Genomic DNA, 144179 nt, shown 5'->3' with positions numbered 1-144179 from the left:
ATAATCTATATATTTAGAAATATTTTATTCACTGAGCGATTTGTGCTTCCACTAAATTTTAAAATTTGGTCTAATATTTGGAACTAGCCACAAAAAGATTAAGAATATCTCCCTCATTTATAACTTATAAAACAGGCTCACAGGAAACACATTTGGGATCCCATTGCTAAAATCCCAGAATAAAAGCATTCCATAAAGCCAGCTCCAAAAGGTATCTGGAAACTGATATTTCAAAATGAGTCAAATGCAATACAAATAATAAGACATGAAAGATTAACATAAATCAGGATTAGAGAAATGAGGTGATAAAATTCAGAAGGGCATTAGAAATACAAGAATAATTTTATAAAAGAATACTCAACTAGAAGGAATAGTAGAAAGTAGACATTAGAGACATCAAAGGAAAAAGGAAAGGAAATTTTCAAAATCCAGAAGAAAATTACTGAACATTTAGATGCCACTACATAACCCATCAGGATGATGAAAGTCCCAAACTCTGGCAACACTAAATGCTGGTGAAGATGGGGAGTAATTGGAAACCCAGCCATTTTAAGAGACATTTCCTTACAAAATGGGCTCTTACCAAACAATCCAGGAATTTCATCTCATATATTTACCCAAATGAGTTAAAATTCATATCCACACAAAAACCTACATAGGGTGTTTATTAATAAGGGTCTTAAAAAATTGCCAAAACTTGGAAGCTTCCTAGAGGTTAGAAGGTGAATGTATAGACTGTGGTACCTCCAAAAAATAGATCATTAAGCACCAGGGGGGGGAGGAAAAAAATGCTATCAAGCCATGAAAAGACATTGAGGAATTTTCAGGGCATATTACTAAGTGCAGTAAGCCAATCTGAAAAGGCTACATGCTGTGTAATTCAACTCTATGACATTCTGGAAAAGGTAAAGCCATAACACACTGAAAAGATCAGTGGTTCACAGAAGTTGGTGTGAGGGAGTGAGGAAGAGGCAGAACACAAGATTTCTAGGGCAGTGAAACTATTCTGAATGATACTACAATTGTTCGATACATATGTCAAAACCCATAGGATGTACAAGAATTAAGGAAACCCTAATGTAAATTATGGACTTTGGGTATAATATGTCAATGTAGGTTCTTTTTTAACAAATATACCCTGATGAAGGGTGCTGATGATTAGAAAGGCTGTCTGCGACAGTGGCATGGGCTATCTGGGAACTCTGCTTTCTGCTACTCAGTTTCGCTGAAAACCTAAAACTGTTTTTAAAAATAAAGTCTATTTTTTAAAAAGGTAGAAACACAGATTTGAGAAAAAGGAACAGATACCAAAAGTAGAGAAGATCCAAAATTTTAATTAAAAAACTGATATCATAGGGGTGCCTGGATGGCTCAATCAGCTAGGCATCTGCCTTTGGCTCAGGTCACCGTCTCTGGGATCAAGCCCCACATCGAGCTCCCTGGTCAGAGGGGAGTCTGCTTCTCCCTCTCCCTGCTGCTCTGCCTGCTTGTGCTCTGTCAAATAAATCAAGTCTTAAAAACAAACAAACAAATAAAAAAAAAAAAAAGCAAACAAAACAACCCTGAAACTACGTACTGAAACTGAATATTGGAACAACTAGTGTACCTAAGAAGAAATTACCATTTGCCTAGTAAAATTCTAATAATTTGGGGATTTGGAGAAGAAAAAATTATATCCAATCAAGGACTATATTACTTCTCAAAAAAATTACACATTTTAAAGATTTTATTTATTTGAGAGAGAGAGCACATGAGAGAACACAAGCAGGGGAGGGCCACAGGAAGAGGGAGAAGTAGACTCCTCTCTAAACTGGCAGCCTGGTGCAGAGCTCAGTCTCAGGATCCCAGGATCACAACCTGAGCTGAAGGCAGACACTTAATCGACGGAGCCACCCAGGTGCCCCAAGAAATCATATTTTTATTCAGACTTTTCAATAACAATGTTTTATGCCAAAGGAAAACAGAATAAGATATTGAGTTATCAAGGAAAGCAAATGTTAAGTCAAGGATTTGGTATCTAGTCCAACTAACTTGTAAATATGACTACATCAATCTAGTATCAATGCATTAAGAACTCAGTATTTTCCCCCGTGATTTTCCTGAGGGATCTACCGGAGAACAAGTTTAATGCCCAAGTAACTAATGAAACACTAACCTAAGGACAATAGATAAACATTAATATGCACTTACTTGTAGAGCAAGGACACAGTGATGGTTAAAAGTGTGACAATATATTATTTCACAGTTATGTTCTCACAATAAAGAAATTGTATAATTTTTTAAATGGGGAATAATGAGGAAACATGCATCAAGGAATATTAACTCTTTTTATGTGTGTGATAATAGTAGTCTTGTGTAATTCTGAGCCTGCTGTGTAAGTGATGTGGAATAAAGTAATTGGGTAATTATGTGATATTCTAATTCAACCATCCTATCTCCTTGAAAATCAAAATTTCCAACATGGAGGAAAGAAGATTCATATGTAAGATAGAAGCTACTAAACAGAAACCCTAGTCATGAACTTCACTTGCAATTATTTCTCATTATATAATATTTTTATATGTTTTGGGGCTATTTCTTCCTAACTGTCCACTGATAAGGCCTAGAAATAACCAGCCCAGTAGCAGTGAAGAACCCTACCACTGAGGTTATGGTCTCAAAAACCATTTCTCCCAAAAAAACACCAAGGACCCTTGGGGAATGGCTGATTACATGTTTAGAACAGGAAATGTACAAGATGAAGCACAAGCTATTATCTCACCAGAGAGCAAAGAAGCTATTAAAGACTACTAGGGGCATATACCAAAGACTCAGGAACCAACCCAAGAAGACCTCTACAGCCAAAAGAGGTCAATTTTATTTTTAATAAGGATAAGATGAAGACACAAAATATATTTAACCCCTTTAATTCAAAATGATTTTTATTAAAAGGGGTAGCTTAATTGATCTGCCTTGTGAGATCATGGTGAACCATTCATTAATTTGAAAACTGGTAACTACTAAAAAAGGGTTATTTATGCTGTCTTTCCAATTCTAGCTACACTTAGGAAAAGCCAAATAGTAGATGAGGGTAAACTTCTTAAGGTTTCAATTAATAGATGAAGACAGAATTGGAGTATCCTAATTATGCAATCTTAACAAATGACTGGATCTGACCAATGTACAGCAATGGCTGTTAACATCAACAGTAAAGAACATGCCCCGCCCATGAAATGATCTCGTCAAAAAATTCTCATGTAATTAAGTTTCTTTTTTTTTTAAGATTTTATTTATTTATTTGACAAACAGAGATCACAAGTAGGCAGAGAGGCAGAGAGAGGAAGGAAGCAGGCTCCCTGCAGGATCCCAGGACTCTGGGATCATGACCCAAGCCAAAGGCAGAGGCTTTAACCCACTGAGCCATCCAGGCACCTGTAATTAAGTTTCTATCGCAGGTATCAATATACAGGGAATGAAAAGGGCAGAGGCATGTGCCAAACCTCATGTTGGGGATGCAACCAGCATACTCAGCCCTGGGAGAAACTCTACAGATGAAATATATGAGCTTCTTCAACAAATAGGTTGGGAGGGGAACAAAAGAAAAACCTGTACATTGAAGAGATCATAAAGGGACTATATTATTCTGTACTGCAAAGACATTATACATACGAAGGAAAGACTACAGGGATGGAGGATACCAAAGTATTCGAGGTTGGACACTTTGATGGCAAGACAAAGAAAAGCAAAAAAGGGATTATTTTCAATGTCAATATAGTAGTTATTTCTAGAAGAAGTGTAAGAGGTTGTGATTACAATAGGGAATTGCAAATGTAAAATTCTATTTCTTCACATGGGTTATTTACAAAATTACTTGCCTTAATTCACTGTTGTATGTGTTTTATGCAATTCTTTATTTTACACAATTTTTAAAACTTATTGTAAGAAGATATTTCAGTTTGTTTTTGTTTTTTTTCTTAAAGGTTTCTTTAGTTGAGATAAAGAGAGCACAAGTAAGAGAGGCAGAGGGAGAGGAAAAGAGAAACTCAAGCTGACTCCGCACGGAGTGCAAAGCTCAATTCAGGGCTTGATCCAATACTCTGAGATCACAACCTCAGCTGAAGCTAAGAGTGGGACACTTAACTGACTGTGTCACCCAGGCACCCCAAGACAAAATATTTTAAATGTTGTATTTCATTTTATTACGTTCAGTTAGCCACTGTATATTCTTGTAGAATATACCACATAATTTGTCTGATTGATAGTTCATTAATAGATTCAACTAACTTCTTTCGTAAAAATGTTAGAAGCAATATCATGTATTTATTTCATTTGATCAGGATGTACATGTTGTTTTCAATGTAGTGTTCTATGATTGATTAGTTGTATATAACACCCAGTACTCATCTCAACACATGCCCTCAAGACCCATCACCCTGTAACCTGATCTCCCCCACCCAGTCCCATCCCCTCTGAAACCCTCAGTTTCCCAGAGTCCCAGAGTCCACAGTCTCTCATGGTTCATTTCCTTCTGTTTTCTCCCCCTTCGGTTTTACCTCCCTCCCCTATCAGACCAGTGGTTTATCTGAATTTATTATCATACATTTTTAATAAGAACTCCCCTACCTGGGTTACCATTTTATTGAAAACTGTATTTACACACAATCAATCAATCAATAAAAGAAAACTGTATTTACAGTCTTCTCCATGCTTAAGACAGACCCTGCACACAGCATGGACTCAGGAAGTTTTTACAAGGCAAAGTAAAATCTGTCCCAATAGCATAAAAGATCACAGAAGTTTGAGGGCCAACAGGGTATCCATGGAAAGACAGATAAAATCAGACCAATTTTGATTTTAGGCAGAACTAAAGAGTATGTGTTGTTTTTCCTCCATAGAATTGATAATGTTCATAGGACAGGTCAGAGGTGGAACAGACACAAACATCATTAGAGTCAAAGAAAGAGCAATTTCTCTCAAAGCACCTGTAACAGGATATAATTTCTATTTTTGAAATCAAGAATACCTTTACACTTGGCACAGAGGTCTAGCAGACTAGATTCCTTCCCTGATTACAAAGAAGCTAACCTCTATAGATCAGAGACTCTCTTCCCAAGGAGACATACCTGAAAGCTGAGCATGAATAGGTTTAGAGTTATTTCAAGAGGTCTGCGAAACTACACATTAGTGAGCAATGCTTACAGGCTGAAAGGGTCATCCACATAAAATGTTAACTAACTGTTCAAACATAATTCCTTTTATTTTTAATATAAGAACTACTATATTTAGTATTTAGTATTTAGTAGTATTACATACTACTTTTAATATAAGAACTACTGAACTCAATTTTTCTCATATTTAGATCTCTATGTATATTTTGATTCAAGATATTTTCCTTTTTTTGTTTTAAACATTTTCAAAGCTACAAAGTCGTTAGAAGCATAGCACAGGAACACCATATGCCCTTCATGTAAATTCACCAATTCTAACAGTTATGGAAATACATTCTCATTCTCTTTTGCTCACTCTCTTATGTGCACACCTGTGATGTTCTTTATTTTCCTGATCCATTTTTAAGTTAGTTGCAGACTTCCCCTCTTTACCACTAAATACTTTAGCATCAGCTCCTAAGATTAAATCAAAAGACATTTTCCTACACAACCCCAATACAACTTTCATACTTACTGAAATTGACACCAACAGTTGTACTAAAAAGAAAGGGAGAGAGACTAGTTTCAATAACTCCAAAATATTTCCTAAATTTCAACAATTCTTAAAATATTCCTAAATATTTTATTCCTGAATTTGAAGTCTTTTTTCAAGTTTGTTTGTTTTTCCTGACTCAGGATATAAACAGGATCAGGGAAAAAAATTTGTTGTTGTTTTTTTTTAAGATTTTATTTATTTATTTGACAGACAGAGATCACAAATAGACAGAGAGACAGGCAGAGAGAGAGAGAGGAAGGGAAGCAGGCTCCCTGCTGAGCAGAGAGCCCAATGCAGGGCTCGATCTCAGGACCCTGGGACCATGATCTGAGCCGAAGGCAGAGGCTTAACCCACTGAGCCACCCAGGTGCCCCAGTTGTTTATTTTTGTTTTTTGTTTGTTTGTTTGTTTGTTTTCTTTATTCTTCAATACAGAATTGTCTGCAGGACTTTTTTAATAACTTCCTTTTTTTTTTGACAGAGACAGGACAATCTTCCAGAATATACCACGTAATTTGTCTGATAGTTCATTAGTAGATTCAACTAACTTCTTTTTTTTATTTTTTATTTATTTTCAGCATAACAGTATTCATTATTTTTGCACCACACTCAGTGCTCCATGCAATCCGTGCCCTCTATAATACCCACCACCTGGTACCCCAACCTCCCATCCCCCACCCCTTCAAAACCCTCAGATTGTTTTTCAGAGTCCATAGTCTCTCATGGTTCACCTCCCCTTCCAATTTCCCCCAACTCCCTTCTCCTCTCTAACTCCCCATGTCCTCCATGCTATTTGTTATTTTGTAAAAAATGTTAGAGGCAACATCATATACTTATTTCATTTAATCAGGATGTACATAATGGCCATTGTCACACTATCAGGGATGTTAAGTTTGATTACTTCATTAAGAAGATCAGAAGCAAATGTCTCCACTGGAAGGTTTATTTTTCCCTGAGTTAGCAAAACATTAGCAAGCTATGTTTTTACAAACTTATTGACTATATTCCCTGTTTTTCATCTCAGTGACTTATTTTGCAACTGGAAGTTTGTACCTTTTAATTCCCTTTATCTATTTTACCCACTCCCCCAGCCCCAGTCACCACGCCTCTGATAGCCACTTGTTTGTTCTCCATATGTCTGTTTTTCTGTTTTGGGATTTTTTTTTTTTTGCCCATTCCTTTGTTTTATTTCTTAAATTTCACAAGTGAAATCATTTGTATTTGTTTTTGTCTGCCTGAAGCTAATAATACAGCATGTTAGTTATAAGGAACCAGTTAAAAAAAAAAAAGTATATATATATATATTGGCAAAATAAATTCAACAATACATTAAAAAAATCCTTCCCAGTATGTGTTATGTGAGTGCTCTGAAGTGTATAAACCTGGCGATTCACAGACTGTACCCCTAGGGCTAATAATACATTATATGTTAATAAAAAAATCCTTCCTCGTGATCAAATGGGATTTATGCCAACAAGGTAGGGATGATTCATCATACACAAATAAATGTGATACACTACATTAATAAAATGAAAGAGGTCATCACCATTGTCATTAGTGTGGAAAAAACACTTGATAAGTTCAACAAATTAGGTATAGAAGGAATGTTCCCCCAAAATAATAAAAGCTATATACAACAAGCCCACAGCTAACATCATACTGAAGAGTTAAAAGTTAAAATTATTTCCTCTAAGATTAGGAACAAGACAAGGATGCCCACTTTGTTACTTCTAGTCAGCAGAGTACTGAAGTTCTAGCCACATCAATTAGGCAAGAAAAAGAGAAGTCATCTGTATCAGAAAGGAAAAATTAAAACTATCGGTTTGCAGCTGACATGATCTTATATATAGAAAATCCTTGGGGCGCCTAGGTGGCTCAGTGGGTTAAAGCCTCTGCCTTCGGCTCAGGTCATGATCCCAGGGTCCTGGGATCGAGCCCCACATCGGGCCCTCTGTTTGGCAGGAAGCCTGCTTCCTCCTCTCTCTGCCTGCCTCTCTGCCTACTTGTGATCTCGGTATGTCAAATAAATACATAAAATCTTTTAAAAAAGAAGAAGAAGAAGAAGGAGAAGGAGAAGGAGAAGGAGAAGAAAGAAAGAAAATCCTAAAAAGACTCCAGTAAAAAAAAAAAAAAAAATGAATTCAGTAAAGTTAGGATATAAAAATCACCATACAGCAATCCGCTGCATTTCTATATACTATTTGAAAGAGAAATAAATTTAACCAAGGAGGTTGAAAAAAGAGGTGGCGGTGAAAGATCTGCACGATAAAACTTTAAGACATTGATGAAAGACTGAAGACAACACAAATGGAAAGTTATCCTTGTGCTCTTGGATTGGAGCAATACTGTGAAGTTACTCATACTGCCCAAAATGAACTACAGATTGGTGCAATCCCAATCAAAAATCCCAACAGCTTTTTAAAAAAAAAAAAATTTTTTTAAAAAGAACCCTATCTTAAAATTTCTTTGGAATCACCAAAGACCCTGAATAATTGAAGAAATCCTAAGAAGAACAAAGACAGAGGCATCATACTACCATATTTCAAGCCATATTACAAAGCCAACAATAATTATAACAGTATGATACTGGCATAAAAGCAGGCACACAGGCCAGTGGAACCTGGCCACACATATAATGTCAAATATTTTTTTACAGGTTGCCAAACACACAATAGGAGGAGCAGTCTCTTCAAAAAATGGTGCTGGGAAAACCGGATATTCACATGCTAAGTAATAAAACTGGACATTTGTCTTACACCACTCACAAAAACTAACTTAATATGGATTACTTAAGGGGTTCCTGGGTGGCTCAGTTGGTTAAGCCTCTGATCCCAGGAGTCTGTTTCTCTGCTTTCTTTCTCTCTAAAATACATACATAAATCTTTAGAGGGGAAAATGGATCATTTGAATGTGAGACCTGAAATCAAACACAGAAATCAAAAGGAAGGAATCTTTGTCACTAGTCTTGGCAAGGATTTCTTGGAAAAGACACCAAGTGGACATGTAACAAAAACTAAAACCCCTGGGATTACTTTAGATGTAGTGAAAAGAAGGGCCATATGCACCCCAATGTTCATAGCAGCAAGAACCACAATCACCAAACTGTGGAAAGAACCAAGATGCCCTTCAACAGATGAATGGATAAAGAAGATATGGTCCATATATACAAGGGAATATTATGCCTCCATCAGAAAGGATGAATACTCAACTTTTGTATCAACATGAATGGGACTGGAAGAGATTATGCTGAGTGAAATAAGTCAGAGAGTCTCAATTATCATATGGTTTCACTTACTTGTGGAGCATAAGGAATAACATGGAGGAGATCAGGAAAAGGAAAGGAAAAGTGAATTAGGGGAAATCCAAGGGGGAGACGAAGCATAAGAGACTGTGGACTCTGAGAAACAAACTGAGGGTTTTGGAGGGTAGGGGGATGGGGTATAGGTGAGCCTGGAGGTAGGTATTAAGGAGGGCACGTATTACATGGAGCACTGGGTGTAATGCATAAACAATGAACACTGAAAAAATAAAATAAAATTTTTTAAAAAGAACTCTGTATAACAACAACAACAACAAAATCAAGTTGAAAAGGCAACCTACAGAATGGGAGAATATTCACAAAACAAGTATCTGATAAGGAATTAATACCCCAAATATATGATGAACTCATACAACTCAGAAACAAAGAAAAGGAAATAATCCATTAAGAAGTTAGCAGAGAGAGGTGCCTAGATGGCTCAGTCAAGTGTCCAACTCTTGATCTCAGGGTCATGAGTTCAAGACCTGCACTGGACTCCATGCTGGGTGTGAAAAACAAAGAAAGAAAAAGAAATGAGCAGAGAACCTGAATAGGTATTTCTCCAAAGGAGACATGCAGTTGGCCAACAGTACATGAAAATATGCTCAACATCACTCATCACCAGGGACATGCAAATCAAAACAAGAGTGAGATACCACCTCACAGCTGTTAGAAGGGCTAGTATGAAAAAGATAAAAGATAAATGCTAACAAGAATGTGGAGAAAGGTGAACACTTTTACATTCTTGGGGGAAATGTAAAATGGTAAAGCCTTTATGGACAACAGTATGGCAGCTCTTCAAAAATTAAAAACTGAGGTATCATATGATCCAGTAATCCCAATCCTGATTATGTATCCAAAGGAACGGCTGTCAAGAATCATATTGAAAAAACCACCTGTGTCCTATATTCACAGCAGCATTATTCATAATAGCCAAGATTTGGAAACAGCCAAGTGTCATTCAACAGATGGATGGATAAAGAAGATATAGAATATATGTTTGTAATGGAGTATGCATAATGGTGTATTATTCAGCCATGAGAATGAAGGAAATCCTGTCATTTCCAACAATATGGATGGACTTTATGGGCCTTATGCTAAATGAGGTAAGTCAGATAAGACAAGACAAATACTGTATGATCTCACTTATATGTGGAAAATAAAATAACTGAACTCAAGAAGAGTTGAATGGTGGTTACCGCAGGCTGGGGAACTGGGATGATGTGTAAGGGGACAAACTTGCAACTAGTAGATAAATAAGTTCTGGAGATCTAATACGCAGTATAGTAAATACAATCAGTAATACTGTATAATAAACTTTGAAACTGCTAAGAAACTAGGTCTTAATTGCTCTCATCACAAAAAAAATTGTGACATGATAAAGGTGTTAACTAATTCTCCAACAGTAATATTCCTATATATAAATACATCAAGTGAGGACATTTTACACCTTATCATTGTCACAACATTGTGTCAGTTTCTCAATTTGTAAAAATCAAAACAGAAATATTGTTATCTAAGGAGGGATATTTCACAGTAATGTTTCCTGTTTTCAACAATCTTTGCCCATTCATTTTAACATCTGTTGATGTTACTCTGCTGGAGGGGCCAAGATAGGGACTGTCAAACTTTATTATCTTTTCTGCATTTATTAACATAGTAACTTTTGTTTTCTCAATCCCTAGTTATAAACACATGTACTGTTATCTGGGAATGCAAATCTTCACCTAAATTAGGAGCCGCATTATCTAGGCAGACACTGGACTTCTGGCTGCAGATTATTTAAATGTCCCACTTCCCCACAGTTAGCTGCACCAACACACAGGGCAATCAATTCTTTGCTTAGAAGCATTGTTGATTGACAGCACTGTTATCTGAATTATTTGTGCAGACTTCATTATTAGATTTGATAATGATAAACTTTTCGATTTTTATAAAATTCAGAATCTCCTTATTCTTGACATCTAGTATGAAGATTCTACAAAGTGATAGGAAATAACCAAATCAGGCTTTATCTAGATCGTGAAGACACTAAGCAAATAACTGCACAATCCCTACCTCCATACATGCTGAGACCAACAGAATTTTAATATTTGATGTTTAATTTATCTTCATTTCTCTTAATTTCCAATGTATTTAATGCAAAGACTACATGGGGCCATGTTGTTAAACTTTTATGCAGGCATGTTACTCTGTAATTTCTGATTCCCTGGGCTGTTCTTGAAAATCAGCCAAAAATTGCTACAGGTGCAGAATTCAGCAGCTTAAAAGCTGCATTCAAGCAGAGACCAATTTCATTAAATGAGAACATGGTATGTAGATCTTTCAATAGGCTCAGATGTAAAGGCCTGACTTACTTGTATCCTGAGCCAAGCCAAGAATCTGACTGACCAGTTACAGTCCTGCCCCTCTGAGGTTAACAGAAACATCAATTGAAATAGAAGTTGCATTTATAAGTCATTTTTGTTATTATTAATACTAAATTATTAAGTTTGTCAGTAGAAATAGTAAGAACCTCTTTTCCGATCTAGGGTGCTCTTATTCAAGATAGATAGATGGTAGGTATTTAAATACAGATGAAATCAAATAAGATAAAAACAGAGAGGGAGGCAAACTATAAGAGACTTAACTAGGAGAGCCCAGGTGGCTCAGTCAGTTAAGCATCCAGCTCTTGGTTTCAGCTCAGGTCATGATCTCATGAGTCATGAGACTGAGTTCCACACTGGGCTCTGCGCTCAGCATGGAATCTGCTTAAAGATTCCTCCCCTCTCTGAACTCACACACAAAGGCTCTCTAAAATAAATAAATCTTAAAAAAAAAAAAAAAGAAAGAAAGAAAAGAAAAGAAAAAAGAAAGAAACTCTTAACTCTAGGAAACAAACTGGGGGTTGTTGGAGGGGAGGACGGTGGGAGGTAGGGTAGCTGGGTGATGCGCATGAAGGAGGGTACTAGATGGAATGAGCACTGGGTGTTACATGCAAGTGATGAGTCACTAAGTTCTACCCCTGAAACTACTACTACACTATGTTAACTAACTTGAATTTAAAGAAAATCTTGAAAGAAAAAAATATAGCAGAAATCATAAGACCATTATAGTCAACAGACCATACCAACTTCCTGGAACATGTTGGGATTCCTTATCTTCTTACTTTAATCAAATTTGAGGGATGATAATGGAGTAAACACTTGCTTATAGGAAATGCTAGCTTATAGTAATTATGTAAAGTTTGTAAGAAAAACCTAATAATTTTTGGATGAAATCTAGGAATGGCTGAAATTGGGGAATGGATCCTGAAAAAAGAGCTAATTCCTTAAACAAACAGTGCTTTGTACTTTTTTCAGAAAAATCAAATAAACACTATCCTATTATATGATTTAAAGTAGATAACCATATTGCAAACAGAATTCTTCTACATAAAAGTCCAAATGTTGTTTAATAAGTTCATTAAATACACAGAAGTTTGCCTTGCTAGAAGCAGAAAACATTTGTTCTCTAAATCTGTTGTTCACGTAGCTGTAAATGAGCATTATTCATTCCAGACTCTCTAATCTTCACCTTGGATCAGCACTTATTACCTGGTGCTGCACCTTAACACTCAGAGATTTAAAAAAAAAAAAAATTAATACCTGGGGTGCCTGGGTGGCTCAGAGGGTTAAGCCTCTGCCTTCAGCTCAGGTCATGATCCCAGGGTCCTGGGATCGAGCCCCACATCAGGCTCTCTGCTCAGCAGGGAGCCTGATTCCCCTCTCTCTCTCTGCCTACCTCTCTGCCTACTTGTGATCTCTGCCTGTCAAAGAAATAAATAACTAAATCTTTAAAAAATAATAATACACATGCTTGAGCACACCTCCAAAAACACTCAGGTTTACTGGAGATTTACTGGATTCAGATACGTTCATATTTTAAAAGCTCCCCCAAAACTGGCTGTTTTGATATATATGGCCATTTAGAACCACTCAGTAGAAAGTAGATATACACTGGTTCAAGCAACTCTTGCCTCGCTAGTTAAACAATATTTAGAAAGGTAGTAAAATCTTCAAACATTCCTTCATTTGTATGTAACCCTAACCACCTAAGTATGGAAATACAATGAAACATCATCCTATTTCATTTCATACTATTTTTGTAATTGTTTTAGTTCTAGGAGTCTATGCACATGTTTAACAGGGTTTTTTCCTCCGTAAAAACTATTATTAAAGTCACAGCTGAGTCTTAGGATGAATGATATCCTAGGATGAGCAAGTAGAGTTTAGATCCAGTGACATGGCCCAAAATTAATGCTGCCCTGGTAATGTTTTTCAGCCACATTCTTCTCTGCTATGCCTCAGTACTAGTCAAGTAGGGTTTCTGAACTTCAAAATTAAATCTGAAAAGTCAGATCAAACCAATTGAGTCACTGGGATAACCCTTAGGTCTAAGCCCACCACCTTAGTAGACCTTCACACACTTTGGTTTTTATACTTGCAAACTGGCTGAGTTTCTTTGGTCAACATGTACTTCTAATTAGTTTGTGCAGCCTTGGGGATAAGCATGTAAGAGAATGCTTCTGTTTAACCAGGGCTAATACCAGCAAACTTTTTCATGGTAAATAGTAAATACTGTGCTGATATACCCAAAAGAGTTAGTTACAAATGTCAGCCTTGTCCTATCAAATCGTCATCTCTGCTTGTCATCTTCTTGGCTGACACCTGCAAGAGATAATGCCACCGTGAAGTATGTTTACAGCATCCAGCTCAGATAATGAGCCTATTTGCTATCCTACCCTCATCCTATCAAAAATCAACATGGGGTGGGAGGAGTGGAAAATCAGCCTTGAGGAAATGACATAGGTAACTAAATCTCAGTCAAGAACCAAGTAGTTCTAAAGAACAAAAGCAAAGCTATGAGTGGAAGGAAGAATCTTTAAGAGCACAACTTAGCCTATAATTCACAAGTAAACCCTTATTAACACCTAGAAGTATATGTGGCAACAGGTGCAAGTGTCACCATGCTTAACTGAATCAGGATGAAATAAGTAGTAACCTTTCGTAATTATCATTCCTTCTAAATTTTCACAGTGAGGTGATGAGACTTTTTACATTTCCTATTGTCATTCCACATCCTTACTAAATATTCCTCATTCAATAAGTATTGCACTCACTATCTAAAACAGAGATGGCAAACTACCATCTACAGGTCAAACACCTGTTTTTATAAATTCTTATTGGAACACAGTTATACCCATTCATTTGTACGTTATCCATGGCTGCTTTCACGCTAAAACAGAATTCAGTAGTTGCAATAGAAATCCTATGACCTACAAACCTACAATATTTGCTATATGACCCTTTCGGAAAAGTATTTGTCAACCTTTAATCTAAATTCTAGGCAAAAGTTTCTGGCTCTGGGTAAGATGGAGTCAACATATTTCCCCCACTGGTTTTCCCATTTGATTCCATTATAAAACCTGGACAGAATGCACAGGGAAACTATTGGAGGACTCTGAAAATTAGCAGTCGGTGGACTGAGAATAAAGACCACAATTCAAAATATCTTCAAACCTATGATGAGTTGGCCATTTCCCTCCCCTTCCGTCAGAATTCCCACCATCTGTCCTTACATGTGGCACAGTTGCATAAGTCTATGGCAGGATAACTAACGTCCCATACATCTGGCCAAAAGAACAAAAAGGAAATTTCCCTAGGAAATTCCCTAGTTTGCAGTTCTTTGCCACTGCAAACTCTATGAGCTTTCAGTGGTAGAGAAGCTTGTGACCTCATAAAGTGATCTCAAATGTTTTTAATATTTGTAATATTTTAATTCCTGGGTTCACCCCCGAGCCATTTGTGTGTAGATAGAATCTTAAAATATCAGATTTTGAGAAATGAACTAATAGACTACCACCCAGATCTGAGACTGGCCATCACTGGTTGATGCAACGTGGTAGATACAGCCAACATTTCAACAGCTTTGAAAAACTGAGCTGATTTTTTAACTAAAGCACACTGAATGCAGTTGTAAATTTGCAGCCTGAAGCTAATCAGGCTGTTAAAACAAAAATGTCCACATTCACTATAGGATTAAACAAGACCTAGAATCTCACAACCTGATATTCAAATTGGGTCAGATATAACCCCAAATTACTGCAAATACACTTGTGATGAGCATTGAATTTTGTGTTGAATCACCGAACTGCACATCTGAAACTAGTATTACATTGTATGTTAATTGGTATTCAAATAAAAACTAAAAAAAAATTACTGTGCATACCAAGAACCAGGAAATTTTCCATTCCCATGTCACATGGGAAAGGCAATCCCCAGATGTTAATGCTGAGATTAAATAGATATTAGAACTATCTGACAAAAGACTTCAAAGTCACTATTAGAAAAATGCTCCAAGCAATTGTTAACACTCTTGAAACAGAAAAATATGAAGTATCAGCAAATAAATGAGGATTAACCAGAAAATGGAAACTTTGCAATTTAAGAAATTCAAGACAAATGGCTAACAGCTGAAACTCTCCTGTGAGAGACACTTCCTTTTTTAAAGCCATACAAACGTGCTTTCACCAAGGGGGGTGATGGCAGAGTAAGAGGACTCTAAACACACCTCATCCCACAGATACAACTAGCTTACACTTGCATCAGAGCCAACAACCCAGAAAAGGATCCAAAGACTTACCAAACAAACTCCACAACTAAATGTAGATAAGAGGCCATACCAAAGGGGGTAGGAAGGGTAAGGACCTAAAGCCTCTAGGTCTAACAGCTGGAGGGAGGATGCTGCAGGTAGAAAGGAGTGAGGAACAGTCTATCACACCCGGGGTGCCCCCAAGAAGAGAAATCCCCAAAGCATTTGGAAAATCAGAGGGGCTGAGTTTCATGAGTACTTCTAACCAGCAGGACTTGAAGCCTGGAACTTTAAAAAATCAGTGGAAGGGGAGGTGAACCATGAGAGACTATGGACTCTGAAAAACAATCTGAGGGTTTTGAAGGGGGGCGGGGTGGCGTGGTAGGTTAGGGGAACCAGGTGGTGGGTATTGAGGGCACTGATTGCATGGAGCACTGGGTGTGGTGCAAAAACAATGAATACTGTTACGCTGAAAATAAAATTAAAAAATTTAAAAAAAAAATCAGTGGGGCTCACCTCTAAGAACCTAAAGGGCAATAGGAAGCTGAGCTTTATTTTTTCTTTTGATTTTATTTAAATTCATTTTAGTTAATATATAGTATACTATTAGTTTCAGGGGTAGTATTTAGTGACTCATCAGTTCCTCAAGTGCCCTCCTTAATGCCCATCACCCAGTTACCCCATCCTCTCACCCCCTCCCTTCAGCAACTCTGTTTGTTCCCTATACTTGAGTCTTTTATGGTTTGCCTCCCTTTCTGTTTTTATCAGAGTTTTTCCTTCCCTTCCCCTATTCAGTTTTATTTCTTAAATTCTAAAGCCTTTAAAGAGACAGCACAGCAAAGAGCCTGCAGAAATACAGCTCAGAAGCAGCTGTTGAAAAGGCACCTGGGGCTTAGGGGAGGGACTGTTAGTGACTTATTTCAGAGTTCTTGGAATTCTGAGGGACTTCTCCAGGAACAAAGGCATTGGTTGGCAGCATTTTCCTCCCCTCCCTCCCCCGCAACCTGCAGGAACCAGCAGGACACTGGCATTCCCTACCCAAATTGCATACACCATGTCCCATGCCCCAACCCCTCCAACATGGCCTCCCTCAGTCCCAGCACTATGGAGCCCCTCCCCCATAAGACCCATAGAAACTGTGCCAACACTGTCTCCTACCTCGCCTGAAGGATGTCCATGCCTTGTTACAACTACACACACCAACCCCATACTATGCAGAGTACCCCAGACTACCACAGTCTCTGCAGTGGCTCCAGGATCCCTTTGGAGAAGGACCAGCACTACCTAGTTATAAGTGTGCATTTATCCATTCTCATCAGATTGCTCATTTAAGATTGGTGAATGTTATTTTATGTAAATTATACTTCAAAGAGCTGATTTTTAAAAATTTTCCAAAAAAAAAAATAAATAAAAGGCAAAGTGTCTTTCATGAAGGTGAGGGTAATTTACAAGAAATGCAGCCTCATGCATCTCCTTACTTTCTGAAGAGGTGAAGAGAAGAGAATAGAAACTTTCACATTTCTCCTTAGCTAGGGGAATATAACCAAGAAATGTAATTTCTTGTGTTCATTCTCCAAGAAGTAAGGCTATCTTCAAGCATGATTTTTTGTGTGCTTTTGAAACATCTCAGACTTTATTAAAACCTCTTATCAAAAATAAAATAAAATAAAAAGAAGTGCACATCCTACCCACTTTCAAGAAAAAGACTTAGCTGACTCTTCTAACACTCAGAAACAGCCACAGATAGGGGAAATGAGAAAACAAGAGGAATAGGTCACAAATGAAAGACCAGGAAAAATAAAAAAAACATAGCAGGAGACCAAAGCAAAATGGATATTCAAATTCCTTAAAAGCATAAAGTTGCTAAAAAATCAAAATGGCTGCAGTAATGCTTTAGTGAGGCTGGATTTCAAAGTAACCTTTTTCCTCCCTCCTGAAAACCTTCCCTCCACCCTTCTTGGTTTTTTGTTTCAGGAGCCCAGTACCACCCTGAAGACACAACAAATGAGGCTGGCAGCACATAACACAAATCCTGTTAAAAGAAGCTAGACCCTGTATTTCCCTACAAACCTCCAGGTAGGCTTCAGTTTTCAAGTCCTTAGCCTACTGCAGCCTCCTTTCCCTGGAAAAGCAATAAAGCTATTGGTCCTCCTTATTCCCAAACTCTGTCCTCACATTACATATGCTAGCTCAGAGCACAGAGGTCAGTTTTTAACAACAATTTGAGTAATATGCCTGATAGAGAATTTAAAATAATGATCATAAATATACTCACTGGACTTAAGAATTGAGGACCTCAAGAGACCCTTAAAGGACAGAAAACAAAACAAAATAAAAAAACAAAAACCAGAGAGGAAGAACACAATAAATAAGATTAAAAATACACTTGATAGAATAAATAGCAGGCTAGAAGAAGGAGAGTAATGAATTAATAAACTAAAGGAGTAATGGAAAGTAAGGAAGCTGAACAAAATGAGAGATAAAAGTCGTGCAAAATTAGAGCACACTTAGGTAACTCAATGACTCCATCAGCATAATAGCAGTCACATAGGAATACCAGAAGAAAAAAATGGAAAAAAGGAGGCAGAAAATTTATTTGAAGAAATAACAGCTGAAAACTTCCTTAAATCTGAGGGAAGGTAACATATCCAGATCTAGGAAGCACAGAGATCCTCCAACAAAAATCAACCCAAGGAGGTCCATCCACACCAAGACACACAGTAATCAAATTGGCAAAAAGTAGAAAAAAAAAATTTTTTAAGCAGCAAGAGAGAAGGCAGTGACATACAAGAGAAACCATGAAAGGTTTCCAGCAGATTTTTCAGCAGAAACTTTGCAGGCCAGAAGAGATTGCATGATATATTTTTTAAAGTGCTGAAAGGAAAAAATCTGCACCCAAGAATATTCTATATCCCATAAGGCTATCATCATTCAGGATAGGACAGATTAAGAGTTTCCCAGACCAGCAAAATCTATAGGATTTCATGAGCACTTAACCAGCCCTACAAAAATATTAATGGGAACTCTAAGTGGAAAGAAAAGAGCATTAAATGAGTATGAAAAGTAGAAAACACAAAAGCATTAAAATTTTCCATAAAACAAACACAAGAAAACCCAAAAAAACAAAGAACAGTCAAGGGAATCACACAATAAAAGGATATACAATATGACACCATATACCTAAACCATGAGGGGTGAGGGAGAATAAAGAGTGAGTTTAAACTTAAGCAACTAACAATATAGAATGCTATACGCAAACTGTTGTATACAGACCTAATAGTAATCAAATCAAAAAATCACTAACGATATGCAAAGAATAAGGTGAAAGGAATCCATGTAAATCACAAAAGTCAACAGACAATGAAAGAAAAAAGGATAGTTCCGAGAGGAACTATAAAAACAAGTACAAAACAAGTAACAAAATGGCAATAATATGTATCAATAATGGCAATAATATGTATCAATAATTACTTTGAATGGAAATGGACTAAATGTTCCAATCAAGAGATACAGGATACAGGATGGAATGGATAAAAAAGCAAGATCCATCTATTTGCTGGCTACACCATAGTCATTTAAGACTACATATTCAAAGTAAGAGGATGGAGAAACATCTATCATGCAAATGGATGTCAAAAGAAAGCCAGAGTGGAATACTTCTATCAGACAAAATGGACTATTTTTTTAAAGATTTTATTTACTTATTTGAGAGAGAGAGAGAGAGAAAGTGTACATAAGATAGATGTAGTGAAAGAGAAAGCACAAGATAGTGAAGGTTCAGAGGAAGAAGCAAACTCCCTTCTGAGCATGGACCCTGATGCTGGGCTCAATCCCAGGACCCTATGATCATGACCTGAGCCAAAGGCAGAGGCTTAACCAACTGAGCCACCCAGATGTCCCCAAAATAGACTTTAAAACACTGTACCAAGACTAAGAAGGACACTATATAATAAAGGGGACAATCCAAAAAGATGTAGCAACTATAAATTTTTATGCATGAACATGGAAGCACTCAAATACTTTTAACAGTTAATAACAAACTTAAGGGAACTAATAGATAATACGTAACAGTGGGGGACTTTTAATACCACACTTGTATCAATGGACAGATCATCCTAAAAGAAAACTTAAGCAATGGTTTTGAAGGACACTGGATCAGAAGGATTTAAAAGACTGATTCAGAACATTCCATTTTTAAACAGAATACACATTCTTTTATAGTGTACATGGAACATTCTCCAGAATAGAACACTATTAGGCCACAAAATAAGCCTCAACAAATTAAAAGACTGAAGTCCTATCATGTATCTTTTCTGACCACAACCCTATGAAATTAGAAATCAACCATAAGAAAAAAAATCCATAAAGACAAAAAATAAATGAAGAATAACATGTTACTAAACAATAAATGTTCCTGGCTCCTAAAGAAGCCAGAAAAAGAACAAAACCCAAAGCAGAAAGAAGGAAATAATCATTACAGCAGAAATGAATGATACAGAAACTAAAAACAGAACAGATCGATTAAACCAGGGGCTAGTTTTTTAAAAGATCAACAAAATTGATAAACCTCTAGTCAGACCCATTAAAAAGTGAGAAAAGAATCACAAATGAAAGAAATAACAATTAAAGGACAACTAGGTGGCTCAGCTGGTTAAGCATCTGCCTTCAGAGCAGTCCATGATCCTGGGATGGAGCCCAGAGTCAGGCTCCATGCTTAGCAGGAAATCTTCTCCCTCTGCCTCTGTTCATGTTCTCTCTCTCACTCACTCTCTCTCTCTCAAATCTTTTAAGAAATAAAAAAAGAGAAATAACAAGGAACACCACAGAAATATAATTTTAACTGATTATGAAAAACTGTATGCCAACAAATTAGATAATCTAGAAGAAATGGATAAATTCCTAGGTACATAACCTTCCAAAACTGAAGTTAGAATAGAAAATTTGAACAGATTACCAGCAAGTAGATTGAATCAATCATCAAAAAATTCCCAAAAAACAAAAGAAGAGGGCCATTTGGTTTCACAGGTGAATTCTAGCAAACATTTAAGAGTTAAATGTGTTGTGATAAGCACTGGGAGTTAATACACAACTAACGATGTACTATATGTTGGCTAACATCATAATAAATGAAAAAAGCATATCCAAGATGTATGGTTTAATTATAGTAATAAAAGTTTTCCCCACCTTAAAAAAACATTTAAGAGTTAATAGTTATTCTTAAACTATTCCAAAAATTAGAAGGAATACTTCCATACTCATTCTATGAGGTCAGTATCAAATCCAGATAAAGACAACAAAACAAAAACAAAAACAAACTACAGGATGATTTCTCTGGTGAACATGGAGGCAAAAAAATCAACAAAATACTTACAAACCAGATCCAACAGCACATTTAAAAAATCATTCATCACGGGCGCCTGGGTGGCTCAGTGGGTTAAGCTGCTGCCTTCGGCTCAGGTCATGATCTCAGGGTCCTGGGATCAAGTCCCGCATCGGGCTCTCTGCTCAGAAGGGAGCCTGCTTCCCTCTCTCTCTCTCTCTCTCTCTCTGCCTGCCTCTCCATCTACTTGTGATTTCTGTCAAATAAATAAATAAAATCTTTAAAAAAAAAAATCATTCATCACAATCAAGTGGAACTTATTCCCGGGAGGTACAGGGAGGTTCTCTATTTGCTTATCAGTGTGATATCACATCAATAAGAGAACAGATGAAAACCATATGATCATTTCAATAGTCACAGAAAAAGCATTTAACAAAGTACAACATACATTCATGAAAAAAAAAAAAAAAAACCCTCAACAAAGTAGGTTTAGATGGAAGAAAACGCTACATAACAAAGTCCATATATGAAAACCCACAGTTAACGTCATAGTCAATATATAAAAAAAGAGCTTTTCCCCTAAGGACAGGAAAAAGACAAAACTGTCCACTTTCACTTTTATTAGCATAGTACTGGAAGTCCTAGCCACAGCAATCATACAATAAAAGGAAATAAAAATCATCCAAATTGGTAAGGAAGAAGTAAAACTTCCATTACCTCAGATAATATGATACTCTACAGAAAACCTAAGACCCCATTTAAAAAAAAAAAAAAACAACTTCTGATTTTGATGAAGTCCCAGAAGTTTATTTTGGCTTTTTTTCCTTTGCCTTTGGAGACATATCTTGAAAGAAGTTGCTGTGGCTTTATATCGAAGAGATTACTGCGTACGTCCTCCTCCAGAATTCTGATGGATTCCTGTCTCACATTGAAGTCTTTTATCCATTTTGAGTTTATCTTTGTGTACGGTGTAAGAGAACGGTCGAGTTTCATTCTTCCACATAGAGCTGCCCAGTTTTCCCAGCACCATTTACTGAAGAGACTGTCTTTTTCCACCATATATTTTTTCCTCTTTTGTCGAAGATTATTTGACCATAGAGTTGAGGGTCCATACCTGGGCTCTCTACTCTGTTCCACTGGTCTATGTATCTGTTTTTATGCCAGTACCATACTGTCTTGGTGATCACAGCTTTGTAGTAAAGCTTGAAATCAGGGAACGTGATGCCCCCAGTTTTATTTTCATTTTTCAACATTCCCTTAGTGATTCGGGGTCTCTTCTGATTCCATACAAACTTTTGAATTATTTGCTCCAGCTCTTTGAAGAATACCGGTGGAATTTTGATGAGAATGGCATTAAAAGTATAGATTGCCCTAGGCAGTATAGACATTTTAACAATGTTTATTCTTCCGATCCAAGCGCATGGAATGGTCTTCCATCTTTTTGTGTCTTCTTCAATTTCTTTCATGAGTGTTCTGTAGTTCCTCAAGTACAGATCCTTTACCTCTTTGGTTAGGTTTATTCCCAGGTATCTTATGGTTCTTGGTGCTATAGTAAATGGAATCGATTCTCTAATTTCCCTTTCTATATTTTCATTGTTAGTGTATAAGAAAGCCACTGATTTCTGTACATTGACTTTGTATCCTGTCACGTTACTGAATTGCTGTATGAGTTCTAGTAGTTTGGGAGTGGAGTCTTTTGGGTTTTCCATATAAAGAATCATGTCATCTGTGAAGAGAGAGAGTTTGACTTCTTCATTGCCAACTTGGATACCTTTTATTTCTCTTTGTTGTATGATTGCTGTTGCTAGGACTTCTAATACTATGTTGAATAAGAGTGATGCGAGTGGACATCCTTGTCGTGTTCCTGATCTCAATGGGAAGGCTGCAAGCTTTTTCCCATTGAGGATGATATTTGCTCTGGGTCTTTCATAAGTAGATTTGATGAAGTTAAGGAATGTTCCCTCTACCCCTATACTTTGAAGCATTTTAATCAGGAAAGGATGCTGGATTTTGTCAAACGCTTTTTCTGCATCAATTGAGAGGACCATGTGGTTCTTCTCTCTTTTCTTATTAATTTGTTCGATCACATTGATTGATTTGTGGATGTTGAACCATCCTTGTAGCCCAGGGATGAATCCCATCTGGTCATGGTGGATAATCTTTTTAATGTGCTGTTGGATCCTGTTTGCTAGGATCTTGTTGACAATCTTAGCATCCATATTCATCAGTGATATTGGTCTGAAATTCTCCTCTTTGGTAGGGTCTTTGCCTGGTTTGGGGATCAGGGTAATGCTGGCTTCATAGAAAAAGTCTGGAATAAACTTCTGGGACTTCATCAAAATCAGAAGCTTCTGCACAGCAAAGGAAACAGTCAAGAAAACAAAGAGGCAACCCATGGAATGGAAGAAGATATTTGCAAATGACAGAACAGACGAAAAGCTGATATCCAGGATCTATAAAAAACTCCTCAAACTCAACACACACAAAACAGATAATCATATCAAAAAATGGGCAGAAGATATGAACAGACACTTCTCCAATAAAGACATACAAATGGATATCAGACACATGAAAAAATGTTCATCATCACTAGCCATCAGGGAGATTCAAATTAAAACCACATTGAGATATCACCTTACACCAGTCAGAATGGCCAAAATTAGCAAGACAGGAAACAACATGTGTTGGAAGGGATGTGGAGAAAGGGGAACCCTCTTACAATGTTGGTGGGAATGCAAGTTGGTACAGCCTCTTTGGAGAACAATGTGGAGATTCCTCAAGAAATTAAAAATAGGGGAGGAGTCAAGATCGCGGAGAAGTAGCAGGCTGAGACTACATCAGCTAGCAGGAGATCAGCTAGATAGCTCATCTAAAGATTGCGAACACCTGCAAATCCATCGGCAGATCGAAGAGAAGAACAGCAATTCTGGAAACAGAAAAACAACCACTTTCCGAAAGGTAGGACTGGCGGAGAAGTGAATCCAAAGCGATGGAAAGATAGACCCTGGGGGGAGGGGCCAGCTCCCGGCAAGCGGCGGAGCAACAGTGCACAAAATCAGGACGTTTAAAAGTCTGTTCCGCTGAGGGACATCGCTCCAGAGGCTAAACCGGGGCGAAGCCCACGCGGTGTCAGCGTGGCCTCAGGTCCCACAGGGTCACAGAAGGATCGGGGTGTCTGAGTGTCGCAGAGCTTGCAGGTATTGGAACGGGAAAGCCGGCTACAGAGACAGAGCCGACAGTAAGATCACAGCTCAGTGTTACCTTGAACCGGTCGCAGGCTCAGTGAGCTCGGAGCGCTGCTGGAGGTCAGGCAGACGGGAGTAACTGGGCACTGTTGTCTGAGGGCGCACTGAGTAGTGGGGCCCCAGGCTCTCAGCTCCTCTGGGCCGGAGACCAGGAGGCCATTTGTATTCCCATCCTCCGGTAATCTACGGAAAGCGCTCAGGGAACAAAAGCTCCTGAAAGCAAACCCTAGTGGATTACTCAGCCCAGCCCCTGGTAAGGGCGGTGCAATTCCGCCTGGGGCAAAGACACTTGAGAATCACTACACCAGGCCCCTCCACCAGAAGATCAACAAGGAAATTCAGCCAAGACCAAGTTCACCTACCAAGGAGTGTGGATTCAATACCAAGGAGAGCAGCAGAATTCCACAGGAGGAGAAAGCAAAGCACGGAATTCATGGCTTTCTTCCTGTGATTTTCTTTTTTTTTTTTTTTCCTGTGATTTTTTTAATCTTGCAGTTAATTTAATTTTTTTCTTTTTCATTTTTTTTCTCTTCTTCTGCTAAAATTTTTTTTAACTTTTACCCTTTTCTTTTTTAATATTTTAACTAGTTTATCTAAGATATATATTTTTTCCTTTTTATATTTTCTTTATTCGTTTTCTTTTTTTAAATTCTTTTATTTTTTTCTATTCTTTCTTTCTTTCTTTTTGAACCTCTTTTTATCCCCTTTCTCTCCCCTCACGATTTGGATCTCTTCTGATTTGGTTAAAGCATATTGTCCAGGGGTTGTTGCCACCCTTTTAGTATTTTACTTGCTCCTTCCTGTACTCTTATCTGGACAAAATGACAAGGCGGAAAAATTCACCACAAAAAAAAAGAACAAGAGGCAGTACCGAAGGCTAGGGACCTAATCAATACAGACATTGGTAATATGTCAGATCTAGAGTTCAGAATGAGAATTCTCAAGGTTCTAGCTGGGCTCGAAAAAGGCATGGAAGACATTACAGAAACCCTCTCAGGAGATATAAAAGCCCTTTCTGGAGAAATAAAAGAACTAAAATCTAACCAAGTTGAAATCAAAAAAGCTATTAATGAGGTTCAATCAAAAATGAAGGCTCTCACTGCTAGGATAAATGAGGCAGAAGAAAGAATTAGTGATATAGAAGACCAAATGATAGAGAATAAAGAAGCTGAGCAAAAGAGGGACAAATAGCTACTGGACCACGAGGGGAGAATTCAAGAGATAAGTGACACCATAAGATGAAACAACATTAGAATAATTGGGATTCCAGAGAAGAAGAAAGAGAGAGGGGAGCAGAAGGTATACTGGAGGGGATTATTGGGGAAAATTTCCCCAATATGGCAAAGGGAACGAGCATCAAAATTCAGGAGGTTCAGAGAACGCCCCTCAAAATCAATAAGAATAGGCCCACACCCCGTCACCTAATAGTAAAATTTACAAGTCTCAGTGACAAAGAGAAAATCCTGAAAGCAGCCCGGGAAAAGAAGTCTGTAACATACAATGGTAAAAATATTAGATTGGCAACTGACTTATCCACAGAGACCTGGCAGGCCAGAAAGAGCTGGCATGATATTTTCAGAGCACTAAACGAGAAAAACATGCAGCCAAGAATACTATATCCAGCTAGGCTAACATTGAAAATAGAAGGAGAGATTAAAAGCTTCCAGGACAAACAAAAACTGAAAGAATTTGCAAACACCAAACCAGCTCTACAGAAAATATTGAAAGGGGTCCTCTAAGCAAAGAGAGAGCCTACAAGTGGTAGACCATTAAGGAACAGAGACAACATACAGTAACAGTCACCTTACAGGCAATACAATGGCACTAAATTCATATCTCTCAATAGTTACCCTGAATGTTAACGGGCTAATGCCCCAATCAAAAGACACAGGGTATCAGAATGGATAAAAAAACAAAACCCATCTATATGTTGCCTCCAAGAAACACATTTTAAGCCTGAAGACACCTCCAGATTTAAAGTGAGGGGGTGGGAAAGAATTTACCATGCTAATGGACGTCAGAAGAAAGCAGGAGTGGCAATCCTTATATCAGATCAATTAGATTTTAAGCCAAAGACTATAATAAGAGATGAGGAAGGACACTATATCATACTCAAAGGGTCTGTCCAACAAGAAGATCTAACAACTTTAAATATCTATGCTCCCAACGTGGGAGCAGCCAACTATATAAACCAATTAATAACAAAATCAAAGAAACACATCAACAATAATACAAAAATAGTAGGGGACTTTAACACTCCCCTCACTGAAATGGACAGATCATCCAAGCAAAAGATCAGCAAGGAAATAAACGCCTTAAACGACACACTGGAACAGATGGACATCACAGATATATTCAGAACATTTCATCCCAAAGCAACAGAATACACATTCTTCTCTAGTGCACATCGAACATTCTCCAGAATAGATCACATCCTCGGTCCTAAATCAGGACTCAACTGGTATCAAAAGATTGGGATCATTCCCTGCATATTTTCAGACCACAGTGCTCTGAAGCTAGAACTCAACCACAAGAGGAAGTTTAGAAAGAACCCAAATATATGGAGACTAAACAGCATCCTTCGAAAGAATGAGTGAGTCAACCAGGAAATTAAAGAAGAATTGAAAAAATCATGGAAACAAATGATAATGAAAATACAATGGTTCAAAATCTGTGGGACACAACAAAGGCAGTCCTGAGAGGAAAATATATAGCGGTACAAGCCTTCCTCAAGAAACAAGAAAGGTCTCAGGTACACAACCTAACCCTACACCTAAAGGAGCTGGAGAAAGAACAAGAAAGAAACCCGAAGCCCAGCAGGAGAAGAGAAATCATAAAGATCAGAGCAGACATCAATGAAATAGAAACCAAAAAGACAATAGAGCAAATCAACGAAACTAGGAGCTGGTTCTTTGAAAGAATTAATAAAATTGATAAACCCCTGGCCAGACTTATCAAAAAGAAAAGAGAAAGGACCCAAATAAATAAAATCATGAATGAAAGAGGAGAGATCACAACTAACACCAAAGAAATACAAACTATTATAAGACATACTCTGAGCAACTCTAGGCCAATAAATTTGACAGTCTGGAAGAAATGGATGCCTTCCTAGAAACATATAAACTACCACAACTGAACCAGGAAGAAGTAGAAAGCCTGAACAGACCCATAACCAGTAAGGAGATTGAAATAGTCATTAAAAATCTCCAAACAAACAAAAGCCCAGGGTCAGACGGCTTCCCGGGGGAATTCTACCAAACATTTAAAGAAGAACTAATTCCTACTCTCCTGAAACTGTTCCAAAAAATAGCAATGGAAAGAAAACTTCCAAACTCATTTTATGAGGCCAGCATCACCTTGATCCCAAAACCAGACAAGGATCCCATCAAAAAAGAGAGCTATAGACCAATATCCTTGATGAACACAGATGCGAAAATTCTCACCAAAATACTAGCCAATAGGATTCAACAGTACTTCAAAAGGATTATTCACCACAACCAAGTGGGATTTATTCCAGGGCTGCAAGGTCGGTTCAACATCTGCAAATCAGTCAATGTGATACAACACATCAATAAAAGAAAGAACAAGAACCATATGATACTCTCAATAGATACTGAAAAAGAATATGACAAAGTACAGCATCACTTCCTGATCAAAACTCTTCAAAGTGTAGGGATAGAGGGCACATACCTCAATATCATCAAAGCCAACTATGAAAAACCCACCGCAAATATCATTCTCAATGGAGAAAAACTGAAAGCTTTTCCACTAAGGTCAGGAACACGGCAGGGATGTCCATTATCACCACTGCTATTCAACATAGTACTAGAAGTCCTAGCCTCAGCAATCAGACAACAAAAGGAAATTAAAGCCAACCAAATAGGCAAAGAAGAAGTCAAATTATCACTCTTTGCAGATGATATGATACTATATGTGGAAAACCCAAAAGACTCCACTCCAAAACTGCTAGAACTTGTACAGGAATTCAGTAAAGTGTCAGGATATAAAATCAATGCACAGAAATCAGTTGCATTTCTCTACACCAACAACAAGACAGCAGAAAGAGAAATTAAGGAGTCAATCCCACTTAAAATTGCACCCCAAACCATAAGATACCTACGAATAAACCTAATGAAAGAGGCACAGAATCTATACTCAGAAAACTATAAAGTACTCATGAAAGAAATTGAGGAAGACACAAAGAAATGGAAAAATGTTCCATGCTCCTGGATTGGAAGAATAAATATTCTGAAAATGTCTATGCTACCGAAAGCAATCTACACATTTAATGCAATTCCTATCAAAATACCATCCATCTTTTTCAAAGAAATGGAACAAATAATTCTAAAATTTATATGGAACCAGAAAAGACCTCGAATAGCCAAAGGGATATTGAAAAAGAAAGCAAAGTTGGTGGCATCACAATTCCGGACTTCAAGCTCTATTACAAAGCTGTCATCATTAAGACAGCATGGTACTGGCACAAAAACAGACACATAGATCAATGGAACAGAATAGAGAGCCCAGAAATAGACCCTCAACTCTATGGTCAACTAATCTTCAACAAAGCAGGAAAGAATGTCCAATGGAAAAAAGACAGCCTCTTCAATAAATGGTGTTGGGAAAATTGGACAGCCACATGCAGAAAAATGAAATTGGACCATTTCCTTACACCACACACAAAAATAGACTCAAAATGGATGAAGGACCTCAATGTGAGAAAGGAATCCATCAAAATCCTTGAGGAGTACACAGGCAGCAACCTCTTTGACCTCAACCGCAGCAACATCTTCCGAGGAATATCGCCAAAGGCAAGGGAAGCAAGGGCAAAAATGGACTATTGGGATTTCATCAAGGATCAAAAGCTTTTGCACAGCAAAGGAAACAGTTAACAAAATCAAAAGACAACTAACAGAATGGGAGAAGATATTTGCAAACGACATATCAGATATAGGACTAGTGTCCAAAATCTATAAAGAACTTAGCAAACTCAACACCCAAAGAACAAATAATCCAATCAAGAAATGGGCAGAGGGCATGAACAGACATTTCTGCAAAGAAGACATCCAGATGGCCAACAGACACATGAAAAAGTGCTCCATATCACTCGGCATCAGGGAAATACAAATCAAAACCACAATGCGATATCACCTCACACCAGTCAGAATGGCTAAAATCAACAAGTCAGGAAATGACAGATGCTGGCGCGGATGCGGAGAAAGGGGAACCCTCCTACCCTGTTGGTGGGAATGCAAGCTGGTGCAGCCACTCTGGAAAACAGCATGGAGGCTCCTCAAAATGTTGAAAATAGAACTGCCCTATGACCCAGCAATTGCACTACTGGTTATTTACCCTAAAGATACAAACATAGTGATCCAAAGGGGCACGTGCACCTGAATGTTTATAGCAGCAATGTCCACAATAGCCAAACTATGGAAAGAACCTAGATGTCCATCAACAGATGAATGGATCAAGAAGATGTGGTATATATACACAATGGAATACTATGCAGCCATCAAAAGAAATGAAATCTTGCCATTTGCGACAACATGGATGGAACTAGAGCGTATCATGCTTAGCGAAATAAGTCAAGCAGAGAAAGACAACTCTCCTATGATCTCCCTGATATGAGGAAGTGGTGATGCAACATGGGGGCTTAAGTGGGTAGGAGAAGAATCAATGAAACAAGATGGGATTGGGAAGGAGACAAATCATAAGTGACTCTTAATCTTACAAAACAAACTAAGTGTTGCTGGGGGGAGGGGGGTTGGGAGAAGGGGGGGTGGGGTTATGGACATTGGGGAGGGTATGTGCTTTGGTGAGTGCTGATTCACAGACCTGTACCCCTGGGGATAAAAATACATGTTTATAAAAAATAAAAAATTAAAAAAAAAGAAATTAAAAATAGAACTTCCCTATGACCCTGCCATTGCACTCCTGGTTATTTACCCCAAAGATACAGATGAGTGATAAGAAGAGCCATCTGTACCCCAATGTTTATAGCAGCAATGGCCACGGTCGCCAAACTGTGGAAAGAACCAAGATGCCCTTCAACGGACGAATGGATAAGGAAGATGTGGTCCATATACACTATGGAGTATTATGCCTCCATCAGAAAGGATGAATACCCAACTTTTGTAGCAGCATGGACAGGACTGGAAGAGATTATGCTGAGTGAAATAAGTCAAGCAGAGAGAGTCAGTTATCATATGGTTTCACTTCTTTGTGGAGCATAACAAATAGCATGGTGGACATGGGGAATTAGGAGAAGGGAGTTGGGGGAAATTGGAAGAGGAGGGGAACCATGAGAGACTATGGACTCTGAAAAACAACCTGAGGGTCTTGAAGGGGTGGGGGGTGGGAGGTTGGGGGAACCAGGTGGTAGGTATTATAGAGGACACGGATTGCATGAACCACTGGGTGTGGTGCAAAAACAATGAATACTGTTATGCTGAAAAAAATAAATGAATTAAAAAAAAAACCTGCTAAATGAATTCAGTGAAGTCACAGGATACAAAGATCAATGTGCAGAAATCTATTGTATTTTTGTAAATTATGAACTAGCAGAAAGAGAAATTAAAAAAACAGTCCCCTTTATAATTGCACCAAACATAAAATACCTAGGAATAAAAAAGACAAAACAGCTGAAAGACATAAAATCTAAAAACTACACTGATTATACTGAATAGGACACACACAAAAATGGAAAGACAGTCCACGCACATGGACTGAAAGTGTATCATTAAAATGTCTAGTACTACCCAAAGCAATCTCCACATTTAATACAATCTCTATCAAAATACCCGTAGCATTTTTCACAGAACTAGAACAAATAATCCTACAATTTCTAAGAAGCCACGGAAGACCTTGAATAGCCAAAGCAATCTTGGGAACAAAAAGCAAAGCTAGAGGTATCACAATTCCAGACTTCAAGTTATATGACAAAGCTACAGTAATCAAAACACTATAGTACTAGCACCAAAACAGACACATAGATCAGTGGAAAGGCACAGAAAACCCAGAAATAAACCCACAGTTATAGATGTCAATTTATCTTCAACAAGGGTGGCAAGAATATCTTACAAGAAAGTCTCTTCAACAAATGGTGTTGGGAAAACTCGTCAGCTACATGCAAAATAATGGAACAGGACCCCTTTCTTACACCACACCTCAAAATAAACTCAAAATGAATTTAAGATCCCAATGTGAGACCTGAATCCATAAAATTACTAGAGGAGAACACGGGCAGAAATGTCTGACATTGGCCAAAGCAACTTCTTTTTAGATATGTCTCCTGAGGCAGGGAAAACAAAAACAAAAATAAATTATTGGGAGCACATCATAATAAAAATGTTCTGCACCTCAAAGGAAACAACTAAACTAAAAGATAACACACTGAATGGGAGAAGATATTTCCAAATGACATTAGATAAAGGGTTAGAATGCAAAATACATAAGAACGTAAACAATTCAACACCCCAAAGCAAATGGCAGAAGACATGAACTGGTCTTTCTCCAAAGATGAAACTGAGAAGGCCTACAGACACACAAGAAGATGCTCGACTCAGTCATCATCAGGAAAATGCAAAGTAAAACTACAATATCACCTCACACCTGTCAGAATAGCTAAAATCAACATACAGGTGTTGGTGAGCATGTGGAAAAGGGGAACGCTCTTCCAGTATTCATGGGAATGAAAACCGGTGTAGCACTCTGGAAAATAGTATGGAGTTTCCTCAAAAAGTTAAAAATAGAATGACCCAAAGATCTAGTAACTGCACTACTGAGTATTTACCCAAAAGATACAAAAACACTAGTTCCAAGGGATATACGTGCCCCAATGTTTATAGCAGCATTATCTACAATAGCTAAGCTTTGGAAACAGCCCAAATGTCCATCAACTGATGAATGGATAAAGATATCTCTTTCTCTCTCATTCTCTCTCTCACACACACACACACACGCACACAAACACGAATATTACTCAGTCATGAAAAGGAATGAAATCTTACCATTTGCAACAACATGGATTGAACTAGAGTGTACAATGCCAAATGAAATAAGTTGGAAAAAAGGCAAATACCATATGATTTCACTCATATGTGGAATTTAAGCCATAAAACAAATGAGCAAAGGAAAAAGAAAGGCAAACCAAGAAACAAATTCAGAGAAAAACTAATGGTTAGCAGAGGGAGGTGGTTGGGGGAATGGGTGAAATAGACGGTGGGAATTAAGGAAGGCACTTGTAATGAACACTGAGTGATGTAAGGAATTGTTGAATCACTGTATTATTATGTACTATTACGTACTATTGAAAGTAGTTTAACACTTTCTATTCACTATACTGGAATAAAATTTTTAAATGCCTTTATCAAATAGTACAACTAAAAGTTCTGGATCACAAATTGTACGAGTATTTTCTAAAAATTTATTGTTACCTCTAAAATGAAGTTTTTGTGACTGAGAAACTTATCTTTATGGTCATACATACTTTTTTGCTTGCTTAAACAAAACTGGTATCACCCTGCTCAGTTTTTTATCAAATACAAAGCTCTCTGGCAAATACCTATCAAATATTTGGAACATTTACTGAAACATTTTGTACTCATTAGGAAAAAATATATCAAAGACAACTGGGTTGTGCCAAGAGGACATGGAAACTTATCAGAAAGGGCTATCAAAGAATGAAGTGCAACTGATAGAAACAATATTAAAATCTATGAACTCAATGATTTAAAGAGATAAAAGAAAAAAAAACCCATTGCACATCTTTGGAAGTAACTAGGCCACCAATTCCTTATTCTGGAGGTTGGCTATTTGAAAGCAAGAGAATAGAATTAATCATTTTGTCTTCCCTATGTGAACTGTATTTTAGGTTAACTAGTTTTAGTGGATGCAAATTTTTTTTTATGAAAGTATTCTAGCCAAACTATATGAGAGAGATAACAGACATGTACAACTAATAGAATCATTGAGCACTACATCAAAAACTAATGATGTACTATATGGTGGCTAACATAAGAAAAATAAAAAATTAAAATTAACAAAAAGAAAGTCACTACTTTGTAGACCCTAAGTAAAATAATTAATAAAATAATTGATTCAGGCAACAAACATTAATAAGAAGAAACCCTTATACATAGGCTATTAGTATTAATTTATAATAAATACAGACAACAGAAAAACTAAATGATGTAAAGAAACCAACTATGCTAAAAACAGGACCTTCTACAGGTTTCTGTTCGCAAGTCACTGATCTGGTGCTATAACAAGTCAAAATGTCATCAAGAGATATATGTGTTGTGGTGAACCCTGGATGTTGTGTAAGACAGATGAATCACAGACCTGTACCCCTGAAATGAATAATACATTATGTTAATTAAAAATATACATTAGAAGAGTCTTAGGAAACAACTATAAAATCCAGTGCATAGATCTTGTTTGGATTCTGCCTTAAAAGAGACATCTTTGCATCTCTGACACAATGATATTGGATAATAAGGAATTATTAGGTACAATGGCACTGTAGTTAAATTTAGAATGTCCTTTTTTGAGATGCACCTGAAGCATGAAGGTAGAAAATGACATGTCTTATATTTGGCTTCTAAAACTTCAGAAAGGTAAAGTTATAAATACAGAAAAATCCTGATAACTCAAATCTTGAGGTTCAGCATATTGATCTACTGGTCCCTCTACTCTTGTTTATGCTTGAACATTTGTTAAAAACTTCTACTAAAAAGTGTCACTAATACCAAAGATATTTCAAAGTCTACCAGCTAAGTTCCAGAATCATTTCTGAAAAATGAAGCAACAGAAGATTTGGGTACATTACCAGCTTCTTTTAAATATGTGGTAGTCTTTTTAAGTGAGTATTCTGAAGGGGCAAAATTCATTTTTTAAGTTCTAGTAGGGTTTTTTTTTTTAAGATTTTATTTATTCATTTGACAGAGAGAGAGAGAAAGAGCACAAGCAGGGGGAGCAGCACGGTCCCAGAGTTCCGGAATCGAGTCCCGCATCAGGCTCCCAGCTCCATGGGGAGTCTGCTTCTCCCTCTGACCTTCTCGCCACTCATGCTCTCTCTCACTCTCTCTCTCAAATAAATAAATAAAATCTTTAAAAATATATATTTTTAAAAACTGAGGTAATATAGAAACACTTATACAAGGTTTCAGTTAAAAATTGGGGATAAAAAAGTAAGCACTAAGAGTAACACAACCAGACCAGGGCTACACAAATACCAGCCACAGACCAGCAGCATCAGTAATCACTTCCAAGTCTGATACAAAGCAAATTCTAAATAAATTATATATATTCATGGATCCCACCCCAGAATTGTTGAGTCAGAGTATCTGGGGATTGACTTCAAATCCATGCTTTAAAAAGCTTTGGTTTTTAAGAATCATTGAACTTGATAAACCACCACAGATTCTTATTAAGTTCATTTATGATAATCATTTTCTCAAACTTAGAGACACATTAGAATCACCTGGGGAGCTTTTAAAAGTCCTAACACCCAGTCCTCCAATAAACCGATTAAATGAGAAACTCTGGGAATAGATGCCAGGCATCAGTAGCTTTTAAAACTCAGCCAGAGGATTCTAATGGGCAGCCAAACTTGAGAACCACTGGTCTAGCACATGACATGCCCCAGCCATCATTATTTAGGAATTCCCCCAGAGGATACAGAAGTACAGCCTGAGCTGAGAACCAACCAATGGCTTGCATGCATACATGATACATTTTCATCCATCTTCACTGGAGGGTCTAAGCCATCTCACTGTCAGCTTCCATATAACAAGGATAATTTTTTCCCTACACACCACAAATGTCCACAAACATGACTCAATGCTGCAAAATCCAAGAATAAGAATGAAGGAGGCCATCAATTCCCTGTACTAGTCTTAAGTATGTTCCAAGTTCTCATGATTAGCTTTTTCTACAGATGGGTAGTATTGGCAGTATCAACCTCATCATGAGACCCCACTTTCTAACCAGAAGGAGGTGACCTTCCCTATGCCAAGGACCTTAGTAACAACCTTATCAGAATCTACTACAACACAGCAATTTTAACATTAGAATATGAGATAACAATTTAGAGTATTAGGGAAAACTTGTAATCTGTATGACCAAAATAATTCAAGAAATTGACTATCCAGGAACAGAGAAGTAATTAAAGGTATGTGTGTACTATACACATGTGTGAACCACTCTGGCTTATAATTTAAGTAATTGTAGACCCGATGGTTATTAAAGACTTTGGATATTGACCTCCAAGTTTTCTGAAGGCTGTAGGTTCCCAAAAACAATTCATCTCTGACTGATGCCATCTTGAACTCCCAGCAGAGAGATACTATGACACGTTATGAATTTATGTTCAGGATTTAGACCCTACATTTGAACCCAAGATACACCACTTACTATGGGATCTGGAACATATTAACCTACTCTAACCTTTATTTCCTTATCTATAAAGTGGGGATACCACCTGCCCTGAAGGACTGTTGTGATAATGTACAGGACATACTGAAATTGTTTGGCATATTTATGGTCAACAATAGGCAGCTATTATTTTCAAAATACCCTGAGTAACTTTCATGCCTCCATGATTTTGCCCCACCATTCCCTATGCCTGAAATACCTTTCCCTTTTGTCAACCTGGTTTATTCGATCATTTGGAATTTATTAAATATCTACTATGCGCTCGATCTTTATTAGGCACCAAGGATAAAATAACAAAATCAGATATTCCATTTCCGTTAGGACAACTCAAACTGTTAAAAGCTATGAAGGAAAAGCTAGAAAGAAATTAAAGCATCTAAAAGGGAGCCTCTAGTCTAGGGTATCAGAGCAGTACAGTGCTTGAAGGCATGAATTCTGGAATCACTTCCAACACTGCTTAATGTTTACACTGAGAAAGTTATTTCAGCCTCTGTCCTTCTGATTCCTTAGTACCTACTAGTGTTGCTGGCACGATTAAATGCTGTAAAAATTAACATAATACCTGGCATACAAGTACTTAATAAAGTCTTCATCTGGTGAAAGCTGTCATCTGGTGAAAGCCATCTTGACTTACATGTTAACATTTTCTATGAACTTTTCCAACGATTAGTGTAAGGCACATAGCAGAAATAATACTGTTTCTCATTGAATGGATACAATGCCCATGGGCTGCAAGTAAGTCAAAGCTTACATCAAGTTATACTAAATTGTACTGCAGTTCAGTATAGCAGCATTTTACCATCCAATTTGTCTTCATTTTAAACTCCATGTAATAGCTGCTGGATCTTTATTAGGCACCAAGCCTCACATAATTAACAAAGCGAAGCTGTGTTTTAGTACAGAAATAGGATGATCTTTGTTCAAGTCTATACTGTCAATTTAGCACCTATTCATAATAACTATAAGGGAACAACTACAGTACCCTCCAAGCATTAACAAAAAATCAAATGAAGCACTGTTAAATATAGTTGTACCCATTAAAAGATATTAGAGGAATAAATCACAGCTTGAAGGCTACTATGTCCGTATTTGTGGCTACTAGAAGAAAGCCACAACTCCCTCAAACATAGAGCTCCCAAGCTTCATGATCTTTTGTAGCTAGAAACCACAAGATCCTTGTCATATTTAAACCCAATTTTTTGAGGAAATTATTACCAATATCCCCTAATAACTCTAAAGTCAACTGTGTCTGTCTATATGTACAGATGCAAGGGTTTCACTACAACCAAGCCTCACATAATTAGAATCCTAACAAATCAGCCCTGATATCACTCTCTTCCTAACAATTACAGCAAGAAAATACCTCACATTCGTATTTACCATGTGCCAGGCACCATGCAAGGCACTGCACAGGCATTAACTCATTTAATTCTCCCAACATCTGAGATAGTCAGTACTATTACCCTATTTCACAATGAGTCATCTGAAGCTTAGAAAGGTTAATCTTTTTTCAAAGCTTTCCTTTTTAGCCACTTTTCCTTTTGGCTTTTTTAGTTTATCTGTGTTCTTGTTACAGAAATAGTAGCATCTTAGAGTTTCCCATTCTTGTCTTCTCTGTTGGTATTATAGTTCTCGGCTTCAGGCTATTGTTCCTACTGGTCATTAAATTCCCTGCAGAATTCTTCCTCTGAAAGTGTCCCCCACTGGTTCTGAGAATCGGTGTTAAATCTAACAGTCCCCATACCTATGTGGCATGACAGGGCAAAAAGGGAACTCTGTTGGTTGAAATTTAAATTGGTTCAGTCACTATAGAAGACAATATGAATTTCCCTCAAAAAAATTCTAACTTAAACTACTCTATGATTCAGCAATCCCACTTCCAGATATATATATATCCAATGGAAATGAAAAAAGGATATTGAAACAGTATCTGCACTTGCATTTATTATTTTTCTCTGTAGCAGCACTATTTACAAAAGCCAAGATACAGAAACAAGTTAAGTGTCTCTCAGTGACCCAATGGCTAAAGAAGATGTGGTATATATAAGAAGTATTATTCAACCATGACCATCCTGCCATTTGAAACATGAATGAAATTGGAGGGTATTACACCAGGTGAAAAAAAGGACAAAATACTGCATGAGAAATGCAGTGGAATCTATAAATCTATAAATCTTAACTCTTAAAAACAGAATATGGTAGTTTTCCAGGGACTGATGAGTGGAATGATTGAGGAGATGACTAGTAAGGGTATAAACTTCCAGTTATAGGTTCTGGAAATCTAATGCACAGGATTGTGTTTATTGTCAACAACATTATATTATATACTTACTTCAGAGTTGGTAAGAGTAGATCTTAAGTTTCTCACCAAAAATTAAAATTACAAAGATTACAAAACTAAGAACTGACATAAACTGTTAGTTTACACTGTAATGGTTGTGTTACAATATAAAAATGTATCATAATACATTGTACCTTTTAACTTTACAGTGTTTTGTGTCAGTTATAACTCAAAAAGACAAAGACCTCTACAGATGGGTTCAAAATCCAGAGATCTTGACAAGAGACCACGAGGAAGATACCTTGTAGACATGGAGTGCAAAAGAAGCACGGAGAAGGTGCTATTGTAGAAAAGTTTATGTGGAAAAAACTCAGACTTGAGAAGCTGAATTTATGTTATCAGTGTGGAAAGGGGCAGGGCTCCCTCAGGGAATAAAGCAAGTAGTAAGGACAACCTTGAAGTAGGGAAGAGAAATGATTTAGTTCTTTGAAAGGTCAAATCCTTGGCAAGTTAGACCCTTGGATCCTGCTTCAGGTCAGGCAAGGATTTCAAGCCACAGGGTCTGCTGCCATTGTGACAAGGATGGTACAAATAGCAAAGTTATTACCAAGTAGGCAACATCTTCCAGCTCCTTCCAAACACAGTTCATGAGGGAAAGATTCTAGACCAATTCTAGGACTGTCCAGCACTTTAGGAGGCAACAATGCCCACCTATCAGTTTTAGTTGTGGTGAGAAGGGATACACACAGACAGACTGCCACCAGAAAGAAATACACTTAGTGACTTAGCCATCTGTCTTTCTTGCAGGAAACCCTGAAAAGAGATACTGAAGGGGAGAAGGAAGGAATCTACACAAGATTGCTTTTCCTTTTCGGAGTGGAAGGAGGGTCAGACAAACCAGGTTGGGTTGGACTCCTTTTGAAGAAAACAAAAAAGGCAGTCCAAATGGGGATTCTGCCTAGTCACTGGTGTGACTGAGTTTGACTCACTACTCAAACCTCAGTCCCTCAAGGCCCCTAAAATACTGGCTTACCCACAGGGTACTCACCTCTGTATTATGGCAGGATATCTCTACCCAGACCTGTACAAACCTTCCCAGCATTTTAATGTCCAGTCTAAAGAGAGATACTGAAGAAAGTTCCTCAGATTCACTACACTAAATCCTGAAGGAATAGGGAGGAGGTAGGTGGCTGGGCATGAGAGATAGAACTCAACTATGACTCTTAGTCAAAAGGGAAATCAAGAAACTGTGGATATTACATAGGGTCCTTATATAAATACATCTCTCATCTTTCTCATCTGCTGCAATGGGCTTGCTGAGAAGCCAATGTGATTGTTTTGGAACTCAGAAGAGTATTCAAACTAATGGAGACAGCTCACTCCGCTTAATAATATGGGAGACTTTAGATGGAGGGGCACACACATGAGAAAAAAAAGATTTAATGGGGAATTCTTATTGATTTTTGCCGTAAGGTGTAGGATATAGATCTCTCCTCTAATCTACAAAGTAAAGGTACAAAGAAGGCACCTTCAGAAAAACTACCTAAGCATAGAATACTATAGCTGTTTGGGGGAGAAGAGAGTGTTACGAGAAAGTGCTAAGTCTGGCTATAAGGTAGGAAAACAGTGAAGGTGGAACACATGAAGCCAGCTTCACCCAAGCTGTGTGAGGTCCTCCTATGGGTCAATAATCCAGTACTGGACAGGTCAAAGACAGAGGGAGAACTCACATCGTATGCCCCTGTAAGATGAGACATGTACACAGAGCTGGAAGGGGGCACTGGCAGGGGGACCTACTGAAAATCTGAGACCCTTTGGTTGTCAAGGCAAACAAAAGAATGAACACATCTGGAGGAAAGTCAGAAGCCATTCCAGTTATCTAACTATTGCTGCATCACCAACTATTCCCAAACTCAACTCAGTGGTTTACAACAACCCACTGTGTTCTCTCTCACAATTTTGAGTTAGGAATTTGAACAAGGCATCAGCTGGGCAATTCTGTGCCATGATAGTGTCACCTTGGATCACTTAGCTGTAATTAGCTGGTGTGGTCTGAATAAAAGATCCAAAATGTCTACACTCATGTGTCTGGGCCCTTCGGGTGAAGGTGGCTAGAAGACTGGGCTTGGCAGGATCCCTGGACTTCTCCATGTAGGCTGAGAGATACTCCAGAGTCCCTCCATTATGGTAATTTACCATTGTAAAAGCCATGGCAGGCCATCCCAAATTCAAAGAAAGTAGACCCACCTCTCAAACAAGCTTTTAAATCTGTTAAAGGAAAAAGTTTAGTCTTCATGTAATTGTGTTTTGCAACAAGAGTGACACATTCAATCCATCAGCAAGTTCTGTTGGGTCTACCTTCATAATATATCCCCAACCCAATGGATAGCTCATCACTTTCACCGAAATCAGGTAGTCCAAACCCAGATTATTTTAACAACCTCCATCTGCACTTCCTTCTACCACTCCTGCTTCCTACAATTTTCTACCCAACTGCCAAACACACTTGAGTTCTCAAGTCTCAAGCTGCTTACCATGACTTGTGCAGTTCTACATAATCTGAGAGTTGCCCATTTCTCCAATTGCCTTACCCATCTGCCTCTCACCTCCTCCACTGTTAGCTCAACTGGACATTATGCTATTCCTCAAATATCCCATATCCATCTCAAAGAGTCTTCACGTTTACTTTTCCCTCTGCCCGTGGAGCCCTTGTACCAATGCTCAGAAATGGATTCCCCTTGTTATTCAGATCTTAGGAATAATACACCCTCCTAAGATCTTAAAAACCCTATCTAAAGTAAGCCATACCCCACTTCCCTATCTTCTTACCCTGTGACATTATCCTTGGCACTCCCCATTGCCTGGCCTAATAGTATATATTAATTTGTATATGGTGATCTATCTTCCCAAGTTGAGTGGAATCTCTGTAAGGGAGAAACATAATTCCACTCTATTCACAACTATATACCCAGCATCTAGAGCATTGCCTGGAAAAGTAATAGACCCATAATAAATAGTTAATGAGTGCGGCAAATGCCAGAGGCTGTTTGAGAGAAACTGGGAGAAAATGGTAACTGTCAGGGGAACTGAAACTAGAAAGAGATTATAGAAAACATCTTTGTCTTCAATTAGAGAGTTTGTTTTTTTTTTTAACCAGAGACAGAGCATCACTAACCCAATTATATTTGCAGGAATCTAAGTGATTTTTAAATACTGTTAAAGAGGTACCAACACTGAGGATGTCAAACTTCTGACAGGAAAATGACAGCTGAAAATTGTTAGGAATATGTAATGAACGTCTTATGACTCAGCAGGCTATGATTAATAAATTGCATCTTAGAACTAATATGTTTAAGGAATGCATATGAAATTTGATAGTTTCCAGTTATCTTTGTAAATTCATGTTGTGTGCTATTTCTTCATTTAATATTAAAAGCTACTAATATCTAGGATTTATTTATAATTTAAATTTTGTCTCAATCTAAAATATTCTGTCCATTTTCTTATATCATCCACATTTAATTTGTTCATCACCTATACACAGTTTTCATACTGCCCAAGTATTGCTAAACCAACTGGCCCCTCTTCTCACAAATGGAACACAATTAAGGATGAAGGTAATGGTTTTTAAAGACCTTAAGAATCTATGCAGTAACCATCTCCCAGAACATCAGCCGATTCATATTCCCTTTTCATAGGCTCTTGCTTCCATCATCTCAGTCCATGGCACTGCTGCTTTCCCTATAAAGAGAACAGAAGTGGGTAACTGGCCCTAACTGGGCCATTCAGATGATCTTCACTTCTGAGGTGGTTTTCAGAATCCTCCAGCAAAAGAACTTCTGCTTCCAGGAGTAAAGTGGAGACATACTTTTACCTGTTCTTTCCGCTCAATAGAATGAAAAACCCTAGATGTTTGTAAGTAAAATGAGCATAAGACAATTCTGAATGGTGGAAAGGAAGCACAGCTAGGGTCATCTGAATCCGTAGGGTCATCTGAATCCAAGGAACACTACAGTGGTGAATTCCTTGGGTTTTCTTTTGGCCTCCTTATTTTCCAGACTAGGTTCGAGAGAGGACAGAAACCTGGAAACACCAATAGAATTAGACAAGAAAAAGCTTAAAAGCCCCTCTCTATTCAAAGGATCAGGAAAAGGGGAGCCTAGAAAGATCAATAATTTTTTTTTAACAATTGCCACTCTACTCCAAACATTAAAAAAAAAAAAAACAAAAAAACAAAAAAAAAAACAAAAAAAACCTACAGCCACATCCAGCAAAAGCAGAAAGGAAAGCCTATACTTCCACTCTTGCCAGGCTGTACTGAGGCACCTAAAGGATCTATCCAAGCTGTTATTAGTGTAGGCTGAGTAGGTTGCCAAGACACTTATCTCTACTGAATAATAAGCAGCTATAACTCAATGTGAGTGAGCAACTGCATGGAGAACCTGGGCTTCTAATTCCCACATGGCAGTAACAAAGAGACACTCCCCTCCACTTCCCTGTCAAAGCAAGTATCAGAGGAAGTCAACTAAAACAGAAAGTATAAATAAGATCCACAGTCTCTTAACAAAATACCCAAAGTCAGATTTCAATTGAAATAAAATTATACAAAGCTACAAGATCTAAAATTGAAAATAACCAATAGACAATAACACTTAAATAATAGGGTATTAGAAATTTCTGGCAGTGATTTTCAAGTGACCATCATAAAAATACTCCAAGAAACAAACACAGTTGCAACAAATGAAAAATAGCAAGTGTCACCAAAGATTAAAGAACCAAATGAAAAAACTTTATAAGTGAAAACTAAAATAAAATTTTTTAACTCTGAATGGGTTCATAGGTTCAAATAGGTGTGTTTTTCTGCCAGTACCATATTGTCTTGATAGAGCTTGAAGTCCAGCATTGCGATGCCACCAGCTTTGGTTTCCTTTTTCAACATTCCTCTAGCTATTCGGGGTCTTTTCTGATTCTATACAAATTTTAGAATTATTTGTTCCAGCTCTGAAAAACGTCGGTGGTAATTTGGTAAGGATTGCATTGACTGTGTATGTTGATCTGGTAACATAGACATTTTAACAATACTTATTCTTCCAGTCCATGAGCATGGAATGTTTTCCCATAACTTTGTGTTTTCCTCAATTTCTTTCATAAGTGTTCTGTAGTTTTTCGAATACAGATCCTTTGCCTCTTTGGTTAGGTTTATTTCTAGGTATCTTAAGATTCTTGGTACAAGTATAAATGGTATCAAGTCCTTAAATTCTTTCTCCTGTCTCATAGTTAGTGTATAAAAATGCAACTGATTTCTGTGCATTGATTTTATATCTAGCCACGTTGCTGAGTTCCTATATGAGTTCTAGCAACTTGGGGGTAGAGTTTTTTGGGTTTTCCACATAAAATATTATGTCATCTGCAAAGAGGGAGTTTGACTTTTTTTGCCAATCTGAATATCTTTTATTTCTTTTTCCTTTTTTTTTTTAATATAATTTTTTAGAAATGGGCAGAGGACATGAACAGACATTTTTATTTCTTTTTCTTATGGCATTGCCGAAACTAGGACTTGTAGTACTATGCTGAACTAGTAGTGGCAGTGGTGAGAGTGAACATCCCAGTCTTTTTCTTGGCCTTCAGGAAAAAGCTCCCTCTTATCCCCACTGAGAATGATACTTGCTTTGGGCTTTTCATAGATAGCTTATATGATATTGAGGTATGATCCCTTTATCCCTACACTGTATAGAGTTTTAATCAAGAATGGATGTTGTGGGCACCTGGGTGGCTCAGTGGGTTAAGCCGCTGCCTTTGACTCAGGTCATGATCTCAGGGTCCTGGGATTGAGTCCCACATCAGGCTCTCTGCTCAGCAGGGAACCTGCTTCCCGCTCTCTCTCTCTCTGCCTGCCTCTCTGTCTACTTGTGATCTCGGTCTGTCAAATAAATAAATAAAATCATTAAAAAAAACTAATGGATGTTGTATTTTGTCAAATGCTTTTTCTGCATCAATTGGGAGGATCACATAGGTTTTTTTCCTTTCTTTTATTAATGTGATGTATCACACATTGATTGATTTGCAGATCTTGAACCAACTCTGTAGCCCAGGAATAAATACAACTTGATCATGGTGAATAATCCTTTTGATGTACTGTTGCATCTTATTAGCTAGTATCTTGGTAAGAATTTTGGCATCCACATTCATCAGGAAATGTGGTCTATAATTCTTTTTGGTGTGGTCCTCATCTGATTTGGGAATTAAAATACTGACATCATAGAACGAGTTTGGAAGTTTTCCTTCCATTTCTACTTTTTTAAACAGCTTAATTTTAGGTATTAATTCTCTAAATGTTTGGTAGAATTCCCCTGGGAAGCCATCTGACCCTGGACTCTTTTGTATTGGGAGATTTTTGATTACTGCTTCAATTTCCTTGCTGGTTATGAACCTGTTCAGGTCTTCTATTTCTTCCTGGTTCAGCTTTGGTAGCTTATACATCTCTAGGAATGCATGCATTTCTTCCAGACTGTCCAATTTATTGGCATGTAACTGCTCATAATATGTCCTTGAAATGGTTTGTCTTTCCTTAGTGTTGGTTATGAGCTCTCTTTTTCATTCATTATTTATTTGGGTCCTTTCTCTTCTCTTTTTGAAAAGTCTGGCTAGGGGTTTGTCAATCTTATTAATGCTTTCAAAGAACCACCTCCTAGTTTTGTCGTTCTAGTCTACTTTTCTTTTGGTTTATATTTCATTGATTTCTGCTATACTGTTTTTCAATTCTCTTCTTTTGCTAGGTTTAGGCTTTATTTGCTTCTCTTTCTCCATCCCCTTTAGGTATAGGGTTAAGTTGTGTAATTGAGAAAGGTTTGCATTGCTATGTACTTCCATCTTAGGATGGCCTTTGCTGTATCCCAATTGTTTTCAGCAGTTGTGTTTTCATTTTCACTTGTTTTCATGAATTTTTAAAATTCTTCTTTAATTTCCTGGTTGACCTATTCATTCTTCAGTAACATAGTCTTTAACCTTCAAGTATTTGAGTTCCTTCCAAATTGCCTCTTGTGACTGAATTCCAATTTCAAAGCATTGTAGTCTGAAAATATGCAAGGTATAATCCCAATCTTTTGATATTTGTTGAAACCTGATTTGTCCATTGAGACCTTATTTGTGAGCCACCATGTGATCTATTCTGGTGAATGTTCCGTGTGCACTTGAGAAGACTGTGTATTCTGTTGCTTTGGGAAGGAATGCTCTGAATATATCTATGAAGTGCATCTGGTCCAGTGTGTCATTCCAAGCCCTTGTTTTCTTGTTAGTCTTCTGCTTAGATGATCTGTCCATTTCTGTCAGTGGGGTGTTGAAGTCACGTACTATTATTGCATTATTATCAATGTGTTTCTTTAATTTTGTTATTAATTGGTTTGTATAATTGGCTGCTCTCAAGTTAGGAGAATATTTATAATTGTTAGATCTTCTTGTTGGATAGACCCTCTAAATATGACATAGTGTCTCTCTTCATCTCTTATTACAGTCTTTGGTTTAAAATTTAATTTGTCTGATGTAAGGATTGCTGCCCTGGTTTTCTTTTGATGTCCATTAGCATGATAAATTTTTCCCCACCCTCTCACGTTCAATCTGCAGGTGTCTTTGGGTCTCAAATGAGTCTCTTGTAGACAGCATATGGATGGGTCTCGCTTTTTTTTATCCAATCTTTTAATTGGAGCATTTAGCTCATTTATATTCGGAGTAACTATTCAAAGATATGAATTTAGTGCCATTGTTTTACCTGTAAAGTCACTGTTTCTGTATATTGTCATTGTTTCTTTTGGGTTTATGTTTTGGGTTCTCTCTTTGCTTAATGGATCCCCTTTAATATTTCTTGCAGGGCTGGTTTAGTGATCACAAATCCTATTAGTTTCTGTTTGTCCTGAAAACTCTTTATCTCTCCTATTCTGAAGGACAGAATATCCTCCTTCTGGCCTTCCTGGATAAAATATTCTTGACTGTGTATTTTTCTCATTTAGCATAAGGGTTAGCTCATGACTTTGGCTCAGGTCATGACCTCAGGGTTGGGGGGACAGGGCTGCATATTGGGCTCTGCACTCAGTGGGGAGTTTGTTGGAGATTGTCTCTCTGTCCCTCTCCCTCTGCCCCACCCACTTGCAAGCGTGTTCTCTCTCACACTCGCTCTCACTCTCTAAAGTAAATCTTTTTTAAAAATTGAGTTAATTCTAAAACTCCTCAAAAAGAAATCTCTAGCCCCAATTGCTTTCATTATAGAACTCTACCAAATATTTAAAGAATTATCATACAATCTTTTCCAGACAAAATTTAAAAAACACATCCCAGTGTGTTTTATGCAACTATTATCCTGATACCAAAACCAAACAAAAACAGAAAAAGTGAGAACTACAGACCAATATCCCTCATTCATCAAAAAATTCTTTTTTTTTTCATCGAAAAATTCTTAACCAAACATAAAAAATAGATTTCAGCAGTAAGAATCCTATACCATGACCAAGTACGGATTATTCCAGGAACGCAAAACTGGCTTAAACCCTGAAGGAAAGAAATCCATGTAGTCCACATTATTAACAGGCTAGAGAAAGAAAATCATGAGATCATGTCAATTTACACATAAAAACCATTTAACAAAACTCAAAAAAAAAAAAAAAAAAGAAGTGTGTGTATTTGTGTGTGTCTGTGTCTGTTGGGGTGGGTCTTTAACTTGATAAAGACCATTTATAAAACACCTACAGCTAACATACTCCATGGTAAAAGACTGGAGTAAAGCAAAAATATCCACTTCTATCATACTAATTCAATGTAGTGCTGGAAGTTCTACCTTGTGCAAAAAATGAAAATAAAAGACCTACAGACTGGGAAGGAAAAAAAACATAAAATAAAACTTTCCCTGTATCCAAAACATGGTGTCTATGCATGAACTCCTAGTATGTCTCCAAGTAACATTCCTAGATGTAAGAATTAACTCTAGCAATGTCAAAAGACAAAGATGTAAAAATTGTGCTTTTATGTACTATCAATAAAACATCAAAACTGAAAATTCAAATGTTATTACAATAACTTTTAAAAACAAGTACACTGAGAGGCAGGCAGAGAGAGAGAGAAGGAAGCAGGCTCCCTGCTGAGCAGAGAGCCTGATGTGGGACTCAATCCCAGGACCCTGAGATCATGACCTGAGTCAAAGGCAGCGGCTTAACCCACTGAGCCACCCAGGTGCCCACAACATCCATTCTTGATTAAAACTCTATACAGTGTAGGGATAGAGGGATCATACCTCAATATCATATAAGCTATCTATGAAAAGCCCAAAGCAAGTATCATTCTCAGTGGGGGATATTCAATAATCCTCTGAGAAGCATTTATCTCAAATTTCTCTAATAATGGAAAACTCAAACTAAAATTAACATTATATTTTAGAAATTAAGTACCTTTGACCCCAAAAAGCACTTCCGATAGGGACAAAGTAAAATGCATTATGCCCACACAAGCTATGAATGTACGGATGAAGCTTCATTTTATCCCTGATATTACAAGACATCTTAGACTCGAAGAAATATACCATCAGGCCTCTTGGCATATTTTTGACTCAGTAAATTACAAAAATATTATCCTTGTCATTTTCTGTGAATGAGACAAGGTTTTAGCTTGCTCCTTTTTATGTGGAAATAGGACTAAAATAAGGCGTGCCATGGTGCCTGATAGTAAAAGCTGAAACAGCTTCCTTACCTTATTTAATCCCTTTTCAGAACAAAGCACATATTAACTACGATCATAATTATAATCCTAATTGTCCAATTTATTGCGTATCTGTTACATGTCAGGTACCATACTTAGTATTCTCCACATGTTGTATTTAGTCCTCACAACCATCTAAGGCATTATCATCCCATTTTCTAGGGGAAGAAACCGAGGCTCAGAGTGTTTTGGCCAGCCTCCAGCCACAAACCAGACCACTGTATTGCCAACAAAATCCAACACACTTCATGTATGCTTAGAAAAATAAAGACCATGGTTGCTTCTGGGATGGTTGGTTCTCTGAGCCTGAGAAAGGGTGGCTGAACAAGATTTTTTTTTATTTCATGTACCTACTGCTTGTTTTTTTTTTTTTTTAAAGAAGGAGAATGGATTACTTTTATAATAAAAGTTATTGAATTCCTTGATCTGAAAACACCTTCTGTATGAAAACTTCCAATCTTTGGAGAACTGAACACAGCAGGCACTGAGTCAACACTAGATAGAATTGAAGTGAGTTAAATTGATTATTCTTTTAAAAGTGAAAGATATGCATAAATTGAAGTATAAATGTATTTCTACCCTTAAAGTATAATTAGACTATATATGAATATAGATAACCCCTTATTCTTAAGGTATCTTAGCTATATTTTATATATTTAACATTGTACTATCATAAATATGAATGATTCTCAACTTCTACCTCACAAGTTTATTTTCATAGGGTTTATTTTAATGAAGAAAATTCAGCCCCACTCCAGAGGACCTGAAAATAAATCTAAGGTAGAATTTAGGCATATGCATTCTAAAAAGTCTCCATATATTTGTTGAATGGACCAGGGACTGTGAATCCCTACTCAAACTCTTTTTCACGTAACTTAGCAATTCCTCCTCCTAGGGCCAACAGAATACTGTTTACCAAAACACATGTAGCCGATGAATGACAGCACAATTTCTAACTGTCCCAAATTAGAAGCTAACCAAAAGCCTAGTGACAGAATAAAAAAGTGGTCTATTCACACAAGGGAATGCTATGAAGCAGTCAACAGCTACATGAAATAAGGATGAGTGTCACAAAATGTTGTTACTAGCCAGACACAAGGAACTACACACTGTGTAATTCCACTAATGTAAAATAAAAAACTGATGAAACTCATTTTTGCTGTGAGAAGTCTAGATAGCAGTTACCTTTGCAGGGGCAGGAGAGGAGGCAGGGAAGAGTGACTGAAAGGGAAAATAAGGAGGATTTCTTGTATGCTGCTACTGCTCTGTTTCTCCATCTGGTCGTGTGGGTATATGAAGTTTGGGGAAATTAATCATGTAGTACTATTATATGTGTACTTTGCTACATTATACAGCATTCTAATAAATCTAAAATGTCCATAAAATATCAGTTATTTGGCAGTTTAAAATTTAAGAACGAAGAAATAATTTAAAATATACAAAGAAGGGGCGCCTCGGTGGCTCAGTGGGTTAAAGCCTCTGCCTTTGGCTCAGGTCATGATCCCAGGGTCCTGGGATTGAGCCCCACATCGGGCTCTCTGCTCAGCAGGGAGCCTGCTTCCTCCTCTCTCTCTCTGCCTACATGTGATCTCTGTCTGTCAAATAAATAAATAAAATCTTAAATACATTTATTTATATATATTTACATATATATATGTGTGTGTGTGTATATATATATATATATATATATATATGTGATATCAGAGAATATACAATAGATAAGGGTTGAGATCCCAAAAGGAACAGACCTAGGAGATTTAAATTCAGTCTCATCTTAACTTCCCAAGATCATCTGTATTGCATATTATTTTACCTCTTGAAAAGCTGTTGTCAGGATTATGTAACTCTAACTCAAGCTTAATAGTTGGCCCATAGTTCACAGTAAGCATTCATGTCGCTCTCGCCGGCAAGAACGACCCGGAGACGTGATGGGTGGCAAGCTTCTTTATTTGTTCGTTTTCCTCTCTCGCTTTTCTCTGTCCCACAGGCAATCTCCCCACTATATATATATCCACCGCCTCGGCCAATCACCGCTCTAGTTACGCACCCCTCTCCCTGATCACGCAGTGCGCACGGGCTCACCCATGTCTGCCGTCAGCCAATCAGTCTCGCTTCGTCAAAACCCGGGCACTTCCGCATACGTGACTCCTTGCATCTATTGCATGGCTCTCCACAGCTCCCCCTTTTTATTTATATTTTATGGCAGGGATTGTGCCTGTCTTAGGTTGCCAATCCTCAGCACACATGCTTACCCGTCATCGGGTACTCTTCCTGGTCGAAGAGCCCCTGTCTTAGGTTGCTATGGTGTGGGATCAGTCTTACCCGTCTTTGACTACCGATCCAGCATATTGAGCCATATCTGGGGGGAGGTACCAGCCTCTAGAGCCATCATAGCTTGCACCAAAACTTGTTGTTGCCGTTGCTGCCGTCGCGCAGCTTTACAGATGCACCTCACTAGGAGTACTTGAGCCAGAATCATCAATACCACAAAGGCTCCTACGCCTGCCCAGTTTTTGAGGAACGAGAGTGACTGCTGTAGCATGACAACCCAATCCAAAGCAGTACAGTGGTAAAGCAAAGGCTACCCGATAGATGGAGGGTAATATTAGTAAGGGGTTTCTCCTCAGGAGAGAAGGGGACCCATGGCAGGCCTGTAGACGCGTTAGTGGTGAAAAAAAAAAAAAAGGGGGGTAAAATATCTGACTCATTAGTCAGGGGTAGAGGGGACGGCCAAGCCTTCGCCAGGGCCCACAGCTGAACTGGTTCCGCCTTCGCCGCGGGGTTGAGCTGTAGGACAGTCGTCATCACTATTGTCATTGTCACCAGCATCCTCCGCAGGTTCCGTGGCCACCAGCCTGGTGAGTCGCTCTGGTACCCAGAGTGGGGCGGACGCATCCTGCGGGAAAACACAAAGGGAACCTCGGTGCCACCTAAGCACCGGGTCAGGCCCTTTCCATAAGCCAGTGAGGACATCTTTCCACTTCACCATTAACTGCTGTGTTTTCTGTTGGCCCCAATGCCGCTCCGCGGCCGAAATGCCATCTCTGTCAACCGTGAGAAAATTTAAAATAAAGGTGACCAAATTGGTGAGGTCATTGGGTGTATGGTAATCATCCCCAACTCCCCCTTTTTGTATTTTTTGCAAGGTAGTTTTAAAGGTTAGATGCGCGCGCTCCACGACGCCCTGGCCTTGAGGATTATATGGTATGCCTGTAGCATGCTGGATATTGTAGCAGGCCAGAAAGTTGCGAAAACCTGCAGAAGTGTAGGCAGGGGCATTGTCTGTTTTTAGGTGCTTTGGCACTCCCCAGCAGGCAAAGCTGCGCAGGCAGTGGGACATCACGTTTTTGACATTTTCTCCTCGCAAGGGGGTCGCACTAACAACCCCCGAGCAGGTGTCCACACTCAAGTGGACATACCTTTGCTGCCCGAAGGAAGGAACGTGTGTTACATCCATTTGCCACAGATGGTTAGGCAGTAGCCCTTTGGGATTTACCCCTAAGGAGGGCATGGGCAAGTGCACCACACAATTGCCACAAGACTTCACGATGTCTCGTGCGTCAGCTCTTGAGATGTGAAAGCGTGCCTTTAATGTTAGGGCATTGACATGCCATCTTTCATGATATCTTTTAGCATCTTCCAGAGCGCTACAAACATAAAAGCGCGCGGCCGCGTCAGCCATTCGGTTTCCCTCAGCCATAGGTCCCGGAAGGTCTGAGTGTGCTCTGAGATGTCCGATATAAAAAGGGGCACCACGAGAGAGTATGAGGTCTTGCAATTCAGTCAGCAGGGAGGAAATTTCTGATTGACTGGCTGAGATAATAGCAGTTTCAATAGATCTGGTAACTACAACTGCATATTTACTGTCTGAAATAATGTTGATAGGCTGATTTTGAAACCTTTGTAGAACACACATAATTACCAACAACTCTGTTCTTTGGGCTGAGGTCGATGGCACAACAACCGGAATTACCTTTCCCTCCACCACGTAGGCGCCAGTTCCAGATTTGCTACCATCTGTAAACAATGTGAGGGCACCGACCAATGGCTCTAATCGGCAGGATTTAGGCCAAATGAGGGGTGTATTTTTGTAGAATTCAATTAGGGGGTGTGAGGGATAATGATTATCAAATGTAACAGGGTAGGCGACCGTCAAAATGGCCCAATCATCATTTTCATGTGTCAGAATGTTCACTTGGGATGTCATAAGGGATTATACATGCATCGGGCAGTCTCCCGAGGACTTGTATGCTAGCTTTGAGTGTTTTGTTTGCCACCATAGCTACAGCTGTAGCATACGGGGTGATGACGCGGCTAAGATTATGGGGTAGGTAGATCCATAGCAGGGGTCCTCCTTGCCATAAGGCTCCTGTGGGTGACCCAGGGGATGGGATGACTATGGCTTTTACAGGTTTTTCCGGATCACACCTATCTGCTGTCGTCAGGGCTAATCTGATTTCGACCAATTGTAATGCTTTGATGGCATCCGAGGTAAGTGCTCTTGGGGAATCCAGCCTAGGATCCCCAGGCAGTATTTCAAATAAGGGTTTCAATTCTGATGCAGTAATTTTTATATATGGTCGAATCCAATTAATGTCCCCCAGAAGTTTCTGAAAGTCATTCAATGTGTGCAGACAATCCCTGCGGATTTGTACCAATTGAGGCCTCACTATAGTGTCAGAGAGTTGCATACCAAGGTATTTCTGTAGGTTCGCTGCTTGAATCTTTTCAGGGGATACAGTTAACCCCCAGTCTGCCAATTGCTTCTGTAGGAAAACTAGAGCCGGGGGTAGGGACCCCTCATCTGGCCCGCAGATCAAGATGTCATCCATATAGTGATAACAAACTAGGCTTGGGAATGCTTTCCGAAAGGGTTCCAATGCTCGACTCACATACAACTGACATAAGGTGGGGCTATTAGCCATCCCTTGAGGAAGTACTTTCCATTCATATCTACGGTCTGGTTCAGCATGATTAATTGATGGCAGAGTAAAGGCAAAGCGCTCCGTATCTGCAGGGTGTAATGGAATGGAGAAGAAGCAATCTTTAATGTCAATTATAATAGAGGGCCAATTTTTGGGCAGCGCCGTCACGACTGGAAGCCCTAGCTGAATGGGTCCCATGACTTGCATCTGATCATTTATTTGTCGCAAGTCATGTAACAGCCGCCATTTGCCTGATTTCTTTTTTATTACAAAGATAGGGGTATTCCACGGGGACGTGGATTCCTGAATACGTCCCGCTTTGAGTTGTTCTTGGACTAATTCTTTAGCCGCTTGTAATTTGTTTTTTGGTAGAGGCCACTGAGGCACCCATCGCGGCTCATTCTGCTTCCAAGTTATTCTGATCGCCTCAGTGGCCGCTAGGAAAAACCCTGACCCCTCATAGAAGGTGGATTGGGATTTCCCTGGCCTTTGGCCCCAAGGCCTTGGCCGGGCTTATATCCCATGTTTCTCATCATGGCTTGGGAGGCCTCACTATAAAGTTTTTCAGTAGTAATTTTGACATCCATTTGCTCCAGCACATCACGTCCCCACAATGAAACTGGGGTGGCACAAACGTATGGTTGGAAAATGCCTTTGTGTCCCTCTTCATCCTCCCAATCTAATGATGCGGCACTAATGTCTGGGCTGGTAGCCACCCCTAACCCACGGAGGGTTTGATTAGCCTTGACTAAGGCCCAGGACTTCGGCCAATCTAGACAATTGACGATACTCTTGTCTGCTCCTGTATCCAGGAGCCCCCAAAACTGTCTCCCTCTGATTTTCAGTTTAATCATGGGCCTCTCTTTCATGTCCATGGTAAGGCATGCGAGGGAAGGTCCCGTGGATCCGAGGCCACCCTTTCTCGTCTGGCCTGTAGATGGATAGTTCTCATAATGGCTAGGTAATATTAGGAGCTGTGCAATCCTATCTCCCGGATTTATAATGTTAATGCCTTTTGGAGATGAGATCAGAACTTTGACCTCCCCTTCAAAATCAGGGTCAATTACTCCCGGGTGGACCTGGAGTCCCCGAATAGTGGAGGAGCTCCTACCAAGGAGGAGCCCCACAGTTCCTTTCGGAGGCCCTCCATGCAGATCAGACGGCACAGCTTGCACCCCCATTTCAGGTGTTAGGACCATTCGGGTGGTGGCACAGACGTCAAGTCCGGCGGCGCCTGTTGTGGCTCTCCTGGGCCCCGCGTGGGTTGGCCCTCCTGATTGGAAGGTGGGAAAACCCATCTCGGTTTGGTGGGTAGGGACATGGCCACCCCATACATTTGGTTCGGGCCCCGGGGGGTGGGGCCCTGCCTCCCGTTTTTTGAATTCCCCCAGTTATTAGGTGGCAATGGGTTCCCTTCAATGTCAGCTACGGATCAACATTCATGTGCCCAATGATTTCCCTTTCTGCATCGCGGGCAAAGTTGAGGCTTGGAGCCCCCTGGCGGCTTGATTGAGGGTGCTTTCCCAGCCTGGGTTCCACGCTGCGGGCAATCCCTCTTTATGTGACCTTCCTGGCCACACTGAAAGCACCCTTTGGGGCGGGCTCCTCCCTGGCCCTGCATAGCTTGTGCGAAAGCTGCCGCCATGACTTGTCCCTGAATTATGGGTCCCGTTATATCCCTGCAAACTTTGATGTAGGCTGATAGGTCCTTTGATCTCCAGGGTCTGATAGCCTCTCTACACCACTTATTGGCATTTTCAAAAGCCAATTGTTTGATTAGCGGCATCGCTGTATCGGCATCCCCAAACATTCTGCCTGCGGTCTGCATTAATCTATCTACAAAATCAGCATAGGGCTCATTGGGCCCCTGCAATATCTTGGATAATTGCCCTTGCAAGTCTCCTGCCCCCCTCAGAGTTTTCCAAGCCCTGGTGGCTGCCGTGGCTATCTGCTGATACACCGCAGGGGGATAGGTACTTTGCACTTGGGCCCCGAGGTATGGCCCCGTGCCCGTTAGCATGTCCAAATTCCATTGCGGGTTGCCTGCGGCTGCATTCCTCCGTGCTGTGTCCTGACAATTGTCCTGATTTTGGATTTTCCATTCCAGATATTGTCCTCCACTTAAGACCGCTCTGGCCAAGTTGACCCAATCCTCAGGAGTGAGGAAGAGCGCTCCCAGCGACTCCACAAGGGAGACAGTAAAGGCTGCCTGGGGTCCATAGGCGCTGACTGCCTCCTTAAGCTGCTTTACCAACTTGAAATCTAGGGGCTGGTGATACCTCTGCTGGTTCTGATCTTCTAACACTGGAAAAAAGCCTTTTCCTGGGCCAAGAACCTCTCTCCAATTTTGTGCTGTGCAGTCCGAGCAATGGCATGTTCTGGCACAGCTTGGCCTGTATGGCGGGGGCCATTCATAAGGCGGTGCTGTAGGGCTAGAGTGTGGAGGCGGCACAGCTTCCGCTTTTAATTTTGACTGCGCCACAGCCGTAGCTTCCACTTCTGCTCTCAGCTGCGCCATTACTTCTCCTTGCATTCTTAATTCCTCTAATGCCTTCTGTAACTCCATTTCCTTATCCTCAAATTGCTGTCTTATGATTTCCAACTCTTGTAATGCCTGGAGACTGGGAGATTTCTCCTCCTTATCTGCCTCTCTTTCCCCTATGTCCTGCAACTCGCTATCTGAGAGTCCTTCCGAACTTTCACTTTCAGAGTCGGAGTCTCGGGAGGACCCTTTACGAGACTCCTCCTTTACCTGCTCCAGAACCTCCCCTCCCTGGTACACTGCTCGCTTCAAGGGCTCTCGAGGAGACTGTAAACACACTCTCACCAAAGACCACACGGCAAGGGTTCCCGAAGTTACAGATGGGCATCGTTTCAAGTCCTCCCCCAGGTGCTCCCACTGTGGTATATTCAGGAGCCCCTCCTCTATAAACCAGGGGGCAACTTCTCCTACTTCTCTCAAGAAAGCGCGGGCTGTTTTCGTTTTTAAACGGGTACCATTTGCCTTAAGGATATCCTTTAGAGGGCCCTCCATTCTACACCTAGCAATCTCGTTTCCCATCTCGGGAAAACTTTTTCTTATCGTCCCTGAAGAACTTTACAAAACAAGCGTATTTCCAATCGTCTTCAGGGAACCTCCCTGTCTCTAGACAGTTATTGGTGCACTCCTTACCGTATCGTTGCTCTACCTCGTCACCTCTCCGCGGCGCGGGCGAATTCCCGGGTTTCGGCACCACTTGTCGCTCTCGCTGGCAAGAACGACCCGGAGACGTGATGGGTGGCAAGCTTCTTTATTTGTTCGTTTTCCTCTCTCGCTTTTCTCTGTCCCACAGGCAATCTCCCCACTATATATATATCCACCGCCTCGGCCAATCACCGCTCTAGTTACGCACCCCTCTCCCTGATCACGCAGTGCGCACGGGCTCACCCATGTCTGCCGTCAGCCAATCAGTCTCGCTTCGTCAAAACCCGGGCACTTCCGCATACGTGACTCCTTGCATCTATTGCATGGCTCTCCACACATTCATTTCTCTCCCTTTCCAGATTTTAGAACAAAATGTATGTTTCACAACAAAGCAGCTGTTATTATTCTTAAATGTAGTATCAGTTCAGGTAAGACTACCAAGAAATGTTTAAGCCAGTTCAGAAGTAGGTAATTCCAGAGGATTTTTAGATCCTTCTAATTTTGTTCACTTTTCTGGGGTACGAAAGCAAGTGGTAGGTGGTGACTAAGCTACGAGACAGACATCTCCAGCAACCATATCCATGCAGTGGGTGATATGGTATCTGAAAGAACACTGGCTGTGACAGTTTTCAACAACCAGGAGCTGTGATTCTAACTCAGGTGGTATCACTAAAATGTGTCATAGAAGGAAAAAAATGATCAAATTCCAGCAGCCAAATTCAAAGGCAGAAAAAAAATCGAATCTGGGTATTGAAGGATTTCAAGCTGAATGGCAGTCAGAACTATCCTGTTTCCATTTAAAAGGCAAATCATCAGATGCAGCAAAAAATTGGCATATGGTTAGTCATAGTACATTGACAGAACAGAACACGTGCTGTGTAAGGAGCCTCTGGCCTCATCATCCAGTTCTCATCCAAGCCACAGAGGGGTTTTGAAGAGGATTAAGAAGGGCAAAGATTGATAACTAGGACTAATAAGCACAACTTAAAACTGACCAAAATTATTTACACCAAGAAGGGAAAAGCAAGGGGCAGTTCAACAATCTGTGTTTGAATCAAAAGATCAAGGATTAAGGAGGGAAATTAGAAATACATTGTCAACAAAATCAAACCCATTCATCATTTAAGCTTACTGCATGTTTTTAGCACCCTACTGGTCCCCTTCTGCTTCCCCAGGCAAAATTGATGCCTCCCTCACTGGCTTTATTTTGTTTTTAGAATAGTACAGTCAGGATATAATCACTGCAACTTCTGATTACAATAATGAAACTATGCCGAGAAACAGAGGAAGTAGAATGGAAGACAAAGGAGTAGCTGGCTGAATCAAGTGGTTTTATATTCCACTCTCATTCTTTATGTTACTTGGTCATTAGGGTCAATTGCAAATGCCTCTACAAGTCCTGAATCATGACCATCCCCAAAATAGATACTAACAGAATTGAGGGAATTATGGCATGTTATACTACTATGAAAGGTTAATATGTTACAGGACATATTCCTGAGTATCATAAAGAATGACTGAAGACAATAGCAAAATATCATAACTTTGCTCTTTACCTATAAGTCTTTAAAAATCTAATTTTCTGTCCTCTCCCAAAAATTGAATTGATGGCTTACAAAAATGGAATCAGGCCTTTGGCTATAAAATCCTTTAAAAAGGTCTGTTTACATGCCAAACTTTCACATGCTGTCTACTTGGATAGAAGATGAAAATTTTAAGTCTGATTTATTCTTAGAGTGACTGTAATGGAAAAAATAGAATTTTAGAATTATAAGGTGATAGAGAATTAGTTCTAAAGTAGAGGTCAGCAGTTTTCTTTTTATGTAAAAAGCCAGATAAACACTTGAGAGTATGTGAGCCAAATGGTCTGTCATAACTATGCAACTCTGCATGAAAGAGGCCATAGCCTAGATAGAAGAGAATGAGCATAGTCATTTTCTAATAAACCCTGATGAAAACAACAGGCAGGGGGCAGTATTTAGCCTGAAGGCCACCATTTTGACAACCCTGATCTTAAGAATATTAAGATGTGGTTTACCACAGGGGAGGCGGGTGAGCACTGGGTGCTGTATGGAAGTGTCGACCTACATATGGAAGTGTACACCTAAAACTAATGTAACACTGCCTGCCAACTACTGAGAATTAAAATAAAAACTTTAAAAAGATGTGGTAAAATATAGCAAACGACCCTTTTATTCAGTCTGGCCATGAGTAGGTAACATGACTGGCCAAAAGCTTGAGCATGTTTATCTGGGAAGCTATTAAGTTCTTCAAGTCTCCTTACACTGACAAAAATCAGAAGACCTTCTCTTCTTTATGTCTAAACACCCATATCACCGGTTTTCATTAGTGGTGGAATTCAAGTAGCAAAACAAAACAAATTAAATAAAAGGTCTTGACACAATAGGACTGGTAAGAAAAGAAACTCTAGTCTTGCGCTGACTCCAACAGAATTCACCCGATGCAACAAAAAAGACAATGAACTTTAAAACATGTACTTAATAAAATTTTGCCCTTTTGTCCGTTCAGGGGCACAATTAGAAACTCCAATAATTATAAACAAATGGAGGCTCTAAGGCATATTGCACCCTTGAACTACTGTATTGGAAAATAGGCTGTCAATTTCAGGAGAAAAGTTATGTGGCAAGTACCAAAAGAGGATACCGATGGCTACAGATCTCAAAGCTAGAAGAACCTACTTTCCCAGGAGATAGCCAACTATAATCAACAAGCCCTTTTATTAATTTAAACATGATAGAATAAGCATGTTGATATCAGGAACTTTCCTAAACCCATTTGGGATAGGGAAGGCAGGGCTTAATGAGGAATCAGGAAGTAGCATCCTGTCAGTGAGACAGTTTGTCTATAGCAAATGTTTGCATGACTGACCTGCAGTACCCATCTTTAATGGCTAGAAAGAACTCAAGCTGTAAATATCATACACAATATATGACTAGGGACTTGAGGAAACAAGATGTGAATTACACTAGACCTATGGAGAAATTCTCAAAGAAAAGGGAAAGAATATAACATGGGGAAGGGGGTTACAACTAGCAGACCAAGACTATTTGCTCCTCTCAAAAAACTTCCATCAAGAAGATTAAAATATTGATTAAACATAGGTCATGAATGTATAGGTCTTAATAAAGCAATCACACATATAAACAACAGCTTGGAGCAGCAATTCTGTGATCTCAAGCAATCTCAGGTGAGTTAACAGGGACATCGGGAGATACAGCAGGAGCTGGCTCGTGGCAACACATAATACAAAGTAGTCACAGAAATGTAGACCATATTCAAAATAGCAAAAATAGACACTGTTAAAACACCATAAAAAAAGACACAAGAGATTAAGTGAGTGAAGTATTTTTAAGACGTAATTTAAGAAAATTACAGGAGTTCAAGAGGAAGTTAATCTACACATTAAAAAGGCACACTAGTTATACTATATGTTGACTGAATTTATTTATTTATTTTTTAAATTTATTTGTCAGAGAGAGAGAGAGCGTGAACACAGGCAGACAGAATGGCAGGCAGAGGCAGAGGGAGAAGCAGACTCCCTGCCGAGCAAGGAGCCCGATGTGGGACTCGATCCCAGGACGCTGGGATCATGACCTGAGCGGAAGACAGCTGCTTAACCAACTGAGCCACCCAGGCATCCCTGTTGACTGAATTTAAATTAAAAAAAATAATAAGAAAAAGAAAGGGCACACCACATTGCAGGAAAAACTGACAGGACTAATCAACAGCAACATATTTCCAGGTAAACTTACTAGACATCAAAAGTTTAAAAAACAAGTGGGGGAAGAGGTCTAGGTGGCTCAGTTAGTTAAGTGTCTGCTTTAGACTCATGTCATGATCCCAGGGTTCTAGGCTCAAGTCCTGCATCAGTCTCCCTGCTCAGCAGGGAATCTGCTCTTCCTTTTCACTCTGCCCCTCCATGACTCATGCTTGCACACATGCAATCTCTCGTCAAAAATTTAAAAAAAAAAAAAAAAAAGCTCAAAGAAAACAGAAGTCTTTTGAGCACTTGAACAGAAGGAATAAAACACTTAAAATGGTGAAAAAAAGGAAATTCACTGAACTCCTACTTCTACATAGCCATCCTTAACCAAAGATGGTAAGAATATTGAGGGTGTCTTTTTTATTTTTTTTTTAAGTGTTGGTTGTAATCTCTCCTCTTTCATTCATGATTTAATTTATTTGACTCCTTTCTCTTTTCTTTTTGATAAGTCTGGCCAAGAGTTTATCAATCTTATTAATTCTTTCAAAGAACTAGCTCCTAGTTTCATTGATTTGTTCTACTGGGTTTTTTGGGGTTTTATTTCATTGATTTCTGCTCTGGTCTTTATGATTTCTCTTCTCCTGCTGGATTTAGGCTTTCTTTGCTGTTCTTTCTCCAGGTCCTTTAGGTGTAGGGTTAGGTTGTGTATGTGAGACCTTTCTTATTTCTTGAGATCCTTTTTTTAAAATCTATGTTATTTTCAGTGTTTCAAAATTCATTGTTTATGCACCAGACCCAGTGCTCCATGCAATACGTGCCCTTTTATTGGCAGTAGCCAAGACACTGAAGAAGCCTAACTGTTCACTGATGGATGAATGGATTAAGAAATTGCTAGGGCGTCTGAGCGGCTCTGTCATTTAGGGTCTGCCTTTGGCTCAGGTCCTGATGCCAGGGTCCTGGGATCAAGCCCCACATCAGGCTCCCTGCTAAGTGGGAAGACTGCCTCTCCCTTTCCCACTCCCCCTGTTTTGTGTTCCCTCTCTCACTCTCTCATTTTGTCAAATAAATAAATAAAATCTTAAAAAAAAGAGAGAGAGAAATAAATGTGATATATACACACTGGAATATTATTCAGTCTTTAAGGAAATACTACCATTTGGGGGTGGACCTGGAGAGCATGGTGCTAAATGAAGTAAGCCAGATATAGGACAAATTCCAGATGATACCACTTATGTGAGGAATCTAAAATAGTCCAGCACAGAAGCAGAGAGTAGATTGATGGATGCCAGGAGCTGGGAGACAATGACAGGAGGGGAAAAGGGAGGTGTTAAAGGGTGCTAACTCTCAATTATACAAAATAAGTCCTAGAGATCTAGGATATGGCATAGTACCTATAGTTAATAGTATATTGCATACTTTAACATTTGCTGAGAGGGTAGATCTTACGCTAAGTATTCTTATCACAAAAAAAAAAAAAATGGAGAGAGGAAACTTGAAGGTAATAGATATATTTATGATATAAATTGTGTTGATAGCTTCATAGATGTGTACTTATCTCCAAAGTCATCAGGTTATATATATTAAGTATGTACACTTTTTATATGCCAATCATCTCTGAATAAAGTGGTTAAAGAATTTATGTACAATGTTCAAGAAAATGACCATAATATTTGATGACATGTTAAAGTATAAATACAGACATGTTTTTCAACTTTTAACACTCAGAGAATATAGTTCTTTGAGTCATTTTTGAAGAAACCTCTAGAGAATACTATTCCATCAACCAAGAGATAACCAACTATGGCAAAACAGACATTGGTAAGCAGTCATTTAGGATTAAGCCTAAAACAGATGTGAGGACTATGGTCACAAAATGTGATTTAACGTTATAGGCCTCAGAAGTTCTTGGAAAATGATATCAACAAAACCAGAATTGTCATGGCCAGCGTGACAAATCGACCAGCAACGTGAGGGTAAGAGGATGGTGAAAAGAAAGTAAGAGACAAAAAGATGGGGGCAGGAGGAGCACTGAGGAGGATGTCCAACAGTGCTGATTTTATTCCACATCTTACAAGCATTTATAAGGCAGATCACAATAGAAGGAATAATACATTAGTATCTAGTCAGATAACCGCAAGTTCCTATAACAAGTCTTACATTAACTACAAAAAAATCTCGTGATGCCAAGTAATCATGGCTAATGCCATTAGCTACAAGAAGTTACAATCAACCAGAGAGTGGATTATGGGAAGTACAGGAACAACAAGGACCAACTAAGAATTTAGGACCCTGACCACATTTGTTGCCTTCTGTAGGGAGAGCATGTGGGAAGTCACGTAGGCGAGTGCATGACACATAGCACAGACCCTTTCTCAGTATTACTCAACTTTCCTGTCCTTAACCCCTCATCAAGGCATCTGGACTTTAAAGGAGACACAAGTCAGGGCCTGGTTTGATCCACGACTCCAACCGGGCCGTGGCCTCCAACACAGAATGAAAAGCAGAAAAAAAAAAAAGTAACAGAACTACAAGCATGCTGATTTTCTTCCTTTATAGGCTATTATTTAAAGTTCTTTAGTAAAGGTATACACATATACTTAGAAGTCACCAGAGATGTAAAAAAATCTGGATCACAGGCATAGATCTGCAGCCCTGGGTGCTGAATTCTCACAATGCATTTGGTAGGTTAAGTATTTTTTCCTAATAGCCTTGGAGTTTTATGGCAAATGATCTAGAGAAAGACATGATTTTTGTTGAGAAGTTATCTGGAACCAAATCACTGAGACAGTTAAAATTAACATTGACAGAAATGGTCAAAGCAGAGAATCTCAAACTAAGGCATAAAGATATTTCAAGTAAACGTCAGGGGTTTTCAGCAGTTACAAAGACTGCAGGTTGCAAAAATTGTTAAATTTTTAAGCCTTCAAAGTTTACATACATAAGTGAAAACCATTTCAAACCTATGATATTTCATAAATATTTATAGTTATAAATTTCACTTAAAACTTAACAGTAAGGCAAAAGTTTTGTTTAACAACTCATGGTTCAGAAGATGTAAAAATGTTAGAGCTGCCAATTTAAAGAACCCTATGTTTTGTTCAATGTTATCCTGCACTTAGAAAGTTATTGTGTGGCTTCGGCAGCACATATACTAGAAAGTCAATACATATCCTTCTCAAACTACTGCAAGATAAGAAAAAGGAATGCTTTCAAGTTTATTCTGCAGAGCATGACGCTGATAACAAAACCAAAGACACCACAGCAAAAGAAAACTACAGACCAATAGCTCTGATTATAGATGCAAAATCCTCATTAAAATATTACCAAATCAAATTCAATCCATTAAAAAAAATCATTCAGCACAATCAAGTGGGATTTCAGAAACACAAACATAGTTTGATATCCACTAACAAGATACACATTAACAAAATGTAGGATAAAAATCTTATGATTTTTTGATGACAAAATTCAACATCTGTTCATGAATAAAAGTCTCAAAGTGGTTTTAAAGAGAGTATCTCAGAGGCGCCTGGGTGGCTCAGTCATTGGACGTCCACCTTTGGCTCAGGTCATGATCTCGGGGTCCTGGGATCAAGCCCCACACTGGGCTCTCTGCTCAGTGGGAAGCCTACTTCTCCCTCTCCCACTCTCCCTGTTTGTGTTCTCTCTCTGTCTCTCTCTCTATGTCAAATAAATAAATCGTTAAAAATAAATAAGTAAATAAATAGAATAGAACATCTCAATATAATAAAAGCTATCTAAGATAAACTCACAGCTAGTATCTTAACAATGGTAAAAAGCTGAGATCTTTTCCTCTAAGATTGGCAATGAAACAAGGATATATTCTCTTACCATGCCGACCATAGTACCAATAGCAGTCAGATGAAGCAAAAGGCACCCAAATTACTAAGTAAATTTCCCCCTATTTGCAGATAATATGCTATATATCAAAAACTCTCAAAACTTCAGAGAATTAGAATAAATGCACTCAGTAAAGAGGTAGGAAACAAAAATCAGTATATAAAAATCTGTTGAATTTCTATACATTAGTAAACTGACAGATACAGAAATTATTATAATTTTCCCATGTTTAGCTGCATCAAGAAGAATATAATACCTAGAAATAAACTAAACGAGTAGGCAAAAGACCTATATTTTGAAAACTATGGAAGACATGGATGACAGAAATTGAAGATGAACACAAGTAAATGGGAATATAGGTCATGCTAATAAACTGGAAGAATGTTAAAATATCCATTTTAACTACCCAAAACAATCTACAGATCTATGTAATTCCTATCAAACGCCCGTAGTATTTTTCACAGAACTGGAATAATCCGACAATTTATATGGAACCACAAAAGGCCCTTCAGTTTCATTCTTTCACATGTAACTGTCCTGTTTTATGAGCACCATTTACTGAACAGACTGTGTTTTCCTCCATATATTCTTGCTGCCTTTGTTATAGATTAACTGACAATGTAAGTGTGGGTGTATTTCTGGGATCTCTATTCTGTATCACTGATCTGTGTCTATTTTTGTGCCAATACCATACTGTTTTGATTACTGCTATAGGTCTTGTAGTCCCTGTAGCTTGATTCTTAAGATAGTTTTGGTGATTTGACCTATTTTGTTCCAAACAAATTTTAGTATTTGTATACTTTGAATATTATATAGTAATATTTGACTACTTTGAGTAGTCAAAGCTATCTTGCAAAAAAAGAACCAAGCTGAAGGTACCACACTCCCAGATTCAAACTATATTACAAAGTAATAGTAACCAAAACAGGATAGCACTAGCACACACTATGAAATGGACATATTCCTAGAAACCTACAATCTTCCATAACTGAATCTGGAAGAAACAGAAAATCCAAACAGAATAGTTAAATCTATAAATTAAAAAAAACTACTGAAAAATAAATGTCCCACTTCAAAGGTGATTTCTATAGAAAATTTAAACAAGAGTTACCTAGGGGAACCTGGCTGACTAAGTCAGAAGAGCATGTGACTCTTGATCTCAGAGTCAAGAGTTTGAGCCCCATGTTGGGTGTAGAAGTTACTTAAATAAGTAAAAAAAAAAAAACAAACAAAACTTAAAAAAAAAAAAGATAAAGAAGAGTTATTTCTCCTCTAACTATTCCAAAGCATATATCTGATACCAAAACCAGATGAAGACACCACAAAACAAAGAAACTACAGGTCAATATACCTGATGAACACAGATGCAAAAATCCTCAAAATATTACCAAATCACATTCAACAATATATTAAAGGATCATTCACCATGGTCAAATGGTGCTTATTCCATGGATTCAGGGATGATTCAATATTCACAAATCAGCATGATATACCACATAAACAAAGGCTAGAAATCATGATCATCTCAATAGATGCAGAAAGAACTTCTGATAAAATTTAATATCCATTTTTTTAGTAAGTTCTCAAGAAAGTGAGTTTAGAATGAACCTACCTCAAAATAATAAAGGTAATATATAAAATCTCTCAGCTACCATAATCCTCAAAGGAAAAAAGCAGTTTTTCCTCATAGATCAGGAGCAAGACAAGAATGTCCATTCTTGGGGCACCTGAGTGGCTCAGTGGGTTAAAGCCTCTGCCTTCGGCTCAGGTCATGATCTCAGGGTCCTAGAATCGAGCCCCACATCAGGATCTCTGCTCGGCAGGTAGCCTGCTTCCTCCTCTCTCTCTGCCTGCCTCTCTGCCTACTTGTGATCCCTGTCTGTCAAATAAATAAATAAATAAATCTTAAAAAAAAAAAAAAAAAGAATGTCCACTCTCAGTACTTTTATTTAAGATAGTACTTGGCCATCCTAGACACAGCAATCAGACAAGAAAATCAAGAGGCATCCAAATTGGCAAAGAAGTTAAACTTTCGCTATTTTTTTAAAGATTTTTATTTATTGATAGAGATCAGAAGTAGGCAGAGAGGCAGGCAGAGAGAGAAAGGGAAGCAGGCTCCCTGATGAGCAGAGAGCCTGATGCGGGGCTCAATCCCAGGACCCTGGGATCATGACCTGAGCTGAATGAAGACAGAAGCTTAACCCACTGAGCAACCCAGGTGCCCCTAAACTTTCACTATTTGCAAAGAGTACTTTATATGTAGAAAATCGATAGGTTCCACCAAAAAACTACTAGGATAAATGCATGCAGTAAAATTGCAGAATACAAGATAAACACCCAGAAATTGGTCTCATTTCTTTACACTAATAACAAAGTAGAAGAAAAATAAGAAAACTGTGTTTAGGGGCATCTGGGTGGCTCAGTGGGTTAAAGCCTCTGCCTTCGGCTCAGGTCATGATCTCGGGGTCCTGGGATCAAGCCCCACATCAGGCTCTCTGCTCAGTGGGGAGCCTGCTTCCCTCCTCTCTCTGCCTGCCTCTGCCTACTTGTGATTTCTATCAAATAAATAAATAAATTCTTTTAAAAAAAAAAAAAAAAGAAAGAAAGAAAACTGTGTTTATAATTCCACCAAGAAGAATATCTAGAAATAACCCCAACCACGTGAAAGACCCATAAGAACTCTGAAGTATTAATAAGTTGAAGATGACTCAAATAAAAACATATTCCATAGTCTTGGATTGGAATAATATTGTTACAGGGTCCATACTACCCAAAGTAATCTATAGATTTAATGTAATACCTATCAAAATACCAATGCTTTTTTTTTTTTCTACAAACTGAAGGAGAGAATACTAAAATTTGTATGGAACAAAATAGGCCAAATCACCAAAACTATCTTAAGAACCAAGCTACAGGTACTACAACACCTACAGTAGTAATCAAAACAGTATGGTATTGGCACAAAAATAGACATAGATCAGTGATACAGAATAGAGATCCCAGAAATACACCCACACTTACATTGTCAGTTAATCTATGACAAAGGCAGCAAGAATATATGGAGGAAAACACAATCTGTTCAGTAAATGGTGCTCATAAAACAGGACAGCTACATGTGAAAGAAAGAAACCAAAACACTTTAAACACCCTAATAAAAATAAACTCAAAATGGATTAAAGACCTCAACATGACACCTGAAACCATAAAACTTCCAAAAAACATAGGTACTAATTTCTCTGGTGTTGGCCATAGCAACATATTCCTGGATATGTCTCCTAAGGCAATGGAAATAAAAGCCAAAATCAACTATGGGACCACACCAAAATCTAATGCTTTTGCACAGCAAAGGAAACCATCAACAAAAAGGGTACATACTGAATACGAGATGATATTTGCAAATGATATAACCAATAAGGGATTAATATCCACAATATAAAGAACTTCCACAATTCAACACCAAAACAACAATGTGATTAAAAACTGGGCAGAGAACATGAACAGGGATTTTACCAAAGAGGACATACAGATGGCCAGCAGATACATACAAAGCTCCACATTATAATCATCAGGGAAATGTAAATTATAACCATAATGAGGTATCACCTCACACCAGTCAGAATGGCTTGTATCCTAAAGACTTAGAAATAAGTGTTGTTGAGGATGTGGAAAAAAGGAACCCTCACCCACTACTGGTGAGAATGTGAATTGGTACATCCATGGTAGAAAACAGTTACGGAGTTTCCTCAAAAAACTAAAAATAGAACTACCTTATGATCTAATAATTCCACTACTAAGTATCTTCCCAATGAAAATGAAGTAGGGCAATTGCTGGGTCCTAAGGCAGCTGAACTTTTAACTTCTTGAGAACCTCCATATTGTTCTCCACAGTGACTCTACCAGCTTGCATTCCCACAAACAGTGTAAGAGGATTCCTCTTTCTCCACAGCCTTGTCAACATTTGTTGTTTCCTGACTTGTTCATTTTAGCCATTCTGACAGCTTCAAGGTGGTATCTCATTGTGGTTTTGACTTGTATTTTCCTGATGCCAAGTGATGGGGAGTTTTTTGCACATGTCTGTTGGCCATTTGTAGGTCTTTTCTAGAGAAATGTCTGTTCATGTCTTCTGCCCATTTCTTGACTCATTTATTTGATTTTTGGGTCTTGAGTTTGAGAAGTTCTTTTAGACCTTGGATACTAGCCCTTTATCTGATATATCACTTGCAAGTATCTTTTCCCTTTCTGCGGGTTGCCTTTTTTTTTTTTTTTTACTGTTTCCTTTGCTGTGGAGAGGCTTTTGCTCTTGATGAAATTCTAATAGTTCATTTTTGCTTTTGTTTCCCTTGCCTATGAAAATGTGTCTAACAAAAAGTTGCTGCAGCCAAGGTCACAGAGGTTTCTGTCTGTGTTCTCCTCTAGGACTTGGATGGACTCCTCTCTCTCATTTAGGTCACTCATCCATTTTAAGATTATCTTTGTGCATGGTGTAATAAATTGTTCAGTTTCATTCTTCTGCATGTGGCTGTCCAATTTTCCCTGCACCATTTATTAAAGAGACCATCTTTTTTCCATTGGACATCTTTCCTGCTTTGTCAAAGATTAGTTGGCCATAGAGTTGAGGGTCCATTTCTGGGCTCTCTATTCTGTTCCATTGATCTTTGTGTCTGTTTTTGTGCCAGTACCATACTGTCTTGATGATTACAACTTTGTAATAGAGCTTGAAGTCCGTCACTGGGATGGCACCAGCTCTGGTTTTCTTTTTCAACATTATTCTCGCTATTCAGGGTCTTTCCTAGTTCCATACAGAAGGGGCACCTGCACCCCAATGTTCATAGCAGCAAAGTCCACAATAGCCAAACTGTAGAAAGAGCCAAGATTTCCATTGACAGATGAATGGATAAAGATGTGGTGTGTGTGTGTGTAAACATATATATGTATGTATGTATGTATATAAAATCTCCAATGGAGTATTACTCCATCATCAAAAAGGATGAATACTTAACCATTTAAATTGACATGGATGGAACTGGAGGGTATTATGCTAAGTGAAATAAGTCAATCGGAGAAAAACAGTTATCTTATGATTTCACTCATATGTGGCATAGAAGATACAGTGCAGAGGATCATAGGGGAAGGGAGGGAAAACTGAGCAGGAAATCATCAGAGAGAAAAACCATGATAGGCTCTTAATTACAGGTAACAAACTCAGGGTTCCTGGAGAGATGGGTGCGGGAAATGGGGTAATGAGTGATGTGATGAGCATTGGTGTTACACACACCTGATAAATTACTAAACACTATATCTAGAGACTAATGATGTACTATATGTTTGTTAATTTAATTTAAATTTTTAAAAATATGCCAAATATAAATTAAAAAATAAAAATTACTGAAATGCAATTATCTAATCTTCGCTTCCACCCTTCCATTCTGAGAATTCACCATATACTCGGTCCTAAGTTTTGTGATTGTGGCAGAAAGATCCATAAAATCAAGTCACCTAACACAGAGGAAGGTCTCCAGGCCATGGAAACCATGTATGAATGAGGAACTGTACATACTGCTGAACACAGAGCAAGGGCACTTCCCTAAAATAGACTTTCCTTAGAAAGGGCAGGAAGAGACTTTAAAACACTGTGGCAGGAAGAAGCCATGGCAATACTGGAATAATCATTTCCAACTCTCTGTCCATGTAAAGTCTGGAGTAGACCTGACCTGTTTGGTCTAAGACTCTGGAGCCCTTCATAAACCAGAAGGAATGTGGTGATAACAATGGGCTTTGAAAGGGAGATAATGGACGTAAGGATATAAAGGAGCTCAAATAATTAATTTTACAAATAACATATGTGACCTTTTTTATTCCAATATTGTGGAGGTTTTAATATGCTCATGTGCAATGTATCACCTTATCCTGGATCATGTAGTTTAACATAGTTTGGGATGGACAATAAAGTAGGCATAGTACTTTTATCTTAATGTATAGTAATATGCTTGTCCATTTCAGTCATTTCTGGGACCCCCATGTGAGATCTTTATAAAAGGCCCTGAGGGGCTTACCTGTCAGAATCAGAAATATCAGGTGTACAGAAGGAAGTTTTTGGATTTTAAAAGTGAATAATCCAATTAAAAAATATGAAAGTGATGGATCACTAAATTCTACTCCTGAAAGCAAAATTAAACCAAAAAAAATTAAAACTAAAGAGAATAGGCTGACAGCATGAATAGTCATTTTTCCAAAGACAACATACAAATGGCCAACAGACACATGAAAAGATGCTCAACATCACTGATGATCTACGAAAGACAAATCAAAACTACAATGAGGTATCACCTCACACCTGTCAGAACGGCTAAAATCAGCAACACAACAACAGGTGTTGGCAAGAATATGGAGAAAGGAACTAGCACAGCCACTGTGGCAAACAGAAAGGAGGTTCCTCAGAAAGTTAAAAATAGAACTATCCTGCAATCCAGCAATCACACTAAGCATTTGGCCAAAGAATACAAAAATACTAATTCAAAGGATTACATGCACCCCAATGTTTATAGCAGCATTGTCTACAATAGCCCCATTATGGAAGCAGCCCAAGTGTCCACAGACAGATGAATGGATAAAGGTGGAATGTACATACAATGGAATATTACTCAGCAATAAAAAAAAGAATGAACTCTTGCCATTTTCAACAACCTGGATGGAGCTAGAGAATGTTATGTTAAGTGAAATTGGCCAGAGAAAGACAAATACATATGTTCTTACTCATATGTGGGATTTAAGCAACAAAACCAGTGAGCAAAGGGAAAAGGAAAAAAAAAAAAGATTCAAAGCAAGAAACAGAGTCTTAACTATAGACAACAAACCGATGGGTACCAGAGGGGAGATGGGTGGGTGGATGGGTTAAACAGAAGCAGATTAAGGAGGGCATTTATTACAATGAGCATGAAGTGATGCCTGTCAGTGTTGAATCACTATACTGCAGACCTCAAACTAATATTGCACAGTTGGTTAACTGGAATTTAAATAAAAGCTTAAAAATAACAACAGCATAAAAATAAAAGGGGCCTCATGAAGGTTAAAATTTGTCTTTTCTTATATACAGCTTTACTCCTGAGGAAGTCAACATTTTCTGTTCAGTTGACTAATCTATGGCTGTTGAACCCACTGGAATATAGAAGAAGCAGCTATACTGTGTACCCGTTTTATTCCATCAAAATTCAAGATGGGGAAGAGCTCCAATGTGGGTCCAAACCAAGGGCACAATCAGGCCACAGTGCTAAAAGATACAGCCTTCCCTGAAAGAAGCAAAGACATTAAAAATTTATCCTCTGAGCAGTGAGCTCTCATTTGCATTTCCTCTCATAGGCTGCTTTTTCCAAGCTGCCGCTTCAGTAAAATGGGCCCAAAGGATTTTTCTCCTTTGGAAAGTACCTCAACTAATAAGTCACCCCATCCCCTACTACTCCCCCACCACTGTTAAGTTGGAAATGGAGTGGGACACAGAGGAGAGGCCCAAAAACTGTGAGGCATGACTCTGATCACACAAATAGAACCCTCACAACCCATTCTGGATCACTACATGCCCTAGTTAGGAATAAGTGTGTTTGCCAGGAATAATCCTCCAGCACATTTCACAGACAGCGACCAGGGTGGCTGTATCCACAGTTGGAGCCAGAACAAAATTTGGGATCCTGCCTAAGCATCTTTGAGATACTTTTCACCAATAGGCAACTGCAAACTTTTATGAGGTAATTCTTTGGGATCAGCAATTACATTTGCCTCAATGAGTTCTGTTTCTCTTATTTTAATTTTTTTATTTCTCTTTTCTAAACATTTATGCCTTTAGAGAAAGAAAAAAAGAGCATATGCCTGAGTGGAGGGGTGGGGAGCCAGAGGAAGAAGGAGAGAAGCAAACACCCTGCTGAGCATGGAGCGCCACTCAGGCCAATCCCATGACCCTGAATTCATGACCTGATCTGAAATCAACCGGACCAACTGAGCTACCCAAGTGCCCCTATGCTTTTCTGTTACAGGGTAACATTGTATTTTAAATCCTTCTGTTGTACACTGTATGTTAGACTTCAATGTAAATAAAAATTTTTAAGTATGTTATTCTCTTGGCCCCAGGACACCATATTCTCTGATTTCTCTCCTCCCTTATCACCCCCAACCTTGTGTCACCCCCAACCTTGTGTGCAGGTTCTTCCTCATCTCCCTTACCTCTGAATGTTGAGGTATCTCTGGATTCAGTCCTTGGACTGCTTCTTACTCTTAGACAGGATGAAATTTCTTAAGTATCTCATAACTTTCAATACCATCTATATACTCACAATATCCTAACTTACATATGCAGCCTGGACCTCCCCATTCTCCTCCTTACATTCGACCATGTTATAAGACATAGTTATTTGTTACATCTCCAGGTTAACGTACCCAAAACTGATCTGACATCTATCCAAAACTTGTACTTTTAAAGCCTTCCCCACCCCAGTTAAGCATAACACCATCTTCCCAGGTGCTCAGATCTAAAACCTGAGTCATCTTTGACACTTGTTTTTCTTACATGTCACATCCTGTCCTTCGACTTCCCACTTTCAGAAGTTCCTTTCCCCCTCCCCACCACTGCCCCATGACCCCATGTTTCTCTTGTATATTTTAACATTTTCAATGACATTGCTCTTAAGGTCACCACCAAACCCATGTTGCTAAACCCAATGGACTCATATATGCTTTCATCTTAATAAACATCTCAATGGTAGTAGGCCTCTTAGCCTTTATCTTAAAAACACTTTCTTCTGTTGTTCTAGGACACCAGACTCTTCAAGTTATCTTACCATTTCTCAAAGGAATTTTTTACTGAATCTTCTAGTTCTTTCAAACCTTTAAAATCCACCCTTTCTCTTTAAATCAAGATCATTCCAGCAATTATTTCCTGCTTCTATTGCACTGTCCATTTCTCCCTTTCTTCTGGTTCATTCCCATGATCACAAACCATGTTATAATTTATCCTTTTTTCAAAAATTCCTCTTTGCCTCTTCTCCTATCAGTTACAACTCCATTTAGGTTTTCCAAGAAAAATCCTCAAAGTAACTGTCTATACGGTCTATACTTAACACGTCTTTTTTTTTTTTTTTTTTTTTAATCTATGCTATTGGGCTCTTACTTCAATTGCTGCAAACAGTTCTAATCAAGCCAAAAGCTTCCATTATGACAAACATGGTGGTCATTTCTTATTTCTCATACTGAGCTCAGGAGTAGTGTTTTACTACTGAGTACACTCCCCCACTTCACTGTCTTTCTCTACCTTACTTCTGGGTTGTCACTCTGTCCCTCCTTACTCACTGGCTGCTCCTTCTCATTCTGCTTGGGTAGTTCCCTTTAGATTTCTCCAACCTCAAAATTCTGAAGTAATCCAAAGCCGATTCCTCAAACCTCTTTTCCTTTCTCTATTTCCACTCACCTCCCCTCCCAGATGATCTCACCCAGTTTCACACTTTATATACCATCCGCATGCCATTGATCACCAAGTTTATACCTCCTCCCTATACCCCTGTACTCCTACTTGCTATCACCAACTACTTAAGTACATGAATTAAAGCAGGAACCTTATCTTTAATGCTATGCTCAGCACTACAACAGTATAGTGCTCAAAGGTTATCCATTGTTATTTTCATGAGTATTGTTCAATACCCCTATGAGAAAAATTAAAGTTAGTAGCTAATTCCAAGTAGTTGCTTCTTTTACACAAGTCAATGGTGTAAGAGAAGGCAATTTAAGGCCTTGTTTTCAAACAATGTGGTTTGTTCTAAACTGGAGAATTGGAACATCCAAAGGGAGGAATGGATTATTTATCATTCAGGAAATCTTTTGTGAAAATTTGTTCTCATTCCTAGACTATTAATAAGATTTGGACAGCATAAATCTCAGGGACATATTCTAAAAAGAACATAGAATTAATGAATTCTATGCAGCCATTTCAAAATAAAATCAGATCTAGTCCATTGAGCAGAGGTAAAGTTGGCATGGTCTTGAAAAAAAACCTAAAAAGAATGGATCAAGGATCTAGTCCATGTTTCTTTGAACAAGAGAAAATAAATGATTTCCCAAATATCCAGGCCATGTAACAGTTTTTCAGGCTACAATCCATAGAAAGTTTATGCACAGCAAGTAAGTAAGTAAGTCTCACAAACATACTGTTGAGCAAAAGAAGCCAGAACCAAAATGAGTATATACTACATGCTTCCATTTAAATCAAAGTTAGAATAACATGAGAGGACTTTCACACATGATGGTAATGGTGGCTATCTTGACTTGGGGGATGGTTACACAGACATATAGTTGTCAAAGCTCGAACTATATACTTAATATATTGACACTTTAAATTGGGTTACATTTTACATTCATCAAACAAAGGGTCCTGAAATCCCTGTTCTGGGGCATAGATGGGGAGTGAGCAAGGTAAGATCAACAAATTTTTTCACTGCACCATCTCTTGCTGCATTTAAGAGGTTAACATACACTCCAGATCTCTAAGAGAAGGCTATAGGATGCATTATGTTCCGGGCTTACTTGCTCAAAGAATCGCCCTCACACATATACTAACATCTGTAAGGCACTGATGTTTCAGAACCCACTAACTTCAAACTGGAAAAAAGTTAAGGGCTACAAATACTGCCACAGCTATTAAAAAAAAAAAAAAAAAAAAAAAAAAAAAAAAAAAAAAAACCTGATTTAAGCAATCCTCTTTTAGGGAATACTTCCCATAATAAACTGGTTGCAAAACATTATCCCTAAAGAAAGTACAATTATGTACTTAAGAAAACATGTCCCAAATAAGTTTATTTTGGGGTTGTTGACCTTAAATTCTTTTTTTTTTTAAGATTGATTTATTTGACAGAGAGAGATCATAAGTAGGCGGGGTGGGGGGGTAGCAGGCTCCCTGCTGAGCAGAGAGCCCGATGTGGGACTCGATCCCAGGACCCTCAGAGCCGAAGGCAGAGGCTTAACCCACTGAGCCACTCAGGCACCCCGACCTTAAATTCTTTATGGAAGTAGTTAGACTGTAAAGCCAGTTGTCTCTTGCAGAACTTTTGGTTTATGAGAAGAAAGTATTCATCAACATATAATTTGTTTGTTTTGTTTAAAGACATTAAACTCGGGCGCCTGGGTGGCTCAGTGGGTTAAGCCACTGCCTTCAGCTCAGGTCATGATCTCAGGGTCCTGGGATCAAGTCCCACATCGGGCTCTCTGCTCAGCAGAAAGCCTGCTTCTCTCTCTCTCTCTGCCTGCCTCTCTGTCTACTTGTAATCTTTCTCTGTCAAATAAATAAATAAAATCTTAAAAAAAAAAAAAAAGACATTAAACTCATCCAGAATGGCACTGAAGCATTAAAACACATGTTTAGGGGCACCTGGGTGGCTTAGTGGGTTAAACCTCTGCCTTGGGCTCAGGTCATGATCTCAGGTTCCTAGGATCGAGCCCCACATCGGATTTTCTGCTCAGCTTCCTCCCCCACCCCCCGCCTGCCTCTGTCAAATAAATAATTTCTGTCAAATAAATTAATTAATTAAATTAAATAAATAAAATAAAATCTTAAAAAAAAAAAACCCACATGTTTAAAAATATTGGCCTTAGGTTCCCCAGGAAGCCAACTGTGAGACAGACTTGTGTGTGGGAGATTGACTGCTGAGAGCTCCAGATGGATACCTGCAGGGGAACAATGGAGGCAGGACTAGGCATGGGGAGGAGGTTAACAGTGATGCAATCTCAACAAAGGCCTGGACAGACCCCATGGAGACTCTGGGACCAGGATGGCCCTTCCACCTCATCTAGCCTCAAGGCAGGGAAACCAGACTTTTGTATCCTCACAAGAAACCAGTTGTATTCTGGCTGCCCTAGTGGAGAGAAATGGCTATGGTGAGGTGGTCTCTTTGGCTGAGGGTAGTTTTCAGACCAAGAATCGGCTGAGAGCCACCAGCTTTCAACATTTCCAGCAACAGGGAGAATGAGTGCCTCCATCCCAAAGAGGTTGCTGAGCTGCACACCAATGTTCACTTTAGCAGCCAACATACAGCCCTCTTTGAAATTCAAGAGTGTCTGACCTCCAAGAAACCATTCCCACCAAATCTAACTCCCATGCTGTTAACAGAGTAGCCAAGGGTCTGATTTTTGAACACATTCCTTTGCCCTGGACTAGTATTCATGGAACTGCAAATAATCTCCAATGGCTACGAACAAAATTATTTCACAATAGAAACCACATACCAAGGAATTCATTGATGAGCTTTGCCATGATTGGAAACCTGGCTGCACCTGAAGACATCAAACCTGAAAACATCAAGTTTCTCCAAGAAAAGCACAGCAACCCATAAAACAAAATTAAAAAGGCCTTAATTTTCTAACAGAATTTTTAATCATATTTCCCTTTGCCCTCTTTAATAAAATTTAGCATCCCACTGCACACAGTAATGAAAAAGGAAGTAGAATTCTTTGTTTCTCCCTGATTAAGCTTTTTAATACAGGCTGCCAACTCACTTCTTCTTTCAAAATGCATTTACTGAGGACCTTCCATCAGGAGATACCACGCTTGGTCTTGTAGGTAAGAGATGACTAAGAAGTTCGCCATCTAATAAAGACAGACATATAAATTATCAGTCCTATGTTTCATTCAACAAACAGACCTAAGCACTATATGTATGACCATTAACAAGACAAATGTAGTCTTTGCCTACATGCAAGGTGAGACATGAATAAAGAGAAAGCTTCTGAAAATACCATGCTCGTTGCCCAGACTAGGGAATAGAGCCATGGAAATCTTGACAACTGTAAACCAATGATTAGCCTTTACAGAGCACTCAAGTTTGTACATGCCTGGTGCATTTTGACTCTCAATCAATCCTCTCATATAGGTATTATCTTCCCCTATTTACAGATAAGGAAATTAAGGCACAGAGGTTATGCAGCTTAGTCCAGGTCACCCAGGGGTTGAGTGGCAGGAGTGAATTCAAGGACTTACCTTCAGAACTGAGCCTTGAAAACTGAGTAGGAATTTGCCAGATGGATACTAAGAGGGGGTGGTGAGAGCATTCCAGACACAGGGAACTTCAAGTACAAACACTTTAAAATTATCAACCTGCAAGTTTGTCTCCATGTAGGCTGCTTATAGAAGAAAACAGGAGTCTAGGCCTGGGAAGCGGGAGCAGTGGGGGACAAAGATGGGAGTTGTGTCCCACCAGGGAGAGGCTAAAGAAATGGAAGCACAAATTGGTGGGAGTGAGGTCAATTGTTTCAACAACATCAAATAGGATTAATAAAATGACTAACATTAAGAACATCCTCTAAGCATGTTGGTTTAAGTATTTACATGCAAGACCCCATTTTAGTTTCAACGCCACCTTGAAGGAGGTACAACTATGATCCCATTTAAAGGAGAATACAGAGTCTTAAAGAGAACATCTAGATTGTCCAGGGTTCTACTGTTGGACTTGATCGAGCTGGGATTCAATACTAAGGAGCTGTAACCCAGAGCCTGGGCTCTCAGGTGCCCGCTCAAACTGCACAGCAATCACACTCTCCTCCTCCAAGGCATGGCATCAAGGGCAAGTTCCCACAAGGGAGAGCCTCCAGCCCAGAAGACAGGTAAAATGCAGGCTCGAGGATGAGAAGTCTGTGTACACACAAGTGGCCCTGGAGACTACAATCAGGCAGGGAGAATGAAGGAAGAGTCTTGGCTAACAGCCAGCTGTCTGAAGAGACGCTGATTCTGGTGACCAAGAGAATGGGTGGAGATACGCACCAAGAAACCGGTAGGGGGATGAGAGAAAGACGCAGAGGTCAAGGTCCTCTAGGGCACAGATGAAGGTCTCAGTAGGCAGCTGGATATTTAGGTCAAGAGCAGAGAAATCACCTGCTAAGGAGGTACTAATTTGTCCAAGGACATGTTGAAGGCAAACAAGTAACAGAATTTGTCTAGAGAGAATGTGAAGATAAGAACAGAAACCTAGAAAACCACCACTCTTCAGGATACGAATCCTTTCTTTCATCTGTAAAGATAATGCTATCTAGTGTATATACATATATACACCTTGTGTACTTGCCACATAGCTTCGGTCTTTAGAATTGAGAAGGGTTGTTTTGTTTTGTTTTTAAACAAAGAAGGTAGGAGGTCTTTAAAATGATCTCTGAAAAACCCCTCTTCCGTATGTGAGGTTTTGAATTACTTCTAGGTAAGTTTATTTCTGGGGAAAATAAGTTAGTTGAATGGTGCATGCTACTGATAAATAAAAATACTACTGATAGTTTGAGTGCCCTGAGCCCAAGTCGCTGACGTCAGCAACTGCACTTCAGACAGCACTGTGGGCTCTGGGGGTGGGGGGGGGGGGGGGGGGAAGAACAGCACGCTTACAGTGCTCCCGGGATATGCCATTTTCTAGCCTTATTAACGTGCTCCCCCACCCTAAGAACCTCACAGCAAAGCTTACCTGCCTTAGCCATCTGCATAAAAGGCAATTCCTGACGTAAGAGAACTTCCCTATGTTAACATGTGGCCAAAAGAGAAAGAGAGAGAGAGAGAGAAACAAGGGGGAGGAAAAAAAAAAAAACCCAGCCTGTTTGGTCCGCCCTCCTGGGCTGTTGCTACCTTGCAGTTTATGACATACAGATAGAGGGAGGTCTGGTGTGAAGTGAACGAGGCAGCCTGAGAGCCGGTCCATTCCCGGGGAAACCACGCGTCCCCTGGCACAGGCAGCTCTCCCTACTTTCCGGAGGGATTTCTTCTGTGTGACTTGGAGAGGGGCTCATGAATGATTGCTAAACGTGTGCCTCGCTCAGGCGAGCTGCGCAGGGAGGGAGTGACCCAGCCGAGTGGGGGCAGAGCCGGCGAACGCAGACCGCGCAGTGCTGGAATTGGCTCCACTCTTGCAGTTTTTGAAGTCAGCAGAACAGAAATCAGATTACTCTCCTGTTATGCCGGTTGAGGCTCAAGAAGAAGGGACTCTACACTGGCTTAATTACCGTGGGAGATGCAGCAAGTCCCAGAACAGCAAAGTATGTCTAACGTGTGGACCCTGAAGACAAATGTAAGTTCTCACGCTGCTATCTTTTATTTCTGTGTTAATTTTCTTTCTGCCTTGAAATCACGCTTGGCCAAAATGTTAACATTTCAATGAGAATTTCTGGTGTGAAAAGTTGTCTGCTAATCTTTGCTTAAGAGTTTTCTTTTCTTTTCGTTTCTTTTTTAACTAAGCATAATGCAAACGGAAATTCCTGAAGGCAGCTGTGGCCATTCAGCCTAGAGACAGAGAACTATAGCCCCAAGTACATCCAATTACTATGGGATTAACACAGGATGTATTTTTAATTGCCTTTCTTAATGTAGAATGCATACCGCCCCCACTGTTTTGGATTGCATGCTGTTTTAATACTGCTGTGGCTAAACTAGTGGGATCAACAAAACCCACAAAATGAGACAGAGCTCAATGAGATTCCTGGTAATTACAAAACTTTTCTTTCCTGGCCAGGATCGCATTTTTCTCCCCGAATGCTCCAAACTCTGCAACCTCTGTTAAAAAGTTCATCCTGCTTTTCTGACCTTGCTTTGAAGGGGGAAAAAAAAAAAATGAAACCAAACAAGACTCCACGAACCCCGTGAAGGAAGGAGATACAAAAAGCCACTGCAGTTAAGCTCCCATTGTAATCATGAGAGAAAAAAGGCGACCCAAGGAGCCCAGCATGTATGCCGGCTTCAGTGTGACAGAGCGTGGGGACATAAAGATGCATGGCGAGCTGAGGCTCTAACTTGGTAGCTTTTCTTTACTTCATCTACTACAAATTCCAGCTTAGAAATGGATATTCTTTTTGAGGAAAATGCTTCCTTGAGCCCAACAACAAACTCCTTAATGCAATCAAATGAGGACCCAAGGCTCTACATCAATGACTTTAACTCCGCAGAAGCTAACACTTCAGATGCATTTAACTGGACAGTGGACTCGGAAAATCGAACCAACCTTTCCTGTGAGGGCTGTCTCTCACCACCATGCTTCTCCTTACTTCATCTCCAGGAAAAAAACTGGTCTGCTTTGTTGACAGCTGTAGTGATTATTCTAACCATTGCTGGGAACATACTCGTCATCATGGCAGTGTCCCTAGAGAAAAAGCTGCAGAACGCCACCAACTATTTCCTGATGTCACTTGCCATAGCTGATATGCTGCTGGGTTTCCTTGTCATGCCCGTGTCCATGCTAACCATCCTGTATGGTGAGTGGCCTTAGCCTCCCAGCTGCACCCACACGGGGAACAGACAGCGTGTGCATGTTAGGAGCAGATGAGTGGAGGCTCAAGGGACAAACTAAACACAAGGGTTTATTCATAGACAGGGGTCTCCCATGTTACACTGGTTAAATCTTAAATTGGCTTTCACAGATTAAGAGATCAGACAACCCATTATCCTTGGACAGTTTGTGCTTTGAAACACGTCCATTTTAGGTAGTCGCTTTAAATGCCCCCCATACGGTCATAAAGCAGTAATTTAGCTGTCATTCTAAATCCACTGGATTTTCGCTTCTATATTTTCCCAAGTATCCCAGCCTTCAGGACAGAACACAGTTTTAGCTTTGTCACACAGTTTTCAGCACTTCTAATGGAGTGGCAAACCTTCCCAATTACCTTGGAACGTGTGCAGGGAGAACATTTGCGGTACAGTGGGTCTGATGTTAAAATATGCAGCTTCTACCTTAGAATAAATAAATTAACTCCTGTTTCAATTGTTCCTTACCTCCAGAGAAGCTAATTTAGAAGTATGCCTTTAAATTAGACCCTCAACTCTTTAAAAATACATATACATCAACTCCTCCAGTCTGGTTTGGAAGAGGGTAGAAAACAAATGGGAAGACATTAATCTTGCTTTCTTCAACAGTTTGAAAGAGTCAAACCTCTCAGCAAGTCAGCAAACACTGGTACGGCTTCAGCTGGAAGCAGAATGTGATGTTCTTTTCAAATTATGAGTAATACAGTTGGATTTCTTTTTTGAAGAGTATTTAGACTGCTGACATAGGCACGGAGCAGTCACCTTATGGTCTTTTTAAGAGGAGATTTTCTGTCCAAGTCTTAAGGGCTAAAGTATATATATATTATCCCAGCACAGAAGGGTATGGAGGAGGGAGGAGATGGGCAATGGAGAGCAGGCGCCGGTTTGCACGGGGTCCATACTGCTCTTTGCTAGGACAACCTCCGTTTGACCACTCAAATGTCACACCAGGGTGATTTCATCAAATTTGCCTGTCATTTCCCAGACGTGCTGCAGAGGTTCTGGCTCCCTAAGGCCCGACCCCCGTCTCGAAGGCAAACTCCGGGAGTGGTGCATGGCTCCCAGAGGTCCCGTTAGGGCACTAAAACCACTGCCAGAGGGCGGAGGTGACCCCAGTAGCAGATGGGGAGCAGGCAGGCACCCACCAGCTGGGTTAAGAAGCTAGGACCTGGCCGCCGCCTCCCACTCGGGGTGCAACGGCGCCCCCTGGCGGCGGCTGCTCCGCGTGCAGCCAATTCCAGCCAGAGTTTCAACTCACTGGGACTGGTCCTCTCTCACCCCTCAGGGTGAGGAAATGCCCCCTCCCTATCCATGCTTCGGAAACCAGACTGTGGCCCGACCTCAGCTGTCTCCTTGCAGAGAGAACTCTCAAGGGCCAACATCAGTTCCCACCAGACAAAGTGTGGCTTCCCTCCAGGCACTGCAAAGGAAGAGGCGCTTGTTTTAGCTCCCGTTTTTTGGCAAGTAGAATGAAAGGCATTAAGTTAGACTTGTATCGTGTACCCTTTACTTCCCCAAATATAGGTGGTGGCATTTTGGTGGAGTACACTTGCACATGTGGAATCCGTTCAGCTTTGCGGGTCTGGACTACTGACAAGAAAAGGTGATCCTTAGGATTGCCTTTTCCCTTGTACGCAGATGTAATATCATCGCTTACACAGTTATCAAAACTAATTTGGGTTTATATAACCACTGGATCCCCTGTAAAACTAGAACAGGACACTTAGAATATGCATTATGGGCCTCCCTCAGTGCTCTTCATATTGGGATCATCGTGACAGCTCTGGAACACTCTGTTTGGGGCCCACCTCCTCCTAGCCTCCTGAGAACCAGAATCTAGAGAAAAAGCTTCTCGGCTGATTCTCAAATGCAGCCAGGGCTGACAACCGCTGCTGCATGCAGCTATTGCCCAAGTGTTATCCCGGGACCAGGAACACCACCTGGAAACTGGTTAGAAATGGCCGTTCTCCTCCCCAACTGCAGAGTCACAAAATTGACACCTCCAGGTGGGATCCAGCAGTACCATTTCAAGACCCTACCTGGGAGGCCCTGAGGCTCACTGAGTTTGAGAACCGCTGCACTGAAACACTCATCAGGTCAAGAACACAATGCTTTTCTGCATATCCCCCACACATACACCCCAAATTTGAGTTGAACCCCTAAAGTATAATGTAATTATTTTTCATTTTTCCAAAAAATATTCTCAATCTGGACTTTTTCATCATTTATTCATTCACACCAATAGCATTTATTGAGAGACCAATTGATGATATCGCTGGGCAAGACTGAGCCATTATAGTTATGGAGACTAAGAGGTGGGCCGAACCTCAGGGAACCCACAGTATGTCAAAGACGTGAACAAGGTGCTTTAATAGAGGAGCTCCAAATCTATGGAGACTTCTAACTCCTTAAAAACAAAGAAAAAAAGGTAGATGCTGTTAGGGGACACAGAGCAAGAGAAACCCTGAAGACAACCCAAGGTTACCACAACACAGTGGCATAGAACTCCAGCCCCAAGAAATTTCTAAACCCTGAGTTCATCAGCTTGTAGGATCTGAACATTGTTCAGTACAATGGTTCTTGGGCTTTTAAAACACTGAAAATATCTTGTGTTGCCCTTTGCCACCACCTGTGCCTTTCCCACCCCACCCCACCCCCAGAATAGCAGCCCTTCTGGCAGGCTGGGTTCCACGCACCGCACAGTGGGAGGCCCAAGATCCCTAATTGATGCTAACCTTTTGCATCCCAGGTTACCGGTGGCCTCTGCCTAGCAAGCTCTGTGCTGTCTGGATTTACCTGGACGTGCTCTTCTCCACGGCTTCTATCATGCATCTCTGTGCGATCTCACTAGACCGCTACGTTGCCATCCAGAACCCCATCCATCACAGCCGGTTCAACTCCAGAACCAAGGCCTTTCTGAAAATAATTGCTGTTTGGACCATATCAGTGGGTAAGTGGGTACGGGATTTCAGGGGCTCATCTGAAATAACCATCCATGCCTTCCAAAGAGACTTGTTCTGTTTTATTGTACGAAAAGCTGATACACGGACTCCATGGGGTTTTTGTTATTGTCCTCTCTAGACCACAATGTCGTTATTTCTCAGATTTGCTTTAGGAAGAAAAAGTATCAACATCACTGGCTGACAACCTAAGTTTTCCCAGTTAAGAACAGACACCTGCAGAGCCAGTTAGAAATAACTGCGCCATAGCCACCTTCAAATGCTTTTGCTCCCCATCTCGCACTTTCTAATTCACTACTCTACCTCTTGAGTTCCCCTGGAGACCTCCACATTTATCATCCCTGCCCCTGTCCATTTAAATGGCAGGCCCCCACGCTGAAGAATACTCAGCTTCCGGAGGCTGGAGAAAGGTACCAGGGGCTGTAACTCTGAGGCAGAAGGTGAGAACAGAGAAAGGTGGCAGGACTAGTTCAAGGGCAAGGCACTTCTGCCTGCCCAGTACCTCTGTAACCCCTCCTCTTTTTCCGGTCACCACACACCGGAAGATTTCAACCCCCTTCAGTTGCTTTGATTACACATTCCCCTCTCACCAGTATTGATCTCTTGTCACAACCAACTCAACAGGCAGGAAAGCCCAGATAATGGGAGCCAAAGGGTCAGCTCACAGGTAGCTAAGTCAGTGGCACCTGTCACCTCAACAGGCTTGGTTTGGAACCAAAAATTCCCTGGGATTTAAGGCGACAAAGCTTTTCAGGCACGGACACTGCACCTGCTTGTGGCCACAGCGGTGTTTGCATCTGCTAACAGGAGGGAGGCTATGGGATTTGATGGCAGGCTTGACACCAAACATTTCAGAGTCTTTGTGATAAAAATCCAAGTTAACAGCAAACGCAATAGGATATTTTGTGTTTTTCCGTTCCTCCAGCTTGCCTTGCTGCTAAAGGGGTCCTCTGCAGAACAGGTAACTCCATTTTAGGGATGAGCAAATGGGGCTTCAACAAGTGAAATGACCCGCACCAGACCCCACAGCTAGGACACGCACCAGACCCCACAGCTAGGACACAGGACGGTGCCTGTTTCCTGATGGAAATGCTAACAAATTACATTTGCAGGATTTTCAGATTTTGAAGGGTCTTATCTAGTTTCCATTTTAAAATTCCTAGTACAGGTTGAGGTGGACAGAAGAGCTCATTATGCTTATTTGATCAGTTAGGGTACCAGTGCCTAAAGAGGCTTTGTGGCTTGCTGTGTCAGCTCTTCAGCCAGTGACAGGTCTAGGACTCTAAACTTCTGGTGCCAAGCCATGCTCTTCCTACTGCATGACCACCTTCTTTAGAAAACCGTTTTTTTTTTTTGGCGGGGGGCGGGGAGTAGCATGTGGTTTCTGGGCCCATGCAATCTTAGACTCCTTCTATCTGGAACAACAGAATGAAAGACCAGTGGTTCTCAATCCCAGCTACACATAAGAACACATGTGGAGCACTGGGATTTAATTGGTCCATGGTGGGATGACTAAGGAGCAACCAGGGTAAAGGACCACTGAAACACATGCGCTTAGCAAAGGTGGCCGATAATGCAAACAAAGCAAACCATGTTATCACCAGGTTTATTCTAGTGTTCCCCTCGTACACAGTCACACTGGTGAGACAGAGGCTTGGGAGCGTCACCCATCTTCTACCTTCTGGCATACACATACAGTTCAGTAGCACTTGTCCCAAGGAGCTGTTTCTGAGCAAAGACAACCAGCCTGCGGTATTTAAAGTGGCTTACAGAAAACAAACTGCAGAGAAGTTGCACAAGATGACATTGCTCCTATTCCGTTCTCGCTCCAGGAGACAGGCAGGCTGGATGGGTGTGGGGGTGCGAGGAGGGGTCATCACCAATGTGGCCATACTTACAACACAGCTACAATGTATGGAGCACTAAATACATGAAGATGAGTTAAGATAAGTATTTGGAGACTTCCAATAAGGTGATGGAGGAAGGCAAATAAGGAAATAAAAAAGCTCTGTATCATAAATCTGAGATAGAAGGCTGAGGAGATGGCAGTTGGGAAAGGGTTAAAAAAAAAAAAATTCTAACCAAGAGCCTGAAGGTGCTCAGCACAAATATCTGAATTTTCTGCTACTGTTTCCACTTGTTTTACATTTAGATACCTAGTCCAGATAGAATTTTGTGTATATAGTCTAATAGATTTCTTCTACCAGTCTTTTTCGCATCTATTTTTTAGCATTTCTTCTACTGGTCTTTTTAGCATCTATTGATATATCAGTACACTGAAGCTGAAAAATGGATATTTTGTTTTCTTGATAGATCTGAACTGCCCTTGCATTCCTGAAATGCATTTATAAATGAAATTGGCTTTGGAGGACTTTGTTGGTTGGTTTATTATTCTTACAAGGTTTTGGTTTTTTTTTCTCTTTTTAGCTATATTAAATAAATTTGGGATATTACTGTTTTTTTCTCTGTGGTCTTCAAATATTTAAATGGGAATGTTCTTTAAAAGGTTTTATAGAACTTGGTTCTAAAGCTCTGTCATGTTGGAACCTTTCTAAATGTTCTCTTTAATTACAACTCTAAACTCTCTTCAGTAGTTATTTACATTTTCTACCTGGTCTTGGGTTACTAGCCACATAGAAAGTTGAGATAATCCTTTTATATGGATTCTTGATTATTAAATGCAATTCTTCTTGCTTTAACATCTACTTCATCTGATATGAATATAGCTCTGCCAGTTCCCTTTTGGTTATTTTCTGAATATATCCTATTCCATCTTATTACTGTCACTACTTCCTGATTTAATATTTAAAGTATATTGCCTACAAGCAGCACATAAAATTTTCTTTAATCCAGTCTATCTTTTCATTGGAATATTTAACCCATTTATAACTAATGCAGCCGAGATACATAGTATTTGGGTTTAAAATGACCGTTACTTTTTTCTTTTGTCCCATTTATTCTATATTCTAGTTTCTATTCTTGCCTTCTTATGGCCTGATCAAGAATTCATTGTTCCCCATTATAAGCTTGTTATCCATTCTTTTAAATCCTTATGATTTATTTATTTATTTTAACCTAATAGAGCCTAACAAATTACCATTTCTTAGATAATGGAAAACCTCTGGAATATTTTAACTCCATTTGTCCCTATCTCTCATGTTCTCTTTTCCTATTGTCTAATTTTAAGTATCCTATTAAAAACCATAGGACATAAGTGTTCTACTATTTCCCACATATTGACCATTTCTGTTGCCATTCATTGCTTCTGTCATTTCCATGATTCTGCCTGTCTTTTCCATGATTCATAGTCCCTACTTCTGAATTTTAGAATGACCATGTAGTTTTCTTTCAGCTCGTTATTCTAAACATCTTTATTTAGCCTTCCTTTTAAGCATATTTTTTGCTCAATATACAACTCAAGGTTTCTGGTTTTCCAGTAATTTAGAAGGGGCATTCCAAAGTTCTAGCTTACATAATTTTATTTGATAGTGAGAACTCAGCTGTCAGACTTAGTGTCCCTTAGAAACCACCAGCCCTTGCCACCCCTTGCTACTTTAGTAGGATTCTTTCTTTGTATTTTATAAATTTAACTATGATGTGCCCAGATACGTCTTTTACTGTTGGGTTTGTCCTGCATGGTGTTTATATTCATTCTTTAATTTTTTGCCTAGTACTTTTGTTAATTTAGCAACATTTTTGGCCATTATCTTTTCAAGAATTGCTTCTGCTACAACTTTTCTCCCCGACACATTTCTTAGACTCGTTTCCCAGATAATAGAAATTTTACCCATGCTTACAACTCAAATAACTTTTCTACATTTTTACATCTTTAAGTCTTTAGTCCATGTAGTTTTACTCCCTTCTCTGGATTATTAAACCTCTCATCAGCTATTTCAAATTTGTTGCTCAACAAATGTATTCTAGCCTTAATAGATCACTGTATTTCTAGTTTTAAAATTCCCATTTTATTGTATTTAGTTCTGAAATAATTCTCCATGGTTTCATCGGTTTTCTCAAATGTTAATCACAGATGTCCAGAGAGCTGATTACCTGGGATATTCTGTTTTCTGGGGTCTTTTCCCCTTTGGCTATTAGTATACCTTGTAATTTTTTTTTTTAATTGTGTTAAGGGAAAAAAAAAAAAAAAAGGAAATAAAATGTTAGTATTCTTGTTCAGAGAGGCATTCTTTAGTTTTATCAGGCAGTTGCCATAAATCCCTTTAATCCAACTAGGGACTGAGCTTATTTTAGGCTCGCTTTTCATAAGCACTGTCTTTTAGTTTATCCTTACACCTAAGGTATATGCCTTCCTTTTTTCAAATGAAAGCCTGAGGTGTTCTCCATTTCGAAGAACTCTGAAATCCTATCCCCTAATCCTATCCCCTCAGCACAGATTATTCAGCTACTCAGCCTCTCAGTCCATCCCTCAAACGGACTGGTAAATGACTAACTGGGAAAAGGGCTCACATAAATACCTTCCTTCTCTTCACTTCACTCCAGAAGCTTAATTCTTGAAATCCTGGCTACCTTGGGTAGCCCGAGCCCAATTTTTTATCTCCCTAACCCCTGAGACATGGTTTTGGGCCTTGAGTTCTGCCTTATATGAAACTAGCATTGCCATGCCTCTTCCTCACTTGAAATTCTCCATTTCATCTTTTCTCCTCTCTTCATTTCTGTCATGTCTTTGTTCCTTTGATATTTTCACATTTTTAAAACACAATCTTCCTATCTCTGTCTTTTGATAAAGAAATTCATCCTGTCTGTATTACTATCACAACTGGCAAAAATCAATTTTATTCTTCCCATCTTCTATTTCATATATTTCCTTTATAACAGTTCATTTACCTTATTTCATGCATTTACTGACTTGTACAAAGTCATTCTTTACTTCACCCCATCCCAATGAGTTTGAATTATTTGAATTTTTCATTCTTTTTATTTTTGAAGTCCCATCCCAAAAATTGCACTGATGTATCTATTAGAAGATCGTAAGTAATCCAGCTAGGTTGTATTCTTTCCTCACTCACCCTGAGTCCCAATTTAGACTTCTCCATAATTTCAAAATAGTAGAGCAATAGCTTTTTAAGCAAGCCAAAGAAATACACAAACTACAAAGATATAGACATTGCTTACTACAGGAGAAAAAGTTCTATAGGTAAAAATCAATAAAAGCCAAGTCAAAAGAAAGTATCAGTGCATATGAACAGACTGAGGGTTGATATTCCTAACATACAAAGAGTACCTACAGGTCAAACAAAAAGACAACCCAATAGGGAAAAAATATATAAACATGAACAGAAACATGAAATGGACAATAAATGCTGAAAAGAGGATAACTAATGGACAGGAAAATGCTTAATTTCTTTAACGGTCATGGAAATGTAATTTAAAACAATGTATTACCATTGTTCATCTGATTGGCACAATTAAAATAAGTAGAATCACGCTGAGTGATGCCCTATGTAGGCTCATACCTTATTTGTGTGAATATGAATTGTTCTTGGACAGTGTAGCCAAAGTTATTAAAATCTGACCTGCCAATCCTACTTCAGGCCATCTGTCCTACAGAAAAATAGAAGTAGATCTAAAGACCTTTAATTCAGAAGTCTTGGAAAATAGCAGAAAAGAAGACTGGATTGTGGTTCACTGTATTGTTTTTATCCTAATTACAGAACATTTTCTAGCTCTTAAGAATATTGAGGTGGGGTTATTGTATAGTCAACTGGAAAAATGTCCATGACTAAGTGCAAAAAGCAAGATTTCAGGGTGGTATGGATGGTCTGAGCCCATTCTGGTAAAATAGGAATAATTTAGGTGAATCTATTAGCAGGAAGAATCTGAGGACTTCAAATTTGTCAAGTACGGGAAATTAGAAAAAAAACAACAGATTGTTGTTTTCCCCTGTAGCTTTCTGTATAGTTTTGTCACAGATATTATAAATGTTTCATTCTTGATCATCATAACATCTGTGGCGTGGGAGAGAAGGCTTCATGGAGAAGGTAGATGACCTAAGTTTGCTCGGATCTAACAAATGGCAACCTTGGGAACCACAACCCAGATGACTCAAGTTTTCCTGCACTTGGTATTTCTGAGATTTGCTGCCATGTCCCCCTGCTCCCTGCTACCAGCTTGGTCATTTTACTGTTGCCAAGGCTTTCATCCAATTTGGAGGAAAATGAACGTAATTACAAATCAATTGCACTTTCTATTTGTGAACTCTGAGGAAAGAACTGATGACAGAGAAGATTGACGCATTAGATTAAGAATGATCCTAGGATTTTCCGGATTTCATCAGCCCTTCATAAACCCAATTTTTATGATCAGAGGTAACTGACTTCACCATGATATAAAAAAAGTGAGCAAACGCTTTCCTCACAACGATAGATTTGCTAACATCACGTAGGAAAAGAAAATACTTAATTCTCTGACTATCTGTAGCAGGTAAAGGTACAGGTTAGATAGAAAAAAGTGAAAAGGACTATCTTTCACATCACATAGGACAAGCAAAGACCCCATTTAGAATTTTTTCTTCTACTTCAGAAACATACTTGCACCCCATGGAGTCATTTTGAAGTATCCCAAATCCAAATAGAATTTTTTCACTCCCCCCTCAAGGATATCTATGACTACTATTCTCTACATTAAGACTACTTTTGTAATAGGATAAAGATAAGCTGTGTCACATTTATTCAGAACCTGTGTCTTCACAAACTGACACCTTGGCATAAATATTCAATTGAATGCTTAGGTCACCAGGTACAACACTGGCCTTTAGGCAGTCAATAATTTCCTGTCTTAGGCAGATTTATAAAGAAATTTTTGAGGGACAGTGAAAGTAATCTCAGTGTAGCTTTCATTTTTTAAAGAGGACTTTGAGCATCTTTGGTCTATGAACAAGTTTCCATTGTGTTTAGTTGGTTGACCATAGATCCTGGTTATAAGCCACAAGTCTGGAGTCAGACTATCTGGCTCTGTCATGTCTAAGCTGTGTGACGTATGGCAAGTTACTAACCTCTCTGTACCTTCTGTTCCCAATGAATAAATTTTAGTAACAGTACCTATATCAAGAGGTTTAGTGATGGAATAAATATACGGTTTGTGTCATAAGCGTTACAACATGTAAACTTCTCTGTAAGGTTCTTGGTTTCTAACAAATTAGCAGGATTAGGTTTTTTTTCAAGTTTTTTATAATTTTTTTTTACTTTTTATAAACATATAATGTATTATTAGCCCCAGAGGTACAGGTCTGTGAATTGCCAGGTTTACACACTTCACAGCACCCACCATAGCACATACCCTCCCCAATGTCCATAACCCCACCACCCTCTCCCTACTCCCCTCCCCCCGGCAACCCTCAGTTTGTTTTGTGAGATTAAGTCTCCTATGGTTTGTCTCCCTCCTGATCCCATCTTGTTTCATTTATTCTTTTCCTACCCCCCCAAACACCCCACGTTGCATCTCCACTTCCTCGTATCAGGGAGATATGACAGTTGTCTTTCTCTGACTGACTTATTTTGCTAAGCAGAATACCTTCTAGTTCCATTCACGTAGTCACAAATGGCAAGATTTCATTGCATATATATACCCCCTCTTCTTTATCCATTCGTCTGTTGATGGACATCTAGATTCTTTCCACAGTTTGGCTATTGTGGACACTGCTGCTATAAACATTTGGGTGCATGTGCCCCTTTGGATCACTACGTTTATATCTTTAGGTAAAATGCTCAGTAGTGCAATTGCTGGGTCATAGGGTAGCTCTATTTTCAACTTTTTGAGGAACCTCCATGCTGTTTTCCAGAGTGGTAGCACCAGCTTTCATTGCCACCAACAGTGTAGGAGGGTTCCCCTTTTTCTGCATCCTCACCAGCATCTGTCATTTCTTAGCAGGATTAGCTTTTTGTCTGCTTTCATAATTTATCTAGGTATTCCCAATGTGTCACTGGTCATTTGAAAATGGTGGGTTTTTCCAAATGAATTTTTATTTTTATATGATTTTTTATGTATGTTCTTTTCTTTGGGTCTTCTGAATTTTCAATCATTACCAAGATTGCCTTTCCCATTACAAAGTTTAAAAATCTTCCATTACTTTTATAGTTTTATATTAAGTCTTTGAATCATTTAGAATTTAACCTGTGATTTTAGTTTTTCTACACAGATTCATGTACTCTTTATTTGACCACAATTTGATACTCTACTTTATCATAACCCAAGTTCCATATATATTTGGATTTAATTCTGGACTTGTTCTGTTGATTCATTTACTTTTACCCAGAGTATACTTTCAGTTGAGAATGTATAAAGGCATTTATTACCTTAGATCAACTCCCTCATCCTTAGACTTTTCATGACTATTTTCACATGCTTTGAGTTTTAAAAATCAGCTTCTATCTAGTTCTGGAGGGTGAGGGGGGGTGGTTTTATTGAAATCCCATGTAGTTTTATAAATCAACTTTCTAGGTCTTTTGTATGTGATTTAAAAATCACATACAATCGAGGTCCAAAAAGAATAATAGTGAACTATGCTTAATTAAAAATACAAAGTGAATCAGCTCTTCTGTTGGCCTTCATGCTTGGAGGTGATGGGATTCCCAACTCTACTGGCTGAGACAAAGTATCTTAGGACTCCTGGGATTCTCTCTTCTGGGACCTGACAGGTTTATGCCCAATTTGCTTATTGCTAGGAGTCAGACAGCCTAGAAGTGGAATCCAGAGACTCATCAAACAACCAGGACAGGAGGTGAATGTGTTACCTATGCACTCTTCCACAATTGGAAGATCACAGTGTAGGCTAGCTCCTACCAGGACACAAAGGCAAACTTGAGAAATTCACTTAACTTTCCCTTTCCCTTGGTTTCTTGGCTCATTTTCTCTCCTGGGTGAAAGAAAGTGGTTTTTTGTTTTGCTTCCCCCATATGGCACTGTCCTATCCAGACAGCTAGGAGGAAGCTCTGGGTACCACCTCAGTCCGCGGGTGAGTGGGCCAGTGTCTGGGAGCAGGGATGCTCACAGCCACATGGAGACTGCAGTCCTTCCCAGGAGTATCATGGCACCAAATAGCTAAGAGACCAGCCATACTGTCACAGCCCTGAAACAAAGGCTCTACTGAGCCACTACCCCCTCAGCCCATCTTCTCATTTCTTAAAGGGCCATGGTCCTTTCCCCTTCAGCCCACAGGTGCAGAATTTAGGGACCTCTGCCCTGCTGAGCAGCACTTCCTAACTTAGAAATCTCACAGGAAGGCTATGCTCTTGGAGGACACATCCTTGGCTGTCCTTCAGCACTCTTGCCCATGGGTATGAGGCCATTTAATGGCCCATGTCGCTCAAAACCTGCCAGAATGACAGCTGACTTCTTTCTGCATCACAGACTCAGCCATAGCTATGGGACAATATGCTCAATAAAACAGCACTTAGCATAAACTCTCCAGGGCAATTGGAAACTGGTGAGAAAAATTAAGAAGTGATTTGGTGGTAAAGAAGCACTTTATGCCTTGTCAGTCTGCTACTTTGGCTTGCCTCATGGACTGTTCTGCTCTTTTGATCATTCTCTCAAGGAAAATGAGGAAGGAAAGAAGGGACAGGGCTGAGACTTTTATTACTTCTGGACATTGAGAGCAGAAGACTAGCATCCATATACCGCCTAGGCTGTGTTGGGTACTTCCAGGTTAGGGAGCCTTCCACTTTCTCCACATCCACCCATCACTTCTGGGCTGGAAGGTAGGAACCCTCAAGTCCGAGGCTAGGGTAGATCATCCGAAAGGTTATCACCAGCACCCTTCATATCCTAGTACCTGTTCCTTCTTTGGCCTAACCAAACCCCAACCCTGGGTCACTTAGACCACCATCCCTTATGGTCACTGCACCCATGTAACCCACAGCTGCTAGAGAAAGTCTCATACTGAATCACATGCTGCCACATATCTCTGGTTTCCAACTTTGCCTAGATGCCCGTTGTGGTCGGTCCTTTGGGCAATCCCTAGTGGATCTTTCAAGTTTTTCCCCATTTAGGTTTTCTCAACCTCAGTCCTTCATTCTCCAACCAGAAGGCCTCATCCCATTCTCCTCTGTGAGAAGGCTATTAAAGCTAATTCCCCTTATCCCTACTTTTTCTTTCCAATTTGGGTTTCAATTCCCAGTTTCCAGACACATATTCCAGGACTATCCATGTTCTTCTGTGCTTTATCTCTACTTCCTGTCCTTCCCCAACGGGTCTTCAATTCCTCCCCATTCAACTCTGATTTACATTAACTCCCCCTAATGACTCTACCTTTGCTTTCTGCATTTTGTCACATTTTTCACACCTCAAACACCATCCAGCTTTGGCTGCCCTTCTTACTGCTCAAAATCACCAAAGCCTTTCTTTTCCCAGCCATGTCTAAGAGACTCTAATAACATCCTCAAGTAATACATGGGTACTTTCCCAATGTGAGGATCCAACAGCTCAGACTACAGAGAATGCAAACTCACCCTTCATCCCTCCTGCCTTTCCAGACCAGCACCCACAGTCTGGGCTAACCTTGACCCTCACCATTACCACTCAGTGCAGAGCATAAGCTGGAGGAGAACAAGTGAATCATACCAAGCAAAGCTCCCTCAGCCCTTTGAGAACATCTCAGTCCCCTTCCACTTGGATAACCTTTGACTCTGTTTGCACTTCAAACCTTTGCTGCAGTTTCTCTTGTTTTGGCCCTTTCTTCAAGTTGTTTTTACTAAACCATCTGCTGTCCTCCATTTGTGAATTACTTGTAAGAGCATTATTTTCATGGATTGTTCTAGTTGATTGTAATTAATGGACTTTGTTCTGTTTTGTCTGTGAAAGGAATTTCCAAGATCCTATACATATGTGCCCAGACATGGGCTTGACTCAAAAATATTTCTCATTCCTTACCTACTATCCTTTTATATATTTAATTCTATGGATTGATTGCTTTCAATACTATTTTTTTTCTCTGTTCCTTTATTAACTCCCAAATGAACCACTAAAGGTTTATAAGAGGAACCATACTTATAGGCTACACTCAAATGGTTAAGACATGAGCAATTCCCACCACATTTAAGGAAACCACCTAGTTTACATATTTGATATAGCAACTTCGGAAACCAGCCAGGATGTAGAAACCCACAGTCTGTTTATTCAGGGATGCTTTCTACTTCTGATACAGCAATTAACCCATCTGGGGTTTTTGGTTTGTTTTTTAAAGGTTTTTGCTCATTAAAATTTCATTTTATCCAATGAAAGATACTCAAGCCTGTCTGAAACAAAGTTGATCCTCATTTGTTGTCTTGTTTGGTCTGCTGGTTTTGTGTCTTTGTTTTAGGCACTGGATACTGAATCCATAGTAAATGGACCAGAAACCATGTATCTGTGGTTCCTCTAATCCAAGGGAAAAGAGAGGTTCCTCTTCTTTTGCCCAGCACCTTCCTGTGCTATCCTGCCGGCATTCTATTATGGCTCCAACCACTCTATTCCAGCATCACCATTCTTAGATGCTAATTCACCAACCCAGCCCTATCATTCTGGTTGAACACACATGCTCCCTACATATACTTGAAGACGTTACTTCTTTTGATTTGTCTCCTAAAGTCATTTACCAAGGAAGCAGACACATAAGAGACCAAGCAGGAGTGTATTTAGCCATACATAGGAAATAAATTATGCTATCTAAATGAATGAGAAAAGGATGGAGGAGACCTAGAAAGAAGTGATACAGAAATAAAAGGAAGGAGAGAAGTAGCTTTTCCCCTGCAGTAAGTCATCTTTAATAGCTCTACCTAGGCCAGCCGTTTTATGTACAGGACCTCACTTGGCCAAGTATAGCAAATAAAGGTTTGCATACACATCTCTAGGGTAGCTTTTTCAGTTGAGATTTAATGTCAGTTTCCATAGTAACAGGTTTGGTAAGGCTAATTCACACATGCTAAGAATGAGAGACATTCTAGGAGAACTTCTCTAACTTCAGGCAAAAACTAAAAGTCACACTTTAGTCTTTTCAGTAACTTGGTGCTTTAAACTCAGCAGGAGAGAGCCTTATTAAGTCGAGCAAGAAATATTTTCATTAATGAGGTTTCTTTTTTGACTGTTTATATTTCTTGTAAAATTGAAAGCTATTATAGAACAGTGTTAATAGAGAATGTTCCTCAGGGGAATAGAAAACTTTCAGATTCTGGTTATGGTCTTCAGAACTGCCCCTGCCCAGCCCTTTCCTCAATGAAAGGTCTTAGCTGCCACTTGTTCATCTGCCTATTTTGAGGTATTTTATCATTTAACCAGACGTCAAGAGTGTTAAAGAAAACTAAAAAACTTGAACAGTAAGACTGAACTGTAAAAGTGAAGTATTTCTCTAAACATCCCTAGTGACCAATCCTAGACCAGTTTCTGAAACAACATCAAACAGACCAAAATGATAACCCGTAACTGAAGACCATTTATTTCACCCTTGGATGAGAACTTCCTTTGTGTCTGTGAAGGGGGACTTTTCTGTAAGGAAACAATGGAAGCACACTAAAGTTACTGTAAAATGCATATGCTTAGAGCCCATTCCCAGATAATCTGGTTCATTAGAAATGGAAAAACCCAGGAATTGATATACCTAAAGAAGCACTGCCTGAATTATCAGTTTAGAATTTGAATTTTTTTATGTATATTCTCCTGAAGTTCAAGACTTCAGATTTGTACATTGCATGTACACATATTTTTAAAGGAAGAATGTAAGGATTTCCACTAGAAGTACACAGTTGTTCAACACAGCTGTTCAACCAGCACGTAGTATGTTCTACATGCAGAATATACCAGACTTTTAACTTCTTAAGGGTAGGGACGAGCCATGTCTTACTTGCCTGTGTAAGTAACACCTCTTTGCCCCTAGTACAGTAGGCATTCCATCAATGTTTGCAAAACTGACCAGTAATAAGTCAATCCGGATTTCTTCAGTTTTCATTTCAAATTGGTCAAGGTAATAAGGTACCTTCTCACATAAAGGAATATCATGATATTTGAAAGTTAACTGCTGCCCATCAATAACTCTACCAGAATTAAAGAGGAAAAATACAACTAAGATGACCCAACTAATTTCCCTGGAGCTCTTTTGAAATAGTTTAGAAAGCCTGAAGTCTCACATGGCATTTGTCTAGAATTAAATTACATTTTGATAATCCTTTCCAGCTCTAAAATTCCATTTTCTACTCTTGGGTCTCAATACCTAAAATTGTTAGCAAGCCTCTGAACAAAGATACTTTTGTTTTAGCAGCAAAGAATTTTATTTCTAGGTCTCCATTCGACCTTCAAAATCATACTCAGAAGTTGGGTGTCAAAATGCGGAGAAAAGCACTGAAAGCTCTCACTGGTCTAACCAAAGTACAGTGTTATCTGCAACTCCTATCTGTTTGCCTACCTGGAAACTTTATGAATTCTCCATAATTATTGTGAAGTAGGGATGGTTCTTGGGTGAATAAAGTAATTCATAGACCCTATGGAAAAAGTAGCACTAAATAGCCTATCTTCAGAATGGTTTGCTTAACCCCCCCCACCCCGTGGTGGTTGAAGGCAAGAAAAACAATTGCTTATTTAGCAACTCAGAGGCTCAGCAGCCTGAAACAGGCTAGAAATAGAAATAGACCAGGTGAGAACCAATGAGTCAAAAGGTTTGGGGTTTTTTTGTTTGTTTTTGTTTTTGTTTTAACCCAGCCCCAGTTGCAAGTAGAATTGAATAGACAGAAATCATAAAAGAAGGTAGGGTCTTGTGATTGATTTCCCTTTGTTTTTTAGGTCAAAAATGGACCTGTTTATAGACTTTTAACGGATCTTTCACAAGGATAAAGTAAGAAATCTGAATCGAATCATTTTCATAGTTCTTTAGGAAGCTTTTTCCACATTACTACATTCTAGAAGCTTTGGAAGTCCAATTCCTCAAGGTTGAAATAATTCTCGCAATGTAAAGGATACTAAAAGCTCAAAGGGAGAGAAGAGATGATGGATTTGGTTAATTTAGTAGCAATAAACTAAACATTTTAAAGTGGTTTTGCAGCACCAAGTCCCTCTGTCCATGATACATTGCCATTCAGAGTTAGTATCAGGTAATAAGCTGCACTGGCAAGAGGAGCAGTGCATTGAGACCCAGGCAGCCTGGACCATCAGCTTTTATGGGTACATGGGCTGTGTCCATTTCCACACTTGTATGGTGAGAACTTTGGATTACTGAATTCCTGAGCTCATGGTCAACTCTACAGTCCTGTAGTCTGTAGACTGAACCCTTAAGTCTTGGTACTGAGAATATTTAGGGGGAGCCCAGGCAAAACTTAATTGGAATTTAAAATCTCCAAACTACTGACTTAGCTATACTTCATGTTAGACCAATTTAGATAAAATCCATCAGATTAAAACTGAGAACTGATGGAGCTCCATGATAAAATGTAGCTCAAAACTCCAATAGGTAATTAATAGGTCACTATCAATAGAGACCCAAGGTATTGAGCCAGACAAGATCTTTCCTTTAAAGAACAGTTGAAATCATTAGCAATTTTAATCCTAGAACCATTTTCATTTGTCTCCCAATAGAATGCATTTTTAGCAAAGAGCCTACATACGGTTCTATATCATGATACTTTTATGACTCATAATACATTGGTTTTTTTTTTCCCATTACAGGCTCTATTATTATGATTCTAATGACTGTAATCTATTCCTTCATGTTGGTAAAGCATAACCTGTTAGCCATTCTCCCAATTCTGTTTCTAGTTTTGACCAGAAGTAGTATACTCAAAAAACACTCACTTGACATTTAATAATAGCATTTGCTTTATTCTAACCTTACAATTGGTTGTATTTTAGTTTAGTCCTTTCAGTTTAACTTGTCTTGAATTTCCTCAAGTCTATTTACTTCAGTCCAAATGATTCCTTCACTTTTCTCCTGTTTAAGGAAGCTGACCATTTTAGAAGTTGCTTTTCTTTTTAAGAAGTCACAAATGAAGGCATTACTTTAAAAAAAAAAAAAAAAAAGTTGTGGCAAAACAACCAGTGTGTCATTTCACTACTAAGCATATAGTTCACTGGTACTACATTCAGAATCTTGTACAACTACAATCGTGATTTCCAAACTTCCCAACCCAAGCAGAAACCACGTTAAGCAATTCTTCTCCATTCCCTCCTACCGCAGCCCTTGGTAACTGCTAATCTAATTTATCTCTATGAACTGGTCTCTTACATTCCATAGAAGTAGAATTATATTTTTCCATTTGAGTCTAGCTTACCTAAGTTTTTAAGGTTTATTACACTACCTAGAAAACTCCATTCCTTCTCATAGTTCAATAGTCCATTGTAAGTACATTTTGTTTATTCGTTTGTCTGATGGTGGACAGGAGTTATTTCCACCTTTTGGCTATTGTGAATACTGCTGTACTGAATGTTGGCACGAGGACCTGTTGTAGTCCCATTCTTAATTCTTTTGTATACTGAGCAGTGGAATTATAGGTCATATTGACCTTTTCAAGAAACAGATATATCAGCTTTCACAGTACCTATATACCATTTTACATTTCCATCAGCTATGTAGAAGGGCTCCAGTTTCGCCACATCATCAGCAAAAGCTATCTTGCTTTTTATTGTACACATACTAGTAGTGTGAAGTGATATTTCACTGTGGCTTTGATTTGTATTTTTCCTAATGACTGATATTGTATCTTAAGTATTTTTGGCTTTGTGTATCGTTGATGAAATTTCTCTAAGTCCTCCATCCACTTTTTAACTGGTATGTTTATCCTCTCATTTAGGAATTTTTTTTACATGTTCTGGATATAAGCCTTTCAGAGAATATTTGAAGACATTTTTCATATTTTGTCATTTTCTTGATCATCAAAATTAAACTTGTACACAGAAGGACATTAAATCCAATTTCATTTTTCTTCTGTCACCTGTACTTTTGGTTCCCTATTTCAATCACTTTTTATTCCTTTAATCTAGTTTGCTTTCTTACTCCATCTTCCCTAAGGTTTCTATATTACTCCAAGTTATACTATTGTTAGATAATAATTCAATGAGTTATCAAGGATTAAAAGAATTTGCAACAGACTGTTTTCCTGTCATTTGAAGTATTGAAAGTCGGTGTGGCAATGTTAATAGCAGTGAATAACTTTTCCATTTTTAGAAATGGCACATTTCAGTAGCCGGTAAATGTCGATATAGTTTATAAAGCACTTTTGGATGCTTCAAGGATGAAGAGTCACCCTAGACTTCTTTGGGTAAGTGCCTGAAGATAGATAATGAAAATGTGGTATAGAGGGTGAAATAGGAACTCAGTCAAATACGGGTAATTTAAAATATGCTACACCTGTGAGTACACTCTCAAAAGAACTAGGTAGGATAATTACAGATTTGATGGTGCTAATTCCTTCGTTTAAGATGTAGAAGAATCCAACAGTATTTTAGGGAGGTGTTAGTCTAATTCCTTCAGTTGGAGTCTGCTTTTGATTATATGGTGGATTCTTCCCAATACAGGCTCTTCTGAATAGTTACTTGTTCTTGGCCATGCATTCACCTTCAAAGACCTCGTACAAATGTTAAATCTCAATACCAAGCTGTCAGAGCTTTGCCTTCTATTTCATCTACAGATCACATTTCCAGCCGCACAGCAGCCTTCAGTAATTCCATTCAGCTTGACTCTCTGACCCAGCTCTGGCAGCTTTGCACATCCAAGGATGTGGAGCTTTCTGATTATGCAAATGTTATGTGCTTCCTGAAGTCTGACTTCTCTAGGGAGAAGACATCCCCATAGTTTTAGAGAGACAGAAAGAAAATGTTTGAAAATGGGAACAATTTCCCCTGATCGTCTCTTCAATTCCTGATTTGTATTATCCAGCTTTCCAACTGCTAAAGGAAACCAGCTCCTGAAGAACTGATCATCTCTTGGCAGTAGACTCAGGCAATTAATCTAAGACAAAGGAACCTGAGCTTAAACCCAAATCCTTCATGAAAAGCAGCAAGCAACCAGCCCCTTGTTCCAGATGGAGATGTTATCTGTTATCCAAGGCTGCTCACTATTCAAACATTCTCAAAAAGATATTCTTGAGGAGCAGCAACTCCTTGAATTCTGTGGAGAATCATATCCTCAGTTTTATTTTTTTCCCCTTTTAAAATCTTTAAAAAAGATTTTATTTATTTGACAGAGAGAGACAGAAGGAACACAAGCAGAGGAGTGGGAGAGGGAGAAGCAAGCTTCCCACTGAGCAGGGAGCCCAATGTGGGGATCAATCCCAGAACCCTGGGATCACGACCAGAGCCACCCAGGTGCCCCCCCCTTTTAAAATTTTAATTCCAGAGTAGTAGCATACAGTGTTACACTGTCTCCTCAGTTTTATGCTATGTTGCACACACATGTAGCAGGCTGTCATAGTGCTGATATAAAATGACAAGTGGTAAATGGTAAAACAAGAGATTAAGTGAAAAATGACCAATTATCAGTCTCAGGGAAGGGAACAAGATAATGGAGTTGCCTTGACTTTCGAGGATGAAGTCCAGTTGGTACCAATTTGGAAGTAGCTGAGGTAGTTCAGATATCACCTATGCCAGATCCTTTGTCCACTCTACATCTAGCATATAGTAAGCATTTTTTGGAGTAGCTGTTGTCAATGTTATTAGTTCCAGGCAAGGGTTGGTTAGCCTATATATGGAAACTAGTTGGTTAATATATCAAACTATATAAAATATGTAACAAATATTAAAAAACTTTAGTTATTCTTCTATTTCTGGCCTCCAACCTATACTACTTAGAAAGCTTCTCCTCAGACTGTAAAGGAACCAATGGGACATGTGCCTTCAAGCCTTTGCTCAAATGTTCATTTCCTGGTGAAGCCGACCTAAACTTTCCCTCCCACCCAGAGAAGTTTTCACATTATGTCCTGTCTATTGCCCACCCATTCTACTCAGCTTCTTACCTTCTATTGTTTATTTATGTTTTATTTTCAGCCTACCAGTGGGATATATGTCCCATGAGAGCAGAGGTTTGTAATCTGTTATATATGATCAATCTCCAGCCGCAAACACTGTGTGGCCACCCACAGTCAATGCTCCCTAAATTTGTTAGATGAGAGAACTGAGTCCTAAGAGATAAAGTACTTCAGCCGGCTATAGTAACAAGGTAGGGTTGGGACACAGATGCAGGTCTTCTGACTCAGTTACTATTTCCACTGTATGTCACTCACTTTGCTAGCCTCCCCCTGTCCCAGGCCTCTAGGTACATGTATGTAACTCCATCTAGGAGTGGAGATGCCTGCCCCACCCCATCCCCACCCCCAGGAAAGAGAGGGACTGCAAGTGAGGCAGAGGCTAAAGGACGGGTCAGCTCTCCAGGTAAAAAGACCACCCAATCCAACTCTGTGTGTGCATCAGCCTCCTGGGTTAGTAACAGATGCACCTCTCTGAACTTTATAAAGGGGAGCCTTCAGAAGTCCAATCTCTAAATCAGGACTGCCCATAGTAATAAACATTTTATATAGAATTTTAATCTACAAACCAATTTCTAAAACTCTCCCAAGTGAATCCTCTTAGGATTCCCAGGATGTGGGCCAAGATAGAGATAACAGAACTTGAAAATAATGAAGTATGTGAGAACAACAACAAAAAGGCCTCAGCAGATGGCTGGAAAGCCCAGAAAAGCTTACTTGGGTCTGAGCATCCCTATGTTCCCATCACTGCTAACTTTGAGGACTCCCACTCCAGTATCTACATATCCTGCCATCAGTGATAGATGCGCATCCATGTCCTATATATAGGACTTATTTCCACTCATAGCACAAGACTCTGTGTATATATTTCTACATATGCTTTAAGTGATCCCAAGATTTCCTTTGAATTAGTTCCATAAAGCTATCAAGCAGCCACCAGAAATGTGTGCTATTTAAAACTTCAATGTTCAGTAGACCTAGCCATTGATGGCTCTGAAGGCTAACACAGACCTAGGACATTCCCATCACATAGTTCTACTAGACAGTGTCCCTGCTAGATGTAGCCCACATGAGCCAAGACCATTTATAATCTGCATCTCAATCTGGTAGAGCCATAATGGTTTCATAGGGCAGTCTGCTGGCAGCCCTGGTGCTAAAATTTGTGCCTAATAGCTTTTTGACACTGGATTCTCATGAACTTTGAGTAATTGCTTTATTTTGTCCTATCTTATGAGGCTCTTAGTTTTCTTTTCCATAACATCACACTCACTGACCTGGAGTCCTCAACTGCTGAACCTTTTCCCTCCCCACCTCCAATAGTTCTTGTCAGCTAGCTGACACTTCATGGCCATGTGAGGCTTGGGACAACCTACTTTGCTATCTTCTCCTTCTTTGATAGATCTTAAAATTCTCGACGTCCAAATTAAATTTACAGATTAGCTAAGAAGGCCAGAAGATGGGGAAGCGTATCAAAATATATTCTAGTAAAAATAGGCCAGACTCAGAGGTAGGATAACTCAAATTTGGCACTCATCGTTAACCCACAGACCAGTCCTCTAACTTCTTTCAAAGTCTTCTTCGTTGTCATTTGTAGAAGTATTCACATCTACTGGAGGCCTGGCGGAATATTTTATTTTATTTATTTATTTATTATTTTTTAATCTTTTCAGCATAACAGTATTCATTGTTTTTGCACCACACCCAGGGCTCCATGCAATCCATGCCCTCCTTAATACCCACCACCTGGCTCTTCTAACCTCCCACCCCCTGCCCCTTCAAAACCCTCAGGTTGTTTTTCAGAGTCCACAGTCTCTCATGGTTCACCTCCTCTTCCAATTTCCCCCAACTCCCTTCTCCTCTCCATCTCCCCTTGTCCTCCGTGTTATTTGTTATGCTCCACAAATAAGTGAAACCATATGAGAATTGACTCTCTCTGCTTGACTTATTTCACTCAGCATAGTCTCTTCCAGTCCCATCCATGTTGCTACAAAAGTTGGGTATTCATCCTTTCTGATGGAGGCATAATACTCCATAGTGTATATGGACCACATCTTCCTTATCCATTCGTCCGTTGAAGGGCATCTTGGTTCTTTCCACAGTTTGGCGACCGTGGCCATTGCTGCTATAAACATTGGGGTATAGATGGCCCTTCTTTTCACTACATCTGTATCTTTGGGATAAATACCCAGTAGTGCAGTTGCAGGGTCATAGGGAAGCTCTATTTTTAATTTCTTGAGGAATCTCCACACTGTTTTCCAAAGTGGCTGCACCAACTTACATTCCCACCAACAGTGTAAGAGGGTTCCCCTTTCTCCACATCCTCTCCAACACACGTTGTTTCCTGTCTTGCTAATTTTGGCCATTCTAACTGGGGTAAGGTGGTATCTCAATGTGGTTTTAATTTTAATCTCCCTGATGGCTAGTGATGAACATTTTTTCATGTGTCTGACAGCCATTTGTATGTCTTTATTGGAGAAGTGTCTGTTCATATCTTCTGCCCATTTTTTAATAGAATGAAGTAGAACTACACTGATGTTAGATCTTGAGAAATTAAACCCAGATTCTCCCAACCCAGAAACTCTCTCAAAAAAGGTAGCCAGAAGTTATTAATGAAGCAGCATTAGTCAGAATATGCTCTGCATCACAGGCAACCTAAGAGTGCTGAAAGCAGGAAATCTCACCTTTTTATATAGCCAGGCCAATATAGCCTGTTACCTATGTGGTCTCAAGTCACGAGTCCAAGTTTAGAGGGCTTACCAGCAACATTTGTCACCTGAAGTACATCCTAGGCTTACCTAATAGTTGGGGTAACCATCTGTGTTACCTAACTGGCTGTATGCAAATATAAATTTTTCATCTTTATGACAGGAGGTAGTTTTCCAACTCAGAGGGAGGTATAAGCCAAAGTCAGGATCCCACCTTCCCACAGAACTTCGTGGATATAGTAGCTCTTAATCACAATTCAGAAGGATGGCTCCCTGGTCCTTGAGAATGATACCCCTAAATTCTAAGCCCTACAAGACTTATAAGAAGACTTAAAACTCAACAAGGCAGAGGAAGAATTTAACAGTTACAAATTTATAAAAGCAAGCACCCTAAGAAAAAGGAGGCATAGATCTCTCCCCTTTTCCTTATGAGAATTAAACCTTTTGATTTTCATTTGTATTTGTCCTGCTTATAGGAATAACCAATAGGTTATTTCAAATTTGCACTGTCACTTATAATGGAACCTTACCTAATTATTGGGAAAGTAAATCTGGATTAAAGAATCTAAAGTACATTTTTTTTTCTCTCACATGCATATAGTAAACTAGACCAAAGTAAACTGACCAAAGAGAAAGGTCAGTGAATGCGGCCCCTTGGAATCTTCTTCATTTGAAGAGCTGTATAATCAGTGATTTACACAGAAAGGACCATGCACCTGAAAGCAGTCCAGACAACTTTAATATTTCTACTAATAACTTATTTGATATTACTTGCAGGAATATCATTTTGTAAATAAATCTATAAGAAATATTTGTACTGTAGTGATACTCAAAGTTTTATTCTATCGACCAAAGAACTTATTTTTTTTGGATGGGTTGCATTACAGGCCTTACTGTAGGCCTTTGCATCATTCATTGTTACTGAAAATCTATGTAACCATAATGCACTCTCACCGGTTTTGTTGTAGTTTAGGCAAACTAAAACTACACCATACTACTTCATAGTAGTTGATTCTAGTACTTCATAAAATTCAGTCGGTCAAGAGTCGTAGCATCATTCACTTCCGGAACAGTTGCCTGTGGTCCACATAGTCAAAGTTTCATGCTCATAAGAGGTCTTAATGACCCTCAAGTGGTCAGGACAGTACCAAGATTTTTATATACTCATTAAGTATATGCACCTGTTAACCCTGCTAATTTGTAGTTAAACAGGTGAATGTTTAAACAACCAGAGGCTTGATGCATTATTTTAGGTATTCAGAATTCAGACGTAGGCACTAAGATCTTTTCAATGGCTTTCCACTCTCCTTAGGAGTCTGAAATGAGTTCATTAGACTTAGATGTGAAGCCAGTCCTTCTGCCCCCAGACACCTGCCATTTCTTCTACCCTCTCTTCGCCCCACATGTTCCTTATCTCTCTTCAAATCAGCCTAGACTTTCCCAACTTACCAGGCTTACCCTTGCATCAGGGTTGAAATATTTCCTACCCCACCTACCATTGACTTCACGTTCTACCCTTCCTTTAGATCTTGACGGAGTGGTTTTACAACTAGAACCATTCCAGTTGAAGACACAGAGTTAGTAGACCCAACCTAAGTTATCTTAGGAGTTTAATAGAAGTCACTAACAACTTTATTTCCTATCCATGGTCAGTTTCTTACTGTTCTTCCTATTTCTGGGGTTTTCTCATTAGGAGGCCTCTTATTTCATTGAAAGCCCCATTTTATCTATCCCAAAGTGAATTCTACAATACTTATTTTCCAGCTAATTTTTCTTATTCTGTTTATATTTTATTAGACTTCATAGTAAAATATAGTTTATCTTCCTCAATACACGTATTTGGGTAGAACCAAGCTTACAGTGCTTACATCTATACTGACTATAGTACTTACCAGAGTAGGCTCTTAATGATTTAAGTAATATGCAAAATTCCTATCCCCCACCCTCCCCCAGAGAGCTACTTGCTGTAAGTCTATTTCTTCTAATGTGTGATATGTTTAAACTGCTTGGTTCAAAACTAGAGATGTATTGCCTATATCCCATGTAATAACTGTTGGGTTTAAGTCTACTTTCAAAAGATCCAGTAATTTCTTTCATTGTAATTGAGTCAAATCTGGCAAGGAACTTACTTGTCCTCATCTGGTTCTGTTGCATGCTTGGGTAGAGGTCGTTTAAGGCCACAGCTAATTTCTTACATAAGAAGCTAGGATCCCAGACCACTGACCCAGAAACTAAAGGACAGGCAATAGCAAGACAACCTATTTTTGTCACAAAGGAAGTTGTCCCCATGTATATCCAGTGTTTATTATCTTGGGCTCTTTGGCAATATGTAAAGGGCATCAAGACTGTAATTGATTTTAGCTGGGGAATTAGTGATCAGGGACGTTATCAATAGCAATTTAGCCAGAGGAGTGGCCTCTTCAGAGGAGTAGAGTAGAGCAGGCAAAAAATAAAAATAAATAAATAAATAAATCCAGCTCTTCCACCTCTTGCAAGTGTTTCCCCCCTTTCCAAACGCTAATATCCAGGTAATCCATTCCACCTGCTTCAGTGTACCCCGGACTTCTATTTGGGTTAAGGTTTTAGCCAGTAAGAGCTATTGGGTTCGAAGTTATTACCTCTTCCAGAAATGTGTGCTTAGGAGGCAGAGTGCTAGAAGAAAAAGATGGGGTGGGCAGGGAGAAAGGTGCTTGGTATACAGAACAAATGAATCAGATGGAAAACTTTTAGGATGGTGGGAGAGCTTATTGGAGAACAGGCATTTCCAAGGTCTCCCAAACCAAATCCTAGAAGTTGTTCACTCCTCTGCAGCCAGATGATGGGGGAGTGGAGAGAGGAAAGGAACTCTGTTGCTACAGTTTTTGCTGGGACCTGGGTCTGGAGGTAATGGAAGTTTAATAAGGGTCTGGGAGATGGGGGAAGGAACATTTTTTACAATCTCAAAGTACGTAAGTGACAAAAATGGTGCTTAGGAGAAAAAAAAATTCCATCCTTTTGTACATCAGGCCAAGCTTCCAAGTTTCAGAAATGCAAACACGCAATAGGATTTGATCTTATTTATTCTCAATTTCACTTCTAAGCTTTTTCCCTCCATTTCCTTCTAAAGCTGGTTGCTTTTTCATTATTTCAGTTCAGTTTCCTATAAGCTGTTAGGAAATAACTAGGACCTTTGAAAAGGATAAATTGGTCTATTTTCTCCACACTCAGTGAGTTTCCCATTCCTGCTTACAACGAAAACATCTGGCAAGTCTAATTTTAAATAATCAACTTTTCTAATATGGTCATTAAAAGATATGGATCTGCATTTGCATTTGTTTGTAGAAATTCTTCCTTCAAGCCATTCATTTTTTGTCAAGCTCCCTTTGCTTTTCATTACTTCCTTCCTCACCTCCTCCCTGTGGTCAGCCTACCTGACTGAGCAGCCCTATTTCACTCCAGGCTCATGCTCTGCAAATTGTAAAACTATTAGCAAATGTTGATAGTAATCCAAACTTCATTATTTCCCTAATGGAATCTGTCAGTCAGCCACGATGGTTGTTAATGACCACTTCGTTGATAAATAGAGGGTAACTTCAACAATATTCATTTTAAACAAATAAAATCTGTTCTGATTAAGAACTCATTCTGCCCAGTGGGAATCCAATTAAGCCAGCTTCTGGAGGAAGGTTCACTCAGGATCTCTCCACTTAGTCACAGAAACTTAGTTGGAATTCAATAAAGCTCTCCTCCTTGGAAGCAGAGAAGTTTTGTCCTCCTTCCAAAAGTAAGGGTGATTGCTTTGCAATCCTCACTTGGCCACAAACCTCCCCATTTCAGACCCTAACACAAACCCCTATACACAGACCTACCCACTTACCATATTGACAGTTTTTTTCTTTAGTCTGCTCATATTACCATTAAGGATCTCAAATTATGGAGGTTTCCATGTATTATATAGCAACATAAAGCAGATTCTGGCTTCAGATCAGAAGTGTAGCCAGGGATGACAGTCAAAATATTTCACCAACCCATATAACAGACACCAAGGACCTTATAGTGAGAATGACAAATATGTAAATAAAAGATGTGATTTGAAGCTGATGGAAGTGCTCTGAGTACAAAGTACATAGTTCCCATTATTAGGATACTATTTAGAGAAGGTATTCAAGGAAGGCTTTTCAGAACATTTCAGCTGAAACTTTAAAAATAGATCAGCTGTATATATCTTGAGTCATTGGACAAATTATCAAAATGCTTTTGTTGCAGATAATCTGATTCAGGAAAGAAATATACCCCACCAATTCTGAGTCCTAGTATTTTTCTCCCTCCCCTTCACAGGTTGAATACTGAGGTCTCTTTAGAAGACAGAAAGTAATTATTACAGAGTGAATTCCTGTCCCTCAATACTGATGGAAAAAGATCAAGGGACATTGCCACAAGTTCTTCACTACCAACCAAAGTTAAAATTGCTATTTCTAATCCTTTAGTAACTCGTGACTTTACGAAGATGAAAAACTGAGGTTTATGGACCATTTATACTGCTTTCTCAAAGCTAACCCTCGCCATCACCCACCTGCTGCTGTCCTTATAAAGTGGCCCACCATCAGCCAAGGCAGAACCCTGAACGTCACTCTTGCCACCTTGCCTCCCAGCGTCTGTGGCTACATCTGTCATTTTTACAGTCTCAGTATTGGCTGTATTCACTCCTCTCTCATCCCCTCTGCCTCAATTTGGGACCTCATCTTTGGACAGAAATAGTATTATGTTTTCTTAACTACTCTAACATTACCATTTCCAGTACTCTTGCCAGTCCCTTGTTTAATTTCTAAAGCACAAATATGATCAGGTGTCCCTCCCCTGCCTACAACCTTATTAGCTCCTTCCTAGTCCCTTAGGCATAGAACAGGATGTACAAGACCCAGTTATTCCCTGCCTGCCTCCTCCAGCTCAACCCTTCTGTATCACCTACAGTTCCTCATTGCCTTCTGGTTTCTTTCACCAATGTTCTCCTTTCTGGAGGACGTCCCCCCCCCCCCCGCCTTTTTTTTTTTTTTTTTAAGATTTTGTTTATTTATTTGACAGAGATCACAAGTAGGCAGAGAGGCAGGCAGAGAGGCAGGCAGAGAGGCAGGCAGAGAGGCAGGCAGAGAGGCAGGCAGAGAGGCAGGCAGAGAGAGAGGAGGAAGCAGGCTCCCTGCTGAGCAGAGAGCCTGATGCTATGCGGAGCTAGATCCCAGGACCCTGGGATCATGACCTGAGCCCAAGGCAGAGGCTTTAATCCACTGAGCCACCCAGGCCCCCTGAACATACCCCTTCTTTATCACCTGACCACTGCTATTCATCTTTCAAAACTCAGTGCAGCACTCCCTCCTTCCTGGAGCCCTCCCCCAACAGCTATCTGAGGAACTCATCCTGGAAGAATCCCTAGCACTGTCCTTCTCCAGATCTCATAGATCTCTTTACCAAGGAGCTCTACTTGGACATACCCTGTCCCACAAATCAACATGTCCCAAGCTAACTCACTTCCTTTCCCCCAAAACTGGACCTTCTCCCCAAGTTCTTGAGTTCCATGAAGGGTACGACTCTATGAAGCTAAGAAAGCTTAAGTCTTCCTTTTCTCCCCCATACCCACACCCACTCACAAAGTTCTACCAGTTCTGTTTTTTAGTATCTCATATGTCCACTTCTGCCACTGCCACTGCTGTCACTTCTCTCCTTGTTCACTGCATCAACTCCTTTACTGGTCCAATTCCCCGATAAATCCATTGTCCGCACTGCCAGGGAACTCATCTGATCCTTTTCATTCTCTGCTGAGGATCATTTATTGGCTGCCAGTTGCTCTCAGGATAAAATTAAAACTTCTCAAATGGCTCACATGCTCCTTCAAAGTGTGGCTCTTGCACACCTCTCTAGGCTCCTCTTGAGGATCCTAATTTCCAAGTGCATTACTTTCAGTTCCTATTATGTGTTCTGTCTTTTTGCCTCTTGGGAATTTGTCCAGTTTGAATAAACCCTTATTTTTGAGGTTTTAGCTTAGGATTCTTTTCTATCGAACACTTTCTCAATCAGTCCCCAAATCTAACTCAACTGACCTCTGTAGTGTTCTTCATAGCACCTTGAAATGGCCACCATCCCTAGAACTTATTAACATGAATTATTAATGCCTCGTACTAAACTGTAAACTTCATGGTGCCAGAAACTGGCTGTTTTGGCCAAGTATTCACCCTGCTTAGCACCATGCCTGACACTTAGTAGACATTCAGAAATTTGCAGGAGGAAGAAGTAATTAGGTAATGATAGGTCTTTGACCTAAGTTACAAGTATTTTGATAAGAAACTGATCCCAGGATCTAGTACTTTGAGTATAAACATTAACAATCACCCTATTAGATTATTCTAGGTGTCCATTTATCCTTGTAGTTTGTTCCTAAGAATTGAAGCCCGCTGGAAAATTTACAAACTTAAGGTCTGAGACTCCGATCTCATAAAGGATCCATAAGGATCCCTTAACCAAGCTTCACATCCATTTAGAGGACTCCTATTAAAAACTCTGCTGCATTTTTTAAAAACTCCTAAGTTTCATAAGCTTGGATCACAGTGAATAGAACATCTCCTTACGTTTTTACCTCTCCTTTGTTGGGAAAAATAGAGGTTAAGTAACTCAGCGTATTGAGGCTTCACTGTCAAGTTAGGAGGTTGGACCTAGTTGTGTGCCTGTATTTCAAGTCTCTTCTAAATCGTGTTGTTGATTATGAAGCCACAGGAGATTGCTGTTTTCATTTTAGTGAAAAACTGAGAGAGAAAAACACTTCATACTGGGGACTCTTCAAAAACAGTAACAGTGTTGGCGGGGACAGATATGCCGGCGTCTTGTTTGTAACGCAATGTCAGAACATCGTTATGTTTCCCAGAGAAACCCATAGCTGGAAATGAAGCAGCAAAAACGACTGCTTGATTCCATGCCTTTGTCCTCCATGCAAGAGGCTCTAATCTCCTCTTAGAGGTCAAGAAATGTACTAGCCAGGAAGAAGGTTTAGGTACGGGATGGCATACTAAGAGAAGCTGAAAGTACAGCTAGAGGAGTAAAGACCATCTGCCCCAATGCCCAGGGCTGTTGATTTTTTTTTAAAGATTTATTTATTTGACGGAGAGAGATCACAAGTAGACAGCGGGGGGGGGGGGGGGGGAGGGTGGATCACCACTGAGCAGAATTCGAGGTGGGGCTCGATCCCAGGACCCTGAGATCATGACCTGAGCCAAACGCAGAGGCTTAACCCACTGAGCCACCCAGGCACACCAGGGCTCTTGATTTTTAATAATTCTTGGAGATTCCATCCACATCATAGCTTAAGTATGACTTGATGTGATATATTATTAATCTGTGTGTATATATATATATATATATATATATATATATATATATATATATATATATTATCAGAACTGATCTGGCTGAAAAATGTTCTATTTTGGATATTCAAGTTAAGTGTTTGAGGTTACCTGTATTTTGGATTCTTTTTTCCAGGTCTGAAGATGTCCCCATCTACTCACCTACCTCAGACCTTTTTAGAGAGGTAGGGCTTTGGAGTCCTATTCCTTCTCCCTCATCCCATTAGGTTTTACGTGGCTACATGGAATACATAGAAGCATCCCAAAAGCCTAAGGGAAAGCCAGAGAACTAAGTAGCCAAGATGTCCCCCCTGAGAGCACTCCCCTATGCTCAACAAGGGGATAAATGAAAAAAAATCTAGAGACAGCCCCCACCCACCCTAAGATTTATAGGCCACACAAAAGGCTCTCCCCATCCCCAGAAAGGTCTTAAGTTGGATCATGTGAAACTGCCCTTTAGAAGGTAGAAATGGTTAAATATCAGCCTTCTCACTTTTCAACCTAGTAATTCAATGCTTGTCTTTGAATTCAAAGACTCCATAGCATCCTTGTGAGAGAGTAGTGGGAAATTGGGTCTTAGTTTCCTAGGGTTGCCATAACAAAATATCCCAAACTAGGTGACTCAACCAACAGAAATTATTATCTAGTCTCCCATTCCGGAGACTAGAAGTCCAAAATAGAGGTGTTGGCAGGGTTAGTTCCTTTCTAGGGCTGTAGGAATCTGTTGCATGTGTCTCTCCCAGATCCTGCTGGTTTGCTGACTCCTCCTGCATTCCTTGAATTAATGGGTGCCTCCTTTATCATCCCTGTGCCATCCCTGTGTGCTTGTCTCAGCCCTCATTTCTACCTCTTTTGTAAGGTCACCAGACATACTGGATTAAGGCTCACCCTAATGACCTTACTTTTTTCACTTGTGCGTCTACAGAGACCCTATTTCCAAATGAGGTCCCATTCACAAGTACACATTCAGGGGGATTGGGATTTTAACAGCTTTTGGAGGAACACTATTCAACCCACAAGGGGGCAGGAGGGACTCTATGGTCTACTGGCCTAAGGCACAGACCAGTCTCAGCCTCAAGTGTTACTAGATGTTAATTATGTTACCACATCTCCACAGCACCAAGTTCCCTCAGTCAGGTTGACTAATGTTCTCAGGGTAGATTCCAATCTGCAAAGAGGTGAAGTCAGATAGGGCCAGACCTGGGATGATGAGATTTTATTGTGAGGGGTTCAATAGAGACTCAAAAACCACCAAACCACTACTTTGTCTAGACACAATGTTACAGTAGCTTCTACCTTAAGGCAGTCCAAGTCTAAGTTGTATGAGTTTTATTATATACCCCTCTTGTAGCATAACAGAAATCTAATAAGTCAACTTCTAACAAATTCTAATAAGTGATTTTAACAGAAAAAGCACGGAGGTGTGGCTTGTGGCCACGGAGGAACCCCTGAGCCTGTGATATTTGCAACACCGCCCACTAGATGATTCTTTTATTCTCAGATGGCTGATAATCTGGTCACACAGCAGTTAATGTTTGTCCTCTTCACACAAGAGTTAACATCCAGCTAATATCTAGGATTATCTCCTGAGAGCCTATTGCTGGTATGTACTTTTCCATCTTATCCCCTTTAATCCTCATAAGGACTGAGGGATAAGTTTGTTTTGTTAGCTAAGAATCTAAGCCCAGACTTGGCACTCTGTGTCCTGTGTCTTCTCCAATACCCACTGCATTTGAGAATGTTCTGAAGCAAAACACATACAGCACAGACAACCAGGACCCTTCAGGCTGGTTTCCCTTTAGTTCTCCAGGTTTAAAGGGGCCTCCAGGTCCTGCCATGTAGGGAAACCAGTGAAGACTGCCAACTACCTCTTCTAAATCTAAGAGGAAGTTGGTGAACTGGAGACCATAAGAGCTTGGAATAACCTCTAAGAAAGAAGGTGACTGGACCCATGCATGGCAGACACGTCACCCAGATGGGAAAACCAGAGTCACAGGCAGAGTAGTCTGGGCAGGGCTCACCTGCCTGCTGACTAAGCCAAGCAGAGAAAAAACAATGGTGGCCCAGCACCTCCTCCAGCTGGTTGGGTAAGTTCACCATAGGTTTAAAGCTACTGAGATAGAGCTCAGTGACACATTAGAATCACCTGTGATTCTAATTTTTAAGTTTTAAGACCTCCTTATGCTCTAGGCCTTACCTGGGGCTCATAAAAATCAGACCATGGGTTCAGTCCAAGTGTCAATAATTTTAAAGCGCCCAGGTGGTTCCATCATGCTCCATGGCGAGAACCACGGAAGTGGGTAAATGGGGTCTCTGAGCCCACATTTTAATTCTAAAGGCTATCTTCCCTAATTTCCATCTTTCTCCTCAGTCACAATCGCCAGGAGGGGGACACGCTGCAGCCCCTTCTCCCGATGTCCAGAATCAGTTATGGTAGCTGATACCCCCGAGGGAGCATTTATGCACAAGGAAAAAAAAAATACAACAACAAAAAACGTAGGCATAGGAAAACCAAGTCTCTGTAAAAGATATAGAACTAGTCAACCAACCTTTACCCCACAATTCAGAAGCAACACCCCATACAGGGGAACAAAATGAGTAAGAATGATACAGTAATACTGGATACAAAGATAGGCTAACAACATGCATTCGCAGGACCTTTTTGGGGAAAAAAATCTAAAAATCATAAGACATAAATAACTTCATTTGTTAAAAAAATATGTGTTTGTACTGGGATAATGTAGCATTGTAAATTATAGGACTAAGATACTCGTTTTCCCCTAAATTAAGTCACAGTTTCAATTCAAATGTCAGAAGGATTTGAGGACCTTGATGAAGTTATTGTAAAATGTTTATGGGAGAAAAACCATTCATCACAGCCTCTTACGCCAGGCAGAGGAAGGAACAGGGCAAAGCCAGGGCTCCCATCCCCCAGTCCAGGCTTGTTTTACCCCACTTGGCTACAGTTCTGAGTTGCATTTTAGTAGCATAAAACTGAAAAGCAATGCCGTTTTTATTATTGAACTGTTATCTTGCTCACAGAAAGGTTTAAAAGTTATTAGAGTCAATGTCATCCAAACTCATCAAGTTTGTCCCTTTGAAGAATTCTCATAGTGAAAATCACTCCAAGTGCCCAAGGTCAAAAGCAATGCCATTAAGAACAGTGGGAGCAGGGGAGCCCTCCATACAAGGAGATACGGTCATCCTTGGCAAGAGGGGGCCCCTCCTCCTCCAGGAGCATGCACACCTATAGCAGCACCCGAGCACTGAAACAGGAATGGGTCCAAACAACAGACATTTGTTTCCTTTTGCTACCGTAAAAAATGACTACAAACTTCAACAGCACTTTCGTTAGCTCAAAAAAACCCAAATTCATTACTCACAATTTTAGTTCGAAATCTAAACTGGGTCTCCCCAGGCCAATATCAAGGTGTTAGAAAGTCCACATTCTTTCTTGAGACCCTCAGAGAGAAGGCGTCCACTCGTGGCTTCTGGAAGACACCGTCTGCTGTTACAGAGACTGAATTACTCTGACATACCCCTGCAGCCTCCTCTTCTACTTTTAAAAACGCTTGTGATTAGGGTGGGCCCACCTGGATAACCCAGGACACACATGCCCTCTTTAAAGGTCAGCTATTGAACTTTAATTCCCCTTTCCTACGCAGTTTCCAGGAGACAGAGACTTCTCAGGGGATTATTTTTCCCAACACAAAATGCATCGGGGTCAAATATTAAGTGAGCTGAAGCTGGTTAAATAGTGTCTTTGTTACTGTCACAAAATTTAGGAAAGTGATGAATGCATCATGAGCAAGTACACGGTTTAATTAACCAGACCTGCAACCACTCCAGGTGCTCAAAATCTTGTTAAAAAAAGGGCCTTGGGCACCTGCATGGCTCAGTGGGTTAAGTCTCTGCCTTTGGCTCAGGTCATGATCTCAGGGTCCTGGGATCGAGGCCCGAATTGGGTTCTCTGCTCAGCAGGGAGCCTGCCTCCCCTCTCTGTCTCTGGCTGCCTCTCTGCCTACTTGTGATCTCGCTCTCTGTCAAATAAATAAATAAAATCTTTAAAAAAAAAAAAAAAAAAAAAGGAAGGGCCTCTCCCCCAGTTAGTCTAAAACCATCCTAACCTTATAAGGTGAGGTGGAGAGCTGCATCCGTTTTTCAGATGTGCCTGTCTCCATTAGATAGATATTCTATGTGAAAGATTCTTTTGGTCTGACTTATTCTAAGTGCTCCGATTTTAACATGTGGCTAGCCTGACAAAGTAACTTCTCCGCAGGATGCTAAAGTTAATTAATGAACGTGTGTTGTGAAGTGTGTGTGTGTGTGTGTGTGTGTGTGTGTGTGTTTTAACCTGAATACACAATTCATCAAGGAGCTCCTTCTTAATCACTTCCCTGCATTTCCTTAAAACTATCTGGCTCATTAAATGTGGACTGTGACTTTGGCTTCTTAATGTCTTTGAAAAATAGAAGTTTCTTCCATATTCTCTAGAAGAGTACTATCCAGGAGAATTATAATTCTGAAGCTGTGAAGCTGTGTTTTTATTAGGACACACATGACGCAGCCTTTGTACACCCAGGCTCAGTGCCTCAGAATCGTTTTTATCCTACAGAGTATTGGGGGATTGCCTCTCTTCTGAAAAATTTACATAGTCACAATAATAGAAATTTTCTATCCATTTTCAGGGGGTTTCTGCCCCACCCTTACCCCTGAGATCATCTAAAGTTTCAGCTGGAATCAAAAACATTCAACATCAAAACAGGTGTGGGACACTAGTCAGCTGAAACCCATGGAAAGAAAATAAGCATAGCAAGACAACATGAAGGATTAAATGCTAAGGTCTTATTCATTTTGTCCCAAAGTATAGCATAAACTGTAAATGTGTGTGTGTGTGTGTGTGTGTGTGTGTGTGTGTATGGTTAAAATAGTAAATTTTACATTACATATATTTTACCACAATAAAAAAGGGAACCTTATAGGTACAAATTTCTATTTCTTTCAACACTTAGTCATGTAAGCTCTCACAGTTATTTTCTAAAACACCTGAAACAGTAAAAGCACCAAAAAAGGTGAACATTGAGCAGATGCTTATTTTTTTTAATGAAAAATACACAATTTTTATTAAAACTATCAATTACATAAGTGTGGGTATTTACCACAGGAGGCGAGCTGGGGGTTTGGACTGCCTGCCGGCAAGCTCACCAGTCAGCAGTGGTGTGAGGAGGCTTAGCAGATGTTTAAAAACATATCTCACAAATATAATATTAGTGAAAAGCCAAGCACAAAGGAATCTGTGCTGATGACTTGATGACTCCATTATAGAGAGTTTCAAAGCAGATGAAGCTAACCTGTCGCAGAGGTCAGCAGAGCAGTGACCTTCAGGCAGGAGGAGAGGAGGTGTGCCTGGGAAGTGTCTCCAGGGCGCCCAGGAGGTGCTGGTGGTGCTGTGTGTGGCCGGCGCAGGGACAGGCTCTCCTTCTGTAACTCACTCACCTGTACACGCGTGACTTACACACTTCTCTGTGTGGATGTTCTCCTTCAAGAAGTTGTGTCGGCTGTCAAAATGTAGAGGAAATTAGAATCTTTTAAATGTTAAAACTATTAATGTAATATCAATGTAAAAATGTTAAATTAGAGAAGAAAAACAAACCCTGAGAGATGTGTATTAAGGCTTATGGTGCATGATGACTCCTGAACCCGGAGATCCTAAGCAGCAGGTCCCATATCATACCTTATTCGTGACTCAGGGCCATGACCCTCCTTCCCGTGGGGAGCATCCACATGACCATAAATGTGAAATTTATGCACAAACACAGGAAGAAGAAGACTTGCACTCATTGTACTCATTTTATCAGTGGGACACAACGTGGATGTCAGGATCCAGACCTGAAGAGATAGGAACCAGGCCTAATGGACATGACTTCTTAAGCAGCAGATTCCCTGCAGTGAAGAAGTTTGACCAATCCCCACCCCCCAGCCCTGCACACCTGATGGCTAAGTTGTTCTGAAGCCACAGAGAAAAGCTCCACACAGACCATGGAGCCAGGCTGAATGTATCTTGAAAACCTAGCTCCACTACTTACTGTGTGACCCTAGGCATGTTAGTTAACCTCTCTGTGCCTCAAGTTTTTCATCAGCAAATGAAGAAAATATAGAACCTAACTCACGGCATTGCCATGAGGATCAGGTAAGCTAATCTGTATAAAGTAATTAGGACAATGCTTGGAACACAGGAAACCTTATACAAGTATTTGCTACTATTACTATTTTTTACTATTATTATTATTATTATCAATACCACCACTGCATAGTGTCCCTGATGGGGTTAGATTATAAAGTACTATTATCAACTCCAAGATATTAGAGAAAGAGTAATATCTATAAAAAGTCCTCATGTTTAATAGCTTTACCTTTATCATCTAAAAAGACCTAATTTATCAGAGTTTTTAGATCCCCAAATGACCTATGTTTGGGCAAATTCTTGCCCTTACCCCTATAACCAAGATAATGAAGAAGATGATGATTTAGTCATAATTGTTCTTTTTATGTCCCTAAGGCCTCTGAATTTGCCTGTTCTTTATTCCACAGATCCTTATTTAATTTAAATACTATGTGCCAGGCATAACTATCTTAGGAAAACTCCTTGCTTTTACAGAGTTCACATTTATGAAAAAAGACAGACAGCAAACAAGCGAATAAATAGACCAACAAAACATTTCATGTGGTGACAAATGCAATGGAGAAAAGAAGTCTGTGATATGCTATAGTCACTATGCTATGGAGTGACTCAGATAGGGTGAGGAAGGGCTAATTTATGTTTACTTCCCAAGAAGGGACAAACTGAGGAGACAGCATCGACATTGATGCCCAGTAATAAGGAAGAGCTAGCCAAGGGATCATCAGTGGAGGGCATGTTCCTGGTAGCGGGATTGGCAAGTTCTAAGGTCCTAATATGGAAACTAGCTTACAGGGTTGAAGGACCAGAAGGAAGCTGATGCAGCTCAAGCAGTTCATTGAGAAGGGATGAGCGACAGGAGACAAGCAAGGAGAGGTAGGCAGGGCCTTATAACCAAGGTAAGGAGTTTGGACATTGTTCTAAGTGCAGTGAGGGACCTCTGAGAGTTTTAAGCAGGGGCAGGGGTACATAAGTAAGGGCAGAAACAGAGAGAGCAGTAAGGAAGCTCTTGCGGTATTGGCGCCCAGTACAAGGATGGCTGTGGACATGGAGAGGGGTAGACAGATTCGGGCACAAAATATATTTGGGAGGTAGAATTTATAGGATGTGGGTGAGTGTTTTGCAAGGGAGAATAATGAAAAGAACGACTCCTAGGTTTTTGAGCTGTGCACCTGGATGGATGGATGGTAGCACCATTAGCTAGGATGGAGAAAGAATAGGAAACTGGCAGTTGGGGGATGGTGGTGGGGAACAGCATGCATTCCAGAGTTCTACTGTTGCCAGGAAAGGTTAGGGGGCATCCGAGCTGGGAGGAAAAGTGGGTAGCTATGTATTTGTTTATTCCTTATTAAACAGTTATTTCTGACCTTGAATGGCATACTTTTAATGAAGAGCTCCATGAACCTGAGGGTAGAGGTTTTATTTGTTTTCCATTCCCTATCTCTTGTTTCTATTCCTGCCTCCCACGTATAAGATCTCACATAATGCTCAAGTGGATCTCCAGGCTCTTTACAAATAAACACCCTTATTCCTTAAAGCCTAATGAAATCTAAGCTATAAAATGAAAGCAATGAAAAAGCTGTCTAAACACAGATGTAGATGAAAGCTCTCTAGACTAGGGATCTGGAGGCCATGGTCCTAACACAAAGTGAGGTACAGAAGAAAACCAAAGAGTCCTACCTTTGAATCCTAGTCTGTTTACTCATTAAGGGAAAGACCTAGAGCCAATGACGGAGTATCTTGAAACCTCAGTTTTCTCCACCTGAAAGTGGGAAAAATAATTCTTGCCTTATGGGTGCCTAGTGAGGATGAAATTTGTTGACATCCATGAAGGTTTCTACAGTGTCTGACACATGGTGGACACCTATAAACAGGTGTACACAGGACATCTGTAACCAGGATTCTTTCATTCTTTTTGCCAAAGAACCACTCTTTTTTATTACCAGTGTAAACTTTCATAAAGCATTTAATATCTCTCACCTTGGTTCATCAATTTTGAAAGAAAGCAACTTCAACAGATGATCATTAAGCTCCACCTAAGTCTTGGAAAACAACAACAATGAATGGTCTACTTGATAAAAACTTAGTGAAAACTTAGATAAACTTAGTGAAAACTGCTTTTTAACCTGGTATCAGTGCCTCTGTCTGCAAACTTACTTAGACTGGGGAAGACAGGGCATTGAGAAGCAGAAATTACACCAGAGAAATATCTCTCCAATGTCACAAAAATGTTCTCCCCAAACCACTAGAATATCAGACACAAACACTTTGCAGAAGATGAAGTAAATGACATCCCACTGAGTAGTGACTTTGGGATCGCTCACTGCACGTACAGTCTAAAAGAAATCAAAACCCAAAGCTCTTCATCTCTGGCTTCCCTAAACTAGATAGGAAGTTTGGAGATCTGGGCAAACCAGATTGATGAGTAATGAAAGGGATGGGAAGGTGGAATTGTAGAGAAGCTTCTAAAATCCTAGCAGCTCAAAGAGAGGGTGGCCATGACAGGAGGGAGACCCTGATTTAGCTCTGGTTAGAAAAATGAGTTGCTAGTTGGGGACTATCTATGTCCCCTCCTCCACAGGCACTGTCAGAACGAGAGTTTATCTACCTGTGTGACAACAGCATTGATCTGAACCCAAGGCGAGCACCTCTGAAACCCAAGCTCCTTTGAAAACAGTATGGAGTGGGGCGCCTGGGTGGCTCAGTGGGTTAAAGCCTCTGCCTTCAGCTCAGGTCATGATCTCAGGGACCTGAGATCAAGCCCCGCATTGGGCTCTCTGCTCAGCGGGAGCCTGCTTCCTCCTCTCTCTCTCTCTGCCTGCCTCTCTGCCTACTTGTGATCTCTGTAAAATAAATAAATAAAATATTTTTAAAAAAAAGAAAACAGTATGGAGTTTCCTCAAAAATTAAAAATAGAGCTATCCTATGACCCGGCAATTGCTACTGGGTATTTACTCCAAAGATACAGATGCAGTGAAAAGAAGGGCCATATGCACCCCAATGTTCATAGTAGCAATGTCCACAATAGCTAAACTGTGGAAAGAACCAAGATACCCTTCAACAGATGAATGGATAAATAAGATGTGGTCCATAATATACAATGGAATATTACTCAGCCATCAGAAGTAATGAATACCCAACTTTTACATCAACATGGTTGGGACTGGAGGAGATTATGCTGAGTGAAATAAGTCAAGCAGAGAAAGTCAATTATCATATGTGGAACATAAGAAATAGCATGGAGGACATTAGGAGAAAGAAGGGAAAAATGAACAGGGGGAAATCAGAGGAGGAGATGAACCATGAGAGATGGCAGACTCTGAGAAACAAACTGAAGGTTTTAGAGGGGCGGAGGGTGGGGGGATGGATAAGCCTGGTGGCGGGTATCAAGGAGGGCATGTATTGCAAGAAGCACTGGGTGTTATATGCAAAGAATCATGGAACACTACATCAAAAACTAATGACATACTGTATGGTGACTAACATAACATAATAAAAACTATTAATAACTAAAAAGAAAGAAAAGAAAACAAAAAGAATCCCAAGCTGAGAAAGACCTTGCTTGATCATTGAACTTAGGAACCAAGGCAAAAATATATTTAAGCCTAGTGGTAGAAATAGTGTCAGTCTATCCATATAGGGACAGTAACTCCAAGAGCAAAACCAAGATGAGAAGGCCATAAGATATATGAAAAAGAAGAATCCCAAGGAGCTTTAAAGTTCTAAACCTGTATCAAGCTAAATGAATAATGAAAACTTTGTCTAGCCCAGAGATATGTCTTCTTTGGCTTGCACAATGTGTAATTTTTAAACCGAACTTGATTGTCCTTAGACACTGTCCAGTTTACCAAGCACCATTCTCCTGTCTTAAGGTCAGGACATAGCTCACTTATATTACCAGGCTAGCTCCATAAGGATTTCATAGATACCAGTGTGTAATGTTCAGACTGACTCATTTTTAAGTATTAAATATGTGAACATATGCTGACTACAGAGATGACAGGGAAAGGGGACGATCTTGGGGAAAAGATAAAAATAGGAAAAGGCCAGAAATTATAGCATTGCCCTCTTTGGAAGAGGCATCTCCCCGGCCCAGCCCAATTATAACAGCTACGAATCATGCCATGCAAAGGTCGAGTTAAATGGGTGCCTACCATATTTGTGGCTGGCTCTCTCTTTCAACTAACCTTTCTATATTTGGGGAAATTCCCAAGAGGCAGAACTCAAATTCTAAGCCTTCCTTATAGCTAGGACATTGGCTTATAGCCTAGGTTCACCCATATAGCAATGCCTTGGCAAAACTGTGACGGGAAAAGAGCAAAGTGAACAAATAGGAAGGGCAAACCACCTCCGTTGTTGCAAGCATGGAGATGGCCCAGGCGTGAGGCTTCTGGGAGGTACATAATTGAACCCCTGTTCTGGAAGTGGCATCGGTGAGGCAGGAGCTTCTGTGGTTATTCCTCCCGGTGCTCAGTGGACAAGGAAAACAGCAGAAATCTCCTCTACCAAACCCAGTCCATAATGAAATTGAATTCCTGGATTCTTAGTCTGGAGCCCAGCCCTGTCAAGAATTCTTTAAACTACTCAATATCATTTTTTAAAACTCATTTTCTGCTATATCATCCCAAATCAGCTTCTACTACTTAAAACCAAAGTATCCTAATTGATAGAAAAAGCGATGGCAGACATATCTTGGAGAACCTTTCAGTGGGGTATCTTGGGAGAAAGCCATTCACACTAATTTCTATGAACCCTAATATCTGTGGAAGGAGCCCCAGGTTTTATAAGGCCATCCTTGTTCCCACAGAGGAACTGCACAGTAGAAATCTCTCTTTATTCTTGCTCTGTGAATCCTACATGTATTTTCTAAAGCAATATCACCTTGCACACATATTACTCAGTAGTCCTAGCAGTTGACTTAATTGTTACCATCCATAGAAGAGGTCATTAAATTTTCACCATTTGCTAATTAGTTATGGAAAATTACAGGGCTGAGAAGTCCATTATCAACCATCTGAGAGACGGTCTTGCTTTGCAAGGGCTCTATGTTAAGTGATGAACAGGTTCCTTATTAACAGACCTCTACGCAAGCAAGCAAGACACAGATTTTTAAGCTTAAACTGTAAGGAGGACATCAAGCTGGTTTAGATTTCTGTTACAACCAAACATTGAAAGTTTGAGCTATAGAAGGGATTTTAGATAGAATGAAGAACTCCGCATATTGAGGACGGCTGTGGAACATTCTTGTCTATGATTTCCATGTGCTAGACAATACTGTATTTTACTACCAAAGGAATAGCAATTCCCGTTGTCCCTCATGATAATCTTTTAAAGGGAATCCTATTAAATAATCAAACAATCCTCATTTAAAAGGTGAAAGTTCTCACAGGGATTAAGTGGCTTGCTTAAAGGTTGTAGGGAATCCAAACTTGGGTTTTCTGATTTCAAGCTGATGGTTTTTTCTCCTACATCAGTGGCTTTCAAAGTGTGCTCCAGGGAGTTCTGGCGATACTCAAGACACTTTCAAGACATCTGTGAGGTCAATACTATTTTCATCATCATCATCATCTCCATCATCATCATAATAATAGCCAAAGGAAAAGAAATCCTCCATGTTCACTGAAGCACTACCACAATAGTCAAACAGGGAAACAACGTCAGTGCCCACTAATGAATGGATGAAGAAAATGTTGTGTGTGTGTGTGTGTGTGTGTGTGTGTGTGTGTGTGTTGCAATATTATTCAGCCTCCTTTATACATATAATGTAGTATTATTCAGCCACAAAAAAGAAAGAAGTCCTATTATTTGTGACAACATGGGTGGACTTTGAGGCCATTATGCGAAGTGAAATAAGTCAAAGAAAGACAGATACTATATGATATCCATTACATATGCAATCTAAAAATATCAAACTCCTAGAAACAGAGTCAAGTGGTGGTTAGCTAGGACTGAAAGGGTGGGAAATGGGGAAATGTTGGACACAGAATACAAACTTTCAGTTATAAGATAAATAAGTTCAGTTATAAGATAAATAAGGTGAATATAAATAAATAAGTTCTAAGGTATATTATGATGACTATAGTTAATAATGCCATATTCTATATTTCAAAGTTGCTGTGAGAGTAGAGCTCTAATGTTTTCGCCATAACAATAACAACAAAATGGTAAGTGTGTGAGATGAAGGATGTGGGAACTAACCTTATGGTGGCAAACATGTCTCAATGTATAGGTGTATGAAATCATCTTAAACTTATACAATGTTATATGTCAATTATATCTTAATAAAGCTCAGAAGAAATAAGGTATTATCATCCCTTTTCCCTCCCATCCTTTTATAAGATACAGTGCAGTTTAATGGAGGATATATGGTGTGTGATATAGTAGACTAAAACAGAAGCATCTATGAGAATCCAGCCATTCCTGGTTAAGCCTGATATTAAAAGAGGCTTTCAAAACTAAAACAATGCCCTTCTTCTCACTATTTGATTTGTTGTGGGAAGTTTAATTATTTTTCATAAAAATGCTATTTATGTTAATAGGCAAGCTGTTAGCTATTTTTGATGAATTGATAAATTATTTTAAGTGTCCTCCGTTTTCATTTATAATGCAACAAATATTTATAGGTATAATCCACAGAAACAAAGATTCTTTGGAATCCTCAACCATTTTTTTGAAAGAGAGAGAACTTGATTTGCGAGCAGGGGGCAGGAGGGCGGTGGAGGAGCAGAAGGGAAGGAAAGAGACAAGCAGAGTCTGCGCTGAGCTCAGAGTCCACATGGGGCTCCATCCTGGGACCTGAGATGGTGATCCCAGCCAACATCACGAGTCAGATGCTGGGGCGCCTGGGTGGTCCCATCCATTAAGGCTTCAACTCAGGTCATGATCTCAGGGTCCTGGGGTCAAGCCCCATCTCCAGGCTCCCTGCTCAGCGGGGAGCCTGCTTTTCCCTCTGCCCTTCCCTACCTCTCATGCTTGCTCTCTCTCAGACTGGCTCTCCTCAAATAAAGAAAATCTTTAAAAAGAAGAAAAGAAAAAAGAATCAGATGCTCAACTGACTGAGCCACCCAAGCGCTCCTGGAAGCCTCAATCATTTTTAAATGTGTAAAGGAGACTTAAGACCAAAACAATTGAGAACTGCTATCCTGCATTAAGCTGCCTTTAAAACAAACTCCAAGCTTGAGAGCCTGGGTGGCTCAGTGGTTAAGCGTCTGCCTTTGGCTCAGGTCATGATCCCCGGGTCCTGAGATCCAACCCCACATCGGGCTCTCTGCTCCATGGGAAATTTGCTTCTTCCTCTCCCACTCCCCCTGCTCATGTTCCCTCTCTCACTGTCTCTCTCTGTCAAAAATAAATTTAAAAATGTAAAAAAAAAAAAAAAAAAAAAAAACAACCTTCAGGCTAACTACAGATTTACCTAGTTTGTGTTACTTTTAACCAACGGATATCCATGCTAACCCTAGATTTTCTGCTTACATTTCTGTGCCTTTTTTCTCCCCAGTTTTGGATTGATGAGTTAATGAACGACAGCAAAAATCTTGGATTGTAAAGCAGTGATTATAGCCTCAAGTACCTTCTTCCTCTCAAATTCCTGAAGTACCTAGTTCACTGTACATTCAATTAATATTTAATTAATGGATGAATGACTGAAGCTGATTGCTATCACACAGAGAGGACCTGCTTGATGTCCCTGAGAAATAACATGTGTGCCTGCCCCTGAGTTCACAGGGGCCCATCAGACAGGGCAGAACTCAGCCCCAGCAAGGCCAGGCGGAGTGCAGGCCTGGAGGCACAGCGATCATATTCCTGCCCCCCCCCAACCCCCACCTTCCATCCACAGCACAAGACCCGAATCCGCAATCCCGTCTCCTCCACAGCTCTTCCCCGGAGACAGTAACCCACAATAACACCACATTCTGACCTCATACAACAGTCTGAATCCACATCATCTATTTTGCTTCTTGGCCTCATTTGATTCTACACTACTGTTTTTGTAGACTAGGTGTGTCTATTTTGTTTTCCTAAGATTTGAGGCTTCTAAACGTTGTCAAAGGCCTTTTGTCGCACCCAAGACTCTAGCATAGACTCCACTGTATTTTCACCAATGCCCTATATGTAAATTAGGGAAGGCCTCTGTTTCTTACCTCTGCCTTACAGAGGGAGGCTTTAAAGTTAAGCTAAGTTGAGTCTCCAAGCCAGTGATTGACAGAATGCACACCTGCATCTAGGGTGACCCATTCTGTGCTATTCTCACTGTATTAATGCTCTCGTTTCTCAATACATACTTGTTTAATATAGCTGGGAAAAAAAAAAAAAAAAAAAAGCTTGGAGAAAAATAACAGCTCTAAATCCAGGTGATGAGTCAAAACACGCAAGAATAACCCAGGTCTCTTGATTCCCACGCAAACACTTTGTTTTACGGCATCTTTTCCCTTGTGATTTTAGCTGTTAAGGTGGTCAGTGCCTGTGCTAGTTATATGGAGTTCTCAGGAGAAAAGTACACAAATTAGCATCATAGTAATATCTACTTTCCTTCTTTCTGCCCTTGGCAGCTAATTAGCAGCCACACCGATTGTGTTTTCCCAGCAAAAATGAAGGGATACATTATAAAATAATTCAGTAAATTCAAGCTGTGTCTATAAAAGTGATTATGATTCACATCTATTATAACTCCTTATCTTTGTTCCCCCCTTCATTCACTTACTCATCGATCCCACGAGAATTTACTAAGTGCCTAGGATGAGAATTACATCAGATGCCGTGCTTGAAATAAGGAAAAGATGTCCCTGCCACTAATAAGATTATCATCTCATGGGTGAACTGATGCTCCTAGAGAAAAATTCTATGGTATCAGAAGTGTAAAATTAGTGCAGTATAAATTACTTATGGAGGCAATGAAGGAATATAGAGTAAAAAGTCTCTCATTGCAGATAGAACTTTAGGACAACTTCCAACAGAGGATGTCTTGAAAGAAAGATGTCATGAGCTATCTCTTCAACGTAGGATATGGTTTGGGAATATAACCTCCATCCGTAGCCCCCCAAACCCAAATAATCATACAAATCAAAGCAAAAACAAGTTGCTTCCTACGCAAATGTAGCCACAAAATGAGGTTACCTCAGTCTCCCACACCCAGCCAGCTGCCAACACTGGTGCCCTGCCGCAGGGAAGTTCTGGAGTCCGCACTGGTCGGTAGAGCATTTCAAGGAAGAGGAGAATCGGAACTGGTCCAGGCAAAATGGAGAAATGAGCCTGTACCTTCCACTTACTACTTCCAGCACACCTTCCCTCATGGGAAACGCATCATGCCACAGATACACATCCATCTCTGAATGGCATCCCTGAGCTATGCTCTGTGTCCTCTGGCCTATGACTGCTTCCCTTTCCAAGGGCCATGCCCCCAGGAGTCTCCCTTGCTATGTGTCTCTGTATCACTACAACTTGAGCTTGGATTAACAGTTAACCCTTGGAAGTTCTACAGGTACAAAAACATGGGATCTCTCTCATTCTAACACTGGGAGATGGCAGTGTACAAAGCAAGCGTCTGGGAAAAGACACATGCAGGGAGCAGGCAGATATAGAGAGCTCCTCAGATCATGCTAGGTGCTTAGCTGAAAAATTAAGCTATGTATAAGTCTATCCTAAATAGCTCAAGAGATAGCATAAAGAAAAGAGAAAACACCACATGACTATGTCAAAAATAGAGAACATTGAATGATCACATTAAGACCAGATCACAAAGATTAGGTGCCTGGGTGGCTCAGCTGGTTGGGCAACTGCCTTTGGCCCAGGTGGTGATCCTGGAGTCCTAGGACTGAGTCCTACACTGGGCTCCCTGCTTAGCGGGGAGTCTGCTTCTCCCTCTAGCCTTCCCCCATTTCATGCTCTCTCTCTCAAATAAATAAATAAAAATCTTAAAAACAAAACAAAACAAAACAAAAAAACAGACCACAAAGACCTTGGAGGTTGGGTTCAGTAGTTGGTAATGGCTTGAGCATTAGGGACACTATAGTTCTTCATTACATAATGCGATAAATGCAGTGCTTTGGGAAGGTGTGTATAAAAGAGTTTAGGGGAAGAACTGATAACCTATAGGCCTGGACTATATAGGCATATTATGCTGCAAGCCATCTTCCAAATACCATAACTGTTTCTGCACACACGCTCTAGGCCACTCTAGGCCCAAGTCTCTGAAATGAGATATCACATGTGAGACTCATTCTCCAAGATTTCAGAAACAATCACTACAAAATCTGTACCTTTTAAAACAAATGGAATGGGTGCCTGGGTGGCTCAGTCGGTTAAGTCTCTGTCTTCAACTCAGGTCATGATCTCAGGGTCCTGGGATCAAGCCCCCCATCGGGCTGTCTGCTCAGCAGGGAACCTGCTACCACTCCCCTGCCTGCCTCTCTGCCTACTTGTGATCTCTGTCAAATAAATAAATAAAATATTTTTTAAAAAAAACAAAAAACAAATGGAAGACAGGATGTGATCCTTTAAAGATGAGGTTCAGTAATATGGGGCAGAGATGAATTTTTTCTCTTTTTTAAAAATATTTATTTATTTGAGGGGGAGAGAAAGAAGCTCAAGTAGACTGCCTGCTGAGTGGGGAGCCTAAAGCAGGGCTCGATCTCATGACCCTGAGATCGTGACCTGAGTCAATGCTTAACCAACTGAGCCAGCCAGGCACCTTGGAATTTTTTTTCACAAGATTTTATTTATTTATTTGACAGGGAGAGAGAGATCACCAATGCGCAGAGGCAGGCAGAGAGAGAGGGGGAAGCAGGCTCCCTGCTGAGCAGAGAGCCCAATGCGGGACTCAATCCCAGGATCCTGAGATCATGACCTGAGCCAAAGGCAGAGGCTTAACTCACTGAGCCAACCAGGCACCCCATGGAATCTTTTTTTTTTTTTTTTTGTAATAATAAACCTCTGTTAGTGAGTATGTTGCTTAAAGAAACTTTTCCATTGTTGGTGAATAGTGTAATATCCACTGATGTAAAGAGTCAGCAGGTGACAAGGTGAATTGAGGAATTTGAAGTTTCTCCATAACTTGTGATACCAACTGCAAAATGAGGCTCTGATCATTCAGATTCTATTTGGGCTTCATACCATACTGACAGGGAAAAAAGATGATCTGTGGAAATCAATCTGCCTAGGGATGAAAGGCACGGATGGGCTGCCAGGTGTCACAGTGACAGCTGACAATCCACATCTTAAAGTCTCAATTCAGCCCCTTTACCTTCCCTGAATGTAAGATCACGATATGAACACACAACTTCTGGGCTACTGAACCCAAAGGAAAAGGAATGAGGGTCTGAAGAGCAAGTTACCATCCTTCCAGGATTCTAGCGGAGGGCAGTTAGTAGGGCTGCCAACTGCAGCGGTTCACAGCTGTTCCTACTTCAGGGAGACTCTGAGCACTTCTTCGGATTATCATACATTGCCTGAGACAGAACACAAGCTCTAGCCTTGTTGGAGATTTAGCCATAACAAAGTATTAAAACAAGGATATGTGGATTTATACAATAACGGCACTCAACACATTTTTTTCCCCCAAATAACTCATGCCCAACTTGAGGGAGGGGCAGAGGACAGGTTTCTTTGCCTCTCCCATCATTTCTCCACTTGGCTTTGCTGTGGAAAGCCTACTGGAAAGTAATAGATTTGTTTAACCAAGGGAAAGGGAGCAGCTATAAAACTACTCCATTTAGTTTCATTTCAAAATAAAGACATTTATTTATTAGAGAGGGAGGAGCGGGGGAGGGTAGAGGGGAAGGAGAGAGAGAACCTTTAGCAGGCTCCACACCCAGCACAGAGCCAGATGCAGGGCTAGGTCTCCCGACCCTGAGATCATGACCTGAGTCGGAATCCAGAGTCCGAAGCTTGACTGACTGAGTCACTCAGGCACCCCTCAGAATGAAGACATTTTTCCTAAGCTTTTAACCCTATACATTCCAGGTTCTCAGCACTAATTGTGTATCAGTATCACCTAGATATTCTTTTATTTGAATAACATGTTCCTATGGGACCTGAGCATTAGCATTTTTTAAAAGTACTAATATCAGAACCTCTGGGACTGGACCCCATGCCGTGTAATTTTTAAAAGCTCCTTAGGTGATTCTTTTCTCTTTTTTTAAGATTTTTTTTTTGTTTGTTTACAGACAGAGATCACAAGTAGGCAGAGAGGCAGGCAGATAACGAGTGGGGAAGCAGGCTCTCTGCTCAGCAGAGATGTGGAGCTCGATCCCAGGACCCTGGGATCATGACCTGAGCCGAAGGCAGAGGCTTTAACCCACTGAGCCACCCAGGCACCCCCCTAGGTGATTCTAATACACAGCCAAGCTTAAGAATACCTGCCACATAAAAAAGAAACTAGATGTTGATTCTAAGGATTTTCATTTTGGAATACCTGTCTGGCTTCAAAGAATAATGTCTCATCAGAAGAAATTCTGACTTTGAGATTAAAGAATGAAAGAAGAAAGTATCAAATGTAGAGAAATGTGTGTGTGTGTGTGTGTGTGTGTGTGTGTGTGTGTGTGTTCTGTACATAGGGTATTGAAATAACTTAGTGTTTATTAACTACCTTGGGGGCTGGAACATTTTTTGCTAATCTGATGAAAGCTCTGTCTCAAAAAAAAATGTACATACATGAAAATTTTGCAAATTTCAGGAACATCACAGACATCCTGGAACTAATGTTAAAGACCTCTGCAATAGTCAGACTGTTATAACTGCTTTTGTAAATAAGCAGGTAAAAAAATCATCCATAAGAAATGAGAGACCTAAGTAGGAGCCTTGATTTTTCCCCTAAATGACTGTGTGATTCTAAATAAATTACCTAAATTTGCTCCCCCCAGCTTTTCCACAAAGTGATATTTTTATCTAACCGTAGGACAGTGTGGGTAATGTTTTTAAGATTTTGTAAAACAAAACAAAACAAAACCAAAAAAAGGTAAAGAGTCAGTGGATATGTGTGAAAGTACTTCGAGAAGCTATGCTTTATTATTAGAGATATCAAGAATTAACCTAAGAAAAAAAGAAATGATTTAAGAAGCATACAATTTCTTGAGTAACTGACATGTTTATCTAGCTCTCACGTTTATAGACCTCTGCCTGTCTGAATACCATGGATTATAAGGAATGTGGTAACTCTAGAGCTTCACACTTTGTATTAGGATGAGTCCCAGCTCCAGTTCCCTGCATACTCAATCTCTCTCTCTCTCTCTGCAGTATGACGACTATCCTGCAGTTTTCACTTTTGGTGTTTTCTGTCAAAATGCTAGTAAGTCCATTCTTACAATGTGAAAAAATACAGCGTAAGTTAAAATAAAAAGGAAAGAGAGTAGTTCCAGAGGACATGAAACCTATGAACCAAAATTCAGTCTCTTTCACAAGAGCCCTGAAGTATTTGTTTCTTTCCCCTCTACCTCCCACAAAACCAGAGGGCCTGGGAACTCCCACTGTCATGTCCCCTATCAGAGGGTCACTACTTAGTAAGGAACCTTATTCCCCAAGGAGACACTGTCTCAGAAGTACATTTGGTCCCAAAATATTAAAGTATAAAAATCTAGGATTGAGAATAAAGCATATCTTTCACAATCAGTGCTTCTGATTGAAGGCCATGTACCAGACTGTGGTTAGATGGGAAGCAGAGGTACAAACTTGATATGCACAGTAAGCAGAGCTACCCTAAAAGGAAGACACCAGCCCCAGCCTTCACGCTCCTGGGTGTCAATGTTTCCCATTCATTTCATTGTCTGAGTTTTAATGAAAACGTGCATGGAGGGTCCAATGCAGATAGTGAATCTTCACTATTTACCGCTCCTCAGAAAGATGTATTAAACAAAATGCAGAGTCACGTAGTTTAAGCTACTGTCTGTTTGATCATAAAGGAAAATGCTTTATATGCAGAAATTTCAAGTGAGAGGAGATGTCAGGTCTCCAAAAGCAGCTATTATCAAACAAAGCAGCCAGAAAATTAATGCACTGCAGATGGCTATGACCGCAACCTTGGCTGTGAGCCAGCGTCTTCCTCTCTCTTGGTAAGAGAATGTTTTTGAACTGCTTCTTATACTCGCAAAGCTTCCCTAAATGTTCTAGTTATTTGACGTAAAATTCTTTCCCCTCTTTTACAGTGTATTGTTCTAACTCTCTAGATATTCTTTCCATAAACCCTCGCTGACCCCTTACTAGCAGTGAGGCACTGAGAACGAATGGTATATGACTGTAGTTAGGACATTTTTGTTATACATAAAGAGGAATGGACCATTTAAAGAACAAATTAGTTTGATTCTTCTCCTCCAAATCAAGGACCCCCTTCCAGACAGCCTGCCTGTGCCTTCTTGCCATATCCATTTTAAAGTGGCTCTTTAGGGATGCCTGGGTGGTTCAGCCGGTTAAGTGTCTGTGTTCAGCTCAGGTCATGATCTCAGGGTCCTGGGATTGTGTCCCACATCAGGACCCTTGCTTAGTGGGCAGTCTTCCTCTGCCTGTCATTCCCCTTGCTTGTGCACTCTCTCTTTCTCTCTCTCTCATCCTCTGACAAATAAAATTGTTAATAAAATAAAATAAAATAAAATAAAATAAAATGACTCTTTATCCCTGGCAGCTAAAAGGAATCTCTACCTCAGTAAGTTGGCTCCATCATCCCTTTCCATCCCTGTCCACAGAAGTTGAGCCATTCTGGAGAGGGGGGTGTGTGTGTGAGTACGTGTGTTTTCTCCCAAACAAGGACACTCATTTGATTTCCAAATGATTGAAGAATTTTTAAGTAATAGCTTGGGGTTTTAAGTAATAGCTTATTCTGGTTGAGAACTGCCACTTACATAAATCACCAGGTTGCAAACAAATAGGGCAAAAGACTCTCAAGGTAGCGACTTCTTTTGCATTAAGAAAATGCATACCCAAGCATTTAAAAACAAAATAATACACCTTTTATTCACACAGTTGATTTTTGTTTATGTGTTATCGTGACTAATAGTAATGGCTGCAATTCATCACATTAGAAAAGCTATCAACAGTTCTAGCAGCAAGCACAGAATTAAAATTGATTGAGGCCCTTTGTCACCCTGGCAGAAGCTAATAATTACATCATTATTAAAATGTAGCCAATAGCCAAAACTTTTTAACTTCTTTTGGTTTAAGACAAAATAGAACAGAATCAAGTTAATGTATTCAATTTGAATAATTCTGTGGAGAAGGCTACTCCCATGTTTAACTATCATTGGCAGAACATCCACTCTGGACTAAGGACTGTCCTAGGTGCTTTGTATATTGGGTTCATTTTATCCTCCCCACATCTTTGAAGGCATGTTGGATGCCAACCTCATATGATAGATGAGGAACCATAGGGATGAAGTAACCAGCCCAGCAGCACAGAGCCAGGACCAAGACTCAAATCCAGGTCAGTCTCATTCCAAAGTTTCCATTCTAGTCAACTACACTATAGAACCTTCTAGACGAATACAGGAAACACAGTTCACAGATACGCGTTCAAACACTTGGAGGACAAAACATTCATCTTAGAAACCATTTCTTAACTTTTATGATCAAAAGTTTTCTGAAAGTTAAACAAAACTGGTGAGTGTCCAGGGTCTGAGAGGATGTTCCCTTTGGAGCCATAGTCCTTCCACCCCTTCCTGGCCCACAGAATGTTATCAACAGGCTGGGACAGAGGAATAACAGAAATGAAGAGTCATTAACCACACTAAGTGTCCTTAAGACCAGCTCTGGTGTCATTTATCTCCGCCTTCCAAGAATACTGGGATGGCCTAGCATGGACAAGCGACAAATACAGTCAATGAAGTCTGTGAGGATAATGGCAAATGCCCCTGAGAAATCTTTGAGTCAAACATTATATTAACCCAAGCTCATGTTCTCCTCCTTGCAAGGACGGCCGGTGTGAGGGGAAACGAGGTGAGGACAGCTGGGCCTACAGTTGGGTAGAGCCGAACTGTCCCGAGCACTCACAAATTAGATTATAGAGCCTGAAAGTTCTTCCAGATGGGTCACAAGACTCAAGCAAGCCGTAGCTCCCAACTTGGAACTGAACCCATGTTCTTGGCTAGATTGTAACTCATTAGATTCTGAAGGGTGGTCAGGAGCAGTGTGCTGGACACTCCATTATACAACTTTGAGGGAGGGATTAGAAAGAACTTCATTCTGATGTTCTCCCAGGGTGTCCTTTGGCATCTACCCTTTCACAGAAGAAGCAATCTTAAACTAAGTTATACGAAGTAGTTATTTGATTCATGTTTCCTCTCCTTCCTCATTTCCCTGATGTTTCCTTTAGGGCATCACGTGATTGCCAGGAGAGGAAGGCACTCCCCCACCCCCAAAATTGCACAATGGTGGGAGTGGCCAGGTGAAGCTCCCTTAAATATGGTCCTACACCATGGGGGATAAATTAGCAGGATTAGAGGCCAAGCATTCCTTTTACTCACTTTGTTCCTCCTCTGCCTAAGCCCTGTCCCTAAGGGAGCTGTATGGGTTCTCCAAATTTCAGTGATGGAACAATTAACCATGGGCTCACATTTTCATGTCTTCTCTCATCTTGTACCTAACTCATTTATATTTATCTTATTTTTTTTAAGATTTTTATTTATTTATTTATTTGATAGAATGAGAGCAGGAAAGCACAGACAGGGGGAGCAGCAGAAGGAGGGGGAGAAGCAGGCTTCCGGCTGGGCCGGGAGCCTGCTGTGGGGTTTGATCCCAGGACCCTGGGATCATGACCCAAGGCGAAGGCAGTTCCTGAACCACTGAGCCACCCAAACGCCCCTATAGCTGCTTATTATTTATATTCCGCCAGTATGAATATTCTACTACTAAAAATATATAAAGATTTTTATAGAACAATTAGAAATATGAACACTGATTCTATAATAATATTAAGGAAATATTAAATTTCTATTTAAGAGTAGGATTTTGATAATATGAGGTTTTTAAAGAATGTATAGCTTTTATATCTACATAAGAAAATATGTACAGATTGGATGACATGATGTCTGGGATCTGTTTAAAAATAACATGGGAGAGGTTGTAGCAGGTAGGAATATGGGTGAAACCAGATCGTCCTTGAGTTCACTAATGTTGTAGCTGGGTGATGGGTTCAATGTGCTAGGTTTGTTTTGGTTTTTCAGTGTTTTCTTTTGTTTTTTTTTCTGCATATATTATAACTTTTTGATAGCAAAAAGCTTCTTTTAAAAAAGAATCAAAGGACACGTGGGTGGCTCAGTCGCCAAGCAGCTGCCTTCGGCTTAGGTCATGAAACCAGGGTCCTGAGATCGAGCCCCACATCGAGCTTCTTGCTCAGCAGGAGCCTGCTTCTCCCTCTGCCTGCTGCTCCCCCTACTTGTGTTTGCTCTCCCATCCCGTGTCAAATAAATAAATAAAACATTTCATAAATAAATTAAGAATCAAAATTAAAGTTAAAAAATATAATTGGTGAGTTACTTTAAATTCACACTAGAAAATCATATTTTCTAAAAATGCTTTAAAATATGTGCAATTCTCTCTTAACTGTAGAGGGTTATGGAAGGAGGCGAGTGGGGGATGGGTGGGGGTGATGGGCATTAAGGAGGGCACTTGTTATGATGAGCACTGGGTGTTGCATGTAAGTGATGAATCACTAAATTTGATTCCTGAAACCAATATTACACTGTAGCCAACTAACTAGAATTTAAATTACAATCTGAAACATAATTAATTAAATATATGCAATTTTCATGACTGAATGTTAAATGGAATAAGAAGATGTATATCTGCACATAAAATACTGCATATACATGTATATACATTTACTTATACATGTAAATGGAAGAAGAAACTACCTAAAATGTAAATTAGAATTTCCCCTGGCTGGCAAGAATATATATCAGTATTCTTTATTCATTACTTTTTTCTTTTTCAAATTTTCTGAAAAGAAAATATGTTTACAATTTTATGAGGGCATTTTTATAAATGCCCTCATGGCACAATGTTAGGAGAAAAATAGTTAGAAACTGTATATGAAATTCAATTATAAAATGTGTGTGAATGCTGTGTATGTGTGTTTATCTAAAAGAAATAGCACAATAATGTTAATGGTGATTATCTCTGGATGGTTGGTGGCATCACTGGTCCTTTTTATTTTTGTGTGAATGTATTTTATTCAATTAATAAGTATAATGTTGTAATCAGAAAAAATACAGCATGAAAAGTTAAAGCTAGACTTATTTAACTTCTGTTTTTAAAATATTTATTTATTTATTTATTTTAGAGAGAGACAGTGTGCACGAGCAGGGGTAGGAGCAACGGGAGAGGGGCAGAGAGAGCAAAAGGAGCAAACACTTAACCAAATGAGCCACCCAGGAACCCCTGTACTTCTTTAAAAGTAAAGGACTATGGGGCACGTGGGTGGCTGAGTGGGTTAAACCTCTGCCTTCAACTCAGATCACGGTCTCAGGGTCCTGAGATCAAGCCCTGCACTGGGGTCTCTGCTCAGCACAGAGCCTGCTCCCCACCCTGCCGGCTGCTCCCCTACTTGTGCTCTCTCTCTCTCTCTCTCTGTGTCAAATAAATAAATAAATAAAATCTTAAAAAAAAAAGAAGTAAAGGACTATCTCTATAGGGCAATATAACATACACATATAAGAAACCATATGTTCTATATAGTTCATGTATATTTTATATATATTTGTATATATATTACAACTATATATGTCACTACTATAATTATATATTAAATTTATATAATAATCCCTAATATCTGTAATTCCAAGAGAATTTTAAATTCTTACTGCAAGTATATATTGAGCTTTTAAGCAATGTTGATACAGAATCCTTTGCCCGCCACCATTATGTAGCAATGCTCCTCGTGTAGACTATTCCTTCACAGGCATGTCTCCTTTTCTGTCCAACTCCAGGTATCTCTATGCCAATACCAGTCTTCGGGCTACAGGATGATTCCAAGGTCTTTAAGGAAGGGAGCTGCTTACTTGCGGATGACAACTTTGTCCTGATCGGCTCTTTCGTGTCATTCTTCATTCCCTTAACCATCATGGTGATCACCTACTTTCTAACTATCAAGTCACTCCAGAAAGAAGCTACTCTGTGTGTGAGTGATCTTGGCACACGGGCCAAACTATCGTCTTTCAGCTTCCTCCCTCAGAGTTCCCTGTCTTCAGAAAAGCTCTTCCAGCGATCCATCCACAGGGAGCCAGGGTCCTATGGCAGGAGGACTATGCAGTCCATCAGCAATGAGCAAAAAGCTTGCAAGGTGCTGGGCATCGTCTTCTTTCTGTTTGTGGTGATGTGGTGCCCATTCTTCATCACGAACATAATGGCCGTCATCTGCAAAGAGTCCTGCAACGAGAACATCATCGGCGCCCTCCTCAACGTGTTTGTTTGGATCGGTTACCTCTCCTCGGCGGTCAACCCACTCGTGTACACACTGTTCAACAAGACCTACAGGTCAGCCTTTTCCCGGTACATTCAGTGTCAGTACAAGGAAAATAAAAAACCATTGCAGTTAATTTTAGTGAACACTATACCGGCGTTGGCCTACAAATCTAGTCAGCTCCAAACAGGACAAAAAAAGAATTCCAAGAAAGATGCCAAGAGCACAGATAATGACTACAGTATGGTTGCTCTAGGGAAACAGCACTCAGAAGATGCTCCTACAGACAATATTAACACAGTGAATGAAAAGGTTAGCTGTGTGTGAGAGACTGGTTGCCATAGCAACCACAGAGGGCACACTAGGCAAATTTTCACCTATTCTGGGGGAAAAAAAAAAAGAAAATAGGGAGACTGGAACCAACTAGAACCAACAATAATATTTATATGCCTCATTTTATTCTGTTAATGAAAAAAAAAGCAGGGTTAAATGACACAAAATGTGCACTTCAAAAATGTTCTGACAGCATTTCAGCTGTGAGCTTTATGATACTTATTTTTAACATTGTAAATGATTTGTCTTTAAAATAATTAGGTTTTATTGTATAATTATACTGAGGCCATAAATAAGTCTAAATTACCTGCTATTTCAAGTGGAAATCTTACTACTCTGTTGTTAATTCACGGCATGAGTTGGTTACCTATTGCTGTAAATAACAATAGCTATAACTAGTGAAAATTGGTTAAATATAATATAATGACCTCTTAAAGAAAAATCTTCTTTAAAACTTACTATGTTACATATTTTGAACAACAACAAAAAAAGACACTAAGGACAGTGTTACAAAATCTGTATTGCTAAGATAATTAAATGAAATACTTGACGACTTTCTCAGATGTCATTTGGAAATATTTACAAAGTTGCTGGCATTTGCTGCATTTCAAGCTAATTCTTCTCAGAAGTGAAAAAGTTTTAAAATGTTATTTAATAACTACTGCTGCTTTCTCTTCTATTTGTGATTTATTCCGAATCTCCGATGTGGTCTTGTGTAGTATCTGTTCTACTAGATAAACTAACAAAAGGATAATTTAACATTACCAAATACGTTTCTAGAAACTGCTTCTCCTGAACAGCACCATAGCAGTGTTTGGTAACTCGCTCTTTGATGACCGCACCGTGCATGCGCTCTTCTGAGCAGTAAGCAGTATTGATGTAACTGTGTCAAGATTGAGGAATAAACTCAGGTTTTTTGGCTACTGACAGCAGCAGAACCTTAGGACGTCTCTGTAAAATGCAGGTGGCTTTCCTCTTGGCATCCATCAGGTAAATTGATGTTTTCAGATCAATCAATCCATATTCTTTACCAAAACTGTTCAGCTTTGGTCTCATAATCATCTACTGGGTCTATACTGTCTGTGAAGAAATGTCCCAGGTACTGAGGATATAAAAAGAATTAAAACAGTTTTCCTGCCTTTGAAGAAAATGACCTAACTGGAATGGTCCTTGTCAGAAATATTGATTAACAGACATTTTGAGAATTGGTTCAAACTGTTCTCTTATTACTTCGTTCTGAAGGAGGCTTGTTTCGACTCTGAGGATAGTTTTCTCAATAAGTTTCCCGATTGGTTTCCAATAAATACCCACCAAATGAGCAAGGGAGGGGATACAATAGGAGGTCAAAATTTGCAGTTAGTTTAGAAACACACCACAACCTGGACCCAACCTGCCACTACCGAAGATTCAAGGAAAATTTCTGTTTTACTTCCCTAAAAATCTGATTTATTTCTTACTCACTGACACTGGACTCCCTAAAAAAGAGCAGTAATACAGTGTTTTGCAGAACAGTTTGCTAAAGAAAGAGTTTAACAGTAGTTAATTCACCTTGATATTCCTCTAGATTAAATTATACATTCTTACTAAAATAGATGTTAGATGATATGAGATTACAACACTGAAGCATTTCTATTAAATGAAAAATAGTTTTTTGCTCTAAGCCATTTGAAAAATATTATAGATTTGAAAACTGAAGAATGTGGGAGATGCCACTGTGTAATTTGGAAATGCTTTAAGGCTATCCAATTTAATTCTTATAGGTATGCTGAAAGGTATGTATGTCAAAGCTAGAATTTATAACAAACCACGTATACCAAGGCTGCATTTGACCTGAACCACTTTAATGATAATACCATACTAACAGAAAAATACAAATGTTAAAAAATCTCTGCTCTAAAGTATTTTGCCATAGTTTATAACTCTGCACATTGCATTAAATATTAGAGAAAAGATTACAGATTCTATCCCCATTTACTCAATCTTGATCAGAATGAACATAAATACTGCCTGACCAATGTCTTTTGACTACATATATATTACAAATGTGTATTTTTTTGCTTTCCATAAGTATCTACTCAAGTGTATATAGACAAACATGTATCTGTGTATATGTACAGACATGTTCTCATGCACTTTATTCGATATTTATATTATATTTATATGGAGAAAAAGAAAGAGTTATTAATGAAAACACTCAGTATATACACATGTTTGCATGTTTGTATCCTGTCAATTAAAATGTGAATTCATGTTCTAACGTTTCTATGACCTTCCATTGCTGTCAAAGCAGATTAAAATGTAACAGAAGTATCAGCTCTTTAAATAAACTGGAAGTTCACCTAATTTTGTGGGAAGACTTTAACACAATTCTATGAGGGTGGTGAAAACACTGGTGTTTTTAATAGCTGAGTGATCTTAAATAAAATGGTGGACCCTTTTCCATCTGGGGACTTTCTCACTACTAAGGCTTTCAAAACACCCCCGCCCTACCCCAGTGAGACACAGTGCTTGAACGATATATGGATCTGTGATTAAAGGACTCACTCCTAATCAATGCTTTAAGTTGAACAGTAGATTCTTCTCTATTTAAAGAAAGGAATCAAATGCCATATAGTTAAGGGAAACACTCAGTTTAGACATACTTAATCTACTTGGCCACAGCGCCATCTCATGGTCATTTTTTAAAGTGCTACTGTAGCCAAACTGAAGTAAGTTACTATACTGCTTTTGGCAAAGGGTGCTTCTCCCATTTGTGCATCAACGAAACATATTTATAAAGTGTTAAATTATTCTGTGTCATATATAATAAATACAGTGAAGATTATTTTGTGTAATGATTTTAACCAAGGTGATTCTAAAAGATTTCAAGAAAGAATAATTATAAATAAAGTATACTCAAAAATCAATGTAATTTTATGAGTCCGTAGTTTTGTCTGCTAAAGGGAGTTACCCAAACCTTTCGGCTATCAAATAAGAACTTGTGTATCACCCAGATACTTTAAGAGCCCAAAGCCTGTGCTCTGAGGTTCAGTGACTGAAGCAGGATCGAGCTGGTTGAGTTAGATTTAAGATTGTGTGATCCAGTTTGCAATTATCTGCAGCAGAGAGATGCTCTATGTGTGGTCACTCCATCTGGTTCAACACAGCCCAGAAACAGAGAGAACCACTGCTGAACCCCCAACGCACGCACACTGCTACTGATGGGTACGTGTGTACACGTGTACCCCAAGACGTGCAAGGGGCCTTCACACACACGTGACACACATTTTCACAGGAGATAATTTCAGGAATTGAAGTAAACCAAGAAAACATCGTATCACTGAATAAACTGGAAAGTTGCCCTGATTCGTCATTTCACTTCTAAATGTAGGAAAAGTTTATGAAATCCAGACAGTAGGTATCTTTTCCAAGCGTTTATAACTCTATGTATTGAGTACCTACCCTGTGCCAGGAATTAAGCTGGCTGCTTTGCTTGATTGACCTAAAGAAATCTTCACACAATACTATGGGATAGGTATTGTTATTTCTTATTTTTTAGAGATAAAGAAACTGAGATTCAGAACAGTTAGTAACATGTCCAAGGTCACGCAGCTGGCAAAAAAAAAAAAAAAGAGTGACAAGTTCAAGCCTGGGTCATCTGACTCTGAAGTATACAATTCTTGTCCCTGCCCAATATGGCATGGGAGGATAAAAACACTGAATTCAGAACCAAAAGATGCAAGTTCCCATCTTAGCTTGCCTACACACTGGTTTTATAACCTCAGACAAATCACTTAAGAACCCTGGGGCCTCAATTTCACTGTCTCCAAAAAGGGAGCCACAAGTAGCTGACCTGGCTAATGGAGAGCACCACTTAAATGAGGTAATGGCTATGGCTGTGCTTGATAACCTGTAAAGCACCATGTAAATGTAATAAGTGTGTTGTTATTGAAAAGAAAAATACCCAAAGCCAGTTTATATTATTAGCCATCAGAGCAAATTCCACACAAAATTGTGGGCTAGTCAATATTATTATTCAACAGCTTCTACTATCCTTTCCATGAACATTCTCATTTTTTAAAACATTCTGTTTTGTCCATACCATGATGCAGAGTTCCCTTCACTGGCATTTTTTCCTGCCTACATCGAAACTTACCCATTCTATGACCCATCCTATCAGGCTCCTCTTCTTTACTAGAGCCCCAATAAGTAATTCAAGCTGACAAACCACTGTCTATCACTGAGGTCCCTTCAGCTGTCCACCATGATCATAATCCATGATTAAAAACTTTAGCACCAGGAAGACAAGTGAGAAAGAAATTTAGGGACAAGAAATATTCTCCTGGCATCACTCAAATGACCCACAGGAAAACAAGTACTTTCAGAAACTTCGTAATGTGTATGCAGTTTTATAACTTAACATTAAATTTTAACTCACAACCATAATGATGATTTTGAAGAAAACATGTGATTTTTATGATTTAATTCTAAAATGAAAATACTAATAATACTACTGAGCTTATCACAAGTTTTATAGTCAATGGACATTTGCCCCAGTAAATATGCAATAGGACAAAACTCTATTAATTTTTATTATTTGTGCAGGTGGTTTGTTTGAAAAAAAAAATGGTTTCCTTTTTTTCCCTTAATGACATATACCCCAGTGTTCTCCCTTTTTGATATTTAATGACAATTCTCCTTTGATATTTAATTAAATTGTCCACCTGAGCCAACACATTATGGGAAGTTTTCACACCCAGCTGGAGCCTCAGGCATGAGAGACTGAGTAAGGACATCTAGGTCCAGTTTGCTGCTACTGTCTGACCCTGGACAAGTCAAAGTCTTTCTTTATTTTTTTTTTCAAATCTATAATAAGGGACTATAATCAGTGATCTTTTCAGAAGGTCTCTTCTGAGTCTGTTTATCTCGATGTTAGGAGTCCAGTCCAGGCTCTGATGAACCAAGACACAGCTTCATGAACAAAGAATATTTTGGAACAATTCTCATATTCTCTGAAATTCTTCAGATGCATTGCAAATAAATGACAACTATAACTTTTATATGGGAATCTTTTAGAAAAATCAAATTGTTAAGGATCCAAGGAGTTTCTAATGTATGAGACCAAAAGCCAGATATCAACACAAATGATTCCTACTGTGGCATTTTTCCCACCATCAGCCTCATTTGTGCACATTTTATAGATGGTACAAGATATCAGGTTGCTCTTTTTAACAGGCCCCAGGTTCCCTAAAGAACAAGTGCTCTCACTATTCAAGTTCAACTTCCTTGAAGGGTTAAAATTCAAAAGTTCAAAAAGACTGAGATACTGATGAGGGAGCACGAGGCTGGCTGAAGACAAAGCAAAACCTGGCGCCTTGCACCCCCTCTCTATCCGCTCAACCTCAGTCATATGTGTAGCATCCCTCAGGCAGCCCTGACTGCCATGAACAATAAGCAAATAGTTAACTTGCAGAGCTCATAAACCTGCTAGACAGGAGTCTCCCTTGGCTTACAAATGTCCTAAATCTCACTAACAAAGATGATTGATAGCAGGATTGTGACACCCCACCAAAAAGTCTCCCAACTATCTTAATGTTAATGGCTGGTCTCAAGACAACCCTTGATCAAGCCGCAAGGGCAAGGCCTCCGGTAGGCTTCGGACATCCTGGCACCTTGTAGGCCCTCTTTAGCATATGAAAACTCCACTGACACCTCCCTTCCCCCAATTCCTTCCCCTCATCTTCCCCCAACCACAGGGTACATAACCTGCAGCCCCTCACAACCCCGGGCAGCAGCTCTTCCTGCCCACAGGTACTGTCCCCGTGCTTTATTAAACCACCATTTTGTACCAAAGATGTCTCAAGAATTCTTTCTTGGTCATCGGCTACAGACCTCAGCCCACTGAACCTCACCTAGGTTCTAGAACTTCATCAATACCACGGTGCAACAGGATCTCTTTTTTTAAAGCTAGATTTTTGTTGAAAATGAGCCAAGGTCATTTAAGGTTTTATTTATAATTAAGATTACAACATCTTTAAAGATGTTTATTCTGGTTTCTAGAGAACAGCACAATTTGTACTTCCTGCCCTATATTTATTTCAGATATTGAAAGGCAATAAAATCCCATTATTTAGATGATCTTGTCTTAGTTGGGGTGACCCCAAGTACAGAGCCAAGATAAGAACTTGAGTGCAGATCATTTATGTGGCATGTGATCTCAAGAAGCAGACAAAATAAGGAAAGAGGTAAAGTCTGTAAGGTTTTTCCGGCGAGATAAACACAACACCAGGCAAAGTGGGTGCAAGGCAAGATTTATTAAAAATGCTCTCCGGCGAAGTTTCAGGGCTCAAGAGAAGGGGAGCCAGGAAAGTTACGCCGGGAGGAGGTGGGCACCCTCGGGCGAGGTTCCGCCACTCTGGAAAGCAGAGTGGCGGAAGTCGCACCCAAGGCAGGAAGCTCAGGGGTCTTTTGGAAGTTTCCCTTATTTGGATATCCTGCCTGCTCATCGGGATCCCATTGGTCCACGGGAGCCCGGGGCGGGGGTCTCAGATTCCTGCTTGGGCCTTTGTTCTCCTGTCCTAGCTCAGGTCTTGTGGCAGGAACTTTCGCCATCTTTAGTAGCCCTTTCGGCCTGCCCAACAAAGTCTATTTAAGGGTGCGGTATTAAAGATAGTACAGACAGTTAGGGGTCAATTCCACTAGCAGCAGCAACAGGTGACTTGGAAACCTTCACTACAGCTGGAACTAAGTTCAAAGGTGGGCCAAAAGCACCTAGTTGAGAGTTTGCATGAATGTTTTACCCAGGCAGTGATTAACTATGGTCTCAAAAATCAGTATGTGGGGCACCCACATGAGGGGTGGCTCACTCAGTTAAGCATCGTCTGCCTTCGGTCTTCTGCCTTCAGCTCAGCTCATGACCCCAGTGTCCTGGGATCCAGTCCCACATCAGGATCCCTGCTCAGCAGGGAGTCTGCTTCTCCCTCTCCCTCTGCAGGTCCTGCTGCTTGTGCGCTCTCTCTCTCTCTCTCTCAGTCTCTCTCAAGTAAATAAAATCTTTAAAAAAAACCAATATGCATCCTCAATAGAAAGTGGTGTTATGGGGCGGGCACCTGGGTGGCTCAGTGGGTTAAGCTTCTGCCTTCGGCTCAGGTCATGATCTCAGGGTCCTGGGATCGAGCCCTGCATCAGGCTCTCTGCTCAGCACAGAGCCTGCTTCTCTCTTTCTCTCTGCCTGCCTCTCTACCTACTTGTGATCTCTCTGTCAAATAAATAAATAAAATCTTTTAAAAAAAGAAAGTGGTGTTATTATGGTTAGTAACAATATTTAAATGAACATCCATTCATAATGTACAAACACATCTAAACTTATTACTAAAGCTCTAGGACTGGCAAACACATTTCCTATAGACTGAAAGTTGATAATTCCTTCCAGCTTTGCTTAGAAGGTTCTGGATAACCATTATCATTCCCACAGGAGCTACAAAAGACCTGGAGAAGCTCTCTAATGCCCTAATATGTAATACAAATTCTCTGTATGAGTTCTACTTACTTAGCCCAAGTACTAGTTCTAAACTATAAGGAACAAAAAGAAACATACCCAATAAATTCAAGAGCTAGAGGAGCTTAGACATCATTTGATACGGGCTTCTCATTTAGCAGAAATGGTGATAAAGAGCCAGGGAAATTAGAGAAATTATACAAGGCCACCTGGCCAAGCAGCATCAGAGGCCACAATAGGATGGAA

The 144179-nt window shown here is 39.6% G+C and overlaps 1 protein-coding gene across 1 annotated transcript; it reads left to right on the top strand.

The window, feature by feature from the left end:
• Positions 1-77699: 77699 nt before the first annotated feature.
• HTR2A (5-hydroxytryptamine receptor 2A) lies at positions 77700-139349 on the top strand. Its single transcript, XM_059144545.1, has 4 exons — positions 77700-78376; positions 78818-79553; positions 82352-82552; positions 135651-139349. The coding sequence occupies exons 2-4, from the start codon at positions 79142-79144 to the stop codon at positions 136448-136450; spliced, it is 1413 nt and encodes a 470-aa protein (XP_059000528.1). The 5' UTR covers positions 77700-78376; positions 78818-79141; the 3' UTR covers positions 136451-139349.
• The last annotated feature ends 4830 nt before the right edge of the window (positions 139350-144179 follow it).

This window comes from Mustela lutreola, chromosome 13, assembly GCF_030435805.1.
Source record: "Mustela lutreola isolate mMusLut2 chromosome 13, mMusLut2.pri, whole genome shotgun sequence".
Taxonomy (NCBI): Eukaryota; Metazoa; Chordata; class Mammalia; order Carnivora; family Mustelidae; genus Mustela; species Mustela lutreola.
This window is presented reverse-complemented; position numbering and strand designations above follow the sequence as displayed.

What these genes read in the sequence shown, in the direction of transcription:
- HTR2A (XM_059144545.1), top strand. Translation starts at nt 79,142, where the DNA reads ATGGATATTCTTTTTGAGGAAAATGCTTCCTTGAGCCCAACAACAAAC. An exon ending in CATGCTAACCATCCTGTATG is followed by an intron (nt 79,554 to 82,351) that starts GTGAGTGGCCTT and finishes TTTGCATCCCAG; the next exon opens with GTTACCGGTGGCCTCTGCCT. An exon ending in TGTTTGGACCATATCAGTGG is followed by an intron (nt 82,553 to 135,650) that starts GTAAGTGGGTAC and finishes GTCCAACTCCAG; the next exon opens with GTATCTCTATGCCAATACCA.